The sequence below is a fragment of the Pseudopodoces humilis genome, chromosome 1, assembly GCF_049639895.1.
Source record: "Pseudopodoces humilis isolate 2021_Gansu_Grassland_sample_001 chromosome 1, ASM4963989v1, whole genome shotgun sequence".
Lineage (NCBI taxonomy): Eukaryota > Metazoa > Chordata > Aves > Passeriformes > Paridae > Pseudopodoces > Pseudopodoces humilis.
Genome location: NC_142200.1, coordinates 24,573,271 through 24,717,449, shown reverse-complemented (window position 1 = coordinate 24,717,449; position 144,179 = coordinate 24,573,271). Strand labels below are relative to the sequence as shown.

Here is a 144,179-nt window from a genome sequence, read left to right as displayed (position 1 = left end):
CTTCTGACACAGGAGGGCTCTCTTCCTCCTCGGGCCATTGGAGTCAAACAGTAAAAATAAAAAATGATAAGGTTTTCTGCATTCATACTGTGTCACAGGATAGAACAATTTGAGACAACAGCAAGGGCATAATAGGATTTTTATGGGACAGAGGAAAAGAAACAACCTGACACATCTAATCCACTCCACAGACCTGTGCTGCTCACACAGCAAGCCCAGAGCAGGTTAGTGAGCACCTCCTCTCTACAGCCGTGTGTTTGGCTCCATTTAGGTAAAAAATCTGTGCTAAACAAAAACAATTCAAAGTGCTGTTACACAGCCAGCTTTGTTCACAGATGTTAGTTATACCAATTGAGTCGTGACTTGATTATAGCGCTGACAAGGTGGGTGGTGAGGAAATCATTGTTATAGGCTTGAAAAATAGGGCTGGTAGAACTCTCTCAGCTAATCTAAACTAGTCTCTTCCTCTGCCCAGGTCAGGAACAGCTACATGAATATAATTTTCAGATACCATGCACTCCACCAGTTGTTTGTTAAGCTTGTTCTCCAAAACTTCCTAGTGATGGGGATTATGCATTTTTTCAGAAAAATCTATTTAGTGCTTCCCAGCTGTTACTTTCTTACTTTCAGGATTTTGTTTGTTTTGTCTGAAGAATCTCTGCAACCTTGTGTTGCATGTTCTGCTTTGGTATATTACCATTTAATTCATAAAATGTATCATGTTGCTCTTTATCTGAAAGCATTTTGTGGGTGCATTTCTGTTCTCAGCAGTTCAAATGCACTGCATGTGCCAGAATGGCCATGCTGTTGGAACACATATCATGTGTTGTTTCCTTTTTTGATTTTTAGAGCTAGTATTGCCCAAAAGCCTACCTTAGGCATTCATGTGTGCATTTTCTGACACATAACCATGTTCAAAAAATCACGATACTGATGATCATTCATCTGCAAATATTTGTCTCCTTGTGCAAAGTGGGAGGTTTGGAATTTCCTCTATAGGTCTCTAAATAAACTATGCAAGCTGCAGACTGAGTGGGCCTTTACACTTTTTAGCATGTGCTACACCATTCATGCCTTGATGTGAAATGCTTTTATGAGGCAAAGGACAGCTCACTTTACCAGTCCTGTGTGCCACAAGGTGTCTGGCACTTACACAGTGTGCTTGTGCACTGTTTGTGCAGAAGTTCCCTAGGTCCAAGCTGAACCATCACATCACAGTCTATCTGTTAGCCCAATCCCTGGCTCTGTATTAGGATGATTTAACAAACTTCCTTCAAGATATCAGCAGGTCCTGGTCTCATGACCCTAACTTGCTCAGCAAAGAATTGCTCATCCTTTCTGAAACTTCCAGTCAAACAACTAAAGAGAAAATACTACATATCTGGACCCATGGAGCTAACCCTCAAACAGATCCCAAACAGATCCAGTCAGCACATGCCACTCACAAACACTCTGGTCTAGAGCCAGTGTTCTGGACAGAACACAGTGTGACTTTAGGCTGAGGCATGGTAGAGTGTCCATCCTCAACCCTGGCCTTCTCTGAGAGCATTTAGTACTGCTGACTGTAGGTATTACTGATCAAGAGTGGGGCCAGGAGACTCAGGAAATTCTTTAAAATGCACTCTATGGAATGGAAGGAGATTAAATCCTTCTTAGTGGGGTCCTGGAGAATTGTGCTGGGAAGCCACAGCTTCACCAAGTGACCCAGGGCATTCTCATGCAGTATCAAAAGGAATCAGGGTTACAAACAGCAACATTTCCAAACTTTTCCTTGTCCTCCACCACATATAACAATGCCATAAATTGAGTTGATTGGATCAATTCATAGATGATTAACAACTGCCTAAATCTGAGGAAGAATGTTATCTGAGCCAGTAGAGAGAGGCAAGCATAATGGGAAATTTGTAGCTACTGAGTGAAAACCAGTTTTGCTGAAGGTGGAAGCTGACTTTGAAGGTACAGGCCTTTTCCAAGAAAATACACACCTGAAAAGACAATGTAAAGTTTCCACCACAGCATTCAGGAGCAACATTTTTGGTCGACTCTCCAAAGCAAGAACAGCTAATACTTTGCATCAGTAGATGCTGACCCAGCCTCAAGGCCTGCCTTCAACACTTTTACAGCACAGTTTACTGCCCAAACTGCCCTGGGTCAATAAAATACCCTGCACAACTCCCAGCATGCTAACATGCTGCACAATCACAGTGTAACTGGCTGTGAATAATGGACTGAATTATATTCTGGAAATATATTCTTACAACTAATATAAAACCCCCTTCAGAAAGAAAACAAATCCCAAATTAGTCTGTAATCTTTGGAGAGCAATTAAAATGTCTACAGCCTTGTCATTGCTCTTAACTTCTTCTAAAGAACTGGAAAACAATTTCCTATTCCTGTAGGTATGATCCATGATTGAGAAAATAGTTTGGAGGGATTTTTTGTTTCCATTTTACTGGTAATTTTCAAATATCTGTGAGAAAACCAGCCTCAGCTCGGTGGCATCAGTGAGCTGCTTCAACCCCCTACAGTCCAAGCCCTCCTGGTGAGCTTAGCAAGCAGCATGAGCTTCTTTTCTTTTATCTACACCAACACATTCTTACTCCTGGAACTATGAAATATTTCCAATTTTGTTTTATTTATTTATTTAATTTTCCAAATTAAAAACACCCAGATGTTTTGATTTTTATCTTGAGGGATAACACCGACAGAAAGTCACCTGAACATTCTGAATTCAGGCTGAAATGTGAAGCTCCTATTTCACATGCAATTAGTGCTGTCTGAAATGCACATCAGCTTTCTTTTGCTTTTAGAGGTCACAGATTATCTTTGTTGCAATTTCTCCTTTACTCCAGAGATATGCTGTTCTGTGAGATAATACAAATAAACTTCATTTAATCAGCTGCACAACTCCCACTGTAGCTAAAATTCCACTGAGAAAAACCAAACCAAATACCCAAAACAAAACTGCCTTAGTTCAACAGCAAATCATCAACACTTCCCAGTGAAGTGATCAAGGAGCAAAAACCATTTGACCTTTGTGAACAAGAACACCAAACTTTTTGATACTGGCATCACTCTCTGTTTCTCTGCCACTGCTTGAACAATGGTATTCCGACCCTCTGACCTCTTGTCTAAGTCTTATTTGATTTTCTGCTGGCTCTGTGTTATTTTTCTCTTCTACATTAACAGGAAGTTTAAGGTGTTTGTTTCTGTAATCATATTTAAATGTGGTTTTGTTGGCACTCTTGCTTGAGGCTGATGCATGCTGACTGCTCCTATTTGTTGTTTCAATCCTCACCGTAGTTCATATTGCTTTAGTTTGCAGGGAGGTTTAACCCTTGCTGGATTGCTGGGTGCCCACCAAGCTGATCTATCCCCTGAGGAGGGCCTCAGATGGGCAGGGAAGAGAATACATAAAACTTTAATGAGTCGAGAAAAGGGCAGGGAGAGATCACTCACCAGCTACTATCTTGGGCAGAGCACACTTGACTTAGGGAAATTGGTCTAATTTATTACTAATCAAAATCAGAATAGGATAAGAAGTAAAACGGATCTTAAAAGCACCTTCCCAACATCCTTCCCTCTTTCCTGGGCTAAACTTTATTGCCAGTTCTCTACTGCTTCTTGCCAACAGAGCAGGGAGAGAAGGTGTTACAGTTTGTCACATTTTGGTTTTGCCACTGCTTCCTCCTCAGGGAGAGGACTCCTTCCCCTGCTCCAGTATGGATCTCTCCAGTGGGAGACAATCCTCCACAAACTTCACTGTGAGCCCCTTGTACAAGCTACAGTTCTTCACAAACTGCCCCTATATGGGTCCCTTTCCATGGGGTGCAGTCCTTCAAGTACAGCCTTCTCCAAGCATGGGTCCTGTGGGATCACAAATCCTGCCAGCAAACCTGCTCCGCATGGGCTCCTCTCTCAAGGGTTCCACAGGTCCTGCCAGAAGCCTGTTCCAGAACAGACTTCCCACAGGGTCACAGCCACCTTCAGGAATCCACCTGCTGTGGCATGGGTTCCTCCACAGTCTGCAGGTGCATCTTTGCTCCACTGTGGACCTCCTTGTTATGAGTACAACCCACATTTGAGATTTAGCACATTGGAAGGCAGAGAGGGAGGGCAATACTTGCACAGTCTGAAATCTGGAAAACCAGTGAGAGTTGTACCAGACCCACAAGCTGTAAAGCCAGAAGACTTCTTGGTGACAAAGTGGTTACTCCCTGCAGCCATGGACTGTGTTCACTTGAAGCTCAAAAAGAAGAGATGTGCAATTGAAGGAATACTGTGATATATAACTTCTTATTCATATTCACTGAGACAAGATGAATTTAAAGGGAATTCAGAACTCCCTTTAGAGGCCACAAACCATGGGCAAACAATAAAACCTGCTGAAGTCCTAGGCTAATGTAGATCAGGTAAAACAACATGGTAAAACTGGTCTGTCGTGGCACATACGTATCTGCAAGAAATTAGAGAAACCAACTCTTCTGATTTACTCAGATTTTTTTTTTTTTTTTTCCTGAAAGACAGAATAATGTACTTACATACAAATAATTCAAAATCAAACCCAGTGAATGAGCCCACACTGCACACTTGAATACACTGTGCAAGACATGCACAGCAGTACAGAGGAACACGGTCTGGGGCACCATCAGCATCCTAGTAACTTATTACCACAGCATCTCTGGTGCTTGGAGTATAACACAGATAAAGTGCAAATACTCTCATGTACATTAAGGAATTAAGGATGGAAATTATTGATTTTGTGAAAACACCATTTCTCAGACACTCTACAAGAATTACTGCAAGTGTTGCTTTTCTTGTTGCTGGGATCATTTCTGTTATAGTACTTGACACAAAGAATAATTTATGAGAGTTATAATATGCATACATGAGCTCAGTTGTATAACAGCATTTGCTGAGCATTTTCCTTTGTGCTAATGGAGTTTTTGGCTTTCTTCTATTTTCTTTGTCAAGTCACTCAGCTAAGACAGTCACAGCAGTCATTTACGGGACTGACTAAGTTTACACAGCAGTATGTGTCATGATGCAAAGGATCCTCTCTCGTGACAGCTGCAAGGGGAATTTCTGTAAGCAGAATGCAATCAGTGAATAGAAACATACCCAGCAATTCCAGCAATAATGGTTACAGTTTCTCTGTCATTTACAGTGACCTATTTTGTTTCTTTATTTCTGTATTTCTACAGTTAGAGCAGCAGTTTCAAGGACACAACAGCACTGATGCTGTCACCTGGTGCTTCAGCCTCAGGGTGCTCCTAGAGCACTCCTCACACCAGTGCAGAACAGGTCTGCAGATCTCTGTCTGGGTTTGGGATGCATCTCTTGCTTTGTCCTTTGTGGCAAAAAGCCAGTTTCAACACTAAATCTTCCAGGATAAGCTATGCAAAAATTTGGTGACCATCAGTCTACCTGCCTGTCTGAGAGGCAATGACCAGGGCATGCTGTCCTGGATGACCAGTGATGCTCAGTGCCTCCTGGCCTCTCTCTCCAAAGTTATTTTGTGCTAGACCTTCAAACTGTGCTGTCAGTGGTTGAATTTCTTTCTGCCAGCAGGAGAATTACTGCACTGTGCTTTGACTGCTGCACAGTCCCAGCAGTGCCAAGGGCCCTACAGTCTTTTGCCAGCTTGATGGAATATGACAATGCAAGAGAGAAGGAGCCTTGCCTTACTCAGCTTTTGGTAACTCAGAACATTCTACCTGCTCTAGGAGGCTGGTCTTCTCATAATGTTAATAAAGAGAAGAGCAAATCTTTCCAAAATGCAATGCAGAAGAGGTGCCAAAATTAAATACATAGAAGTGCTTATGTTCCTGCCAGCTGTTCACTTTGTAGAGAAGTCTACACAATTTTACCTTCACCAGCACCTTTGTGTCTGAGGTAACACCAAGTCGTTCTGAGGTACTGCTGGCCTTTGTTGGGAATGAAATGAGGCCCTTGTTCTAGCAAGCCTTATTATAACAGCATCATGCATTTGCATATTCCCTCCAAACCCAGCCTAATCTGCCTTGCATCCAAATATCCAAGTCTCCAGATGTAATGTTTCCACTCATATTCTCCAGTACTCATAACTATATATATATATATATGTGGGATGAATATTCAACACTGTAATCTTGGCATTCCCCAGACTAGTTTAGGGATGACAAATATAACTTTTGATCGCACTCTGTTCATGTGGAAAAGTTAGAACAGCTGCTGCTATTTCAGTTCTCACAGGCATGGAGTTGAATTACCTACAAATAGACCCAGCAAGTATAATCCAGAAGGCAGAGAGCCCTGGGAGGTGTGCTGTGCCACCTGCCCCCCCACAGACTCAGGGCTTGCAAGGGGATACCTGGAAGACAAGCTACAAAGCTGCCTTCTGTAGTGCTTACATTAGGGGAAATACCTCTCTCTTGCCCCTTTAGAGCTGGAACAAATGTTTCTGGAGCAACTTCATGCTCTTTGTTTGTTGTATTTTTTATGCATTTTAAGGACTAAAGAAGTAGAGATGAAAATCTTGCCCAAGAAGATTATTTGCCTGTATAAAGAACTCAAGGTCAAAATGGGGTGAGATTGATAAACCTTGCTGTAACGATTTTGAAATATGATTCATATGGGTTAAAGAATGGGAAAGCAAAACACATTCATCTTGGCATTTAGGGTTTTATTCTGTTCCCCCAATTTTCTTGACAAATCTCCTGGTCCTACCTCATAAACCATAAGTATGCGTCTGCATAACACTAGTAGCTAAACTCCAGCAACTGGGCAAAGAAGTAAATATTCTTCCACAGTCAGTGAGCTCATTTTTAACAGTATCTGGGATATTTTATTTCTGAAAAAGTAATTTATTTTGCTAGCAAAAATATGAAAATAAGGTCTTAGAAATACCTGCACAAACCTATCTTCTCACTTCTGCCCTTTTCCATTTTCCTACTAGCTTCTCTCCAGGCAGCCAGCAGAAACATCACATGGTTTATATAGCCAGCAGCACCATAGGCAATGCAAAATGAATTGCAATAGAGGAACAGAGAAAAACTTGACAAAGGATGTATATAGGACCCTTTGGAAAAAAAATTAAAGCAGACAACAGTTTTAGAAAAGAGCAAGTTATAAACAAAATAATACTATTCTGTAAGACAAAAAAAAGGACAAAACTTTTTGGAGAACTGAAAGAAAAATTATTTTCTCAAAAATAATTTGTACCTTGAAGAAATTAATCATTAATAGAGATTTGGACAGTAAAGATGGAAGAAACTTAGGAGGTCATCTAGCTTATTTCCTTGATTCTTTGGTATTTTGAACTGTCTGAGATCTTTCAGCACAAGAACTGCCTTTGAGATGTATTTCGAAGATTTTCTCTGCTAGAGATGTTCATACAACACATCTGAAGAGAATTCAAGAGATATCCTAAACTAAACTGAAGAATTCATCCCAGGTGAGATTTAATTTAGTGTTTCATAAGTTCCATCAGGCAGGTCAGAATAAATACAGCAATAAGCAAAAGAATATTTAGTCCAGTTTTACATCCCATTTGTAATATTATTGTTCTAATTGATATCAATTTGTATCATCCTACATGGACTGCTAAAGAGTGACCTTCAGCCTGTAATTTTTGCAGATCACTGAAAGAGCTTGATTGCAGAGGTAAGAAGATGTGCTTCTCACTACACAGTTCCCATTTTCCCATATTCCTTTAGGATGACAGCAGGTAACTCAACCTGGAAAAATGTACAGGAATACAATTCATACAAATGTCAACCAAGTATTGCTTCAGCACATTTCTGCAGCATCAGTATTAAGAGCCATGCATTGTAAATGTTCTGCAACTCACTGGACTGTGAAACTACTTGGAAAGCAAACCTTAAAATTTTGCTTATGAAACACACTGATAAATTTAATTTAGTATGTCTTTCAGGTAACAAGAAATGTACATTAAAGTTTTGAAACAATGAGAAGTGCAGAGGAAATGACAAAATCAACAACATAATTCTTATTGACAGTTACCTATCTGTCGTAATTCTCTGCTCATTTTAGGTTTATTTTTCCATTTTGTGGAGATTGATATTTAGAAAACAACTTCAAGCTTTGATTCCACAGAATATATAGACGGCACAAACAGTTCTCAGGGATGCAGTTATTCTGTCAGGGAAGATATCAATGGTTGGATTAAAGTGTTTAAACATTGCCCATATTTATTCGTGCAGCAGAGAAGAGAACACAGCAACATAATTACTTGCATAAACATAAATCAGTGGAGAGTTGGTTTTTTTTTAAAAAAATCAACCTTAAAAGGCAGGTATTCTTTCGTTTTACCTGTTGTTTTCCACTCTTTAATCAAAGAATGCCTTCCAGAAATCTATATTAGATTCTGATCCTGCAAATACTTGCAATATGTTTAAGGCCAAGCACCTTGTTCCACTGATTAGTCAACTTAGCTCTGAGCAGAATGAAATTGCACTGTGGGAATCCTTCCCAGTGCTCATCTTGCTGTTCTCTCAGGCTTTGATACTGAGATGGGTCAAAACCAAGTGCAATACAGCTCTAAGTCAGCATGTTGCCACTGGAGGTCAAGAAAGAAAAGAATTTTTGTCCTTATGAATAAAGCCAAAATTAAAATTAAAAGTACTCTTAACTCACACTACTGTTTTAGACCTCCCCCAATGACTTATCAGAGATGAGAACAGAAGTTTTGGGTTTCCTTTTTATTTTGGTGTCCTAAATTGATCACTATCCCAAAAACTATGGGGGAAATTTATAAGAACTTAAAAAAGTTCTCTGATAGACTGGAACTGCTATTAAAAGTTGCATTCTGTAGTTTAAAGAAACTGGACCAGACTGATCAGATAAAAAACACCTGTACTAACACCCTGACTCCAGAGGTGCCAGGAGGCAATGAGCTGGAACAATGTTTTTGACTCTGTGACATCCAAGTACCATTCTAAAAAAATGCATGACCTTTAATTAAGAGAAGGCAAATGTGTTTAAATTGACTACATAATGATCCAAAAGTTCTCAGTCTGAAAATAAAAAAATTGAAAATCACTACTCTGAAAATGTCCAGGAAAAAATATATAAATCATATATTCCAAGTTTGACAGAAACAGTGGTTCTCTGAATCACTACACAAAAAAAAGTTCATGTTTTGACTTCAACCTCACTCCAAAAGTCAAACCCCAAAAGTCCATATATGAAAACTTCTTTATCCTAATATGCCTGACTTACATAGACACAAATATATTTGTCATGGAGCTGCCTTATCCCCCCCTGCCTGCTTTAATCTGCCATGGTTTTCTCTTGAACCTTCTTGGTTCAGACTGCCAAAGGATTATTCTAAGAGGTTATAAAAGAAGATGTCATAAAGAAGTCATACTCTCCATCCTTATTTGTTCCCTAGATGATGACCATTACATTGTGGCATTGAGAAAACTGTGTAACACCAGAATGCCTTGATCCATAGGCAGACAAGTTTTGTTCTGCATGACTGCTAATACAGAGAATACATCATGAGCATTCATGCTATTACCTAAGCAGAATATTAAGAAATATTTTACTGTTTTTTCCTGGGATGGAAAAACAGCTGGTCTGGGGCTGTGTTTTGGATTTGTGGTTAAAGCAGTGTTGAGAGCACACCAGTGCTCTGGCCATGGCTGCGTGGTGCTTGCACAGCACTAAGGTTTTTCTGCTTCCCATGCTGCCCCCACAGGCTGGTGGTGGGCACAAGTCTGAGAGAGGACACAGGACAACTGACCCTGACTGGCCAAAGGGATATGCCATGTATGACGCTGTGCATTTGTCTTCCCAAGTCACTATTGCACACGATGGAGCCCTGCTTTCCCAGCCATGGCTGAACATCTGAGGGCCCACAGGAAGTGGGAAATGAATTCCTTGTTTTGCTTTGCTTTTGGGCATAGCTTCAGCTTTACCTCTTAGTCTGTCCTTATCTCAATTCACACTTTTAACCTCATCTTGAATACTGTGTGTAGTTTTGGTCAACACAATATAAGAAGGACATTTAGCTACTAGACAGTGTCCAAAGGAGGCCAATAAAGATGATGAAGGGCCTTGAGAGGAGGCTGAATGAAGAGCAGCTGAGGTCACTTGGTCTGTTCAGCCTGGAGGAGACTGAGGGGAGACCTCACTGCAGTCTGCAACTTCCTCGTGAGGAGAGGATCAGTCTGCACTGATCTCTTCTCTGGGGTGACCAGTGACAGGACCCAAGGAAATGGCCTGAAGTTGTGTCAGGGGAGGTTTAGATTGGGTATTAGAGGGTGGTTGGGCACTGGAGCTGCTTCCCAGGGAAATGGTCACAGCACCAAGCCTGGCAGAGTTCAAGAAGCATTTGGACAATGCTCTCAGGCACGTGGTGCTGCTCTTGGGGTGGTCCTGTGCACAGCCAGAAGCTGGACTCAACAATCCTTGTGGTCCCTTCCAAGTCAGCTTATTCTGTGATTCTCACCCCTATTGTGGGAGGAGCATGTGAGCTCCTGGAAGGTACTTGTCTGTCTGCTGGCATCAAAGCATGACAAATATTCATGTTGCAGTGATGCTTGAGCTTTTTCTTCCTCATCTTGGTAAAGATCCACATACTCACAGGTATTCCAGCTCCTGACTCACAGTACAGTTGAGTCATAGATTGGAAACTAGACACCATTTAAAATCTGAGCCTTGGGCTTTTACTACTTCATATGTAAACCAAGAAAACCTACTGTGGACAGCAGATACTTTGTTAATTTAAATTTTGGTTTCAAAACTTTTAATATTAATATGAGCAAGTTAGAAACACTTGTTTTGATCTCCAGGTGAAGTAATTTTTAAAAACCTATTCCATCTCCCAAGCATTTGGCATACCCATACTGAAAAACACTCACAGATATTGACTTTAAAAGCCACCCAAAGACAGGAACAGTACTTTGTTTTGCTGCTCCCTGCAAGAAGATCTTTGACGTTTATCCTAACTGGGCTGTAACAGCCTTGCTGAAATCATGCTGACTGGAGAATGCAAACAATGAAGCCATACTTGCTGGAGATTCACAAGAGCTGAACAGAAAAGATTGAAAACAGAAAAAAGGCAATTTAAAACTTGTATCTTGAAATAAAAGACCAAAGTTGCATCCTTAAAGACTAAACTTGAGAAAAAAGTTAAATTACTGACATGGAGAACATGTGAAATGAACAAAGCAGGCCACTGGATTCCTACAGTGTGTAAAAATATTAATGGGTAAGATTTTTGAAAGAGTAAGTCTCATGAGCGTGAAATAAAGTTCTGATATGTTGTTTTAATCCACAGTGAAAATTATCTTATGCTTTCCAAAGCAATAAGCAAAAGTTATATATAAACAGAAGATAATGAAGAGGTGTGATTTTGGTCTGACCTTCATCACTTTGAATCAAAAGTACTAAAAGTGACCTTAAAAAAGAAACCAACAAACAACAACAAATCAGACAACAAGTAAAACAAAAAACCACAACAACCAACAAACCAAAACAAACAAGCAAACACTACAAACAAACTAAAAACCAAACCAAAGCAAAAAAACAAAAACAAAAACAAACAAAACCAAAACCAAAAACAAAAACAACCCAGAGCCAGAAATATTCCCAGATGAGAGCTGGGAAAGGCTCTCACAATACTATCCAAAACAGTATCCAATGTACAATTGAGTTTAACAAAAAAAAAAAATCCAGGCCCAACCTAGATACCACCTTGCTAGTGGAAAGAAAAAGTGTTGAAGTTTGAAAAAGAATCCAACAAAACTGACAGTAACAAAAGTTATTTGTCTACTGGCAATTATTAAACAGTATCAAGAAAAATTTCCTGGCAACAGAATTCAATTTTCTGAATGTTTTACTATTAGGAAAGTCATAGGCATTATTTTGACTTGGACCAACTGGCGCCTTCACAAACAATTTACAGGAATATCTCAGAAGTTAGCTCCTACCATGATTATTCCCTGCAGGCAGATTGGATGCAGTCATCCTTTTTTTTGGAGGTTAAACTAGTTTAACAGTTGGACATGGGCTATGCTGTGCTAGCTGGTCTCAGTGTTGGAGAACATTCCCAGACATGTTTATTTTATGAATACCAACATAGCCAAATATTACAGGTTATGGGTAGCTGAAGCTGAAATTATTACAAGAATGTGACCTGCAGAGATTTAAAAGAAGTTGATAAAAAACAGGAGCAAATGAACTGATAAGCTGTCCAAGCAAGGGAAGAGACCCAAGGGACTCTACAAAATGTTTTCTCCTGCAAGAACAACTTCTTGGCAAACCATACATTTAGCTACAATATTTATTTTGTCATTGCAGATAAAAAGCAACAGAATAAGGCTGTATTTACAGAAATAGAGGGGTAAAATTAAAAGTCTCATAATGACCAAAAAAGAAATTTCTACTTATCACACAGAAGAAAGCCATTACAATCATCTCGAAAATGCTTAGAAAAATTTTTGTTTGTTTGTTTTTGTTAAATTGTTATTGGATTATTCCTACTCTCCTTTTCACATATGAGGGGATTTTTTCCACATGTGCTTACTTCCTTGGTAATTTTTATCCTGAGTGACTAGGAAATCTGTCTGTATGAGATTGCACAAATTGCCAAGCAATATATCTGCTTAGTAAAGTTTCAGAACAGCTTGCTCTGTTACAGACATTGGTTCTATTTAAAATAGACTAGTGAAACATAAACAGCACAACATATTTACTTAGAACATCAAAGAGTTCCTGCTTGTGATGATGGCAGTCTAACTTTGTCTTTCAGATTGCTGAAGGCTATTGGCAGAAAAGACAGGGTTCAGGAATGTAGGTAGAAATTAGGTTGAATCAGTCAGATTAAAGAGGAAACAGAACTGGTTCCATTTCCAGCGGCACATTTACGCTGTGTTGTCAGCAGGTGAGCCCAGAAACAAGATCTCACATCTTTGATGCCGATTAAAATGTTTACTCTACAGATCTCAAAGCTCCAGACAGCAAATGATGGGATTCACCGAATCAGGTGTGAGCTATGTCTAGCACACCTCTGAGCCAAGTCACCATAGGATCCTTCCACAGTCCTACAGAGAGCAGGGAGCCAGGCAGGAACAGCAAGAACAGGTCAGGGACTCCCTCGTTACCTCCTGAAGGAGACACCTTTTCTAAGATCAGATGAACTGCACTTGAATTTCCACTGCTGGGGCTCTGCTGGGAACCAAAATAACCAGACAACTGAAGTCAGGTGAGCTCAGAGTAATGGTGTGGAGGGTCACTGCAGTGACTTCCCTCATGGAAATCAAACACACACATGAGCCCAGCTGAGCCCAGGGAGCAAGCCAGGCCCTAGAACATGCTATGTACTGCCCAGAAACAACATGAGGGTTAGGCACACCCCTTCTTAGCACAGGCTTAGTTTAACTTGTACTAACATAAAGCCCCTACCCTGCAGCCAGAAAAGTAGACAGCTAGACTGCTAATCCTGATCTGTGTGGGCACTGGAAGTTGCAGGAACCTCAAGGTGTTTCAGACATTTGGAAAACAAAAATATTAATGGTGTTATGAAGGGTATGTGTTTTACGTAAGAAATTTCTCACATATAAGCACAAAGAGACCCTGTTTCTTCAGGCACTGGAGTTTGCAATATATGTACACAACATGCCCAGAAAAAACTGTAATGGTAGATCTGACCTCCCAAAGTGGTTGCTTCACCTGCATTAAGTCTAGAGATATTTGAAACCAGCCAATATCCTACAGGAACAATTAGTACCATGGCATGTGCAGAAAGGTCAGAAAAGGGCTGGAGAGGTAATACAGAAGTAGGCCTGCAGATAGTACCACATGCACCTTGTGCCACAGAGTACACACCATGAGCTTTGACAGCAAGAAACCAGGCAGGCTGGGGCAGCTGTTTGCATTTCCCATCATACTCCTGTGACTACATAAACAATAGCACAATGTGAGAGGTGTTAGTACCATCGATGTCCATTCTGCTGTACACATGGCTGACATGTGCTTTTTTGTGTCACAGCCAAAACTCAAAATCCCTTTGTTTGGAAAAAGTCAACAAAACGTGGAACTGTGAAGCTTCATCATCTGAAACACACAGCACTTATTAAATCTGTTTCTGGGTTGTCACACAGGAAGACTGCACAATACTGCAAGGAAAAACAAGCTACAGAAAGCAGATGCCTTAACAGCTACTAATTAGAATGTAATTACTCTTTCAATTACCTTTACTCAGCACTCTAGGTCCCCAAGCCACTACTGACAGACATCAGCTGTCCATGTGGCATCCTCATCTGGCACAAACCGTATTGAGTGCAAAATCAAACGAGACACTGTTACCCCAGCGTTAGCAGCAAGCCTTTCAAACTCCCTGGGGTAGCAAGGCATGCTGAATATTTTATAGCATGCATTTAGAGCTGGTACCTCCTTCCTGAGGCAGTACAAATACCATATTTCTGCAGGATTGCAGTGCTGCAGAGCTGTAGACCAGAGATTACATTCTGTGTACAAACACAGACAGCAAAATCACAGTCGTGCTGGACTAAACACGGATTGCCCCATCCTTTTACATGAGTTTAGACCCCTGCTGTTAAAGGCAATTTTGTCATAGGTTAACATCTAGCATCAATCCCTTCCTTACTTAAAAACAGAGAAGGTTTCTTGCACACAGAAGGAATGAAACATAAATAAAATCCTTATTCCTCCAGAGTTTTCTTCTATGTAGTCTAAGGAATTGAAAATCACCAAATCCCTGTCATCCGGAGATCTCTGTACACCTCTTATTATTTTTCATAACTTTTACAGTGCCTGGAGTCCTCCCACAGCTACAGAATCCCTCCAGAGTGGGACTGTAGATGTTTATGCTGTGAGCAAGACCACACTGCCACAAGCACACAGCATAAGCACGATAGAAAACAGATATAATCTCTGTTCACAGATGCGGAACGAAAGCTGAGACACTTCCCCCAAAACACAGCTCAGCCTCAGATTTCCTCCTTTCAAGTACAGCATTTACTCTGGGTCCACCCTTCTTTCCCCAGAAGGATGGGCCTCCTTGCTTGGAAATAAACCCATCTTAGTTTTGTGGGAATGTGAATTTTTGAAGCACCCTGAGCAGTAAGACCTTTTGAGACATAAAGAGTTAGTCAGCATTAAAAAGAGTATCTGAGTGTGGCTTTATTGTGAGTGTCATCATGGGAATGTGTCAGAGACTGAATGTTATAATTTATGGCTTAAACATCTTCATGAAGGACATTTGCTTTTCATAGCAAAGCAGCATAAAGCTGCAGAGACCACTACACCCCGAACAGGCTGTCTGACTGAGGCTCTGAGCCTCACAATGACACAATGACTCAGGGCTGGGCTGGGGGAAGAAGAATACATTCACAGAGGTATCAAGCTTAGCACCTTCTGGGTGGAAACCACAGTCCCAGGGCTATCAGCTGCCAGGCTCAAACAGCCTCTGGCACCAAAGAGGGGGCAGGAAGAGATGTTTAGGGTGTGTGGTGAAAAAATCTGTGGCCTTTCAGTCACAAGCTAACCAGGACTCTTTGGAAAACCTTTCAAGTTGTGTTTGGGAGTTGGTATGGCTGGGAAACTCATCCAGTTTGGGAATCTCCACACTGTCAGAGGAAAAGAAGGTTTAGCTGTATGGACATGGACTGTTCACAACACTCAGTGCCAATGAATGGTCCCAGACATAATTTATCAGTACAGTTGCAGCTTAATTCTCTGGTAACTATGACCTATCAGCTTCCTTGCCAAACTGTTCAGCTCCTCTTCAGCTCTGGTGGAAATTCATCATGACCAGAAAAGACCAAAGAGCAGAAAATAAAGTTTTGCTGTGATTCCCCTTATTTCTTGCATCTGCTATAGACCACAAGGTCAATAATCACTTCTTTTCCTTCACAAATCCCTCTTTGGGAAGAGGTGGTCAGGGAGACTACAAACTGTGTACTGTAACTCCCCATCCTGAGCACACCAATCAATCTCTCCTGTTAATTAGCCAAACTCAGATAGCAAAATGAGGAAGCTCCTAACAAGACACCAAGTTTTATTTTTAATTCTAAAGAGAGATGATTACTGATGTGCACACAAATAGGTCAAGCTAATATAAAGAATACAGACAGAATATAAAGCAGTTTTCTATCCCGAAGCATAATAAACCCCCACTGTCAGTCTCAAATCAGGTTGTTTTCTTGTTGCAGGCAAATGCGCATGTGGCAGCAGACCAGATCTTTGCCTTTTCTCCTGCTTCAAGTGAAAAGCCGCAAACAGCATTACAAAAGGAAAAGAAACTGCCAGAGGAGAAGAAGCTCACTGAAGAGATAGGAACAGCTCCTGCTGCCATGGGAGTTTTAAAAGATTCCTAATCCTCAAAAATTACTGTCCGTTTCAAAAGAAACCACACCAAAACCCAGATATTGACTTTGCCAATACAAAGAATCCATTTTGAGAAGAGGAAAGGGGGAAAGAGAAAGACGTTCAAAATCCGTGCTGTACAAAAAGCTGCCTGTCTACTTCCATGCCACCCAAAAACTTCCTTTTATTTTAAGTGAACACTTTAATTTATTCTGATCTAGACTGCAACATGCTGCTCTTCAAGAGATGGACAGAGGGATTCACTTTCTGTAACCTACAATGTAACATCATATATTTTTATAGTTTTGCAAGCAGTTTTCTCCAGTGAATATTATTCTGATAGTAAAATGAGTAAAAATGTTTAATTTAACATACCATTTAAGAAAAGACTTTTCTTAGGGGGATACTGCACTACTTTATTAAGCCATTGTTCTGTGAAGATGCAGGAACTTACCTTGCTACACAGACCTCTCTGCTGAGTTCAGACCTCAAGTATTTTTAGTCAAAACTTTAAAATTTTCCAGAAATGCTACCTGGAATTTCCTCCATGTATTCAAAGGAGAGGACAGATGAAGGAAGAGACATAGCATTATTTTCTAAAACTCTTTGTTATTAATTATTAATATTGAATAAATATGTTGCCACCTATGAAGATCATTGTAAAGGAAAACTTTTAAGCTGTTTTCCTGCATTCTATTAGATACGTTGAGGGAGTTCTCGCTCATCCTTCCTGTTTGAAATATTTAGCATACTGATTTTTTAATCTAAGTATATTCTTAAGCCTCTAAGAAAGGTGGAGATTACTTAAATGAAAGCTAGAGATTTAATGCATCTATATAGGAACATACTGATATAAAACCTTAAATTTATATAAGATTAAATTATACTGTAATTATGAAGTAAACAGGTTTTGCTTTTATCTTCTCCCATTCCAGTATCTTACAATGAGATAACCCATATATATCCAGATAGCTCCAGAGTGGGTGCCATCTGTATTTTAATTTATTATTAAATCTCAAAACTGTTAAGCATACATAGGAGGACACAAATCTAAATGTAACACAGAATTCTTGGAATCCATGTGAAGTTAATATTGTAGTAATATTGACACAAGATAATAAACCTTTCTTATTGCTACTATAAAAAATATAAAACTATAATTATAAATTAATAATTATAATATTATTAATAATTATAATTAATAATAATATATTTTATAAAATTATGAAATTATGAAAATATAAAAGAAAAATATTTTTTTATTGCAAAATTCCAGCCTTTCCAAACGGCAGCTGAAGAATATCTGTGCATGCTGCAGACTTCTGAATTAGCATCATGGCTTCTTGGTGTTCCTCCCTGCAACAAACTAGTGCAGCATCTCAGAGTTAGTTTCACAAAGTCACTCTCAGAGTGACTCACACCAGACTTTTGGGATGGTTTTGCAAAGACAAGATTTTGAGAAGTGGTTTTTGACCTGCAAGCACACAGACACAGCATCCCACAAAACCCTCTTTGCAAAATTTTTAGATTAAAACTGCACTATTGCTGAGGTTCTTTGCTCAGATTAAGAAGAAATGGATTCTGAAGTCCAAAATGCCTGTATGTCTGAGATCACAAAGCTGTGAGCCTATTTAATCTGCAGTCTCAAGTATATATATACACATAGATATATGTATATATATATATATATGAGCAACCAGTTTCCTGACTTCTTTGTTCCATGCCTCCTCTCTCTTCCTGTACATAGTACAAAGAGTACAAGCAAAATGTGTCAGCACTACTTTCTTCAGGATCATCTCTGACATATGCTGAGTGATCTCTAGAGCAAAATGAAACCATATATAGCAAGCAGTGCTTGTGCTTTGAATTACATTGCAGCTCCAGCTAACAACCTCCACATGATTTAGGCTGAGTAATTTAAGATGATGTTAGGGAACAGGTCTGGTTCACTGTCCAATATTTCAATACAGTCACAGCCTTCACTTGTTATTTATTTCAGTGTACTTCTGAGCTTGCTCTGCAGTCTGCATTTAAATGACATCATCTAGGTAGATTAGGGTTTCGCAAGATTTGAAGAAAAGTATATAAAATTCTAATTATTTTGTTCTAGACTAGAGGGAAGCATGCCTGAGGCAACTTAACAAGAGACAGTACCTCTCCAAGAGGCATGACACATTAATCACAGTGTCTTGATTCATGGATAGTGAAGATCCCCAAAAGCTGACAAGTTCAGAAATCAGTGCGAATCTGGATCAGGGAATTGCTGCTTAGCACAAGATACCATGGCACTCCCATCCTGATCCTCTTGTGCCTCTCCAAACACTGGACTGAGTAATACAGGTGCAGGAGGTCACAAATTGCCCCCTAAAACCACTGAAAAACCTCAGAAGTGTTCAGTGGAATTGGGTGCTGAAATGCTTTTGGAGACCTTTTGCACATGGCTTCAGACATCTTTTAGGCACAAAACTATTTTAGAGAAATAGCTTTCTGGATATCTAATACTTATTATGCATAACAGGACTTCTTTGAGAAGTTCAGATAAATTATTTCCTTCTCTTGTCTTGGCAGCATTTAGTGTTGCCCTGCTACTATTAAATACCCACTACCATTACAAAATAGGGAAAATAAAACAGTTGCCAAGGCAGCATAAATCTAAAAATGACTCACAGTGATTTCACTGTACTTAAAACATTTATTTGCAAGTGTTCGGACGTTTGTCTTAATTGTCATTATTGTAGATACCTCTAGGAAGAAAAACACTCTGCTCTGAATAGCTGATATTCTGGTATAATTTTTACCAATATTAGTTTAAGCTGACACTTTGAAAAGTACACTTTAATAATTACCATGGCATTTAAGAGAAAATCTTGAATCAAACAATATATTATGTAGATGCTAAATTTAAGCATTTAAATACAACAATTCAAAAATTCAAGTTTTGGGGACATGCCTAAGAAGCTACTGCTTGAAATGGCAAAAATGTATATTCAGCAGTTGAATAAAACCAAAATTAGTCTGAGATGTCACTTGGAATTTCATGCTCCTCTTTGTTCTCTAGCTGTAACTTAGCCAGGTCAGCGTTTGGAGATGCCTTTCTCCTCACCCATGATTTCATGTACAAATAACTCTTTTGCAACATAAATATGCACAGTGCACGAATTGCATTACAGTCACAGAGGAACAACAAATCCAAGGAATTGTTCATTTCTTCGACCTGCAGGGCTGAATGTAAGAGCAGAGCCTTTTGCACCTCTGCTCTCTGCCCAAATTTCCTCATTGCTGTACTAACCCCCCAGCATCTCCTGCTCGCTCCTGCTGGGCTCTTGCACAGCAGAAGTGCCTCTGAGGGAGTTGTAGCCCCCAGCTTCCATTCAGTTGCTGTCTTTGACTACCTAATGGGCAGGAAAAGAAGACAGAGACAGGATCTTCCCAGAGGTGCTCAGTAACAGAACACAAACTGCAACACAAGAAATTCCAACCAAGTACGAGGAAAAATTCTTTCGCCATAATGTTGGTCAAAGATTGGACCAGGTCACCCAGGCCTCTGGATCCTCCACCCTTGGAGATATTTAAGCCTCAACCAGATATTGGCCTCAGGAGAGCAGATCTAACTGGATATGACCTCAGCAATGGCTAGACTAGATATCCTTTCCAAACTTCATTATTCTATAAGGCTAAAACCTGGAGACAAACTGCTCTTCTGGAGCTTCAGCTGGTCAAAACGATCTCATTTCAAGGAGTGAGTTCCCAACTTGGATATGTTAATTCTCAAATATAGGGGGAAATAAGAGGTGGTTTATTGTTTGGTTTTTTTAGGAGAACACTCATCTCTAATTTAGGCAAATGTAATCACACACTACACCTGTAAAGAGGAACCATCAGAGGAACCTCAAACACTGGAAATATCATTAAGGACAATGAGATCCATTATCAGAAAATGCAGGTGCATCTCCCAGCTTTTCTTTATCAAGTTCTTAGCTGCTGCTAAGGGGGAGGGATTATTTGCTCAGGCTTGTGCCATGTTACCACAGCTACACATCTGGCCAATTTCGAGACACTGAAGTGGCTCATACGCAGCATGGAGCATAGAAGAGAACACCAGATACTTCTGCTCTACACATGAATACTGTGAATACCTGAACACATGAATACACATGAATACCTGAATACTCAAGGACTTTTCTCCAAGAGAATATAATCCATGTGATACAAATCTACCCATGGCTAGCTTTCCTGTATCTTTACTGTTTATCAGAGCAGATATAATGAAGAAAAGTAGATTTGTACCAACATACCTGTCACTTAAAAAACAAAATTCTGCCTTGTCTCAAGGTTAATATTCAATAATCTTCATGAGTCTGCATTTTCTGCATTGTTAATATATTCTTCTGACTCCCTTTCCTTTTCCTATTTGGGTTTTAACAAGTAAAAAGGATTTAAAAAATACATTTAATACATTCTTTATGGAATGACTCACTGAAAAGGAGAGAAAAAAGTCCTCTAATTATAGCTGCCAGGGTTTTTACCTCCTGCTAAGTATACTAATATTCTTTTCACTAATTGCAACTTTCCCCTTCCTCCTCTAAATTTTAAATTCTCAAACTGCTGCAGCATGTGTGTTCTTTATGGAAACATTTTTTAAACTCATTACTACAAGACTTTTCTCCATTGCAAATGCCAGGGCTCTGAGGAGTCCAGAGTTATTTCTTCAGACCCTGCCATTTTCCCACCTCCAAGCTTGTTTGAAAGAACACTACCATACCCAACTTAATTTAAGGAAGCATCCATTGCAAGAAGACAGAATGTCTGTCATTAGACTGAGTGATGTAGGTGGAAAAAAGACAGATAGATTCCTCAGCTGAAAGGGGACAGCCACCAAAAAAAAAAAAAATCAGTTCAATGATGGACCAGCACGTATACATAGCAGAGTCCTCTATTTGCCTGCAAACCAAATGATAACCATACCACATCTGATAAACTGCTGTGGCTGCTGTGGGGGCAGGGGGAAAGAGGCATGCTGTACTCAGAGAAATACATTTCAACTCACTGCACAAAAATCAACTGTGCTCTGGCTAAAACCTGGAAAGACACACATCATGTTACAACCACTGCAGCCTTCCCGCAAAACACAACAGAAATGCAACACAAAATGCTTGGGCACCAACCTATATGACCTTGGAGCTGCACATGTGCATATGGCTATGGTTTCCACAGCTGTGAAACCCTAAAATTCAGTGCCACATGAGAATGGTAGGAAATCAGTGATTCTATCCAATTTCAGCTGCAAGGAAATCCCTGCACAGCTACCACAGCACGGTCCCTCACAAGCTCACTGAGTGAAGAACTTCACACAGGAGCTGCTGAGAGTGGAAGAGATTATTCAACTTACATCCATGAGAGAATATATAGAATATTCATTTACTGGTATTAATTTTACCATTTCTGAAGCTTGTTTGAGTGGTAGTGTTTGGTGGCTTTATTATTTATTTTGGTTTTGTCTTTTTTTTTTTTTTTTATCACAGGGAAAGGAAGCTACTCACAGTGGTTGGGGATGAAAGACACAGAGCAAACTCTGGCTTCAGGTCAGCAATCTGCCTCCCTAGCTGATAGAAAAGCAAATGGCAAGTGCACAGCTCTTCCTCCCCCCAGCCACCACCTGTGCCAGGCAAAGCAGAGCAAAGCTTTGGAAAAAAGGCAAGCAAACCATCTGCCATGTGCTGCTGCTGCATAAGACATCAAAAGGACAGTGATAAATGTTCCACTTTTGATGAGATCTAGCCATTGCTTCTGGTTTGGACTTCTCTAGCTCAAGTTAAAAAAGCAGGCCCTGGAGGCAGAGGTGTGCATCCTGCAACTCTCCAGAATCTAAGAAACAGTTTCTTTGAGTGTTTACTCCAGCTTCTCCTGAGGCATATCCCCCAGAGCTGTAAAAGACATCTGAAACAGGCATAAAAAGTCAAGGTTTAAAGCTTCATACTGATGCCATTTCAGTGTTATTTACATCTAGTAGTACCACCCCCACCCCTAGCCACCCCCAAAAAAACAACCCTCTATCATCTGTGTACCTCATCATCTATTCAAGCAAATTGTTACTCCTTCACAAAAATCAGAGAATTCATTAGTCTATTCCTCTCACCACCTACCATTTCTCACATCTTAAGCAATCAAGTTTCTAAAGCACAGTGAAAATTTGTTATTAGAATAGTTCATCACCACAGGCTTTTCCGTCCTTCCTCCCACCCACCCACCCACCCATGGACTTTAAGGGAAACAATTGCAGCTTACAGGGAACACAGGGTAACACCTCACATTCAGCAAAGGGAGCTCACGCACGAACACCGCTTGGTACACAGATTTGTATCCCAGGTGATCTCACCCTGTTATTGGGACAAACTAAACCATTCTAATTTACAGAAAAGTCAGCATTATTTCAGAAGTTAAGAGGTCTAAAAGTCAAAGCATGCTAGAATTCTCTAGAAGAGAAAGAAGCAGAAGTTGCCTAAGGATTTGGCAATTACAAAACCAAGGCACTTAGGTGTATTCAAAGGTCAGGCAACATTATGGTTAATTTAACTCTTCAAACTGTGTCCACTGTGCTCAGATGATTATTTCTTCCCCTTCAGCTTCAACAACTTGCAGCTTTCTAAATTCTTCCTCCTGCAGAGGAGGGATGGCAAGCAATGCACTGCAGTCACCAAAGCCAAACTGCTGGGCTGGAGATTGTACGATAAAAAAAGACTTGTCACACTGACTAGGTGATCCAAGTTTTACATCCTCTTCACCAAAGCCAGAACTTAATTACCTTTGCTGACATAAGCTTATGTGGGCTACATCTTGGAAACACTGCTTCCCGAAAAGGAAGACACCTAATATTCATCTCAGGATCAGGCAAAACAAACCCTTCAGCTATCTTGCCAATGACTTTTGTTCTAAAACAAAGCAAAACCCCCAGTACATTAAGCCTGCTCTGCTAATTTCTTTAGCAATGCATTGGAAGCTCTAAATAATTAGAAGGAAAGTTAGAGGACTTTTCACTTCAACAACAGCAAATCTGGCCCAGCTAATTTCCCAAATGAATCGAGAATCCAGAGCCAACCAACTATGCATTAGTCACTTGGCTAGCAAGAAGGATTTAACTTACACTAATGAACTTAAGACTTCATTAAAATGTAATTTTAAGTTTAGCAATACACCAGGATGATATATTGTAGTAGGAAAGGGACAGGGTTGACACTGCAGACTCAGCTTCTTGCTACTGATCACTAATAAATTAATATGAATTAAAAATCAATACAGCAGGGTAGTGCAAGACAAATGCTAATGTCCATGAAGAGAGAATTTGTTGGATTCATCATCTCTATGCTGCCAGGCACATCACTAATTCTCCAGGACTGGAGAGGACAGAGACAAGCTGCTTTGCACAGCAGAGCCAGAATTTGCATCAGCTCCTCTTCTGCAATTGACTCCTATCCCCTCATGCCCAAACCATCATCTTATGCAGACAGGTTAGTACCAACCTTGAATTAGTGTGAGAAAGCCTGTCATAGAGCTACCCAAGTTCTTTCCTTGTGCCTTTAAAAATGACCACAATGTGAATGGGAAGGCTTTTGCAATCTTACACATTGTATCCCTGATAACTTGCAAGACAACTGACTCCAGTTATCTCAGTCAGTCAAAATCCAAATTGTATCAGCCTCAGGTGGAAAGCTGAAAATGGATACAAAGGATCTGGTATGGGACAAAAGCCACACACCATCTAAGAGCAGCTTTTCCATTCTTCAAACTTGACCTCAGCAATGCTTGCTCAAGTTATTGTGCAAAAATCAGTATGAAAATAGTATATAAAGCTCTGTGACTAAAAAACGTTTTTCTCACAGATGCTTAGTTATAAGTTATATTTTGACAAATTTACTGCACAGTTGCACTTACCACAAGGCAGAAGGAAAACCGGTGCCATGCAGCTGAGATTCTTTCTTTTCAACTTGCCCTTTAGGTATCTTTCATATACAAAATGCAGAAATGTCACCACTGTGACAACTCAGAAAATATTCTTCAAGGTAACTTGCCATGTACTGCTTAAATTAGATTCATACCTTTGTGGATTTCAACTAGACTAGGTAGGGAGCCTATCTTAAAAAAAAATAATAATTACATCACTTTTACTGCTCTTATGTTCAGAAATATCAATTCTCTTGCAGTTTTCTAGCATGTTTCTCATAAGCACATGTATTCTTATTCCTCTATCAAAAAGGCAGTGGCAAATACCAAACCTCTAAAGTGTCTAATAGAATTAAGCATGTATTTAATTAAACAAAAGTAAAAATCAAGTCTATTTCCCTTGCCAGTGACTCCCCACCCATGGAATTCATCCTTAAAGTCTAACCTGTTTCTCCTTTGATGCAGACAATTATCTTTGTATGGCTGCATAAAGATGAGACTCCACTGGACCTTCTTTCCAACTACATCATAGCAACTTAAACATTTCATACATATTCCTTTAAAGAAATTTGAGTGAATTTATTGTATAAAATTATGATTGGCATGGTACAGAAAAGTTCCTTTTAATGCACATTTCCCATTAACTTGTACACAAATATTACAAGTATCAAGCAAAATGCAAAAGTCTTAAGAACTAATTTCATACTACAAAAGTGTTCACATAGTGAAGTTACTCTGGTTACAAAATGTCATGGAAATAAAAGCACTTCAAAATACGTATTTGGGAAATGTTTCGAATAAACAACGCAACCTTAAGTTAGTTAAAAAATGCAAAGAAAGAGATACCCTCTTCAAAACAAAATTTTTCATTTGGCAAGATGGAGCAAAGTTCAGATCAGTTCACTGAAGGACTGTTCTTTACAAGAAACTAACAAAAAAAAAACCTCTTTAGTTAAGAAAGGACTCAATTATACTATGATGACAAATAACGCCATCGAGAAGTTATCTGGCTCTCTTGTTTTCACACAGGAGCTGTCAGAGGCAGAGATGTGTAAATGAACACTTCCAGGTATATACAGATTGCCTTTTCAAAAACCAACCAACCAATCAAAACTCAACCCAAAACCAAATGAAGGCAGAAACCAAAACCGAAGAAAAACCAAACAAACCCCCAACTGAAAAAAAACCAAACCAAGCCCCAAAACAACAGAAAGGAGACAATCTGAACTTTGTTGCTTTCATTGAACTAGTTCAGTTCTTTAGGTTGCAGGACCCAAGAACACCAATCTGCAAAGGATACAAAATGGAACTCCCACTACGAAGGAGTGTGCAGATGCTGTTAAACGAGTGCCACACATCCTCTCAGTAAGGCTGTTAGAGGCTCTCACATCTCTGCTTCCAAATGGCCTTAAAGACCCACTATTCTCAAGAAGACAAAAATGCTTGGACCCTACAACCAACCTTACAAAAAGGAGGCACAATCATACTGTTAGAAAATAACATAAAATTTTGAAGACTGAAAGCATTCTTTCACACAAAATAACTACAAAAGCCATACTTTACATTATTTTTGTATCAGATGACTTGCGTGTGTTTGAGCCATTGAACATTGGTATGTATATCTACATGAAACTCACACATACAGAACATTGTGTTCAGGCATTATTGTTGTTTTTCTTTTAGACACACACCAGTTACTGTCAGGTTATCCAGTCTATTTAAATGCAGTGAAAAAAGTCCACAGCAGGTGTAAAAGGAGCAGTATCCAATACAGTGTTGTCTTGCAAAAATGGAGTCAGAATTCCTGAGTCTCAGAGACATTGCTGTCCTTTCCACTACTGGATTATTTCTTTTTCCAAGGAGAACCTCTAAGTTTTTGTTTCTTCACTCTGATGAAATTTGTAATAGATTGCGTCTTTTAAAAAATGTAAAACTAGTACAAAAGATGTGCCAACCAAAGTGAATTTTTAAAGCTTTTTAAAGGGAAAAGGGATTCACTTACAAAATAAAGGCCACCTTCTTGTAAAATTAGTACAGCTAATATCCAATCATTCTGCTTAGAACAGAGATTTAGCTCCCTGTTCTAGAAGCCTTATCACATGCAGTCATGAGAGCTGAAAAACTTCATCCTTTTAACAATTAAAAATATCATATATAGGACTAACGTGGAACAGCCCTTTGTTACAACAACCAAGGTGGCAAAACCAATTAAGTGTCATTCAAATAGTCATTGTAATCTAACTTCTGCATTTTCTCTTGTACTTTGCATATTACACAGTGTAACTTAAAATGTAATTTAAGAGCACTTCAGTCCCACAATGTAGGATTTAAGCTTGTGTGAATACATTTGCATGGCTCTGCAACATTTGTAATGACTTAGAAAAATACATTCAACCAAAACTTTATATAGGGTTTTTGTTGTTTTTTTTTTAAATCAAAAATGAAGAAAAAGCCAAATGGTCCCATCATTAGCTAAATAATACACTCCAAGTTCTGGAAGCAATTCCAAAGCAAAAGCACATTCAAGAATAACATACATTGAATTGCATACTTTCTCAATCACCTTTATCAGTAATAAAATTCTACTGTATATAATTATTTAGCCTTATAAATAATGCTAAGCAGAAAAATATTTACCTCTGTGCTACTTTTTTGTTTATAGAAGCATTTCTCAGTTTATAGAAGCAAAGGAAAAAAAACTAAAGTGCAGACTACAGGCCATGACAGGCATAATAAATGACCAAAGGTGCAGCCAAATTTGCATTTACATCTTAAGTTACTTTGTCATCTTCCTTGTCTTGCCAGAAGTCACCCCATGTGCAATTAAAGAGCTGGTCAGCTGGTTTGTGCCACAGTACAACCTGTAATCACTTGTAATTTTTTTAAAATCTATTTCAATTGTCCATATATATTTCTAGGCAAGGTTCAAGACTTTTCTAGCTCAGGTTCACAAAACCTTACTTAGTCATTAATACTTGAAATCACACAATATTGACACCCCCTCCAGAGAATGCTACTGTCCTCTTGTTGCAGTATGTGGTTGAGCCATTGATGGTTGGCTGAGTGTCTTTAACAAGTGATGTCTTCATTTCCATTTCACACGCTACAATAGCTGCATTGAGTTCCACTTGAGCCCGGTGAACGACATAAAACGAGAGTCCTATGCTTATGACAATCTGCAAATAAAACAAGAGTGTTGTAGACTGCAAAGGCTGTGGGAATTAATACAAAGCAAGTGATCTGAATTAAACAAAAAGTTGTCAATGCAAACATTCATGAAGGCATCTGTTGACTCAAAGCTTCACAGGCAAGAAGACACTGGAACCGAGATGAACTTAGCCCCTGAGTAGCTCAAAACCTACATATGTAACTAAACCTAATATGTTGCTAACAATGTAACCAGCAAATCAGAACATAGACATTACAAAGAACTTAAAATATTTATATAAATTGAAAAGATAAGTTTCTTTCTTTCTGTTAAAATCCATATACTTGTTATAAAGTCATCCTTTCACCTTCTTGAACACTAGTCAAGCTTTTAGCTGAGAACCTCCTTAGAAAAAAACCCCACAAAATCTTCAAGTAAAAATCAAGGTGTCTCATAGTGAGTCCCTTTGAAAGAAGCAAAGTTCCTCAGCCTTTTTAAAAGAACTTTAACTAGCTGGAATCTGCAGCTTCCTTTCAAAAAGGCAAAGAAGTTATATTACTTGCAACAGAACCTAGAGTTCCGAGTCTGAAACCTGAACTTTGTTACTAACCATAGGGCTATGTTCTCTTTAACACTGAGGACTATTGCTTAAAACACCTGTCAGCATGGCAGATGGTGCTGGAATATCACTGAGTAAGACAACTGACAAGCATGAGCACAGGACAAGTGCAGCTGGAAGGCACCCTGGCAGTCTCTAGCCCAACCAGCTGCTCAGAGCAGGGCTGGCTGTAAGATAAGGTTGCTCAGAACGTTTGTCCAGTCAGGTCTTGAAAACAGTAAAAGGATAGAGATTTCACCACTTCTCTGGGCACACTGCTCCAGTGAAAATTATATTCCTCACCAATTAAAATTACACATTTCAAAAGCTGGCCAATATAAGATTCACAGTGATACTATAGACACTAATTTTTTAATAGATAGGAAATTTCTATTCTACAAGCTTATCCAAATATTTAAATTTTATTTGGTTTAGAAATATTACTACCAGTAACCTATCTCCCTAGATAAATAACTAAATATATATATATATATATATATATATGTGTGTGTATATATATATATATATATATATACAACCATGAAATGTGAAGGAATTTCAGAGCTATTTACTAAATCAAAGTCTCATCAAAGCTCATCCAGGTAAAGCAGTCAGTAGATGCCTCTGAGACAGCAGGAGAATGCAAATTTCTCCACAAAAGGCCTCCCCTTCAGTTATTCAGTCACATCCCAAAGACTAGTTTCAAGGAGGTTAGTACTCCTTTTAAAACATTCAGGCAATCCAGCTACCACTTACCTGTGCAACCTGTGCAATATATAGGTTATGTTACAACCTATATAATCTGCAAAGGAGAGTCAATGTCAGTTAAAAAAATATATATAAATGGGGGGAAAAAATGAAAAGACCACTAAAAACTACTACCCTGGAAATAACATTTCATGACTAAAATAACAGCTGATCAAGAAAAGCATTTATGCTCTCTTTGACCTATCAAGACTATCTATGCCACACTTACAAAGGCATTTTTAATACTCATAACCATGTTTCATGAAAGCTATAAATTATATGTCCTATTTAGAAGCACGCAAATTTCTGGGCAAGGGGGAAGGTATGTTCAAAAGGATCCTAGACTTGGTTTTCTATGTTAGCATTGTTAAACATCAGCTTTATGACTGTAAAAACTGAGGAACCAGAAATTACTGCACTACCTACTAAAAGTCTGCAAACCATGGTAATTGTTAGACAATCATAGCTTGAAGTACTGCACTGTCAGAGGAGTTTTTAACATATAATATAATTTTGAAATACCCATAGCCTCTATGCTCATAATGGTCTCACATTTAAAGCTTACACCCAGTATTTACTGATGAATTATTTCAAGAGCTAAGGTCATGTGAAGGTACTTGATATACTTCTCATTAATTTACTCACTTGTAAAATTCGGATATTCTGATTTAGGCATTAAGAAAATAGTTCTCTACAGCATTTTTAATCCTCAATATCTATGCAAACTGGGTATGCTGAGTGCTATCAGTGAACACTGCACAGGTGTTAGGTCTACACACACATAAGCTTTTGTGTAGCAGTGGTTTGACAAGTCTAAAATTCAGCAGAAGATTACCCTAGAAGGCAAGAGAAGAAAATTTACCAAAAACTGTGTCAGAAAAAGAGAACACTGAGTAAGTTCTGCTTTGTGTTATGGTGAAGTGTGAGAGAATTACACTTTTCTCAGAGCATAAAACAAAATCTAGGAACACTACACTAGGAACCCATGTTTCTTGGTATCCGGCAATCAACAGAAATCCCAGAGACAGACAGTACTATTACCAAGTTCTATGAAAGCAATTATTTTAACTGACCTGTAAACCGAATACAAAATAGCCACTAACACTTTGTTCTGCAATCACATCCTCCATGGTGCGCAAGGTAGTGCCCAAGTATGAGTTCAGGAGCTGAGTAGGGAGCAGCCCAAGTGAAGAAGCCATCAGGTAGTTGGGTAGTGATAAATCTGTAATCTGAGTAAAAAGCAAGAGTAAGAAATCAAAAGGAGCTGCAACACAAACAACCAAACTACCACTTCCCACAACCATCTCTGCAAAATCATGAAAGAATATCCTACATTCCTTCACTGAAACTGATTCATGCACAGGGGGAAGACAATAGAATGAAACAGTATATATCTAGTTTTCATCTGGCCTTTTTAAAGTTACTGGGCTTGATTTAATTTCACCTTTCATTACGCAACATCTCTGTGCAACAGTCATTAACTAGGGGTGCAATTACACTGTTCACAGGAGATATTTATTTTTACCTGGTAAACAGAGCCCTTGGATTTATGAGAATTTACTTATGAGAAGAAATTACTTTACTGAATGTGAAGGTTGAATGCAAAAATATATCTATTTTTCATTTTACATATATGGTAAATAATACAAGAGATAATTGGTCAAAATGTCACTGTGTTAAATATGATGCAGGTAAACAGAATGGCAGATACAATTTGTCTGTGCTGGGCAAGTTATGAGTTTATTAAGATACACGTCTTTCAGTGATCCCTATGAGCAATATCCATCTATATCTATACTGATATATATAAGTATCATTGTCTACCAAAGGTATTTTGCATCTCACTTCAATTAGTGAACAAAATAGCACACACAGCTACAGGTTTTATTAATTTCTCTGGAGAAAATACTAATAATACTTGGTGTTTTTCTTCTTTGCTGTGAAGTTCCTGTACTGCGTCAATAGATGGACGTATGAGCTTACACAGGAACAAAGTACACAGTACCAGCTAAATTAGTATCAGCAGCCATCAGAAAATATTAAAGGTAAGTGCCATGAGAGCAAAAGATATTTACACAAGAGAAAAGAAAACAAGAGGAAACTGGGTCAAAAATTAGTGTGAAAACAATGATTTTGAAAACAAGCAGTCCAACAAATTTTCCAGACAATTCAGTTGATAATAACAGATCTAATTAAGAATAGCCTACATGGAACAACACTGAGAGCCTACATGGAAATTATTGACCTTGCCAGTTTTGTACAATGTTGAAGACCAAAGAATAGCAGCAATGTTACTCATTTCATCATGCTATTCTTAAAATAAACTTTAGTTACTGTGAAAGTCAGAGGGCTGAATTCTCAGAGCTCTAAGCATCATCAGTGGAAAGTTTTTGGGAGGAAGGGCAATGGAGGAGCAGAATGCAATGAAGCATAAAGATTAAGAATAATTCACTGGAACAAGATCCAATAAGCCGTTTCCAAACTTCACACTGCATATTATACTTCCCACAGACTGAAATATATACCAGCATCACAAATATTATATTTCCTTCTCTAGACAAGATTAATTTAGATTTATAATGAAAAAGGATTACATAATTATGTCAGAACATCACATTTGACCAATACTTTCAAAAGACTTTTTAAAGCATTGTTGTAATCTGGGCCATGTAATAAGAATGCACAGTCCAAACTTCCCATATTGCCAAGGGAATGAAGGAGCTGCTATTAAAAGTTTCTGAAATACTAACGCAGAGGCAAGATTTGCTAAGTAGGACACTATCATTACATCTAATGGAGCTGGGAAACTTCCCAAAGATTGCTTTAACACTCCTGGCACCTCTCTCATTTCTGTAGCTGTATTAAGGACACTTGAGCTGCAGAACAACATGTCTGTACACCTGGATGTGTCCTGAAACAACTGGACCCCCTGAGTCACAAACAAGATTGTTTCCAAATGAAGGGGAGACTGCCCCAGCGGATACACTGAATAGCAACTTGTTTTCCCACTGCAGTGAAAGCTAAGGAGAGGGTGAAAAACTTTTTGAGATGTCCTTTTAATTATACTGTAGGTTTAGAGCTACAGTTGTATCCCTTTCCCCAAAATGCAAGGGAAGTGGACACCATCCCTGACTAAGAAACTTGAGAAAAAATAAAACTTACAGATTTCCATACTTTCTTTCTAGGAACTTAACCTGTTCTATGAACCTGCCAGACTGGTATCTGCATGGCCAGGCTGCCTAAAAGAGCCTACCAGGGCTCTGTTTCTGGTAAAATCTCAAGCCAGCAAAAATTAGAAAAAAAACCAAAACCAAGCATGGATGCAATTGTGCTATGGGCCATAATAGAAATGCACTTAAATTGTATTCAAACACAATTAAGAACTACCTAATTGCACTGATAATAATAACCAGAAACTCCCCCATAAAGCCTTGGACGAACTTTGTCCCATAGAACTTTTGTGCATTCTTTGCAGCTGGCACCTTCGGTTCAGCACTGTCAAAGAATAAATGCTTCTGTCAGGACTTTTCTGGGGGCTCCCATGCCTTCAGGGGTTGCAGTACAATTTCTCTTCCCCCAGTTTACAAATCCCTGTGCTTCAGATCAGGTGGGCCTAGTGACCAAGGGTAAAAGAGAACTCTGGTGCTTTTTCCTCAAAAAAAAGCCCAAAACAAAACTCCCCCCCCGCCAAAAAAAAGCCAATACCACCTCCTCAAAAAAAAACCAGTAAATACAAGAAAACCAAACTAGCTGCCAACTTTCCAATGGAGGAAGCAGTGTGCATGTTCTTGGTACCATTTCTTCAACTCTGACATCATTGTATGCATTTCTGAACCCAGAGGTGCATACTTGAATACTCAGATTTTTTAATCAGATTCTTTAATGTAATATTCCCCTTAAAGAAGTAGGAAAAAGTATGAAATCCCATCTAACCTACATCTGGCACTACAAATAACCAGTTTGCACAAATCTCAGTCCAAGAACAAACTCGTGGGAAGGAGATGATAACCTGCATACCAGGCCTCCTTACAGACCTGCCTTCAAAACACTCCAGAGCTGCCAAGGTGAGAGAGCTGTGCGTGGGCAAACACATCAGTAAGAGCTATCAACCCACCCCAGGAGCAGGTCACTCTGGCATCAGAAGTGATAATTAAGCAAAACTCACTCAAAAGAGAAATACAAACATGCTTTCAGTTAGCAAGTGCTATATTCCAGAAACGCAAGCAAATGCATTACCTCACCCCTTTACTAGCAGCAGAACAACCTTCTAAGAAGCAAGATCTTCATGTCTGGCTGGTGAGATGCTAAGAAATTTATGTTAATTTTCTTCTTGTGCTGTTTCAATTTATATGACTGAATTTATATGATTGAATTTATATGACCTCACTAATCAAATCCTAAGAAGCCCTTTCATCTTTCTCTACACCCCCTACAAGTCAACCTCCTGAAAGCCCTCAGCAGATGGTATATGCCACCAAATAAGTGCCTGTAGAAATAATTTAATCCCAGTCCTGCAGATGACCCTGCTCACACCAAGGTTATGCCTTTCTCTGAACCTCAGGTGTCACTTCCTTCCGTCTCATTTAAGTATTCTCAGTATCTCCAGTTTACATAAAAATATCCACACAGGAAACATCCATAGACTAGACCACTGGAAAATTAAAGATGTGTACTTTTTCTTAAGATCACTGTTGTTTAAAAATTAATATTTTTCAAATTCATTGCTGAAGTTGCTAGCATGGGGAAATGCATTTTAAAATGAGTGTTAAGTTTTCAAATAAGTGAGAAATGACAGCTTGGTCTGTGTAGGCTGAAAACTGTATTTTTTACATAACTTAAACTTGACTCAAAATGAGAAACTTGAATTCCTAGATTTGTATGCATCACTTTTCAGTGATCTAGTAGCTCATATTAAATGTTCTCAATGAAAAATTTGGTGTACACTGTGCTTTATTTGACTGTGCTATAAAGTAGTAAATCAGGACTAATAAACATAACCAAACTAAAATTAGCAAAAAAAAATCCAAGTTACTTGGCATAACTCAAGCATCTGGTTTCATCTCATTTCCTATCTATTATTTTAACACTGAAACCATCCACTTGGAAACAAAATTATTTAGCCTGCAGAATATGGAGAATACAAACCACAATGATTTACAGCATCATTTTAATATTGAACTGGCCCGAACAGTCTGCTGAATCGTTTTTCTAACAGAAGGGTTATGCCAGGAAGGAAATAATTTTAACTTGGTAATTCTATGGTCTGTTCTTCAGATCCAATACTACTCTATATCATCTGCTGACTACTGCAAGTGACACCCTGAAGCTGTGAGCAACCAGAGCACAACAGCTCTCCCCACCTTAGGAGGGTCACAGCGCAGCAGAAGCTTCATCTGCTACACTGGACCTTGGGCTCCAGGAGGGATTCTGCTCCCAGATGAACAGGACTTAGCCTCTTCAGTCCTGCAGTAATATAGGTTAACAAATAAAACGGCAAAGGTTCAGCTCTTCAGTTTCTCATTCTTAACAAGGAAACGGTTAAAGGATCTGCTTAAAAAGAAATTGCAAGTTGCTATAGCTCTTATGGATAGAGATTACAGCTCTGGAGATGAATGCTCCAGTACACACAGCAATTTAAAATATTTGGTGTGGATGTTACACCCCAAAACCGCGTGGATTAAATTTTACTTTAAAAAAAAATTTAGTATTCAGTGACCTATTAATTGCAGCCAGATGATTGTGTCAAAATTAAGCAAGTGCTTCAAAAGGGTACAGGATCAGGACTGCAGACAGGGAAAGAAAGGTGGGCTATAAGAAAGTGGCAGACCAAAACACGTATTTAGACAGTTAAAGAACATACAAGTTACTGGTAACACTTAAAGTATGTCACAATCCAGTTTGCTTTGTTTAGATTTCATCAAGTTCGTAGATACAACTGAGGCACAACACAGCCAAAATCAGATCCCTCAAAGTACTCGGGAAGCAATGAGGGTCTGAAATTGTCATCAGCAACGTGACAATACTCAAAAAACTACCTTCCATTTTCTTCTTCACTTTTTCCTTTAAGATGATCAAAGAGACCAAATTAATGGACGAATCTTAACCTGAAAGTAGAAAGAAAAGCAAGACTAACCCTTTTCCAGACTCAAGTTTAAACCAACTTTCAGTGCCACTCTAAAGCACAGTCCCTTTTCAGGTCTGAGGCTACATCCTGCTCTGCCCAAAACCTGCAACCTGTCTTACGTGCACGGACTTAATATCATGTATGGATTTGCCAGATGCATGGTACAAACACCAGCCACACCGAGAAAGAATTTTAATCTGTCCACTTCTTTCTTTCCAATATGATTACTTATATTAAGTAGTTTAGGGAGATCTGGCAACAGTTTTCCTCAACTCTTGCCAGGTTTTAAAGTGGATCACTTTAAAAGCACAGACACTTCATAACTGTTGAGCTCTCCATAGATTTTGCTATGCAGAACATTGGTGATTCTAACACCAGAATATAGTCTTGAAAGACGAGAGAGCAACTCTAACATAACAAGGCATCTCAAAAATCTGCCTGCTGTCCCCCTGCATGCACAGAAGAGCAAGCAGAGAGGGTTGTTTTCACTGCTGTTAAAAAAGAGAGAAACCACGGCTTGTTCCCAGGAAAGGAGGCAACTTCTACCAATAAGAGCAGCCACTATGCCAAAAGACATCTTTCCAGCACTTGTCTTCCTTGGCCGCACAGCCCAGGCAGGGACTCACCGCGAAGACGGCGTTCTGCACCCCGAAGGGGATCAGCGTCAGCCGCGATAGAAACACCACCTTGAGGCCGCTGCCGCCCTCCACGACACGGACGATGGCACTGAGCGTCCCGCTGCCCTGGATCCTGGCCCGTGCCCAGCGGGCCAACAGCCGCTTGCAGGCCACGTGGGCGACGAAGGTGCCGACGAGGACGCCGAACACCATCAGCCCCATGCCCAGCACGAAGCCGTAGAGGTAGCCGGCGGCCACGTTGAGCAGGATGTAGCCCCAGCCGCACGGGAAGGACACGACGATGAAGCCCACGGTGAAGAGCAGCACGCCGGCCAGGCTGTCCAGGCTCTCGGCCCAGAGCAGCAGGTCCCGCAGGTACTGGCGCACCACGGCCAGCGAGGCGAAGCAGACGGCGGCCAGGACGCACAGGCTGAGGCAGCTCTTGCACCAGCAGGTGCCCAGCAGGCAGCAGGAGCAGCGCCAGCCCCGGGCCTCGGCCAGCCCATGCCCACCGCCGCCCGGCTCGGGCAGCTGGCAGAGCAGCAGCTCCGCGGGCGGCAGCCCGTCCTGTTCCGCGCAGGGCCCCAGCAGCAGCCCGCCGGCCCCCGCCGCCTCCGCCGGGACGAAGCCGATGGTGTTCCCGCTGCTGCCGCCGCCTCCCGCCGCCGTCCCGGCGGCCCGGGACAGCCAGCGGCCCAGGTCCTGCCGGGCGCCCTGCGCCGCCGCCTGCTTCACGGCCCGGGAGAGGAGCTGCAGCGCCGCGGCCCCCGCGCCCCGCATCCCCCCGCCCCGCCGCCCGGCTCCAGAGCCGCCGAGCCGCGCAGCCCCTTCGCTCCCCGCCTCCCCACGCAGCCTGCGGGCAGGGGCGGCCGTTCCCTCATCGCCCCGCCATGGCCCGGCTGCCGAGCCCGGTCGAGGGCTGGGCGGGGGCGGGGAAGCGGCGGCGGGGAGGGCGGGGAGGAGGGGGCCGCGCTTCGCCGCCGCCCGGCGGGCGGAGGGGCCGCGGCGGCCTCCGCGCCGCCTCCCGCCCCGGCCGCGCCGCCGGGGCTGCGGCGTTAGACGGCGGCGAGGCCGCTCTCTCCGTCCCGGCAGCGGCAGCAGCGGCAGCAGCGGCCCTGGCGGAGCGCGAGTCCCGGGGGGCGGCGGCAGCGGCGGCGGCGGCAGCACCGGGGCTCCATCTCCCCGCGCTGGGCCCCCGCTCCGCGCCGGGAAGCGCCTTCTCGGAACGGCGGTGCCGATGTGGCAACCCCGGAGGGAGGAGGCCGGCGAGGCTCCGGCAGCAGCAGCGCCCGGCCCCGCTGCGGGGCTCGGCCGCTGCGCCGAGGCTCCGCCTCCCGCCCCGCCCCGGGAGCGCCGCGCCGGCCGGGTGTGCCCCAGCGGGGCCCCGCCGCCCGCCTCGCCCGAGGGCTGAGCAGCGCTGCTCCCCTCAGAGCTGCCCGTGCCCACACCCCCAGCGGTGCCGGCAGCCCGCATTCCCGGCAGAGCCGTAACCCGCAGGGTTTGGAGGAGCCGTGCTGGAAAGCGGGTTGTTTTCCGTCAGGGGAGCGCGGGGTTCAAGCATCGCTGACTCTGCTGTTACAATTGCTCTCCCTTGACATGTCGGCGCTCTCCCTCTCTTACGGAGGGCTTTGTACCGCAAACAGCCCGGCTTTCCGTGTCCAGCAGCGAGACGCGCCTCTCCCGGCCAGTGTCCGGGGTTTGAGCCGAGGGGCGACAGGCGATGCGCCCGGGCTCCGCGGCTCCTCCCCGCCAGCTCAGCGTGGCTCACATGCCCGCACGCTCGGATCCACTTTGGGACGGTTTGAGGTTGAATTTTGAGTCACTGCTAGAAAAGAAAGAAACAGCCTGGACATACAGTGAGGGTCCCATTTAGAGGGGTGTTTTCTTGGGAGCCTCGCTGAGGCTCGATAGCTTCGTAGTCACTTTTGCTCTGGCGTTACTAATGGCAAGGTGCTGAAAGGGTTTGTTTTCTTTAAAACGCTTGTACACACAACGTGCTCCAGTGGAGTTATATTCGCCTGCTGGGAAATCTGCAAGCGTATGTAAAACGGGAATACGTGTAGGTTGTGAAGGTTAAAGGGCGATTAGAAGCAAACAAACATCTCAAAATGAAGAACGTATCTTAAAAACTTGTAGTTTAAAAACTGCAATTATGCACTTGCAAAATACAATGGTAGAAACAATATAATCTGGGCAATCTAACAAATCAGCCTAAGAAAATGACAGGTATTTTTGAGAGCCAATAGCAGAATAAAATAATCCTGGGGAACTCTGTACAGCAAGGAAATTGCAGATAAATGTCTCCGGCATAACCTACTTTCTTGCTGTTACCTGTATCTGAATATGAGCATTTGATTTTGTATGCAGTCTTTGCTTATGATGCAAACACAGGCATCCAGAATTATAATAATAATAACATCAAGAAATCCCTGCACTAGAGCTTCTAGAGGATCATGGGCATGCTTCTACATTTCAGCAAACAGAGCAGCTGGAACTTCAGTAGAAGAACATTAAGTTCTTCTAATATTAATAATAATAATAAATATTGATTTCTGGCTCTATACTAAGAGCACATATGTCTTTGATGTGGATTCAGCTTGTGTATATTTTTGTTCAATGCAGTTACTTTTATAAAACAGGAAACAGTCTGGGTGGAAATGTCTAACAGAGTTACATGCTTTACACTGCCCCTCTGCTGCTGTATTTAAAGTGCAGAACCTTGTACTCTGAGCTGGAATGAATTTCCGGTTCTCAGTCTAAAAGCTACAGGGTCCTGTATTTATGATGACAGAAAATGTATTTGAAAAGTGACAACAAGAGAGTATGAAGAACATAATGGTCCATCTAAGTGACAGTTTTGCTATTACACTCTAACCTATAAAAAAAAAAATTAACTAATTAGTGGACATGTTTTTCCAGTCCCTACAGGCTGAAACTCTTTGACCTTATCCATCACCTGGGCTCCCTAAAATAGCTAATCCTAGCATTCTTCTGTCCCCTGGAGCAATAGCCCAGGAAGGAAAGACAGCAAACAATCAGATTTTGAGTGACACAGACCATGGTCATGGAGCATCTTTGGATAAACATCCAAGTGAGGCCACAGGAATTCAGCAAGACTTGGGTGGAGCTGGTAGCTGCTCCCTCATGCACAGCAGCTACAGCTACAGAGATGAGAGGCAGTGTCAGCTGGCTCCTGTGAGCCTTCCCAGCACGCTCTGACCATCTGAAGAGAAAAAAAACAGCCTCACACACCCTTGAAAATGTGCCAAATTGGCACATTGCTAGACAAAATGCTGGACAAAACGGTCTGCCTTTCAGACTTACTAGTCAGTGAATCATAGGATATTCCTGTACCATGGATGATGCAGTTGCAAGGATATAAGCAGGGCAAGATCTGTAGGGACAAGCAGTTATCTTTCTAATCACTACACTTAAAAAACTAGGCAAGCTCTTGAGCACACAGCTCCTGGACAAACACTTTGTTCTCCAAAAAAGATAGTGCTTTTTGTTTGTTTTTCCTTTCTCCCCAGGTAGATTAGTTGATTTAGTGAATAATTTGCAGCAAATGCTGCCTAGCCTGTTCTTTTAAAAAGCACAACTGTTACTTTGGTTACTTTTGGAAATTATTTGAAGTAATAGGAATAAAAATTACAAGTTATTTCATATGGGTTTAAATTATTGCATTTTATCAACTAATACTGTTCCTCTACTTCCTTAGACGTATCTAATTACTTAGATTTTCATTATCTCATCTATCACCTGAGCTGATTTCTTATCTATCTTTATATTTAAGTTCTGTCTTTCTCGATGAATACATGTAAAACCTGAGAGGCACAGCTGGAGTACTGTTCTGCTTCAAGAAAAGGTGTTTCTGTAGAAAGATGCTCTCACAATTATGTAAATGGTAGTGGGTATTGAAGAATTTTTGCCAGACAGGTGTTTTTTCAAGGCCTGAGGTAGGCTGTTTCCTTGTCCTGGCACAAGCTACTGAGAAATGCTATTTTGTGTTTTAAAGCTATGATTCTTCTGTCTCATTTTTTATTTGAAGGACTATTATCATGCAAACACACCCATCTAAGCATGTGAGTCATCTTACTGAAATGAAAGGCATGACTCATTTAGGTCCATGCAACTGGTCCACACTGAATAGGGACCCTGAAGATGAGGAGCAGGATACATTAGGCCACAAAACAGGACCAAAAATAATTCTCAAGCTCCTGAAAACTTGCCATAGTTGTTTCTGAATTTCTCTTTGGGAGGGAGAAGAAGGAGTTTTTTAGCAAAAATGATATTAAGAACCATAACGCCAATGTACTTCTAGATATCTCTTAGTTTCTGCCAGCATTACTGTGAAGATCCTTTGATGGAAGTGCAGTATTGACTAATCTATGTCAGGAGTAATGATTCTTAAGCCATAGCAGGCTCACTGAAAGTGCCTCCATCTGGCCTGCAGTCTTCCTTGCTATAGATTCCTTTACATCCACTTGAAGGAAGGGAGGTGTAAACGCATGCTGGGAATACACATTTTTGCTGTTAAACAGAGTGTGAGTTGCAAAGATGTGGGGGATGGTATTAGCAAGGAGCAAGCCATGACCAGTGAAATTATTCGGGTAGACCAAGGTAGGTCTGCAAGCCATAGCTTGGGCCCCACTAATTTGGATTGTTGTATTTCAAATAAATGTGCATTCAGTTTTGTCAAAGTGAATGACAAGTGTGCTGAAGAAAAACAAGGTATCATATAGCATTTTATGACATTGCTTGAATTCCCTATGAAAGGTGATAGCTCTGAAGTTACTGCATCAGGAGCAGGAGGTGTAAGAGGAGAAAGGGCACAATTAGCAACTTGGGATCATGCAATATTTTAATTTTTTGGACCAATATCTATCAAGATTTAACAAATTTTGTGTTACTTTCACCAGGAGCTACCTAGTTCAGAAAAGATCTTTATATAAAAGATACAAACACAAAAAATTAAATACCCATAAACCTCATTTAATATATTCCTGAAAGAGTTTTTAAATTTTGGGGTGAGAATCAGATTGTGTTAGTTTGCAAGTTGGTTTATTAGATGTCTACAGAAACTTTATTACTTGATATATAATCCAAATTTCCCTGGTAAGTGTCCTATAATCATGTTAAAAACAGTGAAGGATTTGTTATACTATCATAAACACATATATAATGAATCTGTTTATTTTCATACATGCTTCTACTTAAGAAATACAGTTTATACAGCGATTTTACAAGAAACATTTCAAACCAATTTGATTATAACTCTATGTAAGGCATGAATAAAAATTAAATACAGTAATCAATGTGCTGAAATATTTACATTGAAGAGGAAATTCTCAGACACCACTCTGGTATGACATATTATGTAAATAGTAACACACATTTAAAATAAGTCCATTTAAATAGAGGTGAGGATTTTTGATATTCATTAGACTGTCCTGGACCAGAAAGAGGAAATGACAAACCTTAAATATCCATATACGTAAAGCAAAAATACAGCCACATACTTGGTATATCTATAGCTGCCTTCACCTGTTGCAGTAATGGAAAACTTAAGATAATTAATCTGAAAGACTCACATGGAATTCTTCCTTGGAAAAGGATATCCTTTGGTTGCCAGAAGAAACTTCTGCCAATTTTTCATTCCCTGAAATGACTACTTTGTTGCCAAAAAAATGCATTTGTCAGGTGTAATACAGAATAGCCTGAAGTTTGGAAGTTACAAAATTCCTTCTGAGGACTAGACTAACACTGGTAGCCCTAGGAATCAGCAAGCTATGGAAAAAGTCCAAGTATTAAATTAATTGTGTCCTCCTGAATTGCACAGTGCAATCATTAGATGCACCTCAAATTGTTAGCCAGGTAATTACTTACTTCTACCAAGACCACAAATTAGGAATCTACATTTTCATGCAACAGAATGCTTGAGGCAATTCTTGGGAGCACTAAGATCTAGAAAGTATGTTTTCAAAAGGAATTTTGGGTAACATGATACAAAATACAGTGAGAAAAGCATATCTGAGGAACAGGAAACTCTCTTGGTGAAATAATTTATTGAGGCTGTTTACACCCAGATTCCCCTCCGCTTTGAAGTGACTCAAAGAACTGCAGCTAAATATATACCATGCTCAGGGCACTTTTAATGGGAGGAGTGTAAGTAAATGGAAATGGTAGCATATTCTTAATGTCATGTTTTCATCAGTTCCCACACATCTGTGTCTTTTTAGCAATATAATTTGATATTCTTCAACAAGTTTTCACATTCCCTTTGATACATCTGCAATCCCATATGTAAAAGCTATATCTATCTCTTTCATATATTTACTTCTAAAGTATATTACAGTAAGTTGCAAAGCAGAGAAAAGTAGCCTGAATTTTCACTTTTTCCATGGCAAGGGTACAGTCCTAGCAGGTTATGGATTGGAGGTCAGTTTCACCTAATATTTTTGGTTCAGTGATTTTGTAAAAGTATTTAGCATGAAAGGTTAACCCAAAATCCATAGTCTGTTTTAACCAGCACAGTAACATTTGACTGAGTTTTACTATTAAGCTTAATCAAGCAGCTTTAGGGATAGCTTCAAGTCAGCTCTGAAGCAGACAATTGAGTTTGGGGATTGGGTAAACAAACATGTATTTAAGTTTGAGGGTATAAAGCAGGCCATCAGTTACAGCAGTCTTAGATCAGAAAAAAATAAAAAAGCTTACGGATTAATTTCTTCATGTTTTCTTGGCTTATAATTGTTTTTTTACTCAGAAAAGTTTCAGCAGTCCTTCTTCATCTTTGTTTTTATTTCTTTATTTGAGAAACCACAATATGGTAACTGATGGCAGGCATTGAACATAGCAGGGGTTTATGCCTCTGTAGAAGCATGAGGATTGAAAAAGATCTCGGCTTCCAAAATCAAAGGCAGAGCTTATCTGAGTGCTTCCCTATATCAGGCGCTGTTTATATCAGTTTGCATGTTTATAATCCTTGTTGTAGCGTATCTACTAAATTATTTATTATTCTTAGTTCCCAGCTAGACTAACTGATGAGTTACAAATGCCTCTGAGAGAACATTCACATTTCCTATTAAACACTGGTGAAAACATGATTTTAAATCTAATTTGCTTCCCATTCTGACTCTTATGAACCTAGCTCCAGGCAAAAGAGCATTTTAGCTAGAAGCCACAAAAATCAGAGTTCAGTAGACAGCCTAGCTCTTCTCTACTGTGTAGTTTAAAGGAGATGAGGATTATGACTGGACTTGTTAAAGTCCCTTCTTAATGGTCTCGCCCCCTACATGCAAGACTGTGAAGTGGAAACTCCACTTCTTGCCTGCTTTTTCTAGGCTCCGGTGTCTGCACCCGTACTCCAGCAGCTGAGGCTGGGGACACAGCATAGTTGCAATAACAGCAACCTATTAAATTTACAGCAAAGATTTTGCCAAAGGCTTGGAGTGTCCTGTCTTTCTTTCGAAGCACTCAGCAGTCCTCAGCTGGCTTGGTGGGCACTCAGGAACTTGTAAGAGGCGCTCAGTATCAAGCATCTTGGGAGAGAGACATAGAATACAAATAAATGAATGATCAGATGAGATAGAAAGGGCCGACAGGACTTAAAGAACACTAGTGTTGATAGGGAGTCCCATTAAAAAGGGCTGTGTGTTCTTGTTGGTCCTGTTCCTTCTCTCCTCCAGTCACAACAGCTGCTGTAAACATAAAAATACCTTCTAGTCCTACTTGAGTAGAGCTATACAGAAGAAGGAATGAGGAACAAGGTAGAGGGACTAGGTCTGTGCATGAAGGAGCCTGCCCCCTCTGACCCCAAAACTGTTCCATCCACAGCAACCTTCATGCACCCTTTCTTGCATTCAAGGGCAGCTTTTCCATAATAGGAAGAAGGAACCTGTGATGCTGGGAGATCAGATGCAAGGAAGACCTTGCACACAGTAATTAAGATTAGTGTGTTTGCTAAATACAAAGTCTGTGTAGAGAGCAGATCTCTCTTATAGGGCACACAGCTTAGGCAAGTAGGAGTCCAGGTGCATGGCCTTTTGGACTTTTCAAAACAAATATTTCCAAATGGTACCTCTTACCAGGTTCAACAGAGACAAAACAGCTGTGTTTAAAAATATTTAGACATGTTGAAGCTATTTATTGACTTTGAGACTGATTTTAAATGCTCATATATTGATGCTCAAAAGCATGTGTTTAAACTGGTTATGCAGTAAACCTGCTTCAAATGATATCATTAGATAAAATCAGAAAGAGGTTTCAAAACCTGATCTTTCAAAGACTTAGCACACAGGTTTTAGTCAAGTAGATACATTGGTCTGCCCTCCTTGACTGTACTGTGGTCAAAACTGTTCTCTCTACAGCCAATAAACTCCAAAGGAATATTGTAAATAGTTGCATATGGCATTTTTAAAAGCACAGAAAAGGTAGACATGTCACTGGTAGACATTTTCAGGCAAAGATATCCACAAAACATGAAGGCGTACAGAGATTTCCATGGATATGCTCTATAGCTCATCTCTTCTTCAGTTCTTTACCTGGATTTAAAGTTTGTTTCTGAAGGTGTTTGTTTGGAGGTTTGAGCCATCTATACCATTGCTTCTTAATCTTTATTATAATAGTTTCAATTTTATCAGTTTTCACTGGGCACAATGTTTTTTTTTTCAACTGTCTGGCTCTTGTGTCCTTTCCATTCTCAAAACACTGTATAAGCATTTTGTGTTGGATATATTGCCTCCATCTGTCCCTTGAAGCACTTAAATTGCCTTTATAAAATATGTATACCATAAATCAAACATATAGTCCCTTTGAATAAATCTACTCTAGAGTGCTTTCCAAGTCATCAGGCAAAACAGGCAGTCTGCAAACCCAGATGTTGCCTTAGGAAATGAACACATCGGCAGCATATCAAAGATAGCCCAGGAAGGTGTTCTCAGCCTCAAAACAGAGTCTTTCCCCATTATTGCTCCCACAATAACAGAAATGGTGATGTGAACTGTTGTGTTGTGCTGCTTGTTCCCTGATGTGCAGCACCAATTCACACACCAAAGTGAGGTATTTCAATTTTTTATTCTTGTCTGCACAAAGTAGGGAGATAACCCACAAAAGACTGGCTCCTTGATCATCAAGACTATACATTTTAACGAACAAAGGAATCATCACTCACTGGTTACAGATTACATTTTTTTTTTTTTACTAATTAGTATTCTAATTCCTATTAGTTCTATCTCTTGCTCCTCATGCTAATTAGTCAACTTGTGCAGCTCTTCCCTCCAGTTGAATCTGGGGTCTGCTTTAAGTAGGTGGTCAATGAGTTGATGGTCACAATCTGCCACTGCCAGAATGGCCTTTCCCCCAGTTACTGCTGAGTTCTGTTGACTTCACTCCTGGTGGCTCTCATCCAGAAAGCCCATTCATCTTGGGATTGTCTTCCTTTTTTCTTAAAACAGAAGATTAGCCAAGCATACAACATTCATAATGCAATTGCTTAATCATAACTGTCCAGCTAGAGCTACTGAGTAACAACTGAAAAACAAATTGCAAAGTTTGATTCAGATCTTGAGCCACTCAAATCTTGGGGGGTTTGATATCATTTGCAGAAGTCCTGACTCAACCAGAGAATCTCTTCTTCATTGAAAGAACACCTTAAAAGCTTTCTACAACATTGGACCAGCTATCTTTATAAAACCTCTTAACAGTGTTTGCTTTCTTCACACTTCTTGTGATCAGAAATAAAACTAAAGGGTTAAATACAGGGAACTAGTGCCAAAACTGGGATAAAAACCAGTTATTTTTTCCTATTATACGTATTTCTGATTTTGTGAGTCCTTTTTTTTTATCTTGAAAGATGTAAAGAAGTTTTTTTTTTTAAGTAAGCTTGTGCAACAGGAAGAGTTCCAAAAATTTCCTTCATGTTTTTTCACAATTTTATTAACATATTCTGAAATCACTCTTTCAGTATTGTTTGTATTCCTTCATAGAAAACTGTTAGCTCTGTCATTTTCTATGGTCCAAGTGATAACAGTTAACATCATCCTTATTCTTTTTCCAGTCAATAACAGTGGGAGGTGCACCTCTGTTTTCTCTTCCTCCTCTGTCTCCTTCCTGGCATTCTGCCTACGGCCATGGAGTAACAGGCATGTATTATCAAGCAGTTACACCAGTTGCTTCAGGCATGCAGATCTCTTCAAATTACCTTCTTCATGCCCCTCATCAGCTGTTACTGCTTTATCACTTTACTGCCAGATGGGCAGCAGGCACCAGTCCTAATCCAGGACCAGCTGAGAAGCCATTCTGTCCTTACAGCAGCACCACCATAATATTCCTTACTGGAAACAGGATAACCTAATCAGCTATTTTTTTTCCCAAAAAACTTAATTTACTTCTTATGTGTGTTATTGATATTTGTCAAATAAGACAATCAATTAATAGCAAAGGAAATACTGAAGAGCTATTATGCGCAATTTTTAATGAGTTTTGAATTAAACTCCACATCACTCCAGCAAAAAATTGCCTTAATATGAAATATTCTTAATTTTCTTCTTTATGCATCAAGATCTTCCAAATTAGTCTCAAAGCTACTAGGACACACAAAAATATTGAGAAGTTTTGCTATGAAATACATGCATTTTAAATTGTAAATTCTACCTCACCCCCTCTACAGTGCACAAAAGTTTCTGTAAAATAATTATTTGACAAGGAATTAATATGTCTGGATAAGACTCTGGCATGACCATGGCACCTCTGTATGAGTCTTTCCATTCCACAGTGACTTATTGCAATCATAAGGAAAGGGCTATGGTACCTTTTTCCTTGACCTGTGAAGTTACAGACATTTTCTGTATCACATACCTAGACCTAAGGTGTCAAGAGAACTGCTGGATTTCTGGAGAAGCCTTTATGTCCCCACAAAATCAGATGTTAGGAATTTCCTTCTAAATCTCCTTCAAGGATAGACATGCACACCGGTAATGACAGAGACATAAATTATCTCTAGTCTGAATCCATGGACAAACTGCACCTGCTGTCCCTGAGGACCGGTACAGCCCTGAGGAGCACTCACATCAAATGTGCAGAGATCCCAGCCTGTGAAGACTCAGTTCAATATAGATAACTGTCCTGGTTTTAGCTCAGGATTAACTCCTAATTTCTCCTCAGAAGCTGTTAAAATGCTGTGTTTTGGATTTGGAATGAGAATGGTGTTGAGAACACACGGATGTTTTGGTTCTTGCTAAATTGTGTTTACCTTAGTAAAGGACTTTGATTTTGTTAATGAGTTTTTGTTTTGGGGTTTGGTTGTTTATGGGGTTTTCTGTTGGTTTTGGGTTCTTTATGTTTTTTTTGGGGGGGGTTGGGGAGAAGGGGAGGCAGTTAGGGTTGCTTTGTGGCGCTTTTTTGGTTGGTTGAGTTGGGGTTTTCTGGTTTTGGGGTTCTTTTCACTCATGCTCTGCCAGCGAGGAGGTGCTCAAAAGAAGATGGGAAAGAGCATAGCTAGGTGACCCAAACTGGTCAAAGGGATATTCCACACCGCAGAGCATCATGCCCAGTATATAAACTGGGTGAGTCACACAGAAGGGGAGCCAGTCAGGGTTCAGGAAGGGGTGGGGGGGAAATCTGGCATCAGTCAGTGGATAGTGAGCAATTGTTTTGTCCATCATTTTTTCTTCCTTTTTTATTGTTATTATTATTATCATTATCATTATCATTTACCATTATTACTGTGTTTTGCTTTGGTTTTGATTATTAAACTGTTATTATCACAACATGCAAGTCTTACTTTGATTTTCCACCCCTTTCCACTGGGCTGGGGGGAGAGAAGGGGTTTTGAGTGAGCAGCTGCATGGTGCCTAATTTCCAGAAGGGCTTAAACTATGACAGTAATGTAATTTAATGTGCTAATTCCAGGGAAAATTGTGTTATAAATGCAAACTACTTGTCTCACTTATACATGGTTAATATGCTAACAGAGGTTGACAAGTGTAAAGAAGGATCACATCTTTCTTATTTGAATCCATAGCATTAAAAAGTTATTTGGGGTTTTCATGCTTTTGTGGTTGGTTTGTTTTGCAGTAGCTATTCCTTCCTTCCTTCCTTCCTTCCTTCCTTCCTTCCTTCCTTCCTTCCTTCCTTCCTTCCTTCCTTCCTTCCTTCCTTCCTTCCTTCCTTCCTTCCTTCCTTCCTTCCGCCACTTCCTTCCTTCCGCCACTTCCGCCACTTCCGCCACTTCCGCCACTTCCACCACTTCCGCCACTTCCGCCACTTCCGCCACTTCCGCCACTTCCTTCCGCCACTTCCTTCCAAATACAAATGTCTCATGAAGCAGTTCCTTAAAGAAATCAGAAAACTGGCAAGAAAACTGGATGTGAGGTGTTGAGTTTCTGTTAAGAGCAAAGATCTTGTATCTTGCGTCTCTGTAACACCTTTAGTCTTTATGATTTCACCCTATTGTTTCCTAGTTTCCCCTTTCTTTAAAATTTGTCATGCACTTTAAACTTTCAACCTTTCAGATGCTTCATGTTTCTTCATTGGTCACTACTCCTCCACTTATCCATTTGACCAGAACTTGCTGGGCAGAAGGCAAATTACATTTCTTAGGCAATACCTTTGGAGATTGCTTCAGAATTTAGACAACTGATGATAAACGTAGTTTGTTGTGATAAAGTCAATCCCAGTATCTTCCCAAGAGAAGATACTGGAACTGTATTCGTTCATGGAAGCTTTTTGCAAACTTACCCTTTAGAGACATACCAAATTGAGGAACAATTCACTAACATTTGGAATCCACAAAGCATGCAATTTTTATTTTCTTGATTTTTAATTAGCATTTTACTTATTTATGTTTAAGCAGCCCTTTCCCATTTTTGTTGTTATTTCTTTATCTCAGAAATTACAAATTGAGTCTGTTCAAGGTACTTGAGTTACTCAGGCAGGATGATTGTTTTGTCTAACTAAGCAGTGAAGAGAACTTGCTAACACCTTACATGAAGTTCAGAGTCACACACTAAAGCAGTACGGAATCTGGGAAACATGAAAGCTAAAGCATAAGGCATCACCAGGAGAAGGTTAAGGGCCATATTACCTGTCTCCCCTCCCTGCTTCTTCCTTCAGGGTATTGTCCTCTCATTAGGAGCTATTTCTTTAAACAGGTAATAAACTGGAGGAGGGAGATTAATAAAATTCTATACAACAAGTAGTTACATAGCTGAAAACTTGATCTGATTCAATAGGGCATTACAGTAGCTATAGAAGAAATTATCTTCCTTGACATCAGAGATTTTGCATGAGCAGAATAGGAGACAGAAGCAGTCAGGCTTACTTAGCCTTCAGTGTAACAGAAGGCTGCTTCAACAACAGAGGTGATAAAGTAGTTGTAACTCTGCTGCGTACAATTATAAGGTTTCTAATTATGAAGAATTATTTAGGATTTCCCCAAGGAGTTCATTTTAGAGAGTACCAGAGATTTTCTCTAAAGACCTCTTCTAACCTGTCGCACTTAAAAGCATTCCAGCTTCTCAGATGTGCTGCTCAAGGGAGCTCTTTCTATTTTATTGATATCCACTAGAGAAAAATAAGCAACAGCCAAGTCATGAAAAGGTTGGGATTTATTACTTAACATTACAGCAATTTACTGTTTCTAACCTCGTTGGGAAATTGCAGGCAGATGAAGATGAGTGGATGAACTGATCCACTGGGGAGTATGATTGATTGATGGTGGGAAATAATGACAAGTCCCAAGGAAGCACACAGGAGAGAGAAACTTCAGAAAAAGGAGAGCTTTAAAGAGGTGTTCTATTTTCCCTTCTTTTTTTTTTTCTTTTTTTTTTTCTTTTTACAAAAGCACCCAATATCTTTATGATATGCTTTGATGTGGACAATTTTGATGAGGTTATTTTCAGAGCACAGGAAGCTCTTCTTTCTTTTGGAATGTGAAAAGGCTGTGTTTGCCACCCCTGGAAACAGCCGTGGGATTCACAGTCCACCCAGAACTCCTAAGAAAGTAGATTCACATATGTAGCCTGTATTTCTTTTTGATAACATAAAACCAGCTGGTTTGAAGTAGTTTGTTAAGACAAATCTAGACGAGGTCACCTGTGGCTGGTGGTGGATGTATTGCACATTGTGTGCTGGGTGGATGATGAACTGTTCCTCTTCATGCCAGCATTTTGTTCAGAGCACACTCAAAAAGTCCCAGAATATTTCCCCACATTTTTTGCCCTCCCACAGACTGTAACCATCTCTGTGGTTTGGAAGCAAAATTGAAGAGAGAATTCAAAGCAACACAACATGAGGGAAATGATCAGTGTGGCAACAGCGTCTGCTGTGCCTGCTGTCCTGATGGAGAACTGCTCTGCCACTGTGAAATACTTGCAGATGCAGCACACATATCTGGAAGAGATCTCCACTTTGTGGTCTGCAGCAGCATCTCTGCTTTAGTGTGAGGGCAAAGGAAGGAAAATTTGGTCAACTGAGGGGAACAAACTACACAGCCAAGAGATTTCTTCTTTCTCAGAGTTCAATCAAGAGGAAACCATAGCAAGGGGTAATGAAAAAGAGGGGAGGGGAGGGGAGGGGAGGGGAGGGGAGGGGAGGTGAGGGGAGGGGAGGGGAGGGGAGGGGAGGGGAGGGGAGGGGAGGGGAGGGGAGGGGAGGGGAGGGGAGGGGAGGGGAGGGGAGGGGAGGGGAGGGGAGGGGAGGGGAGGGGAGGGGAGGGGAGGGGAGGGGAGGGGAGGGGAGGGGAGGGGAGGGGAGGGGAGGGGAGGGGAGGTGAAGCATTCGTGAGCATCAGGAGAAAGCCACCCTGAGAGAAGCCAAGCAGCCTGTCTCTAACAGACCTTTGCTTTAGGGGAACTCAGGACATGGGTAAACTTTCTGGCTCTTCCTCATTGTTGACATACACGGGCAGTACCACATTAAGTCCTCTCCTTTAAGATACAGATTATCACATAAACATGATTCTCCATTTTCATATTTTTTGGAATTAAACATACTCTGTACTAGCATGGCTAGTGTTGCTACCACAGTGGTTATTTCCTATATTTCTGCAGCAACACAATTCAAAATTAAAAGAATGATCATGACTTTAAGACAGAAAAGCTCCCTGTAAAGGAAATAATCTCATCAGGCTTCTGAACTGAACTGAACTAAACAGTCCTGATTTAAGTGTTTAAGAGGAGACCAAAATTAGTACGTTAAATAGACTCTGAATTGCTTATGCAGCTTTAGGAAAGGGGAGCTGCCACAAAGGGATTATTCCTGGTGCTTACTTCAGACATCACTTTTCAGACTATGTAAAAAAAAATATAAATAAAAATAAATATATAAGGACCATATCATCATTAAGATTTTAATTAAGGAATGAGAAATGTTGAAAATAAACCAGGAAATTCTTCTTTTTTTTTTTTTTTACTTCCTGAGTATTTATTATGACAAACACAGGCTAGCTCCTGGAAAAAACACTTGTTTAACAATTGGACAAAAATCAAAAGATACATTTGAAGGCCATCTCTTTGGCAGCTATCTTCAGCATGTAGTAAGGCTCCTTTAAAAATATTACAAGCCAGTCAATCTAAAGATGCCATGTATCTTTTAGGAGAGATTCAAAGTGAAACTAATCTGCTTAGGGCCATCATGACCCTGCAATGATGTGTATTGTCTGTCCTCATCTCATGTTCAGAATACCAGTATGAAAATCAGATTTTCCTAGAGAGCATATTATTAATCTTTGCCCTTTATAATAAACTGTTTGGTTTATCTGCACTGTATACAACGTGAGCCCAGGATCCTGACAAATACTCATCCTTTATGGAACTCCCACAGCCCAGCAACGTGGGAGTATCTTCTGAGACTGGGAAGGTGTCCATTGTGATTTCCCTTAGCTCAGGAGAAGGAAAATACAAATAACTGCAGAGAAAGAAGTGCAAATTGCACGGATTACAGTACCCTGCATGCGACCAGCTCTGTGCTGGTTTCAGGCCTGCAGTTGGATGGATGAACACACTGCAGCAGGTGAGACTCCCTCCCTTGGCTCTGCCAGTGGAGCTCCGTCAGTTCCTGAATTAGGCCAGGTTCCCTCTTAGGAAAACCTCAGGAATTAGCAACTCTAATTGCATTACCCAGAGAGACTTTGGCCATGGTGAGCAGACATAGCCACGAGTGAGACCTTGATAAAAAACTATCAGTCTTCTGTCCATCTCCACATACTTCTTATCAAGTTTACCCACTCTAAGTAGATATAATTTAGCAGAATTATAGCTTTGTATAGGATCTATAGCTTTTTACAGCCAGCTTGAAGGCCAGGGACTGAAGGAAAAGGCAATTGGAACACTTAAAGCTAGAGAGCCTTAGAGAAAGAGCAGTGCAAATACAGACATCCAATAAAAGAAGTGCTTGTGTTTTATCTAGATTTTCTTACCATTTATATTTTAAAATAAGCTGATTAGTACAGGTTATTCAGCACCTGGAATGTTCCATTTGCTGATTGTTAAAAATAAATTATTAAGCTTTATTCTTTGTGCTAGAGGGCATTGGAAAGGGAAGCCATGGAGAAAAAGACAAGAGAGTAGGCTTTTCTCTGTTGATAAATACTCAGAATGCTCAGCAATGTGTTTATAATTTCTAAGTACACCTGAAGTCTACAAGAGATCAGAATTTTGGGCCCACAAACATGAGAGAATTCAGGAGCTGCTAAGTCAGAAATGATGGGAAGAACCGGTCTCACAAGCATGCCAAAAGGTGAGGATGGCTGCACGCTGATCATATCCTTAGCAAGGGAGAAAATTAATATTTCTGTAATTTTGTCCCTGATGATGTATGAAGTCCTAAGGGAAACAGTATCTTAATGCTGTTGCCCTGCTCACAGATGTTTCCATGCATAGTTCTGTTCATATTCACTGCTATGCCAACAAATGTGCATCAAATGCCTTTCCACTGATGCTTTTTTTTCAGAACCTCTGCCAAACCAACCAATCCATGGGGGTTTTTTCAGTGTTGATGGACAGTTTGAGAGACGATAAACTGTAGTTCCTTCAAGATACACACAAAAGCAAAGTGAAGAGAGGAATAAAAGTCTCTTGCCTGCTTTGATGGCAAAATCGTCTGTACAACAAGGAAGTAAAAATTATTTTGTTCCTTTAAGTTTCTACAGCTGCCAAACTCATCCTCTGCTAAATTTCAGTATTTGAAAAATGCAATGACTTAACCCCCAAGAGATTTTGCTGATGAATTGAAATCCCATCCCTCTAGTTTTGAAGTTAACTTTACCAAACCAGAACGTGAAGCATTTTTTGTACCTGGGTGTAGTTTCTCCCAGTCCCAACCTCAGACCCTAACTTTGTTTGCAATGATCTTTCTTCATATTCACTTCCTTGCCCAATCAAGAACCACTTTCATCCTTCGGACTAAAGATGGAGATGTTAATTACTACTAGTTAGATTAATATATATCTTCTAGTTAGACAAAGAACTTGTCAGTGGAACCTGGGAAAAGGAGGGGGGAAGGAAGAAGAGGAAAAGAGTTTATTTGGGGAAACCATAAGCACCAAGGATACCTCTGACTGCTGTTTCTAAACTACAAAACCAAAGCAATAACTTGCATTTAGACCTATAAGTCTGACTGAAACCAGTACAGCTGCCAAATTATTTGGCTGGCTTGGGAAAATTTCACTATGCATTACACTGATGTTTCGGCTTGTGAGTTATATGCTCAGTAAAGTGAGCAGAAAGAAAGGGTCACTGAGCTAAGGAGAGAGAAAATGTCCAATAAGAAGGAGAACTCATTTCCCACTAATATTATTCGATATATAATGATAATGAATAAACAGTTACCATCTTGATAATTAAAAGTTAATTGTCCAAGCCTATGACTGCAGTGTAAATGGGATGTGCTAACCCAACTGAAATTTGTGCAAGTATCATCAGTAACTAATCATACCCTTCTTCTCTATAGGTTTGCTTGAATTTGCTTATTTTGGAAACAAAGCAAAGTTTTAACCTCATTTGTTAAAACTGTATAGGCAGCAGAACTAGCCAGTGTTTTACTCTGTCCCATGACCTACTAGTAAAGTTCCCAGAATCAGCAGATTTCCAGGTGCAGAAGTATTTGACAATACACATGACAGAAGTGACTCGTAGGTCGTAAGATGAACTAACTAGCTCTGATGTGTGTCCCAGCAATGTATTCCAGTGGTACATATTTACCATTTACCATATTTACCACCAGCACATGCCTGTGAGGTAGCCTGAAGGTCACCAGCATTAAAAATAAGACAACACAGTCAGGTTCAGTCAGCATTTACAATATAGATCTAGACTGACATCAGTATTAAGACATTAGCAAGAGAGAGAGAAAGATCAAAAGCACTTGGCTTTTCTTCTGGAAAGACACAGAACCAAAAGCATAGCACTACCTTTCCCACAAAATTTTACATGAGCAGAAGTGATGGAAGCATGTAGGTACTAATTCATAATGCTTGGAATTAATTTCTAAATTTTCCTCTAGTATCCACTGAGGCTCTCAAATTACTTTTGTTATAACATCATTCCAATTAGAATTTGTAGGGAAGTTCTGATTCCTTGAAAGTTGTGCTCATTCTGAATGGGAACAAAATCAACTTTTTATAGTTTCTTAAAAGACAGCTTCTAGAGGGGATGCTGTTTCAGGAAATTTAATGCATTACCCTAAGATAATCAACTAGTAAAGAGGTTTGAGTTTCAATCATGAAACAATTTATTCTGAAAAGGATCCAAATTAATCACACTGACATTGTTAAAATGCTTTTCAATTCTTTTCATCATAGAATTTCTTGAAAAACGGCACATTTTTCAGATGATTCAGTTTTTAATGAAGTTTCATTTCCCAAAGGAGAAATTTTCCTACCTTTTTAACCTTATCCTTTGCTTTCTATACCCTGTTCATCTGACACAATTATACAAATGCTGGACAGACACTTGCACCACTACCACAGTTTCTAGGCATGAATCTCTTACTCCATCTGTCAGTACAAAAGTGTATTACAAGACAGACATTTCAGCTTGATGTGTTTTACAAATGGAAGGTTCTCTAAGGGTTAAATATTGATACAAAAATATACTTATAAATGCTATAAACTTACAGCACACCCCAGCTTTAATCTAGTTTTTCATATTGGAAGTGAGTGCTGGATAAATGAGGCCCTTCTGCTTTTAAAGAGGTGATCAGAGAGAAATGGGTAGATTAGGAAAAGAAGCTTATATAAAAAAAAATTAGGAAGGAGGAGGAAGACCTGAAGTTGAAAAATACATAGACAGTATCTCAATTAACAAGAAAAAGCTTTCCAAAGAATGGATGTACTTGAAGCATGGTAAAAAAATTAATTGGTTCTCTTGAGGTTAATAGGGAATTAGACAGAGGATGGAGTCGCATTGCAGACTTGTTGTGTAATTTCCCTGCCTGCTTTTACAATTGAAGTGGATGGAGATTTGCTTTAGCTGGAAGCCCATTTTCACAAACACAAAGAAAAGAACTAAGAAATAATGCTCAGCTTTCAGGACAGGCAGGACACAGCAGGGCCAAAGAGAGTTGAAGCAAAAGATTTATGGGTGGGAAACTCAAATAGGCAACTACTGACAAATATTTGTCAGGCTGGTTTTGGTTGATTCTAAAGCAACAAATGTTCTGAAGGACAGGGAAAAAAAATGTAAAACAAATACCAACACGAGAATTAAGGCTTATTTTCCAGAGATTAGTGACTTTTATTACTGATCACACATATGAAAATTTGACCTTTGGCAAGGAGATGTAATTAGACACTGCACACTGCGGGCAGAGTGGCTTTCCCCCGAAGGACAGCGCGAGAAGCAGCAGTGGCTGAGGTGCTCTGGGGTTATAACGCAGAGAGCAGCACATTCTGGGCATATGTCACCTGTGTAGCAAATAATGCCCATTGTCCTTGGGAGGAGAAGAGGGTGCACACACTCTGTGCAGCTCAGGAACCTTGCCAGGTCGGTGAGACATGTAAGATATGGCTACAGCCTCTCCAGGTCCTGGGTCTTCTGTGGATTCACCTTTGCCCTTACTCTAGATAGTCCAGAGTTGGCAAGGGAGTTAATCCCAGGCTGCAACAGACTGTGGTAATGTTCCTTTTCTAAGGGCTGCCTTAGTGTCTTTGAAATGTCTTACACATAACTTGCTTCCTTTTCAGGTGAGATCCACTGGATAAATACCTCTGATAACTGTTAACTGCCTTGTGTTCCTCGTTGTTGGCAAGACAAAGCAAGTAAGGGGGGTAAATCTTAGCTGTTAATTAAGGCTATGCTGGGAGTCAAGGACTCTGCCATAAATACCTGTTTTATTGCCACGTGCAGGAAGCTAGGAGAGCAGCGCAGACTGTGAGCTACAAAACAGGAAAGGAGAATTTATATAACTCATCCACCAGCTATCTTTAAATTCAGCATTGATTTTCCTCTAGCGCATGCCATCTCCCAGGCAGACTCCTGTTCTCCATTTATGTCTGCTGTGCAGGCAGGCAGGATAGCCAGGACCAGGATGGACCATCCAATGCTTTGCAAAGTGCAAAGCAACAAGGTTTGTGGGAAGGAGGTTGCCATGAGAATAGCATAACTGCAGAAGCAACTGAAAGGAGAGACTTCTCTGGACCAAGAGCCTGAGGCTACAAGAATCTTGTCTCTTACAGATGAAAGAGACATCAGCTGGGCTTCTCTGAGTATTTACAAAAATAATAATAGAAGAGGAAAAATACATCTGCTACATATTTTCATAAAGATTCTTCTCTCTACAAAGGTTTCAGACAATAAATGCTTGCTCAGTCAAGAAACTGGAATTGTCTAAGAATAATCATATTGACAAATCAAAAAATTGAGAAAAGATAAATGGGGAAATTATTAAATTTGCCATAATTGTAATTTTTTATGGATTGCATCCATCACAGGATTTAATCTTTTATTTATCAAAATTAGAGCTCCCTCCTTGTAATCTCATCTGAAAATAAATCATTTTCTACCTTAAGAAACAGAATCGGGAGCTAACAGCTTTGAGTTATTAAAGATGCTGCAGTTAAACACAGAGTGCTATTCAGCAGACAGGAGTGTTCAACAGACCGTGCCAGCTTCTGCAAACACTGCCCCTGTCTCTCTCTCTCTCTGTAAGCACTTTCCCTGCTTTAATTTGTGGTTTGCAGAAATTGATAGCCCATTAGTAGTTATCTTAGGTCATCATCCTGCTAATAGCTTCCATGCTTTAATCAAATACATGACAAATACTACTAACCCTTGTTAATTCCCAAATTCTTATCCATGAGAAAGGCTTAGTGTGGGCAATGTTCTTTGTGCAGATGGAGTTTGTACATGTATGCATTTATTTCTCCTACTCTCATTTAACCTGTTCATGCCCTTTGAATTTTAGGAATGGAAATACAAAATGGAGGGAAAGAAAATAAGATGGGGACCAGATGTGACTAGTAAACCTCTTTCCATGCACCACAGCTTTCTAAAGACTAAAAAAAATTGCTGAATGTCATGCAGAGGGAAATAGGAGACTAGCTTTGTACAGCTTTAAATCTCTTGTTTTAATGACTTGTTAGGCAAGATTCAGAATTTGTGAAGTTTTCCATGTCAGAAACTCACTGGCAATGACAAAGCAAATAAAACAAAGAAGAATTTTATTGAAGGACGTTATTCAAACCACCTTCATGCTGTTTCATCATATGACAATTTTGATTTTTATCTAAATATGAGAAGTTCAAAATGAGTTAAAATTAATATAGGCATCATATTTATACTCCAAAATATAATTAATAGATTTTTAAACTCTGTTTTCCAAAAAAAGTAACATATCTTTTCTGTGCCTTTTACATGTTAAGTTAAAGTATTTGTCAATGTAATTTTAATGTTTTAAAACTTTTGTTAAATCATTATTCATAAACATGTTTGATGATTTATTTGTTTAGTTCTGAGCAAATACTTTAATGTGGAAAGTGGGAGAGATTATTCAAATATAATTATTCTATTCAACTAATTCTGGTTGACAGCCAGCAGAAGGCATGTTTGCTGAAAATATCCTGTTCTAGAACTTTAATTTAGAGAGACTGGGGAAAATAACCTAAAGCTTCTAGTTAGATAGCATTAGGCTGTAGTGTAAAAAATAAAATCTAAAATGATGAAGGAGTGTATGTCCCATGGCATGTTTGTGTTCAAAAGGGAGAGCAGAGTATGCCTGCAGCCTGGGTCATTTTACTAAAAGGTGAAAACCTTTAGGATTTTGTATGCTTTTTACAGCAAAATTGCACCAGATGAAAGGAGACAAATATCAGATCCATGAAAATTAAGACAAGAGTCAGCTACTGAAAATAAAAACCTTAGAGCTGTGTGCTGTTCCTAATTCCATAGCAGGGCCCATGCTGTGCAGAGCACTTGCCCCTGTGGCCAGAGGACAGCCCGTGCCCAAGCCACCCAGCTGGGCAGGGGAGAGCCCTAGTTCTAGACCCTTTGCATGAGCTATTCCTGTCCTGACTTCTCCAGAGAAGAAGCATTTCCTAAGGCTGTGGTTTGTGCTGTACCTGATCTGTAGATTAATGGAGTTCAGCAATCTCAGCTGTTAATCTCCCGCTTTTCAGGAACATGATATGTATACTTATTTACACTTGCATTGCTACTCATGAATGTATAAGCAACTGTGAAGGGAACAAAAATAAAAATTAAAAATGAGACCTGTGGGAACTCTGATTTCTAATTAGAAACACTGCACATCTCTTATAATTTTGGTTCACAGAAGTTAATAGAAAATGAGATCAAAGGCAGCTTGTGTTTACCAGCGGTAGATCATGCCAGACCAAGCTTCTTTGATGTGCTGAGAGATCTGAATAGGAAATGCAGATCTCATCTATCTGAACTACAGGAAACCATTTAATGTGCTGTCACTTGGGACTATGTCTGCTAGATAAATCGTAAAGGAACTCACAAGAGAAATGGAAAAATGCATGAAGTTTGGAATAAGACAGATGACAAACTGATTCTGTTGAAAAGAAAATTAGTATGCCTGAAGGAGGTTAGTATTGGAGATTCTTGTGGGTTTCTGATGGGTTAGCAATTTTCTGTAACAGCACTTGTACTGTTACTCCCCCCTCAACTGGGTAGGTTCCTGGGGGATTTTCTTACCAGGTGCTCCAGGGCTACACAGCAAATGAATGCCATGCTGCCCTGGACCCTGAGCAGCATTACTCAGCCAGTGGGAGCCAATGCTACAAGGCAGTTCTCTTCCTTCCTGCTGGGCAAACCCTCCCCTGGGCTGTAAGAGTGTGCTCCAGGAAGGGATTCAGTACCCAGCAAGTGCAGGTAGGTGTGGGAGTGGGCCTGACTAAGACACAGGGTCAGCCAGACTTCACCGCTGATAAGCTGAGCCTCAGTTTTAAGCCTTGAGAAACATTAACTCAGGGCAAGCCTGAAATCTCCTCCCAAGAGCCTTTTGGAGCTGTTATGCTAATTAGTCCAACTTCTACTCCCCTATTGGTTACTTTTATATGGTATTGTTTCTAGAATATTCCACCCCAAGACTATATATTGTTATTTCTCTCTTGCTTCTGGACTTTGGAGCTAGTCCCTGTATGCACAGGGTTTCTGGGCATTGTTGCTATTTTTATTTCTCATTAAAGTAATTTTCTTTTTTGGGCGTGCCGTCGTTCCTGCTCCTAATTATTATCTAGCCACCCTCTGCCCTGAAGTTGGGGGACTTCAAGGTTTGTCGCAGCCACCCTCACTGCAACAGGGAAGGGGATGTCTCCCACTTCTCTTCAGCATGGACATTTTTAGAAGAGTTTTCAGGGCTGCACAAACACCAAAAAATCTTCTGGCTCAAGTCCAATTGACAGCACTGCCAGGTCATCTGTGAACTCAATGAGAAAATAGGTTTCTGTGCTGAGCAGAAACACACACCAAACACAGAAAGAGAGCTTTCATACCTACTTAAAAATGTTATTTTTAATTTATATTGGCATGAAGACTGCAATATCATTCAGGAGGATCTAGGGGACTTTAGGGCATGGAATCAAAGTGTGATGATCTTTAATCAAATATGTTGTAAGATCCTGCCCCTTGGACCTGCAATGAGATTTGTGTTGCAGGCTGCAAATGGATCATCTGAGGAGATGATGAACCAGGGATTTATTTTCAAAGAAACTAAGGGATCTTAAGGATCTTAAGGAAAGTATTGTCTGAGCTCCTGGAGCAGGTCCAGCAGAGGATGAAGATGATGAGGGGACGGGAGCACCTCATTTATGAGGAAAGGCTGAGGGAGTTGGGCCTGTTCAACCTTGAGAAAAGACAGCTGAGTGGGGCCCTCATGTCAGTCTCTGAAGGGAGGGTGTCAAGAGGATGGAGTCAGGCTCTTCTCAGTGGTGCCAAGCAATGGCACAAGAAGCAACAGGCGGAAAATGATGCACAGGAAGTTCCACCTGAGTATGAAGAAGAAATTCTGTATTGTGCAGGTGACCTTTCACTGGAACAGATTTCCCAGAGAGGTTGTGGAGCCTCCCTCACTGGAGATATCCAAGAACCATCTGGACAGAATCCTGTGCTATGTGATCTGGGATGAGTCTACTTGAACAGGGAGGATGGACCAGGTGACCCATCGTGGTACCTTCCAACATGACCCATTCTGTGGTCCTGCATTAATTTTAGCAAAGAGGACAGGACATGAAATGTCATTTTCCTTGTGAGCCCTTTCTGAAAGGTGGCATAAAACCCTTGTCCCTTGCTTCGAAAAAGAGAAACAAATGAGTACCAGTGCACAGAAGAAGACATGATGAGACAGCTTCTTTTAATGAGAGAAACATTAAAAAGTTTAACTTAATTAGCTCAGCAGAATCAAAGCTGAAATAAGAAAGAATTATTCTCTGTAAAGCTATCAAGACCAAACCTCAGGACAGGAAAAGGACTTTTAGCTGACACAGCAAGACATGGCAGTAACCTGGCCATGAATAAGTTTCATCTGGAAAATAGAGGGGAAAATAACTACCAGGGAGCAGGGTTGTCTCCCAATAAAGGCAAAAAAAAAGTGTATACAATTTTAGGACAACAGCTACTAAGAATATGGAAGAGACACCTGGAGCACCACCATACTGCAGCAGGAAAAAGAAAACTTGAGTAGTCTAAAGGCATTTCTAGTTTGCAGCTGGACATACAGAAGCCAAAGGGATACCAAATTGCATGGCAGTTAGGTAAAACCACTTCATCTCTCAATGGAAGAGTCTGCTCCCAAAGCAGTATGTTATTGCTGGAATTAAAAGGCCAATCCTACATGATGGCAAGCAATTCCATGGCTCTGGGGTTATAAGTGAAACTGGAATCATATCTATCTGGCCCTTTTTGCACCCATCTACTCCTGCTCCTAAAAGCAAAGAACAAAAAGAATGGCAAGAGGAGAAGCAAGTCCACAATAAGGAACTTCAGCCAATATTCAGATCCACAGCTGAAGATGAATTGCAATGGCAGAGGTTGGTTATAAATCCTCTGTGTTGGAAAATACCACAGGACCTTATAGAAAAGCTTACATATACTTTAGCTATGAGCTATCAAAACTCCAGGTAGGAAATGAACGCAATTTGAAGATGAAAGGATCTCTGGTCGTTACCACAATGACATCCTGACATTCCTTGCTCTCTGTGCCTGCCAACCAGTTGCCTGCAGACTTGAAACATTGTTTTGGGCATGTGTCTGTGTATGAAGCATCCTCTCCTTAGCAGAGCAATTGGACCACGGCTTAGGGGGGGTGCCATTTGAGCCATCCCCCTTGGCTGTGGCTGAAGACAAGTCATTGCACTTCTGATTAAAGTAAAAATCATTACAAGCTTTGTGTAGACCACAAGATGGCACAGATGTAGTAGCTATATGGAACTGCATAAGGCAGCCCTGCATGAACAGATTAGAAATAAAAATTAAGACAGGGTATAATATCAATTTGGAGTTGGAGTGGAATGAAAAATGTCCTATTTTGGTGAAAAAAACTCTAATTTATACTGGAAGGACAGTGTTCTCTGATACTATAAACAACAACAATGCTGAAATCTTTCATTTATAGAAACAACTGCTTATATATTTAGAATTAAATAACTGAAAGCAGAAATTACTTTTGAACAAGGTAATCAGTTTTGTTTGAGATCTAACATAATCTTGTGATTTTAGATTCTTTTCAGTCAAATGGTACAATCATTATAGAATGGCTTTTTATTGATCTATTTTCTTAAGCTGGAAAATTCTTTAATACCATCAAAGCCTGTCTATCCTACAGACAATTCCATTTGCAACCATTTTCAATTTTTTAATAGCAAAAGAGTTTGAGAACAATCCCTAATCAGATGTCACATACCAATGACCTTTTGAAAATAGCCTTTTTTATGACACAACCACAAGGCAACGAATGCACTCCATGATACAATAAAGCTAGGGATATTGATTTATAGGTTCCAGATTCAGTACTCTGAAAGTGTGTCAGAAGGGACTGGACAGTGTAAGTGTACTGTCTCCAGGATATGATTTGCTTTTATTATCCCTTTACTACTGAGGACATTATTTGAGGTAAAGGGAAGCAGACATATATCAGGAACTATGCAGGGAGGAAGAATTTCCTTATATCTCTGTTATGGACTTTTCAAACAAAAATTATGTGATTTATATTATTCACCAGTGAGTTTTGCCATTTGTCTTGAAGCTGTTACGCATCTAGCATAGCAGAATGATATTCCATGGTTAAGATTTCTAGGGACATCTGCAATAAAAATATTTACTTTCCATCTATGTGCTGCCATGTTTGTCAATAATTTTCACAAATGTCAGGGATTTGCAGTGTCCCCTTTATGGCAGAATAATCAAAATGTAAATATAAAATAATCTAAATACTGAGATGGATAGATAGATTATATATAGATTTATATCTATATAAATCTAGATATAGTCATCTAGATTTAGTCATCTAATCTATATCCAAAGAGAAGGAAAAATAATAACTTCATTATTCAATTCTGTAGTAAATCAGAATTCCTGATTAGCATTCAGATTAAAAACTGACCTTTCCAAATTTGCTAGGTTTCATCTAAGCAAACTATTCTCTGGTTTGAACAGTGAGGAGACTCACAGAAGCCTGTATTTTTTTTATTTTTTTATTTTTTTTAATGAGATCTGAAACTTTAACAATTAACTCCTAAATTCTTTGTCTAGGACCCTACAGAATATATCCAGGAATTTAACCTAGTTGTCTTTGGGTTGGGCTAGCACTGGGGCATTGAACCAGAGCCCAGTCCCCAAGTCTGGCACCAGGATAATGGCAGCACTTGTGGGATATATCTGTTCAAATCACTTTCTGTTATTCTCAATCTCAAATCCCATCTATAAGTAAAAATTCTCTGGGAGTATTTTAGGTAGAATTTCTCCAAAGAAGCACAATGTTCAGAAGCAAGCCAAAACTTCGACATTTGTTACTAGATATTATTTCAGTTTCTCCTTCAGAGTTGCATTTGGATGGAAATTTCTCCAAAGCTATGCTCTGTTTGGATTAAAGCTTTTCTTTCTGTCAAATAGCAGAAGTGATTTTTTTTATTTCAAGTAGACATCTATTAATTCTTATATTAAATATTTAACTATTAATTGTATTGCTTATTGCTAAAACCAACAGATAAAATCAAATCTCTCCCTCCTTTTTTTTTACATTTATTTGCATTGTTCTCCTTAACCTATGACTGGGCATGATAACAGCTGGAGAGTAGACAGTGCTTGGCACTGAATTCTCTGCCAGTATAAAATTGCTAGAGACTTTATTTTTAAATAGATGGTGCCGTATTTGCTCTTTCTGGAAGAATTAAGTTCCCCCAAAAAACCCACTGAAAGCAAAACAAAGTCTCATCTACAGTTGTAGCAATATGATCAAAACATCAGCCAAAAGGGCTTTGAAGAGCCCTTTGCTTTCCTTGAGGTAAGAAGGACCAGGGGATGTTCCACTAGGCTGTGAGCACTGGGGAGAGGGTTCTGCCTGCATATCCTGAGCTGTCAGCCTGGCTGCAAGAGGTGAAATCACTGAATTGGTATGAGCCAGGGGGTCATTTCAGACAGCAGAATTTCAACAACTGCCAGCAATTTTCAAACTGAAAAGCAAAGGAAAGAGCTGGAATCATCACATGATGTACTGTTTCATGGGAGATGTATATCTGAGGGTCAGCCTGGGAAAGGTAGGGAGAAAATTCTTCAGTTCAAAAAACCACTGGAATAATACAATTTTTCTTTTTAAAAAAAATCTCAAATCCAGCTACAGAAATGAGTTTGAGATACCCTTCTCAGATCCATGATCTTTTTGTTTGATTCGTGTAATTAAATCCCAGTTGAACAGGAAGGAAGGACAATGGCCTACACCCAGAAAAATATTTGGGCACCTAAAGCAGTGCTCAGGCACTGAAGCTTTGCCAAAGTCAAAACCATGACTCCATGTCACAGGTCTCAGACACTCTCCCAGATTGCTGTACTGTCTATTATATATGTATATTTGTGCTCATTTCTGGCCCAGGTGTGAGGCACAAGCCCTTTGGCATTTTTCTCAGGGGCAGTCCCAGTAACAAAATATGTTACATACAGGCTGCCATTTGGCAGGAGGGCACAAATGCATGGAAGAAACTGGATTTATTTACACACTCTAACTAGCCTCAAGCCTTTGAATAAATTAACCAGACTCCTAAAAGTACTCTGTAGTCAATGGCTCCCTCTGAGCTCTCATAGACCAGGACACTTAAGACTGGAATTAACTCTTTGGGCGAGGCTCTTTCCCATCTTCAGCTGTGTGGGAAAGCATTCTTCCAGGCTTGATAAACAACTAATGACTAAAGCTTTGCAATACCAATAACCTTATGATGTTGTCCCCTCTTAGGGGGAGCAGAGCAGGGGTGTATGGACTGCTCAGGCAGGACCATTGCTTATACCTGAACTTCTTTGGGTTTGGATTAAATATATGTCATGGCTTACAAATGGTACTTCCAATTCACTGCCCCCTCCCAGACTCTCCAAACCACAGACCCGCTCCCCTTTGCCCTTCCCCTTCCCAATTCACTGGGATGGCATGGGAATCAGAGGCATAAAAAGCAAAGATCATGGGTTAAGGTAAGAAAAATTTACTGGAAAAAGAAATGAGATAAGAACAGGAACAGTAAGAGCAGCAATACTAATGGCAGAGGTTATAAGAAAAGAAACAATTCACATGGGAAAAAAACCCCCAAATAATAGAAAACACCGTGTTTTCTCGCTTGGAAGGAATCCATTTTCTCCGTACAAGTGTCTCTTTCCCCTGCCCCCAGCAATAACATGTGGTTCAGAATAACCTGAGTGCCCTAGCCTTGCCCCCTCCCAGCTACTGCAAAAAATTAACCCTGTCCTGGCCAGAACAAGGACATTATGAAATCACTCTAGCTGCAGACTGACTATAGCAGTTTTCTTCTAACTATTTTTTTTTTGGGGGGGGGGGGAGGGGGAATGTTGCAAATACAAAGAATAAAGGTACAAATTTTTCACTGTGCTTTCACATTGTTTTGCTTCTGACACTTGCGCTTGGATCCTCTCCTTAATTCTTTATCTTAGCTCTTATGGGGAGATATCTGCCTTATCCATCCAGTCTCACAGCAGGCTTTTTCTCAACATGAGCCATAGTCGCTGCTGGGTGCCCTCCCTCCTCCTCCTTGGCCAGGGGGTGCAAACCCAGCCTCAGTAAAGCACCCTGCTGCCTCCACACATGGCTGATTGTTTTGAGTCATTAATCACTAGCGTCTCAGTCTCTCACAACGAGTAATGTAAATAAATTTACATTATATTTGTTTTCCTGGTGGTTTAGGAAAGAGTTCCAAACCATGCAGACTGCATTCAGGCTCACCTGCTGATGTTTATCCCTGTTATGTGCACTGGTTTGCCATTGAACTGCCGTGAGGCTCCAGTATGGTCTTTGTCTGGCTTTCCTTTCCACCCCTTAGTGGATGTGGGGCCAGAAGGAAAGGAGGAGGGCAGGATAGCCATGGGAGCAGAGTCAGGCCTTGTTCCAGGAGGGATCACAGTGAGGATGAAGAGAACTCCCAGAGCTGGGAACCTTGAGGTGATTTTCATCTGATGAACCATACCCAGCCACACGCTCCTGCATAGGTGGCTGACCTAATGGTTTTCCAGGCACACCAAAACTCCTGGGATTTCAAACATCTACCCTTGCTGCCACTGGCACAACATGTTATAGGGGAAGACTTACTTTTTCATTATCAGAGTCCAATTCCTAAGAACACCAAGCTCTAAAGATACTGGGTTCTCACTTGGGTCAGATTAGTCCCTGTGTGAGACACAAAGTGCAGGAAAAGAAAGGTGGCCTCTTGCTCCTTCTGTTTCTGCTCATATTACAAGACATGGCAACAAACATACTAAATCTGAATTTTCTGTGTTACTTTATGGCCAAGAAAAGTTAGGAGAGAGCAACTACAGCTGCAGCATTTGAGTACCCAAACCAGAGGCTGGTTTGGGGCTGGCCTACAGAGCAACAGACCAGATGATCAAATCATGACAAAACAACAAGTTTTGAAAACTGAAGGGGGACTCTGTATAATACTGACCCTTTGAATACATACCAGTCGGCTCCTGCAGTGAGAAAAAAAAGACCATAAAGCAGATCCACTCCCTTAGCCAAGTGCAAATAGTACTGTTCCTCTGCTGGAAAGGTTCTATTTTGACATAAGCATTACATAGTGTTTTTCCTGTCAGTTAGAAGCCATACACACAGAGTGTGGAATCATGGAGTGGTTTGGTAACTCGATCAGACACTTGGACAGGTTGCATTTCCTCAGTAAAAAGGAAGTTTTGCTGTTTATCTATCTCAGCATCGAGGGCTCTTGTTGTACATCACAGTTCATTGCACAGTAAGTGGAAGGTGGCTCTTGCTGCCAGCTTTCATTTGTTTGCTTTTCCCAGATTAAAGGGCAAAATCATTACACACTGGCTGACCATTTCACATGAGCAATGTAGTAAAGTAGCTGGTTTCTAAATATCCTCAGGCACACACAAAACAACTTTTATTTCTTGTAATAGATGGTGAGCAGCACAGGTCTGCGGCTGCATGTCACTGAGTGCTGACCTTTGCTAACCTCACCTGGGCAGGTCACAAAGCCCTGCCTGTGTTCCCCTCTCCTCACATCTTCTTGCTCAGAGACAGAGGGAGATCATTGAATGAATATGGAACCTAGAAAAATTCAGAGCTATGGTTCTGCTTGTGCAGTTAAAATTGAGATATTGCTTCAGGTAATTTTAAAGTGGCATAAAAACTATCATCAGGGAATTTCACATATACTCTATTCACAACTTTCTCATATAATAAAAGTCCTATGAGACATTTTTGACTCTTATGTTTTAATTTTTACCCTAAAAATATCAAGATGGCACAATATTTTTTCTTACAATTTTGAAGGTTTCTCTAGACAAACAAAATATTCTTAGTGAATGTTAAGTCTAATCAAAAAGGAAAGATACTGGTTCTTCATCAAAGGTCTTTTTATTCCAAGCTAGAAATTAGTGAAAAAAGTTAAATACGTAAATTATTAATGTTGTTGTTATAAAAGTTAAGAGAAACAAGCCCCTCTATAGCCTAAAGAAACTTGGTCTTATTTCCACTCACCCTCCTCTTGGAACAACCTTTGGAATCTTTTCTTCTTTCCTCTCCCTGGAAAAAAAATATATTCTCATACTTCCATCATAAAAATCAGATTAAATAAAAGCCTTTCAGTGTTATTAGAAAGTTAAAATAGCCTGAGATGATCTTTCCATCTCTTTTTCAAGCCATCTTTATGAATTGAGATAAAAATTGCTCACCCTGTGAAATATCTTGTCTTTCCAATTGATCAGTTCTCTCAGGTTTTCCTCTGAAATGTGGAAAGGGAGGTGAGAGAAGCAGAAAATTTCAAGTCTGAGGCTGAGACTTCTTATCCATTAAGGTGTTTTGAAACAAAAACTTCTGTCTAGTTATTTGTTATGAAGCATAGTATCACATTTAGTAATCAATAACTGTAGTATATAATTTATAATACTGTTGTAATATAGGATATATAATTGCCATCTGCTCGTGGTGTGTGGCGAGAGCACAAAGTCAAAGCCCCTGTTAAACGACGTCCATGCAATAACCCCTTGGCACGGGTCTGAAATAACACGGAGGGAGCTGCCCCCAGTGCTGCTTTCCTTCTCCCTCACCCCGGGACCCTTTTCCTCTCCTGTCCTCACCCGCAGCCCGCTCCTGCCCCATCCCGCAGCTCCCCTCGCTTCCTTGCAGGAGCACCAGCGCTACGCGTCCCCGCTCCCCCGGTGCTTGGCCAGGCCGCTGTGAGCGATCCATCATATTCAAGCACCTCATTGCCAAGCCCGAGCGCGGTCGGTCCCCGCGGCGCAGTGGAAGCACAGAGCCGCCCCATCACCCCTCCGCATCTTCGCTCCGGCGTCCCGCCGCTTCCTTGAGAAAGATCTCCCAGAAGTGACCGTGCTTAAGGGGAAGGCAGCCGAAACGAGGTTGAAAAGGTGGCCTGACAGATCGCAAGACGCAAGTTTCTTTCATGGAGAGAAAGCCAGAGCACGCTTTGAGGATGCTCCAGGGTGCGTGTCGCTCCGGGCCCGCCGGGGAGCAGCAGCCGCGGCCGCCCCGCTCCGGCCCTCGCTGGGGCGGGTTCCAGGCGGGGCTGGCGGCTCGGCCCCCGCAGGGCAGGCCCGGGCAGGGAGCGGGGCCCGGCCCCGGGCAGGTTCTGCGGGAGCTGCGGAGGCTGAGGCGGATGGCGGCGGAGCGGGGAGCGGGGCTGCGCATCTTCCGCGATGTGAGTACGCGACACCCCGGAGCGGAACTCATCCTTCTGCACAGGGCGGCTGAGAGTGGCTTGTCGTGTTCTGCCTTTTTCTCTTGTCCTTTTTTCTCTCCATACTTCCCTCCCTCCCCGCTTTTATTTTAATTTTTTTTTTTTCATTGAGCTGTTACCTCCTCCCTCGGTGAAAGGGGGTGAAGCCCAGAGAGACTGTGGATCTTCCCCCTTTCCCTTTCTCTTTCTCTTTCCTCTTCTCCTTCCCCTTATCTTTTCCTTTTCCCCTTTCCTCTTCCCCTTTTGCTTCTAATGACTGCATGTGTGAGAAGAGCAAGTCAGTGTTTGGGGGTGGCTGGGAGAGGTCCTGGGTGAAAACAGTCACCTTTCCAAACAAATTGCTTCAAACATTATTGTTTTTATTGGGACGGGGAGAGGAGGGCGCTTTTTGCTAGTTTCTCACCCTATGAAAGTGTTTTTTTTTCACTAACCATGCAGGTTTTTCCCATCCCTTTAGACCGTGATGAATTTGAGGTGCTCAAGGTCAGTGAGAATCTTGAACCCCTCAGTCCTTTGAGGATGAGCCCAGGGAGGTGCCCTGATGTGCATCTGGCCATGAAATCCCTGAGACATGCTGTGCTAGAGTGTCACCAGGGCTCAGCATCTTGCAAAGTGCAGCTGTAAAGTTTTTTTTGTCTAAATTTGCACCACGCAGAGCATTTCTTTGTTTCAAAGAAAATCCTTGTAAAAGGCAAACTCCCACCCAAAGCTCTTCAAAGTAGCCCCTGACCTCGGTAAGACCTACAAATCTTGAGACCTACTCTACTACTGACTCTGATCCAGTTCTGGTACTGGTGTTATTTCACAATATCAGCTGAAAGTGGCGTGTTCTGTATTAAAGAAATCTTTATCTAGATGTTTTCTCTAATATGCCCACTTCAACTTCCCCAACATTTCCCCAAATTTCCAGCAATCCTCATCTGCTCATCTCCTGATTTCTCTAGCCTCCACAGGAAATCATTTAAATTAGACTTTTTGTTGACTTCTATTATTTCAATTCAAGTGTATATTGAAAATGCAGATTTTTTTAGATTTTTTTTTTATTTTTTTTTTGTCTCAGATACCACTTGTAAAAGAAATGGGAGAATTACAGTCATACATCACAAAAACAGAAGAAAAATCTAAGTTGCTGGGAAAGAGTTAAAAAACATTAAATGGAGCCAACTCCCCAGTTTAACTCAGGACACTGGGTTAGGAAACTGTACATGGTCAGATTGTCTGATAAACTGAAAACTTTTGATTTCACTAAAGTAGAAAAGATAATTCAAAATAAAATTATTTGTTTAATTTTCAGCATTTTCTTAAACCAGCTTCAGGTTCATATTTATAGGAAAGCAGATACCCTTCACAAACCTGTGAAGAGGAGGGAGGCAGTTTCAGTGATTCTTCTCTTATATCTGGAGGAAGACCTTAAATCCAAACCATGCCTGCTTCAAAGCAGGGACTGGACCCTGGGGGCCGTTCCTGCTGTGGGAGTACATCCATGTTAAAGATATTTTAGATATTTGAGGGTGTGTAGGTGTATGATTACTCCTCAGTGAAGTACCCCTAACTATATAAACACATTTAAATTAGAGCAGGTAGCAAGAGGGTTGTTGTGAGGCTGCACAGAAAGAGAAGGCATTGAGGTCCTGATCCAAATGGGGAACAGGATTATAGAATCATAAAATGGCATGGAATGGTTGGAAAGGACCTTAAAAACCATCCAGTTCTAAACCCACTGCCACTGGCAGGGACACCTTCCACTAGACCAGGTTGCTCAGAGCTTCATCCAACCTGGCCTCGAGCACTGCCATCCACAACCTCCCTGGGCCACCTGTACCGGTGCCTCAGCACCCATACAGTAAAGATTTTTTTCTCCTAACATCTAATCTAAACCTATTCTTTTTCATTTTGAAGCCATTCCCCATTGTCCTGTCACTAAATTCTCTTATAAATAATCTCTCTCCAGAGAAAGAGACCTAATGAGAGTGATCTATGATTGCTAAAGCCACCTCCTCCCTGGTCTTCTATCAAACCCCTCTCAAGTGTCTAAAGAATTTTAATATTTCCTTTAGGTTGGGGGCAGGGGGGTTAATTAATTAAAACAAGTTAATATAAACTTTAAATAATTATAAAAATAATAAATACATGAAATAATTTATTTTACATCAATTTTTAAAATTACTTATGCAGGAACTTTTGCCACTTGACCCATGGTCATGAGACATTTCTATTTGATTGAAACTCCAGTGCTACATCCCTTCAAAAGTCCAATCCTTATATTGAAAACTTAAAACTGAGTGTATGATTTATTTGGATAAATAGGGGGGGAAAATGTCATCTCACTAAGTCTATTTTATATTTTATGTGCTGTAAATCTGGGCCAATGCAAAGTTCAGCTTAGAAACCACCTGGGAAGTCCTGGATGTGGGTCACAACTCTGTTGGTTCCCTGCCAACCCCACCCTACACAAAACAGTCACGAAGGTGCTCCAGCAGAGCTTGGCACTTGGATCCATCTTGTCTGGTTTCACTTGTAGGAGCAGAGCAGTCATGGCATGTGCTGGAGAAGCTGTTCAAATGCTACTAACATTTTAATAAACCAGAGAATGTTTCCACTGCTGTCAGCTCTCACAAATATATGTGCCCATTTTGAAACACTTCACTGATATTCACAGCAGCAGCAGAAACCGCATTTGGAATATTTGCTTTCTTCCCTTGCCAGCCCTCGCTGCACCATTTCCTAGATGACTCCCCCTTGCAGTTCAGGCTGAAGTAGCCTGTGACACTGAGTCTGATCCTTTGTGACATGCAGCTCCTCTCCTGACTTATCCCTTTGCTTCCTGCACCCACACGAACCATGAGTCTTTCTCACCAGCTCAGATGCTCAGCACATTCTCCCAGCCATCATTCTTGTTCTGCTTCTTTAAGCCACGCATCTCAAACCTGAATCCAGTATCATGGTAGCCATACAGTGTCAGGTTTTGTGCCTGAACATCATCCCTGTAATCCATAAACAAACTAGAAAATAAAGCTGGTTCCTGTTATGGTCTTGGTTTTTATTGCACACAACAAGGGAGGAGTTAAAAAAGAGCAATACTCCGAGGGAAGGATGGAGACACATTAAGAACTTTAAAGTTTTATGCAGTTTTGTGAAAATATGATGTAGAGCCCAGACTGTAAATGTGTACTAAGAAAAGCATTGTTTGTTATTAACCCATACAAAAGAAGAAATTGACTGTGTTCTTTCTGTCTCTCTTTTTGTTTAGATATTAAGAAGAGAGGACAAGAATGGTAAGATTGCTCGCATGTCTTGCTCCCTTCCTTTGGAAAAAAAGAATCCATCATTAATTCAGCATTTTAAGTCATGTTTTAAACATCCTAACAGAAAAACCAGACAACCCTCATGTCATTTAGTGTTTCCTGCAGATTCAGTGCCATGTATTATGTTGTGCTCTGATCTCTTCTTTAAGGACAGATCTTTTGCTTTCACAATTTGACATTTGTGTTTGATTTGCACTTTGGGCGCATGCGGGTGTTTTCTAGTGACACTGACTCGAGAAGGTTTGAAATACTTGTTAGTAGCTCCATCTCACTACTTTTTAAAAACACAGTAGATTACATCCAGAAATCAGACTTGATTTTGTATTTGTTCAGTGTGTCAGTAGGAAGAATAAACCCTTAAATCCAACTCACATATTATAGCACAGAAGTCATAAGTTTTTTATTAACAAGAGAAGTATTGAACAGTGTCAAACCCACAGATCAGACAGGTTTAACTCTGACAAGTAATCCCCAGTCCAGTCAATCCTCAGAAAGCAGATACTGTGTGAATTCAATAAAGAGAAGTCAAATGAATACCATTGAGAAAATCAGTGATAATAAATTAAAAGGAAGAACTCTTGGACAGAAGGTGGCTACTGTACAATTTGGTGGTATAACTGGGCATGTTGAATAACAGTTTACTGTTGCTGAGAGAGAAATCTCACCTCCATATCAATCTCACCTGCTTGCTATTCCTGCCCCAGCTCATGTGCAGCAGCTGGCACTTCCCACAAGACCGTGGTAGGCTCCTTTAGAGAGCTCAGGAGCCACAGAATCCATCACTGTGAAGAGTTTTTTGGTGGTGCTGTCTTTGTTATCTCCCTCAGTCAGCTTGCCAGTGGTTTGCATGGGCAGTGATGGTGCAAGTTGAATTCCAAGGTGAGGGCTGGCATGGGGAGGTTTGTGCACCTTCAGTGGTGTATCTGTAGCTTAGTTACCAGCTAACCACAGCAAAGCTCTGTTGCATCCCTCTCAGACCTCCTTGTGGTGTTTGGAATAATGTGTGTGTATCTGCCCTGAAGACTGATGAGGGTCAGAGCACATGGCACACAGCAGAACTCATCACCCCCCTGGAGTCGAAAAGAGACCCTAGAGCTTCATGCCCCTGCCCTGGATTTTGGGCTCATGCTGTCCCAGCCCCACTGGACCCGCTGCACTGCAGTGGTTAGGAACACTTCAGTTCTCACCTGGGTTTCCTCACAACTCATTACCATACATTGCTATGAAAATAGTGGGAACAGCTCTCAGTATCAGGAACAAATCTGCATGTTCCAGGACAGTACAAAACCATATCAGCCCCATAGACTTTGGTCACTGGTATTCCTACCTGTATATGGATTCTTTACAACATATTATTGACAGAGAAAAGTGGCTAAGTTCAGTCACTTCAGTTCTATTAATTTAAGTCCATGAACTGGAAATTTTTTCAGCTTTTAGGCCTTAATTGTGTTTGCTCAACCATCACTTGCCCATGGGACTTCCACTTTGCTAATCTAGCAATGCACAGGCTTGTGCCACATTGATAAGGAGATTTGTTTCAAGGCTGTAAAGTTAAGTACATTTTCAGAAATGTCACTGGATATGTGACCACTTACTGAAAATGTTTACACTGTTGTCACCATAAATTATTAGCTTTGGTTAATGACAGGTCTACTTACACTTTCAGTGTCATCTTCCTGTGCTACAGGAAACCAACTATTGCCTTTCAGTAACAAATACTACATTACTGTCCATGACACAGCCCTGTTAAATTCTCCCATATACTTTTAATAGAACCTTCTCTGCTGTATTAATTCCATTTGTGAGATTAAAATACCTTCAGAGAAAACATTGACAAAACTTTACTAGATTCTTGCTAGACAACAAGAAAAAAACCATCAAAAAAGTGGATTGAGGTGATAAATAGGAATATTGTATAAGCATTTTTACAATGAATTCATGGATTATGGGACTTCAGGTAACCCACTGCAAGGAAAGACAAATCTTCTTGCAAAGGCAGTATAAAATGAGAGATCTAAAGAGCCAAGAAATTCCACTGAACTGCTGGTATTCAAAAAAGTTACAATAATTTATGGTGTCTGTGTTCAGTTAAGAAGGTCCTTTAGCATGTGAATGAAGTCATACAAATGACTTCTTTCTTTGCCAGCCCAGGTACATATATCATTCTGTTACTGTCCTGTTTCTGGAAATATCAGCTATGCAGAGATTCCTTGAGAGGACCAGCTTCATGAACTCTGTCTATAATTCTTACTTCAAGGCTGTGCAGCTCTGCTTTTTGTGGAGCCAATCCATACATCTCCCATAAATAAAGAGGTCATGTGATTTTTTTAATAGGAGAACAAGGCATAGGGAAGGATTTTTAAGAAGTATATAGTTCATAATGTTGAGAAAAGAAACAGAAAATCGTGAAGGTAAAAAAATCAATTTCGCAAAGGTGAGATGCTGCATATTGACCTTTCTGGAAAGGAGAAGTTTCAGGTCTGTATGTCAAAATGAAATTTTGGTCAGGTTTACTTTATAGAACAACATGTGCTCAAAGGAAAGCATGTGGATTTCACACAGAACTAATCTGAAAAAAAAAATCCAGCTAAAAGGAATTAATTAATTTAATTTCTTTTGCTGCTTAAAACAAAATCAAATTCATTAAATTCCTCTCAAAAAGTAAAATTTTGTCCCAAGCCTGCAACGGAGGGAGCAAATAAAAATGATAAACTGGAACTGCTAAATGCAGTCTTTCCTAACCAAAACCAAATTTTTACTTCCCCTATCTCACAGGCAACAGTGGTTGCCTCACATACATGTGAATGCAGCACCTGTATGTGCTTGTTTGCATGAGGTATCTTTTATCCTCTGATAAAATGAGGCACCCATTAGCCTTGCAGTGACCTACAGTCGAGTGAAATTATATCTGTTGGTGGTGGATGTCACCCAGGGGCCTCTCCTGACCATGCAGCTCTGACATGTGCCCAATTAGAATTGCCTCCTACCAGAATTCCCTCCTCTTAGCATGGGAATGGAATTTCAAATACAGACTACACTGCAGAAATCAAATCACAAACAGCCTGACTTCAAAATAGATGGAAAAAAAAGAAAAAAAAAGGTAATAATCTACTGAGAATGCAACCCTTGATCTTGTAGCAGTCTTCCTTCAGCATGGGGAAGGTGCCTCAACACTGATGGTTCAACATAGAGCAAAGGCAAGGAGCACCACAAAATAACTAGAGAAAAGTGCCCTGCCTTTGCTGGCATTGTGGTAGGGGTCATTTCTGTTCCTGTCCCCCTGGGAAAGAGGACTACTGCCTTTGTCTTTTACCAGAGTCTGTCTGTAATCTCCAGCTCTGGATCCCCTCTCCTGCTCTGGAAACATGGCATGCTCTGGCATTTGAGACTCCCCTTGGTACTTTTCAGTGTCCACCCAGTCAAACCTGGAGGGAGAGACTCCCAGCCCTGTCCCCCAGGAGGAGGACCTCCCAGCTGTCTCTGTCTTCCACAAAATTTGAAGTGGTATTGGATTATGGCCTTGTTCCAAATTTAACAGCTCCTGCCCCCAGGCTCTTGGATACCTCTAAGCCCTAAGGAGGGCAACTCTAATATGACAGGTTTGGAAAAGATGGTTTGTATATAGATGCTTTCATTGATTTGCTAGTACAAGTCAGCTGTTATGAAAAAGCACCAAGTAAAACCTATACCTCAAACATTGTTAAAGCTCCTAAGAGGAAGATTGGCTAAGTTACCAATGAAAACATCATTGGTAGTATCTGCTACAGGAGCGGATATTTTTATAAAAACCCAAAAATCTGAACCATAAGGAATACTGTAAACAGTATGCTTCAGGCAGTCAGGAATGACTGCAAACAAATGAGGAAAAAATTTAAAAACTGACCAAACAAAAGACTAAAGCTCCATAGATTGACAAACCTGAATATCAAACAACCAGCAGACTTGCTACAGAATCTTATTAATGTCACAATCACTGGTTATGTCTGGTTTATTTTTTTTCCTCTGACATTTCAAACAAGCACTCACTGAAAGATTTTTTCCCTCCTAAAAACATATATCTTTTTTTGCTGTATTTGAACTAGAATCTGTAAAATGAAAAATAGTCAGATGAGACTAATCTTTGCATTCTGACATATACCTTCATTCTGTACCCCTGATGTCCATGATACAGAGCAGGGACACCAGTCTTTTAAATGTAGAATTCTGAAACTAGATAAAATATTGTGATAATACATGCAGTATGTCGATTAAAATAATCTGGGGATTTCAGCCCAGCTCTCAAACCAGGCAAACAAGCTGTGTAAAACCATGCCAAACAAAAACTGCAGGTCATAAATAAAGGATTCTTTAAAATAAGTGTAAGTGCAGCATTAGCACCCTGTCCCTTTCACTGGTGTCAGTGACCAAAGTGATTGATTCTCACATCACAGGCTTTTGAGTGACCCAACAAGATTTACAGAAGATAACCAAAACTCCTCTGACCTGCACCTGGATGATCATCAGGAGGAAATCTTGCAATGCCTATTCCAGAGTCAGTTTTGCAGAGATCAGAATGGGTGTTTTCCTATTCATTATTTATTGACAGTGCCATTGCAGAATAAACACTGACTTTTCAGGTGAGATCTACCATCCATATGGGCTCATGTGTCTGTAGGTGAGCTCTGGCAAGTTGAAAGCTTCCTCACTGAAGCAGTCCTCAGACTGTGACTTCTCAGTGGCTCTAGCTTGTTTACCAGAGTGCTAGTTTATAGTGTGCCAGAGGATTAAGGGAATATGCCTCTGAGAGGCAGAGAAAGCACTTTGGGAAAGGGACCTCTTGAGTCTTCCCTAAAGTGAACTGTAAAAGTTGGCCTGCAGGCTCTCAAAATTGCCACTTAGTTAGTTAAACTTGTTTCCAAGAAAAATTTTTGAGTTATACCAAAGCAAAGAATGCCAAGTCCTTGATTTCAGCATTTTTTATCTAGGCCAGTATCTCATAACCTGGGGCTATAACATCCTGACATCTCATGAGGGCTTCAGCTAGCCCAGAGACTGCCCCAGAAGCTCTGCTCAGTGTGCACCTGCATCAGTGCACAGGCTCTCCCCTCCATATGGACTGCCAGAGAGGTCACAGCACGACAGGGTGACACATCCCTTGTGTGACCTTCCTGGAGAAAAACAGCAGTGTTCAGGAATCCCTTGGGGAAGCCCTATGCACCATGATACCCAGAAGAGCCAGGTCTGAGTGGCCCAACATGTCTGTGTTTGAGTTACAGACTTATTGAATGACTTTGCAGAGCACATTTTCTAAACACAAGACAGAGGACAAAAAATCTCTGCTGTAGCATGCCTGATTTAAGCTCCCAAGTTACTCACTGAATGGATTAGCAAGGCAAAACCCTTGCAGTACATCCCATGAACTCTCACCACACTGCTGTTTGCTTCCCCACCATCTGGATCCACTGCAGACATCACCCTGCATCCTGATTCAGAGCCCAGGCTCAGCCTGGGGTGGGATTCCCCATCCCACCCCCCTGGGTCATTCAAGTGCTTCAGGGCTGGACTCTGCTCCAGATCCCCAAAAATATTTCTATAGGGATAACCTAAACCTTCTCCCTGTTAGCCTTGGAATCGCTTGTGAGAAACTTTTTCAGCATAACAAATGCTCAATAATGGCTCAAAATCCTTGTTTCTGATTATATCAACATACAGTACAGATTGGAGTCAATAAAAGCTTAGTGCATTTGCCTAGACTTTTAAATCTTTACCTATGTCTGTGCTTTTTCTGATGCAACCCCTTATGACTGAGACCTAGTGGATATTATTAGCATGCTCACTTTGGCAAACTGAAATTTGTTATTTTGGCAGATCTTTCTTGATCTGATTCCAACTGTGTGCCGTGTGCCAATAAATCATGTGGGTTTCATCTTTTTGCATCTAGCTCAGTCTATCTATGTCTGTTGTGATGTGTCCCACCCACACTACCTTGTTTCTCTGTGTATGGGGCAATATCTTATAGCACTCAAGTAATCTGATCCAAACTTTTACAGCAAGTGGGGACTGTCAGTTCCTTCCAAAGGACAAATCCCATGGCAGGTCCCCAGGAGAAGGTGAGCTGGGAGGAAGACCCACGTTTGTACTGACTTCCCTTTAGGTTCTATAAAGGCAGATGGATTCAAAAATCCATAAAGGGCTGTCACAATACCCACAAGAGATTTAGAAACTGAGCTCCTATTGAGAATTGTAAGAGAGGGCTGTGTTTTGGCCCTTGGCTTTCCCACAGCAGAAGTGACTGCTTCAGTTAGCACTGTCATTTCCTAGTCCCTGTTGTACCTTCCTGGTGAATAAAGACTTTCTGCCACAAGGAATTCTATTTTTTGGTTTCACTTGTTATCTCTTCTTCCTCTGCTAATTGTTGGCCTACATGGGCAGAGATCTGTGCTCACAGAGCCCCAGACCCTAAGCAACCTCACTGCCCTGGTGGTGGGCGTGTTAGACACTGTCTGGTTGGGCCAAGACAGTGCTGAGGGCTCAGCTTTCCAAATCACATCCTTCTAAGGTGAATCCCAGGATGAGCTATAGACAAGTGTGGTTTTTCCGCTCTGATTTCCAAAAACTCTTACAGGTGGCTTTACCAAGTGCCATAAGCCCTAGGGATGCCATTCAGCCATAGGAGTTCCACCTGATGTGGTCCCTGCTATGAAAAGACTGGTTTTTAAACTGCTAAGAAAGGCTCACAATCCTAACAGGATGCCCAAAACAGGGGACAGTGGAAGTGGTTTCTCTGTCCTCTAGCATTTGCTGGCATCATCTGTAAGACATCCTTCTCTACATCACTGTAACTTCCTTCAGTGGCTGTAGTCTCACCATTTGCCATTGTCTTTGTGCACAAAAGCTCCAAATATGTCCATGCCCTTGTCCATTATTCACCTGATGCTTTTTGACTTGCTGAAACCACTTTTCAGCTCAGAGAGTGTGTGCAACTTTCCTCTGCCAGAAATGCTGTTCTCTGCTGAAGTCATCAGCTATCCAAAGCACATCCTGGAGATTATACTAGTGTTTCTGTAGCAGACTGGCTGGGGGATATCCCTTGGGCATATTTTACACAGAAAAACATCTGTTCAATAGACAGGGGAATTTTACTGGAATAAATGTGAGAATGCAATCGTAACCTGAAGGAAGGCTCCTGTAAACCACTGTGTGAATCTATTTCTAAATTTGCAAGTGCAACGTGGGGAGATTAATTTTATTGTTTATATTTTCATTTTATTTATTTGTCTGCCAGCTGGGAGGCGAAGGAGAACAGGCAACTGTGCCTGTTTATGAAGAAGCCCTTCTTTTGAAAGATGCCAGAGAAGACAGACAAAAGAAAGCAAGTCTGGCAAAACAGCTTCTTAAACAACATTGCCAAGGCAAATACAGCTGAAGGTTGATTTCCCTGATGGATGCATAGCTTCAGAGAAGTTTGCCTTTCATTGCTCATCCTTCCCCTGTCACTTTGCCAGTGGCAAGTATTGAAGGATCTCTAATAGGGGTTTCTGCTCAGCTCTTCTGTAGCACTTAAACCAGATAGTGTTTATCTGGGCACTCCAAGGGCAGTGAGGTGTGCCCAGGGAAGTGGTGCTGAGGACACATGACACAACGTTTAAAATAAAAGCTATTCTTGACACTTGGGGGAATTTTTTTTAAAAAAAATTTAAAATAAAATAAAAACAAAACAAAAAACCCAAACAAAACAAAATGAAACAAAACCACAAATCACCTGTCTAGGCAAATGCATTTTCAGTTTAACAGCACAGGGAGCACTTGTTCAGCGTTGGGTCTGAGCTTCATCTGAGGAAGCACAAGGATGGCCACCAGTAGTGGAGCCCTCCCCAGCTGCCCGGGCAAAACAGTTGCTCTCATACAAAATCAGAGAAATGCTCTGGATAATTAGAGCCTTTTTTTAGTAAAAAGTAACTGTATGAAGTCTATAAGTATCAAATGGGTTCAAAAGCCCTTGTGTTTTTCCAGAAACCATCTCAGTGATTCGTCACTCAATATCAATGACATTCAGAATGTTATTAAGAATAAACAGAAATGAAGCAAAATGTTCATTTTGATCATTGAGCAATGTCTGCTCTTGGATGACAAAAATTTAAAGAAGATAGCTAAAGTACCCAATTTGTTGGTGGATCAGTGATTTTCTGGATTGAGATAAAGCCAATGATCCTGAAGGACCGTACACTTGTTTAATATTTTGTGTCACACCCCAGGCTGTTCTATGGGTAAACTCATATGTTTATCTCAGGAAAGTTGCCAAAAGGCACTACTTTCTTGAGTATGTGTACAACTTGCATGCAAATCAGCCTTGCCAGCTAAGGATAAAGCTGCAGAGGTGGTTTGATTAAGCAATTGATTGTATCTGTAAGAGCCAAAGGGAGCATAGCTGTGAGAACACTCAGTGCAACACACTCAATATTTGATATTCCTTCTCTGTAACCAGAGCCAAGTGGCAAAAGTATTTAGATTCTCATCTAGGTAATCATTGCAGTTTTGTGTCATCTCCGTTTCTGGCTCTTGAAGATCTTGACATTTTATTTTGATTGCTATGATGATCATCTCCAGCTACAGTCTGTCTTTTCATATTAAACATTTCAAAATGGTTATGTTAAAGCAGATGATTAATTTGTACAATTTTGAAACCTCTTCAAGATATCTGAAGCTATATGTCCCAGTCAAAAAAATTATTAAATAATAGCAAGTAAAAGAAGAAGGACACTTCTCAGCTCTACTCTTCAAATCTGGCTGCAGTAGTACTGCATGCAGTTACAATATTTAGATACTGCTTTTATAATACATTCTTCATCACTATAAAATTAAGTCACAATACATTGTAGATTAGTCTGATGCGTAGGATATCTCAGTCTTATCCTCTACAATTTTTTAGTGCCCTCTGAGGGATTCAGTATGTTACTGAAGAAAGGGAAAGAAACATGTGAACTTAAATTTCTTGCTACCTAAAATAGAGTTATGAAGTGTTAGGCTATAAAAATATTCTTTATGCATCATGAAAAGACTCAATCAATTTAGATAAATTATTACTTAACTAGAGTTTAATCTTTAAAATTTCTTATAATAACAGGAAAATGAATCTTTATTTGACTTTTGTTTGCTGATTATCCCTCTTGTATTTGAAATGTAAAATTTCTTCATTTAAGCTGAAGACCTGGAGGTTTTTAATACTTTCCTCTTCTACTGCACTAAGTAAACAAGGAAAAAAGTGAATGAAATTTCCATTTCTTCACTGTTTCAGATGATGGGAAACTGTCTTTTGATGAATTCAAAGCTTACTTTGCTGACGGAGTTGTGAGTGGAGAAGAACTGCATGAACTTTTTTGCAGCATTGATACACACAATACTGAGTAAGTGCCCTCTTCTTACAAATCCAGTGCCACTTTCTGTGCCTGTGAATGGAAAACAGACCTCAGGCTGATTTTAGGAAACAAGTTTATGTAGAAAGCTGCTCAATGTGTATGTCATATGGCTATAAACCGTACAAGTGAAGTGTTTTGAAAACTTGTTGAAATATTTGCATGTTCTGATAAATTCAGTTTGGGTACTGAGAACACAGGGTGGAATATGGATGCTGTATTCCCCCACCATGGAAAGAAAAGGAACTGTGGCCTCCTTCAGGCTTAAAAAAGAATTCCTCAATTCTCAATTCCACTGAGTCATACTGAGTTGAATACTTGGAGCAGATGTTGAGAAGGAAATAAAATAAATTAACCAATTATATATAGTAAAGAGTTGAAAAAGCCACCCTGTCTGGTGACATGGTACTTGTGCTAGTGTGGTCCCTTGGAACATCCCCATTATGGTTGGGTTTAACAAGGCCACAGAGAAGTAAGCTGATAGGGACTTCATGAAGCTTAGCAAGGAGAAATGCAAAGTCTGCTTCTGGGGAGGAACAGCTCCCAGCTTTTGTGGGAAATGGAATCAAATTAAATGTAGTTTTGCAGTAGAATTCACAAGAGTTTATAGTTTGTGCCAAAAGTAAGCAGAAGAAATGGTACTAAATCTGTTGGACTTGTGGGGAATAAAAAATACTACAGGCTTTATCATCCTTTAGCAGGATGGGGTGATGGAGACGGGGAGGGGGAGTCACCACATCTATTTTTCTTTTTTATTTATTTTTAAAGCTTTTTTAATTTGCAAAATATTTTTATTTTTATTTTAATTATTTGTACACAATATATTCTCTTTAACAGAGAATATATAAATCTGAAAAATATGTAGAAGAGTGAGGATAACATGTTTTTCCTCCTGGTAGATAGGCACACGTGAAGAATTGATGCAATTGTTGAATGCTACTGCTATTAACTCAAAATAGGTGATTAAACTGTCATAGCAGCCATCTGAGAGAGAGATCATTCTCACTGTCCATAAAAAGCCTGGCAAAAATCTAGGCACAAAAGTTGCAGAATACATACTCTCAAGGGTTCAGTTTTCATGTATTTCAGGGAATGAAGCAGGTAGAAGATTAATACAAGCTACTAAATTACCTTTTTGAACCAGAAGAAAGGATGCTCTGAACTGGTGGATTAACATTTGTTACAGGAGGAGAACCTAGATATGGGTAAGAAAATGTACTTGAAACTTGGATTTAAAACAGCAACAAGAAGCTTTTTGAGTGTTTTTTTCCACGGAGTCTTTAACTGATAAAAGGCTTTAGGGTGACTTTGCAGCTGAAAAGTATTCTACCAGGCCTGATATTTAACAGAGGCAAATAAATTTTAAAGGCTTTCCCTTACCCCTTTGTAAGCTTTTGAGAAACCTGTCAGCAAGATGTCACAGGCCAAACATCAGATGGATATAGCAAAGAGAGACAGCTTGGACAGTAGAATATCATTTCCTTGCTAACATAGTTTTCAAGAAAACATCACATGGAGCAGATATAATAAGGCAAAAACTTTACTCACTGGCATTTCCTGAAATGGGCAGGTTATGTAAAATGTCTCAAATTAACAAGCTAGCTAAGAAAAGAAGCAAAATGTTCATTGAACCTTGGGAAGTGTTTTAATACAAGCATAAGGAGAATCATGTACATATCAAGCAATCCCCAAATCATCTATTTTTAGATGCTTTCACTTCCAAATTATCCAAGGGAATGAAATGTAAATTTTGCAACTCAGAAGTATTTTATAGCTGGTTTTCAGTAGGGGAGGGCAAAAAACTCTGCTCAATTTTGTAGCTAGTAGATTTGCACAGATTCTTTTGTCTCTCTTATCCAGTTAAAATGCAGACACTGTCAAACTCTGGGAAAATCTTTTATCTTCTCTCTGCTTCACTTCACTATATACAAATAGCAGACTGTAGCTCCCTATCCCAGAAATATTTCCTAAGTGTTGAGATTATGCAGTGATTTACACTACACATAAATGCCCAGGACAGATGTCTAGGGAAGCATGTCGTGATCCCTTAGTTCATTTCTTGGAGTATTTCAGGATTTCGTAACCAGATTGTCACAAGAGCAGACTTTGGGTTGTTTTCACCTGTGTTAAACCCTTTAGCTCTGCCAGCATTCAAAACCTCACTGTTTGTGTGCACAAGTCTTTGCACTTTAAAGCCTGAAGATGTGAAAGGAGATGTGGCCTTGGGGTGATGGCCATGGACCACAAACTCAGGCAATTTGAATTCCCTTCTCGTCTATGCTGCAGCAATTTTTCAATAAAATATTTCAATAAAATAAAAGCATGAAAGACTTATACTGGCTTAACACTTCTAAGGGAACTAAACTAAGCAGGTATTAAACTCCACTATTACACAGGCCCTAATGTCAGTCTTGTTGAAGTGAGATTTAGATTATTAACTTTTAAAATGACCAATCCAAGCTAATGCAACAGGCATGTCAAAAGCAGATAGGCTGTGGAAGGCTGCTGAAATGAGTAACTACCATTTCCAATGTGATAGCAGGGCAAATAACAGAGGGTTTAACTTCCCAGTAAATCAGGTTGTGTCTGCCTGACTGACTAGGATCTCTGCACCTTGGTATTTGAAGCAGTCAGATGTTCTCTTCTCACAAAGTAAAAAAAGAGTCAATTAGTGCATAATCAGCAGGAAAAACAGATGAGTAAGAGTTAGTTACTGCCACATAAAGTTTCCAAGACACGGGATGAATAGGAGTTTATTATGACTGGGTTGTTTCTAGACCCTAAAGTACAGGTTATTAATTCAGGACAGATCATTGCTTTTACTGAAAATTTGCATTAGCTAAGGGTATTTCCTCATTACATACCTTGGATATATATTTTGCAGTTTATGAATGTACTTACATGTGTACTATTTTTTCTTTCTATTTAAAAAAAAAAAAAAACCTACCTTACCTTTTTATAACATTTGAAATATTAAATAAATACCACTATAGACACAGTGTCTGAATTGATTGCCTAAATTTTTTTAACTTCCCTTCCTTTTCCCTTTGGATACAGCCAGAAACAAATGCATTAAACAACCAAATGAGATAGTGTATCCATGCAAAATGAAGTAGTGAAGTAGTGTATCCATGCAAAAAGGAATTTATTTTTCCATATTTTAGTAGTGCTATGATATTTTACCTTTCTTGAAGGTAAGCTTTGATTAGGCCATACAATGAGCATTCCTGACATGTAATTAGTACAAAGTGACTGTTTCAGGGGGGTAGCAGTCAACCATTAAGTTAACCTGTTAGTGCTGTTTCCAGTATTGTCATGGCTGCAGAGTGAAGCTGAAAGCCAATTAGGCATCAGTGCCACTGAGAGTCACTTCTATTTGTGCTTTCCAGGATCTCATGAAACCTTTGGGCAATCACATGTCATTAAATAGTATAAAGAAGCAGTTATAGAGGGTCCACACTCAGATGCCCTCCCTCTGCCAGTGGAAGGAAAGGCTTTGCATTGGTGCAGAAGAGATCAGGTCTAGGCTCTTACAGCCACATCTCCAGGTTCTTGTTTCCTAGCATGCATTTTCTTCTACTGCAAAGTAGTGTCTTGTATTTAAAGACCCTTAAAAATCTCCCAACCAAACAAATATAGCAAGAAATCAAGAGCAGTGACTTAAGCTTCAACCTGGAGTTTGTACAGTGATTCTCCTCCCCTTTTTCATTATAGTTTAAGCATTTTGCAGGTAGCCCCAGTATAAACACACTTTAAGCATCTGGGCAACATCTTAGTCTCTTTATAAGTTATTAGGAGGCAAAGGTAGATCCCCACAGTTTCTTCTTACACAGCCAGGCCTCCAGGGTAAGAGTTAGACCAACATGAGTGCATGTCTGTGAGCAGGGAAGGGGAAGAGCTTATCTTTGTGTCCTGATCTGACATATATTTGACATGACATCCATGTTATACATCTGTAATGTCAGTTTGGACCTGCTCAGCACTCACCCTAACACTTAAAAAAAATCTCAATGCACTCTATTGGAAATCTGAGTTAACCTTTTTGTGAGGGTGAAGGAAACCCAGTGTGGTTCTTCACATCTCTCTCCTCCCCCAGTCTGAGCTCCAAGCTCAGAGGAAGGACAAAAATAGTAAAAATTACAGTGCTCAGTGAGGCTCTGCAGGGCTGATGGGCACAATGGGAAGGGTGTTGGAACAAATTCAAGTGCTGCAAAGACACCAGAACACTTTCTTTGTGCTGATGAGGAGGGTCATGGTCTGCAGGTTTGGAGCTGAAGTAATTTCAGAGCTGAAGACCCACATACTCTGCTGTCTCAGAGCATTCTGGTTATTAACTGAATGCAAAACATCCTTCATGTAAAACAGTGTTGAAGCAGTTGAGGTAGCTCTGCAGAAATACAGCTGTTTTGTTTGCATGTGCTGTTTGCATGAATAATTGTTCTGAAAGTAGAGAAAGCACAGGTCTTTTTATAGGTGGAGAGAAATATACAGGAAAAAGTTTGAAATTAGTGGTTTAAGGGGTGCAGACTGTTAGAACTCATTTCTTTGGTAAATTATCTCCTACTTAATTTTAATGTCAGTTCTGATGAGTTTGTGTTTCAGCAGAGCAAGCAATCCTTCACATGGTTAATGGTTAAGCGAATAAGTCTTCACAACAGTCATTGCAAATGTAACCTCCCTTTTATGCTCTACCCTTCCCTCCCCACACTCACGACTTACATGGAAATTGTTTTAGCATAATGGCATCCTCTGGGAAAAGGTGTCAGAAGATAATGAGAATATTTGGCTAAGTTACAAACTAGGAGATATACAGAAGGTCTCAAGGGGAATTAGTCTGCAGCACAGCAGACTATCTGCTGGAGAGACAGTGCGATAAATGCTTCATTGATTACTGACTCACAGGAGCCTGTGGGGAATAATCAGACTTATTTTTCTCTCTTTACTCATTGGTAAAATGAAGTCCTTAGTCAGGACCCTAGTTACAAGGTAGGAGGGATGCTAGAACTATTGAGGGCCTGGGGCACAGGTAATCTCCCAAAGCTAGGGAGGCCCCATTAAATCTTTGTGTGTGACATAAGTTAAACTGCCCACAAGCCAGAGATGAGTTTGGTGAGGAACTGAGAGCCTTGGGCCCCTGCAGCACTGAGATTATGCTGGGCATTTGGTGAGTGTGTCATCCTGCATGCACAGCAGATGTAGGGATGGGACGTGGCAGTGTGGAGACACATCTACACTTGCATGCCTGTGTGTCAGCAGGGTGTCTGAGGCTCCCTCATGAGCAGGGAAGTCACTGGCACCTGAGATGTGATACTGTTCACTTGGGCTTCAGCTCAGTTGCCCAGGCATTAGGCATTTAAGATGCTCACACTTGAAAATCAGCGCAAGGTGGAAAGAATAACTTTGTTCTATTATTATGGGAGAATTAGTTGGGACATGGGTGGTGGGAGAAGTGCTGGAGCACTTGAAGCAACACTAGATGCCTGTGCTGTATCAAATTGCCTGAGTCTCCTCCTAGCTGGTCTATTAAACCCTCTCAACCCCACTGAATACACTGGGGCTCCTTTGCCTGGCAGGAGAGGTTGGACAGCCAGTGCACATATGGACATCTACGTTTAGGACTCATCCCCAAAGTGAATAAACCTTCCTCCCACCTGCCCAGGTCTTCATTAACAGAGCCCTAGTTCCTCCCCTGGGTCAAAAGAGAAATGCTGAGATGATCTGCCCTAGCAGCAAACTCCAGAAAGTGACAATTGGATGTTGAGAGTTAGAGGCTGGTTAGCAATCCTTGCAGCTGTGGGAATCCATCAGCCTGGAGCCCAGTACTGTGCTGGGCTGAAACTAAAATGGAAGGCATGTTTATATGGGCCAGAATGCTTCCTTCAAGGTTCTGGTTGTAAACAATAATGTTAATAATAATGGTAAATAATAATGGTAAATAATGACAAGTCCTCAGTAGTTTAAGGGTACTCTAAGTGTACTAATTATCTCTGCCTTGGATGGTTTCCTTTTGTTTTATCTGGAAGGCATATTTCAGTCTCATGCTATTGCTGATCTTTCACAGATCAATACAAGTACACAGAGTAAGATTATCTTCTAAGCAAAACAGGAAAGTAAAAAAAAAATATTAAGAACAATATGACATACAATCAGGATCCTTAATTAGGTGAACTGCAGGTGAGTAATTATTTTTAAATGGAATTTTTAAATTCAAACTTGAAAGAGGAAAATAATATATTGCGATTTGACAATTTTTTTTTTTAAACTGATTCTTTTAGACTAAATTAGAATTTCAGGCACACGGTGCAGCACTGGCATCAAAAAGATGTGTTTGCTAATATCCAAGACATGTAATTGCACCTATTGGTTTTAACACAGATTTCTCAAGACCATAGCTATAGAAATCAGTTTGGAAATGAAGCACATAGACAAAAGCAAGATACTGTTCAGAGTGAGACAATTATCTGTTTTAGTATTTCACAACTGATAAAAACAAGCTCACCAAGAATGATTTACAAAATTCTGATGCTAACAGATCCTGTGCTCAGACAGACAAGCTGCAAATAAAATTCTGTTTTGCTTGGAAATTTTCCATATGAGTGGTTATTTTTAATGGGAAAATCAGCTTTCTGCAGAAACAAATGGCAATCCCTCGGAGCAAAAAAATCAAACAGTAATGACTATTTTCAGTAACTAAATGGAACTGAACTTAAAGTGCTTCATTTCAGTTCTGCAGTAGATAACATTGGCTTCCCTGCAGTACGCTCATTGCCTAATGGAAGGTGTAGTTTGGAGACCTGGTCCCTTTGTCTTGGTTTGAAAAGACAGGGGTCTGTTAAGGAAGGCAGGAGCCTCCCTTGAAATGGAAAATGTAAACCCCCTCCCTCTGAATTATTAAAATTTTGAAATTTAGAGACTCTCAGGCAAAGATATGGGAGTAGGAATACAGTTCTTTATTAGTATGTATAAATAAAAAAAACCCAAAAACCTACAACTTAATAGGAAAATTAAAATAAAATGCAGTAGTACAAAAACTACTGACAGAGTCAGAATACAACCTGACACCCTGTTGGTCAGGGTGTTGGCAGCAGTCTGATTAAATGGTGGCTGCAGTCCTGGAGTGACAGATGTGGTTCTGTTGAAGCAGTGATCCTGTAGAAGGGTGTAGTTTTCCTCTGAAGGTTCAGTGGTGGTGTAGATGAGTCTGGTCTCTCCTCTGGGAATCCAGTGGAGAAGGGTTGACTGCAGTGTTCTAAGTCTCAGATTATATCCAGGTAGGAATGCTTGGCTCCTCCCCCTGGGTGGAGCATCTCCCAATGGGATGATGTCATTTTATCAGTCATACAGTGAGACACAGTGGCCCATTAACAGAAGATTTCCCCCTGGAGGGAGGATGGGTCGTGGAAGAGCTAAAGAACACTGCCATACCTGTTTTTAACAGCTGGTAAGGGAATACATACTCCTGGTTACATCTTGCGTTGCAACCTAGGACACCTTTCTATAATCTGGCTTTCCCAGAGAACCACAAGAGTTTTAATACCACAAAAAAATCACCTACAGAGGTGTTACAATGACATCAGATAGATCTGAGGATTCTTAGATGAGTCCCACCAGGCCCCATAGATTTGTAGGGATGCAGCTGAAGCAGCAGATCCCACACAATTTCAAGGTCTACTGGGAGTCAAACATTCTCACAGCCATGGTCCTCCAGCTCAGGGCACTGAGACCCCCTTGGTCCATCATCTCTGCTGAAGACAGAGGCAAAGAATGCATTAAACACCTCTGCCTTGTCCATGTCCCTGTTTGTGAGGTGCCCATCTTCATCCTGTAACAGGCTGATGTATTTCTATGTTGTCTTTTTACATTAATATATTTAAAATATCCTTTTATTTTCTCACACATTTCTGGGCAGCTTCAACTCCAGTTGATCTTTGGCTATATGAATTTTCTCCCTACACTGGCAAGCTGCATCTCTTCCAGGTCACCTAACCTTGCTTACACTAGGCATACACCTTCCTTTTCCAAAAGAAGATACCTGTTCAGCAAAGCTGACCTTCTGCCTTGTTCACTTGATTTCTGGCATTTTGGAATTGCCTGCTCCTGTGCATTTCCAAGGAGTGTAAGTAACCAAAGTAAACTTTTTTTTTTGTCTAAGAATAGAAGGTTTTTGGTTTTTTAAAAAATCATTTTGTGACAAAACCAGAAATTGAAACATTATCCTTTCCAATGGGTGAAAACTCTGAAATTTGCTCTCTGTGGTAAAAGAACCACCGTGATGCTGCATCTTGTTTCCTCATTTATGTTTGTGTCATATAGACTGCAAAAAAATCATAGGTCTGCAGCCCTTGTAAAGTGCTCTACAAATTTTATACACCACAAGTTTTAATAGTATTATTAAACCTCTTTTACCAACATGAAAGCTGTTATAGCTGGGATGATTAAGGTGACTTGTCAGCTATGTTGTCATCTCTGTGAATCACTGCTGAATGCAAACAACTAGAGGGTGTTTTTTTCAGATGAGTTCTTAGACAGGAAAAAAAAAACCTTTATTCTTTCCTTCAGTCTTGCCACAGGCAGAGCAGTAAGTGATGATTCTGAAGTTATCACTTAGCCAGGAGCTAAGCAAACTAGGTAATTATTTACTGAAGCAAAATGTGAGATAGCAAAATAGCTGTGACCTCACTGCCAGTGTCAGAGCCCAGAGAGCCAAGCTGGCTGCTGCTTTTGGGAGCCCAGAGGGTGCACAGTCCAGATTGGAGCTGAGGTTGAAGAGCAGCAGTGTCCTCAGGGCTGCAGGAAGTTTGTCTCTCCCAGGACAGAAGCCTTGTCCCACTTCTGCCCCCTCTTCCTCCTCTCTCTTTTCTGTGACCAGAGGCAGAGGCCTGACCTTCTTGCAGCAGTGCATCCCACTGGAAGCAGTTTTGCCTCCACTGGTAAGAAACCTTGGACAAACCTGAAAGGTGTTTTTTGCTGTTGCAAAGCAGCTGTGAGGCAGAAAAATGGAAATGCACACATAGGACGAACGAACTCCTTTGCAAAACACCCTCAGTAGTGTTGGAGCAGTTACCTCACTTTGCCGACTTAAAGTGAGATGGTACACAGCTTCTTGTTGCAGAGACCTTTTTGGCTGAGATTGTCCATGGATGCCTTCTCAGTTACCCTTGCATAGTTTAAGTAACACTTAATTACTTTCTCTCAAAAATTATACGGTTCTACTTAACAATAAGTGATACTGGCTTCAAATTTTCATCCCTAAAAATGTCATGCAAATGGGACTGAAAAGATAGTTAGTTCAAGCTTTTGAAATAAATCCTTCTCATATCTGAGAATGAAGAGAGTTCTGAAAAAGTGTTATCCTTCTCTAGTTGTAATTCATGGCAATGATTTGCCTAAATTAAGGTAGTTCATAAAGTCTTTCATATAGTATTGGATTCTTCAATAAAGTAACTGCTTTATATTTCAGACTCCATGCTCTGTAAGATATTGCCTTTTCTTGTGGTCCAGGGAAAATATGTAGATCTTCTGCTGGTTCCTCTTCCTAGAGGTGCCTTTTGTACCATAGAACAGTGTGTGTCAGGTCAGTGGATGGATCCATGGACCCACAGCAGTGGATGAGTGGAATAGCTTTAACCTCTCCTCCCTGGCTGCCCCTAGTCCACAGCTAACTGTAGTGGCCAGAACAAGAGCACAGATGTTTTGGACCACTTTTGGACTTCTTCCAGAGGTACCACAAATAAGCATTTTTGTCACTGTTCATTCAAGTAAATTTGATTATTTTTCTGTCACTGACCAATAAATATGATCAACTTTTTAGTGATCAAGACTGCTCAGTGTAATAGTCCTTTAAAAATAGCTCCTGTTTTTTAGGCATAGAACATTTTAGATATGGACAGGTAGAAGGACTGCATGTAGTAGTCAGAAAGCAAATTGAGAGTTTACATTCTGACATGATGTGAGTGCATTTGCCTCACCCTATGCTTTGGTTGCTTATCACCAGTGGAGGCTGGTGGCTGGATGTGAGTCATCCAGCAAATATTGTTAATAACATGTTCAGCATTGCCAGATTATGGGTCTAAGCAGGAGCATCCTTGGCATATGTACCCACTGAAATGAGGAGCAGGTGCCTGCTGCAAACCTGAATACTGAGTTACAGAAACAGTTCTCTGGTGTGCACCTCACTCCTGTACTATCAAACTTGCCAGACTTCTTTAATTATTTCTGTAGCATCTTGCACAGACCTCAAAACTGTTTGTATGCAGCAAAAGAATTCCTAGGTTTGTTCACAACTGTTTTTGAAGTGGCATGTCATTATTTCAGAGAGAACGAAGTAATCACTGACACAAAATTATAGCTTCCCTGCCTAGAACAGCATCCCCTTCAAACAGGATGCCAAGAATGTTGAAGCCTCCAAGGGTATTTATAACAGAAGGAAATACTGAGTGTGCTAGACAGAAATCCATGCTCTTTATATATATTCTGTGTTTTTTCGCAGGCTGCAAAAAATGTTTTTGATAATATTTTCTGGTTATTCAGGTGCCCAATTCTAAGTGAAAATGGATTCAGAACCTGAATACTCTTCCATTTTCACTGATGGTCCATTTGCAGCTGTGACCCTCCTGTCAATAGTACAAACAGCCTGTTGAAAGCAGGGATGCTGAAAGCCTCTGAGCCACTCCCTATGTCACTAACATGGTACAAAACTACAAAGACCAGAATGGATTTAAATATAAAATTTGAAAAGGGAGTAAGAATGGTTAACACTGGTTAACAATGTGAAAGGCTGTTTCAAACACAGATATCAAGCTGTGCACTAAGAAATGCAGAAGTGTCTTTTACATTAAGTCATTAGGGCAGATGATGGTAAAGAGCAGAAAATTCAGGGATGATGAAAAAAGAGTAGGCATTATAAAGCAAACTCCTGTCATTTAACCACGTCATATCCTGGCAAGGCTCTTTGACTCAGGCAATTTTCCAGCTTTCAGGGTTTCAATTTGCATTTAAGAGGTGATCTGTTATCTGGCCTGTTCCAAAATGGACTGCTGAACTGCAGAAGTGTTGGTCAGACACATTTGATCATAGATACTGGTAAACAGCCTTAAGGAGTTGCAGACACTTTTCCCCATCACATAGTTTGTTTACCTAAGAGCTGAGTTTCACAGCTTCAGCACCTGTTCTTAAAGACTGTGAATTCCTTTAAACCTGCCACCAAGGTCATTGGAGAAATCAGGTGCAAGTCTCACTTGCAGCCATCTAACTTGGCAAGTTTGAATGCAGATAGGAATCACCTTAAATTAATAAATGTTGTGTGAAAATCTCATTTGCATTATCAATTAAAAGTGTTCAGAAGTTTTTATAGCTCTCAGTATGCAAGTTTGTGATAATCCAGGATCCTGCAATTTCTATCAGTTTATCTCCTTTGTGAAATAAAAGCCAGATGTATGGAAGTTAGCAGTGGAGAAAGTGATTTTAAGGTAGTACTGTGCCATCATTTTATTAAAAGGTCAATTAAAAAATTCCATTAAAAAGATAAGTGAAAAAATGCTAAGTGCAGTCAGCCATTCAATATTCACCCCTCAGCAAGATTCAAAGAGGACATTCATGCTTTTAAGTTTCTTTAATACTCTGTTTCTTTTCCTCCTTGGAAGAAAGGCAATATGTTAACTTTCAGTAATGAGCAGTAGGTCAATTTTTTTTTTCTTTTAACTATTAAGGCCTTGCTTATTAGAGAAAAATCACTTCAAAGTTGATCAAGATGAAGTCTGCTTCAAGCAAACAGGTTTGAACTGAATAAAATACTTCCCTGTATTGATGCATTTATACAATGTTGGCATGGGAATATGGCAGTACATCTATACTTTTCCCCTCACTAATTTTGCCAGAGTTAGTGGTGGTGAAATGGCCAGAAAGTCTTAGGAATTGTGTGCTCATGGGCTATACCTGGTGTTATCCTCCTCCTGTACACTCTGTACACACAGAACACTCTTGCACAGCAAGGATTGCAAACAGGAGAAAGTTACTGGGTGTTTTCTTCTTTAGCATGGAAGGCTCTTTGAGCCTTGCTGTCAGCATGACAGCCACAGAAGAGGAGTATTGGCAGAAAGGTTGAGAAAAAAAACCCAAGCCAGCCATTTCTGACGTTTAGATGGATTCCTGCCAGAACTGAAGCCAAATGTGTAGGGCCTGGGGAGCAGCAACTGCATCATGATGCACAAAGGCTGAGCTTCAGAGTGAGTTTGCAGTGAGCAGGAAAGTGCCAGTGGGAACGTGGTCAGGAAGGGAGGCTGCACCTGCAACCAGCTTCAGAAAGGCTGCAGCCTTCTGCCCTAAGGCAGCACAGCAAGGCCAGCAAGAGCCAGGCACTTGCGCCTCCTGCTGCAGACCAAGCAGGGAGGGCTTCATATCCCACTCAGGCTAATACTTGAGTTGCACTATTTGCCAATATAACAACAACAAAAACATTACTAACCTCACTAACCATTTATACTCTTATCTTTCTAGCAATCTTGACACAGAAGAGCTCTGTGGTAAATTCTTTTTTGGGTAAGAACATAATCTATGCCTGCAGCAGCCCTGTGCAAATAAACATGCAATGTGTTTGTTTTTTTTTTCTGTTTAATCTTTGTAGCTCTAACAGAAAATAATTTCCACTCAGAGAACTCCTGAGAAAATGCAGATGGCTTATAATCTTTTCAGACTCTGTTATCCCCTATGTGCAGAATTTACTTTGAAAATATTTTTCCTAATCAGTATTTCACACTCTCTGAGATTCAAGATCTGTTCTGACATAGATAGATAGATAGATAGATAGATAGATAGATAGATAGATAGATAGATAGATGATAGATGACTTGCATTTTATTTCTCTTTAGTGTGAGATAGTTTTTCTAGTTAGTTTCTCAATTTAACACTTCTCATATACCTCACTAAAAGAAAATTCATTACTTTCCTCCTACTTGAGCCAGGGAGAACAGTAAGTTTGACAAGTTCAATGATCCTTTGTCACAATAAAACTCCTGCAAGGCCTAGATTTTGGCCCAATTACCCATTTCTGTACCTCATTCTGAGCTGTGAGTCATTTCCCCAGCACCCTGTTTGCTCTCCAGCTTATCTTACAGCACCTGATTTAGGAGTGCTTCTTGCAGCAGAAAACAATTTACAAATATTTTTGCAGGTTTCCCCACAAAATGTCAGAAAAAAAATCACACTTGTCAACACCAGCCAATTTCTGAGTGAAACATGGCAGCCTGATAAGTTTTCCAATGGTCAACAATGTTGAAGACCTTTAAAAGCTGAACATACTGTCAAGTTGAATACCAGTTTGTTTACTCACCCACAGGGTGACATGGCCAAGAATCCACCAAAAAACACCTCACCCTGTGGCTTATAAATAGATGACAAGAGGCTCATCTGAAGTGAGCTGGGCTGTGACAACTTCTGCTGGCCAAAACTGTGTAAACCTGGCTAAGGAAGAGAGGTGGTTTTGTAAATCCCCCAAGGGATTTACTGCAGTTGATGTTGCACTGGAGGTGTATAGGCTTGCTGGCTGGGGGGTGTCAGTCCAGCACTGGCTCTGTTTATTGTCTGTTTTAATTAAATACAGGCTGCTTCAAATGCCTTTTAAATCTTTCAAATGTTGCTGCTATGAATCTGGTACTGAATTTACTGAATCCATATTTAAGCTTGTGATATACAGGTCTTTCTGAGTTATATCAGTTCATATCAGAAATGAAGCTAAAAAACATCCAGGGTATTAATTCATAATATGTTTTCATTCTAAATAATTTCATTCATCCTCTCAGCAATACCAGGTCATATCACAGTCTTCCTGGCAACTTCTATTTTCATGATTCAGCTGAGAAGCTCATGCTGACCTCTTAAAAGCTCCGAAGAGTTGCTATTTATTATTTCAAAAAGCTTCTATCTAATCTTGTTCTTCCTGTCTGCCATTTAGATGCTGATTTTTGTGCTCTTCCAGGTGGTGTCTAAATGCCTTGTCTAACACCATCTCTAAGCTTTAACAGAATTCTATTTATTTATTTTTTTTCACACTGTTTCCTTTCACCACATTAACAAAATGGGATCTCGGGTCATGATTTCCCAGCTTTGCTTCCTCCTCTTGCTGTAATCCCTCTGATTTTACATCAGCTCTTTCTGTTAAGAAATTATTTCCTTTGAGACACCCTGAAATTTGCTATTTCCATGATTTTCATTAAAATCAATTTTGCATGCATCATATTTGTTGAAAATACCTCAGCACCTGGTCTCTTCATGTCACAGAGAAACAACCTCTCTCAACCAAACCTGGCTCACAGCAGCCCCACTTGATATTATCTCCTCTAAGGGCTTTACCAGAATTATTCATTTTTGTATCAATATATTCAAATTCACCACATACATATTAAAACTTCATTTTCTGCTAGTAACTGAAGACTAAACTAGACTAAAATTAGACTACAATTTCAGTTTACTACAAAATTACAGTTTACAGAGAAGATATAGATATTTTGGAAATAAGTTTGCTTCAGCTGTCAAATTGATATTTACATTTTTTGTGAATTTAGCAACTCATTTATGGAAAGAAAATGTTTTGAGATACTGATTTAGATATTTTAAGTACACCAGGAATGATTTTGCAGAGGAAAAGTACAAAATTTTAAAACAAAATTATTCTTTTCATTGTAATTCCTTTCATTTTGTATTTAGATATTCAATAATGCCATAACTGAATTCAGACTTGATAAAGCTGATATTTAACAAAATATTGGTTTTCAAGCCATTTGTAGGCCATTTGATGGGGGATTTTTTTCTTCTTTCAGATTATTTTTCAAAGCATTTAGGAGAATATGAAAATGTTCTCTCTGTCTTGGAAGACTTAAACATAACCATACTGAAGGCAATGGACAAAACAAAGAAAGTAAGTAAAAATTGTGAAATTTTCTTTACATTGTATATTTTGTTTGTTTGGAGTATTTTTGGTAGTTTTCTTATCTGAGTTTACTAATTCATATTTAAGTTCTTCCAAATATACATGTTTGTAGCAAAATCCAGTAAGAAAAGGTTTGTCAAAATGGTTGTATATGAAATCTTTAAAGTCTTGTCTGCAAAGTATTACAGTTTGGATATGTGATTCACAGAGACTAATTTGTCTCAGTGAATGGTCTGAAGGATGTTTTTTGCATTGTTGTACAAGAGGGCTCTATGTCCTCTGCCAAATGTGGGTAAGTATCAGCACCAGCATTTGGAAACAGAACAAATCTGAAAAATTAACGTGGTGGGTTGAGCAAAACCTCCTGGCCAAGAGCAAGATTTCATTTCCATTTGGGGCACTTTAAACAAAAGCAGTGGTCACAGAGCCTGCCAAGAGGAGGTGTCAGGGCTGTTTCCCACCAGCACAGCAAGGGGACCTTTACCCTGGAGGGAGGAGAGGTTTCTCAGGGGAGGAAGGTTGGTTTCTCCACACGCACATCTGACTGGGAATGTGGCTGTGCTGTAGGACACGCCAGGCAGCCAATCCACCTGGCACTCAATTCATTGTAGCACTGCTCCTGTGCTCAGACCACATCCCAGCACTGTGCCTGACCAAAACTGCCTTGATATGTTGTGTGATTCACTCCTCCTCCCTGGCTGAATGCTTAAATATCCTGTGCAAGGTGGAACAGCTTCAAAAGGTGAGGGAAAGAACAAAACAGGGAAGTGAACTCAGATCCTCCAAACCCAGCCACAGATCCACACCAGGTTAGTCATCAAAACCAGAAATTTCAGCCCAAAATTTTCAGTGAGATCCCATGGGGGTCAAAAAACCCTGGGTTGTTTTTCTTTTTCAGTCAATCAGTGGAGAGATCAATGTGAGGAAAGCTGTGCTTCTTCAGTGAAGCTGCTATCTTTGGTATTTGGGTGTTTGCAGGAGTAAAGTACCCATACATTTTACATAACCTGCCAAAATAAAAACCCAAAAGTGTAGCTTGTTTGTAATTATGTAGATTATTTACAGCTTGAACCAGGAAGCTGAATGTCTCTTCATTCATGCTGTGCATTTTCCACTCCTAATGAAGTGAATGGGCACTGACTCACTGTCTTGTTGAGCTGGATATTAAAAAGCAACAGATTGCACATTTTTTTAAAAATACCCATGTGTATAAAATACTGCTGCTGAAGGGCAGGACGTCTTCTCACAACAGCTTGAAGTAAATAAGACAGTATTTAAAAATTACTTCGGAAGTTAATTACAAGGAGGAGTCCCAGCAGAGTAATGAGTAATATAAAATATATGTGCTGGTCTGACTAGAAATATGGACAAGAAAATCTGCAATATTAATAAGTGTTTCATTTGTCTATTTGAAGAACCCATCTAAAATATAATCAAATCACAATTTCTTTGAATTTTATTTTCTTAACTGAAGATTCAAGCCTAATGGGTTTTCCGTCTTTCAGGAATCCTTCAGCTGACTATTTGTTAAAGATGGCAGAAATAGAGCAAGGCTAATACTGGAAAAGCACTTTAAATTTCATTTAATAAAAACTATGTGTGAACATGGTCAAACAAAAAAGGTGCTTTTCAAATATTCTAAAGCAGAGCTTTCTGCCAAGGATATGCTCAGCCACTAGAGCTTTGTATGGAAATCAAATTTTCATTTCAAAATTTGGATTGTTTTCAACAAGAACTTTGTTCTCAGGAAACAGATATGTTATGCAATCTCATTACCTGATAAATACCTGGAGTGCAAATATTAAAATTCTTAAATAATTCAAGTTTTACTTAAGTTTGTGGTCTAAACTCTGGACTACAGCCATCTAAAATCAGAGCTGGAGGTGCAGCAAAGGTTAATTAGCACACTGAGATAGCATAGTGGATGATGTCCAAGATGTGAGGCAGCTCATAGCTCAAGCTGATTCTTGCTCATGCAAACAGGTGTTCAGAAATGGTTGGTCTGGTTTTAAATGGCCATTGATATGCATCCCAGGCAAGACCTGGGTTTCCTCTCCTAGTGCAGCATCAAACTTTGTCACCATTCTGCCACTGCAGCCATTGAGTCCCTTGAACAGCCACTGAGTAGTAGCAGCATTTATTATTGTCTTCTAAGTGATGCCCTAGTTGGAAAATTCATATATAGAAAAGAAGTCTGGAACTGAAGACCTACACTGCAAGACCCACCAGTACAAGGTGTATCTACAGTGGCTGAGTCAGTTTCCAATGACTCAGACTAAATTTCCAAGGACTAACTTGTCCTATTAAAAAAGAAAAAAAAAAAAAAGAGTAAAGACTGAGGAGATTGAATCTGAACTCTACCCTGCAAAGCATGGAACTGATTACAGTCCTAGCCCTCAGAGTTGCCTCGAGCTTTCCATCTCCTCTGACTTTGTGGATTAAAGAAAACTCAGCACTTCTAACCATCAGTCTCTGCTAAACTTCTCCAGAGTGTGTTCCACTTCAGGTGGAGAGCTCATTCATTCTTAAATATTTAGTGGGGAAAGGAGCAACTTGGTACTTTTATTGATTTTAGAATCAGACAAAAAAAACACCTCTTAGTCTTTCCTATAGAAAATCCCTATCAGATAAAGTTGCCCATATCCAGTAAGTACTTTGCACATGAGTCAGCTGCAGAATTGAGGCCCTAGAAAAACTCTTCAAGATCAACAAAATTGTCCCCATTGCTCCTAATGATTTCCATGTCTAAATATTTTCCCCCACAGATTAGCAGGAGCCTTGCTCCTGCAAGGCAGTTTCAGCATGATATCTGTGTGTTTTATTGCCCTCTGTAGCTTGAAAGAGATGTCAGCACAGCTTTCTTGAACTGACTTTTCTCCAGCCTTCCAGTCCTCTGCTATCTGAAAGTGAAACCATCATCGCCTCTGGCAGAAAACATTCCAGTGTGCAGTTCAAGAAGCTTTGACTTCCTTTCACTGTTCTGGGGCCAGATTCCTCCTGCCAACCAAACCAAACAGCGCCTGGGAAGACAAGAAGCCCTTGAGAGTGTAGGAACCTTTCATGCTCCATTGCTTGATGGAAGGGTGATAAGCTAAAAATGCAGAGAAATCAATTTCTCCATGAACATATTTCAGCAGGGAAAAGACTGAGTTGCATTTACAAGCAATATACTTCAATACAAACCCCATCTAACCAGAAGATGGTTGGGGAGCTACAGTATTTCAGTTTTAGTACTGTTTTCCCTGTGTTTTATCCTTTCAGCAGGAAGGAAAAACATCTGAGGAGTTTTAGAGGGATTTGTGGCATTTGATATTTGATCATTTCTCTCCTTAGGATGGAGAGTCTGGATGAGTTGCTTATGCTGGAGTAGTGAGGACAGGTTAATCTTTGGTGTTCCTTTGTTTTCTTGCTCCTGCCAAGTTGATGTTTTCCAGACAAAGTACTATCTGGATAGTTCTGTTTATTGCATTTCTTCATCTTACATACAGGAAGCATTAAAAGTTAAAAACTCAGAAAAACTTTACAATTGCATTCTTTAGGCCTTTTTCTCCTGACATGTTTTATAAAGCACATTTAGTTAAAATACTTAATCTTTTTTATTACCCACGTGAACATAACACTTTCAGCAAGCTGCATTTTTATTACATTCTCTAGCTTGCAGTCACAAATAAATATAATTAAGAAACATTTTGCAGCCCACAGTTCTGAAAATAAAATCTGTCACTGAGTAATGATGTAAATAGATAAAAATAGACCATTTGCTTAAAGTGCTTGACATCTCAGTTCTATTGATTTGTGAATATTAAAAATCAGAAACTTAGACATTAAAGAACATGTCTTCCCTAAATTACCAAGCTGTAAGATTGTTGCTCTTTGTCAGTTATCTGGTAAGAACAAGATTTTGCGCTATAATTTTTATTTCTGGTATTGCTATAGTTTATTGCAAATGTAACTTTCTGCTGGTGGAGAGCTATTTTGTACTCAATAAAGGTAGCAAAGGCCGATGTAAACACCAAAAATCTGATTTCCATATGAAATTAAATTGACAATATAAAAATATTTAGGGGTTTAAACAGTTATCTAAAGATATTTTAGAAGATCTGGGATATTCAAGGATGTCCAAGATGTCTCCACAGGCCTGACAAATAGCACAAAGGACCTCTAGGAGACCCAGGGGCAGGATGAGACCTCCTCCTGGAGCAGCAGCTGGACACCAGGTGGGTCTTTGTAGGGCACCAACTCCAGTTTAGATACTTGAATAGCACTGATGCCTTTGAAGGGTTTTTACCCCAGAGGAGCCATCTCTCAGAGGAAGAGCTGGCGATGCTTACCCTGATCCTACAGTATCTTTTATCAGTCCTTGCATCCATTTGAAGTTCACTTTTTCATTGGCTGAAGAGCACGCCCCTCTCTGCCTGACTCCTGCCTTCAGTTTGTGTTGGTAAAGTCTAACCACGGAGGGCTGGTGGCCAAGTGACTGTGCCAGGGGGATCTCAGGATGGCACACACTCCCTGCTCCATGATTTCAGTGCCTGTTGGCTTGAGCCTCACCTGCTGGTCTGTTGTGGCACTGACAATGGTCTTGGCATAGAGAATACCAGCTCTTAACTTACTGGAGTTGGAGTTGAGACTGTTGGCACTGGCACAATGGTAAAGTGGTGGGAACTGGGAATCACTGAGTGTGGCAGAGCTGCTTCCTCAGGAGAGCAACACCACTGACCATGTAGTTGTTTCTTTTCCTTGCAAGTGCAGGGTTTGCACTTGCACTCACGCTCACTCAGCCTGGGACCTACCTCAAAAGTGACTTAAGACCATCACAGCTTTTGTAAATGTGATCCAGTCTCCAGCAACAATAAGCTTCATATCCGAGTTGCTACTTAGATTATATTGGTTATATTTATTACTTTCAAAAAGGAAATTAAATTTAATTTAATTTCAAAAGGAAATAGTGCTATAGATTCTAAGAAAAAAAACCAAAACAAAACACCTGAAACTGTTTTTTTTACAGTTAGCACTGCTAACAAGGGTGAAACTTTGATCCAGTGAGTAAGAGTGTAGTTTGACCTGATATAACTTTTATCTCAAGTGTAAATCCAATGATTACAACGCAACAGCAATCTCCTGGATAGACTTGGGCAGGATTTTTGAACAGCCAATGGAAAACACTTATTTCTTCCACAGATTAATGCTAGAAGGTGCCTTGGCTACAGCAGTTAATGCACACTTTTTCAAAGTCATGACCTCTGAGTGCACACTGCTCCTGTAATTACTGTGGTACAGCTCTTTTGGAGACAAAAGCACAGCAGGCTTGCATGGAAAGGAATGGCAGACAACACAGGAAAAGACGGATGGGACACTACAAATTTTCACCTTTTCAGAACTCTGTAAAAGTCTGATTCTTTGCTTTGGAGGGATTTTCTTCCCTCCTTTACATCTCTTTTATGAAAGATACCTAACAATCTATCTGTGATAGCAAGGGACCTAGACTAGGTGAACTAGCAAAATGCATTTGAGCAGCAGTGATCAAAACTGGTTTATTTAAGACTGATTTTCATGCAGCATTTACATAGGCAAGACACAAGCATTACTTTTAGGATGAAAACAAGACAATTCTTCAGTGGAGCTACAAAGTTCTCAAAGAGCATCCCAAGTATTTTTTTTGGGGAAAAAAACCCCTAACTTCTTTTCACATGTTGCTTGCAAAAACATAGAAAGGGGAGTGTGTGGTGTGCAACAGCAAGGTGCTGGATCAACACAGCAAGTCTAATTATCTGCTTCTATGAAATCATTTTTCTGCTTTGCTCAAAAACCCCAAAGCTAAGCAAATTCAGTGTAGCCTTATTATTACTTGAATAATCTAAAAATAGGGGCTAGTAAAATAAAAAAGATTATAGGAGCTAAGAGAGTAACAGGGCTTGAAATTTAGTGATGGTGGATTTATGGTAATTATGTAAATCACTGCAATCTTGAGGGTTGATAGTCATTATAAACCAGAATACCTAGATTTTTCTTACTTGCATATTTGACTAATAGTAACAGTAGCATTTATGTAAATTTTAGCTCAAAACAAATTATGTGGGAAGAAAGTTAGATAAGCATCCGTTGGCAATGGTGTTCCACAACTAACATTCTATTTGAGCAAAAATGAAGTTTTAAATTGCTTTTCTGTTCTCACAAAAACTGTGTTAAATTGGCTAGCACCCATTTTTCCATGAGGTTAGAATTTATTAACATTTTTCACAGAATCTAGTCTTGTTCTTTTGTAATTGCACTTTTTACAAATGCACCTTTCACAGAATTAATGCAATGAACAGCTGCTGCACAAGAATAACAGGTACTGCTCAGTTTATCCTGAGTATTAATTTTCATGCACTGACTTGGAAAACAGTTCATTTGTTCCTTTAGATTTATAGCTAATTTTTTTAATGTCAATCAAAAAAAACATAGAATCATTAAGGCTTAGAATCATTCAAATTAGAAAAAAATCTTTAAATTCATCAAGTCCAACCATTAACCTCCTGACACTGCCAAATCCACCACTCAGCCATGTCCCCAAGTGCCACATCTACACATCTTTTAAATACCTCCAAAGATGATGATTCCACCACTTCCTTGAGAAGCCTGGCCCAGTCAATAGCTGAACTGACTGTCTCACAACTGAAGGGAGGAACACTGGTGATAATGCTAAATATATCACCAGTTCCAAGCTGCTGCAAGGCAGAAAGGACCCCATGAAGAAATTCTATTTTTATCTGGGAACATTATTAAATTAACCGTTTGGAATTTTTATTTTGGTTTATTTTTAAAATTGTGACTCCTAGTGCAAGTCAAATCAAACTAAGATAAATTGAAAAAGCTGCAAGCAATTAATTTGGAGGAGTCATGCAAGGATATTCCAGAGATTCATGCCTTTCTTCTTCTAGCTCCTTATCAGAATAATGAAAACTCTTGGGAACTTCTTTGATCTTTTCTTGTGGAAGTTTTATACCTACTGGGTCAGAAAGACACAATGCTGAAATTTTTGCCAGTAGCAGAGAAGATGTGTTTAGTCAGAAATAAAGATAAAACGAAAACCCCCTTAATTTAATATTCATACCTCTAAATAGAAATTACTTCACAGCAGAAAAATAAACACTGAGCTAGCCATTCTCCTCTTGATACCTATCAAAACCTCCAGTGGCTTTGATGTTTTCTATGTATTGTTGCAAACTTCTCCCTGGAGGAATGGCATTACACATTCCCCTGCTACCTGCTAATATCAAACACAGCCAAAACAGTTCCTTGTCTCTAAGCTATGTGATGCACCTAACAGCACTTAAATAGGAGCTACCTTTTATCCATGCATGGATTTTGTGCATGCTATTATTGCAATGACAATTGCTCCTTCAGTAATCCCAGTACAGGTGAGTGATAGACTGTTCTGAGATGCTATTACAAATGTGTGACAATCTTCTTTCTAAACAGCCATGACTGCCTATTTTATTTCATTGCTGGTATGTCATCACTGCAGATGGTTTGTAGAAATTGTCACTGTTCCAATTCTCTATGTAGAATTTAAGCACATAATTTATGCTAAATATAGTACTTGGGTAAACTTTTAAAACTTGTGCCATATTCAAATTTGAATCTAATAATTGGGCACATCCTGCCTTTGATCACTTTTACAGTGAGGATGCTGTAAAGGTTACATTCGTGTGACATCAATACATTGAGCATCTCTCAGTATGGCTTCTGGTGAAATTATGATTTTATTCTGATGCTGTTTTGATTTTTTCCTGCAGTCTGAAGAATTAGATCTTAGGGATTTAATTTTAGTGAAGTTATTCTGACTAATTATATATCTTCAATTTAAAGATGTAACCCAGGACATTGTCCCTCTTATTTGGGATCTAAACATACAGGGCAGGAGACATTCCATAATAAAGGGAAATTTAAATAGATTATTCCTTACTGAGTTATACTCAGCGATAACTCCTTTTCAGTTGACTTGAGGGTATTTTCTGTAAATATAAGCATAAATACCTTTGTGAAATTATGTTTAATATGACATATAGATAGGAAACAGAATAATTGCTAAGTAATATATCAGTAAGAAGTGTCCCACTCCTTCTCCATCTCAAGGAGCTGCTCTTCTGATAAATGGAATAGCACAGTCAAGTCACCCAGGGGAAGAGGCTGAGGCTGCCACCAGAGACTGAGTGGATCAAGAGTTGCTGAACCTTGGTAACCCTGAGATGGGGACTAGGAGATTCCTAAACCCTGCCTCCTCTGCCTTTATAAAAGGAGGACATCTTCTGCACTTTTTAAGATAGCTTTTAGACACTTTTAAAGACCACGGTGACCTTTTCCACAGCAAAATCACTAATTATGTACATTTTCAGTTGCATTAAAGAAAACACAAATCTTTGCTGCTCACAAAGGTCACAGTTGCCTCTTGATGAGGAAGATGTGGAAAATTACCCTCATTCATTCACACTCAGTAAAACTAACAAGCAGAACAATATGTTAACACAGACTTGTTTCATCTGGACTGCCCCGTGTGTGGTGCAGTGTAATGTGTATGCTAATGAGCAGCAGCTTACAGCTAATGACATTCAAGAAATGGGCCATTTTTCTATTTTATGTACAGACACCACCCTTGGGTCCCTTTACTGATTGGTGGCATGATGCACTGGCAATACAAATGCTGGGCATGCCACTCAAGCTGATTCTACCATAGTATAAATGTAATAAATAGTATAATAAATAAATAATATCAAATAAGTAAATAAATAAATAATATTTTTATTAATTTAACAACATTATATAATAATATCTAATAATTTAAAATAATAATATAATAATACAATATTAAACATAAAAATAAAATTAAAATTATTTTAATTCATTTAATTAGTTAATAATATATTTTTTAAAATGGATACAAAAAAGTTGCACCAGTGTGCCTTTAGTAAAATACAAGATAAGGTACTTTTCCTCAGTGCTGAGAGCTGGGTTTGAGGTTTAAATTGAATTGTAATGGACAATCTTTTTCCCTCCATGACTTAAATTACAATTATTCAGATCATTTACATATGCTGAATACTTTCTTCTCTGATCTCTGAAAAACTGTAGGAAGACAGGTAGTAGTTATTTTTCACTGCTCAACATTCCTGTGAGCTCAAAATTCTTGACTCAGCAATTCTTTAAAGAAAACAGTAAATAATTTGTAATTATTTGCTCAACTATGTGCATTAAGGGAGTTAAGTAATTCCACATAGAATACTTGTAAGCACTAATATTTGGGTTAAATATACATAAGGAAACAATCTTTGATAGTTCTAGACTGCCACAAATGATATTAGCATCCTGCCTACCTTTCCCATCTTCACAAGAATCTGATAAGGGAACTCAAAGACATATCCAAAGCTCACAAGGTCCTTTTCCATAGGGAAGCCTTCAAATATAGAAATTATGGGACAGGAATATAAAGAAAAAAAAAGTCTAAATCCCAGTGCAATGCAAAAACTAGGAGTAGTTCTAATGAAAAAAAAATCTTATTAACTTTCATATGCAGCAAAACTTTTTTAGGTATTTTTTTTTTATTTCTGAAGGAGTTAAAAAGCAGTAGCCCCAGACAGCAGCAGGTATTACACAGCTAATGTTTATATGATAAAATAACCTATCTGTGAGAGCCCACCTGAATAGTTTACAAATTGAAACAATACTGATGTACATTTATGTTGTAATTCATAATGATTTACCATGAGTGTCAGCAGGAACCAATGTGGACATATCTGCAACATTTACTTTCTGGATGCCCAGAATTTTACAACACAGTTCAAAAACTTAAAAGGAATGGTCAGTTCTGGGATGATTTGTTCCCTTATTTCCAAGAGCAATGACAAAAGCTAAAAAAAAAATTAAAATATACCTTTGATTTCTACTGAAGGGTTTTAATTATCTGTCCATGCTGCACAGATTCACACATGCTCTTCTAACATGCCAGAGAATCAAAACTTTTGGAAATTAAATGATCTGTCAGGTTCACTGAAGTTTTAAATCAATTACAATGGAGACAGTTTAGAAGAATAATAAAATAACAGCTTTCCTATTGCACAAAAAGATTAAGTAATCATAAAAAGGTTGCCATAAACATTACTTATAGACTGGTGTGAGTCCCTCAGGTAGACAGACAATCTCTCTTGAGCATCTATTTTAAAATTGCACCAATGAAAAATTATTTGCTGGAAAGTGACTCACAGCTGATTAATCTGCAGTCAGAAGAAGTAAATGTAGAAAACCACAAAGCTTCTGGCTACATAAACAGCTTCTGATGATTCATGGGGGCATTTAACATCACCACTGAGATTCCTGTGGCAGAAGTCTTCCAACAAGAACTAACTTACTAACATATATTGTGAAAAGATTGCACTCATTTGAGAGCAAAACGATTTTAAAGCTATTATCTGACAATCTTTCATTTAACATTTGAATTTCAAAACACCTTGTATTTGTGTTCTCATTGCAAAGACATATATGGAAACATTCTAAGAGAAGTCTAGAAATCAGAAAGGCATTTCAGCTGTAATTCACATTGGAAAGAACATGGAATACCTTAAAAATATCCACATGCATTACCAAAAATACTCAAATGGGTTCTCAGATAGTGCAGGAGGCAACGCCATTGAAGTGACAAGTCTTCTTTAAAGCTTGGAGGTAGGGCACCATCATCTCTCTTCAGATGTGGTGACTAAAGAAATCTCTTGCTGAGGGTACTTCATATTCTATGAACCTGTTTTAGACAGAATTATTCCCAAAGGTTTTCAAGATCAGCTAAGTGAGCAGACAACAAATTCATTCAGAGCTTAAGAGATGTAAATCTATTTTCTATCTCTGCTCCTGATGTGACCTCAACACAGTAAGCAGAGGCTCTAGGGGTCTGTTCTAGCCTCTCTGTTACATTTATTAATGGGAAAAGAAGAAAGAGGGTGTTTATATTATTGTAAAGGTGACCCCCCTCACAAAGCATCACCTACATATTACTGCAGAGCTGCCAATACACAAAATCACATAATGGGCATGGTTGGAAGGGAACACAGTGGGTTTTCGCAGATCTGGGCTAGCCAGAAATGTCAAATTTGACCCCAGCCATGGAAATATTACTTATTGGGCCAGGGAGAGAACAGGCATAAAAATTGGTTTCTTAAATTATCTACACAAAAAAAAAAACCACCAAAACAAACAAACAAACAAAAAAGCATAAATAATTTTGATACATACAATACATTGGAAATGTCATTATTCAAATAACCACTACAAATTGCTAAGTATAGGTGAAAACTTTTATAATAACCAAACTCTAGTTTAAATAACATTTAGATGCATTTAATGACATTGTGAAATATACATTGTTTCAAAATAATTAAACAAGTTAAAGGAACAAAAATCAGTCAAAGAGTGTTAAATTCAGAAGGCAAACTCTCTTGCACAGTCCTTCAGCCAAATGCTAGTGGGATTATTCAGGGGAGTATCCTAAGCTTGTGCCCTGTTCAAAGACTATTCTCATAATCGGTGTCTGAGACAGGCCACTGGGATTGAGAAACACATTTTCACAAGAGTGTGTCTGAATTAAAACTTTAAGTTCAGTTCTGCAGCCGTCAATCTTATTTTGTCTTTTCCACACTTCAGAAGTAATGTGGTGCTGCCATCAGCTGGAGTTAATGATGTAAAGAAAAGGGTCTTTTTGAGTAGAAACTCTGTTGTGTCACTGTGTACTTGAGCCTCTCAGTCTGAGTGGGAGTTGTGTCTACACCTGGAAATTCAGAGGTTTTTTTGTCTGTCAACAAAGGCTGCTTACTTGGTTTACATGTATAAACATGGAACACCCAACCTGCTTCCCTTCTGAATGGAGCCTGAACCTTCCCTTGTGTATTTCTAATTTAGTGAGCAGAGCCTGACCTTTTGGGGTTTTTTTCATGTAATTCTTAGGACTATCAGGAAGCTTCCAACTTGGAGCAGTTTGTGACTTGCTTTCTTTTGAGGGAGACACTGAACCAGCTGCAATCAATCCCTCCAGAGCTCCCTGGAGTGTGCCATGGAAACCACAGAGGAGCAGACCTGGCAGGAGAGGTGAGCAAACCCCTCTTCAGCTGGGGGAAGGGGGTGAGGAGTGAGGTCACTGCAAACCTCCATGACTGCTTTACATTTCACCCAGAAATCTGACATGGGGAGTAACAGGAGAAATAAGGATACAGTTTTTATTCCCTATAAGAACTCACTAATAGGAGTTTTCCTGAAATTGAATGTCCAGATGGTCATATGGTGGGCTGCCTGTAAGACAATAATTTTGGTACATGCTAGGCTCTGAGAACTTCTTTTTAAATCCATGGGCAGTTTAATATCAAATGTAGAAACCAAACCATTGCAATATGAAAAGCTCTGAAATTACTAAGATGACTGACTGTATTGTTTGTTTTTTCCAGCTTTATGATTTTTTTTTCATGCACAGTGATCTCCATTTTCCTTTAGTTTCACCTAAATGAACATTTTATTAGTTGCAGCATAATCTTTGAGAAGCCAAATAAATTGCAGAGTAGTTTATTTTTAAATATAAAATACAGTAATAAACTGTCTACCAGCAACTTAGTAACATTTCATAAATGTTTATCATTTATATTTTCCAAAGGTTGGATTGAGGAAGACAACCAATGGGTGATCCAGATAAACAGACTCCAGAAGCTAACTGATAGACTGGAAAAGAAGGTGTGTGGGCTTTTTCACCTGTTTCTTGTTTCACTTTCAGTAAAGAAATCCTTAAAACATAAATATTTTCAGTGCCCCAGCAACATTACCTAAGAGAGCTAACACCCATTAAATGCCTACATTTTTCTTCCACCTTCCTCTTTCCTACTCATGACTTTGTTTTTACATGCTTCCTTTTCCTCCTGCCATCACCACAGATTCATAAAGATGTGAAAAAATGTATTACTTTATGACTGGAGGATGTTAATGTGTTTAGTTATACTTGTTTGGGGGAACATGCTACAACCTTCCCCTTTTAGGATCTGATATTTTTCTCTTCCTCTCCAAACGTTCCCATGAAACCTTGACAGAAAGTTTTGTTTCCTCCTTTCCCATCAGAGAATACTCATTTATATTCTATTCTATTCTATTCTATTCTATTCTATTCTATTCTATTCTATTCTATTCTATTCTATTCTATTCTATTATATTATTAAACTGCTTTCCTGGTCAGTACAGTTCAACCAAAATCTGATGCAAATCCTTCTTGGGAGCTGGCTGCAGCAGCCCCCAGAGCCCAGAAACCACCTGTGGTTCCCACACCAAAGCAGAGTCCTCCAGGAGTCTGACAAAGAACCCATCTGATCCAGCAATGCCAGGGCTTCCCAGTGCTCATAAAATCCTGAGCCACATCTGTCAGTACAGAAACTATCTATTCTTGATTATTATTCAGACTTGATTGCTACCCTGGTGGTCAAAAGTTGTCTTATAATCTATATGTGATGACTTTTTTTTTTGGAGAAGAAAGAGCAGCAGAGGAAAAAGTAAGGTTGTAAATTCCTGAGTTTTTCTCTGCATTAAGTTTCCCTATTGAAGGACAGACAGACAATTTCAGGTAGGCACTAGGGGAGTGGCTGAATTCAGTGGATTTTGAGACCCAGGATGTTTCTTTCTCCTTGTCCACTGGAGGTGTGGTTTTGGGTTGAAGTGCTCTCAGACCCAGGAGTAGCTCCAGTCCCAGTGCAGCCGATCCTGTTCCTACAGGTCAGTGCTCACCAGCAGTGGGACTGTGCCTGTACTCCAAAGACATTGGCATGGGTCTCTTCACCAGCACCCACACACCGGCAGCACTCACAGGGACATGAAACTGCCTGACCCTGTTCTTTCTTTCTAGCTGATTGGGATATTCCCCTGTGAATATTATCATCTAGTATTCGTGGTTAGACCCATACTCCTTACCCAGGCACTGGCTCAGACCTTGGGTCATGGCACAAAAATGTCTCCTGTTACTCCACCACTAGTCCAACTTGAGTCCAGTAGGAAATTACACACACAGAAAATAGTTAAGTAAGGATTTAACAAAAAAACCTCAATAAATGGTGGTGACTTGGCACAGGGCTCAGCAAGAGAAGCATACTGACATTTCTCTGCCATTCCTCCCTCCCAAATGAAAAACTGCCCCTAATTACTTTTCTCCCCTTGGTCCCAGTTTGGTATTTCTGTTATCTCAGCCTTATTACTGATTAGCTGCATATGGTCACCCCCAGCACTGCTGGCCTTGCTCCTAAAGGAGCCCAGCATTCCCTTTGGTTATCCCGGCAGTCTGACAGGCTCTCGCATCACTTCTCCTTAACCAGCCATGAAATTTGGCCATTCTTTGTGGCACTGTCCATGACTTCTGTCAGCTTCTCACCCTGCTCTTTGCCACGCTCCACAGCTCCTCATGGTCTGCTCAGTCCAGTAAGCTCTGGCCAGGGAATACCCGTGAGCCTCTATCCAACCACTTCCCCCCGGAGGCCATTTCTGCAGGGAAAAGGCAGTTACACAGCAGCTGCCACATTAATGATGTTTTAGTAGCAACTTGATCTTTTTCTGAATAGATATAAATTGGATTTTGAAATGTCAAAGTCCATTATGAAAGGTAAGTCTGGCTTTATTCCCTGCTCTGCTTTGGAAACAGCAGCTCTGCCACAGTTGCCACATGACTGATGGCCTGATGCCAAAAGAAAACATTTAAAAGAATGTTACTTAAAAAATAAATAAACCTGGCACACAGCAATAATGCAATGCAAATGTTACAGAAAGCAGACAAACATTTTGTGGTAAATTAACTTACAACAGGATGTTATAAGATGATCAAATGTCCTACAGAAAAATGACAGAGAACCTCAGTCTGAAAAGGAACTTGGTGCCAAAGGCGAGCAGTGGCAGGACATAGACCTCCCATAATTACCTCCTTGTCAATATAAAACTTGATTAATAAAACATAGAAGTCTAACAACCTATATCCACCTCTGCCTAACTCTGCATCTGCTTGACTTTGTATCTCACAGCCATGTCAGACTGTGAGAGGCATTAAATATCAGCTGCCTTTCAGCAGCTACTAAAACCCCTCTTTTTGACTTTGCCCTGAAACAGATTAGAAAGGATTGCACAACCACACTAAAAAGCAATTTCAGAAGCCACCACTTCTGAGCTGAGGTGAAGTAGGATTGCAGAAGCATTTTAAAGCCCTAGCTCTGAGCTGCATCATTTTTATTTCCAGGCTGCATGGTACGGGGCTGGCAGGAGCTCTGTTCTGCACTGGGCTACTTCCACCAGGCTCAAGAGCCAAGCCAACCAGCCACGAGCCCTCCTTCCACACAGATGGGGATCATGTGCCAGTGCTCACACGCTTGGGGGTCACCCAGGCTGCCTGTGCAGACCCACCCCATCTGTGCAGCCACGCTCTGCCTGACAATACAACATTAGTGCAGAACTACCAGAGATTAGTTTTAACTCCTAAAGAGGGCTAGCACGTTATCAGTCAGTGTTCCTACTGGAAAACTGTCTGATGAAGGGTAGATTCAGTGCTCTCTAAGTCTTCTGCTGTGTTCTGTCAAAGGGGAATTTGATCATCAATTAGTCCTGAAATTTGTCTATTTTCACTCAAGTTCTAAATTTACATATACTGGCAAAGAAAACAATTATTTTCTTGCTACATTTAAAGAAACTTTGCAGTACTTCCTTGAGTCATTCTTTTCCTCTCTTTTTCATATGTTTCCTGAGGAAAAAAATGGCAGTGAAAGTGAACTCTCACTTCAGGAATACACATTTTTCACTTGGTCTTTTAATCCAAAGTGTGTGCACTGACAATAAAGCTGTCTGTCTTTCCCTTCACACACACTTTTCATGACTTTAACTACACAGCAGTTTCTGAATACTTCAGTCCTGCCTTGCTCTGCCACCTGCTGCTGGTGGAGGTGCTCTGTTCATTTGAATTCTACCTGCACATCTCTTGTTGGCTTTTCAGAGAGTACAGCATCTGTGCTGGCAGAACAGCTGCTACCTGAGCTTAATCAATCCTCCCCCACGCTGGGAGGGGAAGGAAATTTTTCTCTTTGTTGCACAAGAACTGTGTTCAGTGAGAAGTGAAGCACCACTAACAGAGCGTGTTTTGCTCCAGCTGCTTATTGCAAATCAATCTGCAGGGTTTTTTTCAGGCATATGGGTATTTTTCAGAATATGATAATGGCACTGGGTTAGGAGGTACTGCTTGTGCCATGTGCCTGGCAAGTAAAGAATGATTTTGTGTGCTAGTGGTTGGTGTTTGTGTGAATCACTGATTCCTGAAGTGCACACCCAGTTCATGTACCAGGTGTGCTCACAGACACAACTCTTTGCTGCAGCCCAGCCTGTCCTCACAGCAAGGGCAGCAGTTCAGAAACCTGACTTGGACCATCATGCACATCTCTTTCAATGCTAGAAAACAGCCCCTTGAAACTACAGATTCCCTGCAGGGAAGTTTCTTCTGTGTAAAGTTTAATGATTGCAAATTAGTAGCCGATAGTTCATTTCAAATTACCATTCTTGCTCATTTCCACAGCCCATGTGACAATTTGAGAGGATGACTGTCTTTTCTCCATTAAGTCCAACATACATTTGGGAGCAAGCAGATTTGTTAAAATGAAAAAAATCAAGCACTATAAATAAAACTTTACAAGACAGCCTAGGCTGGAATTAACCACTGAGTCATGCAAGATCTTGTAAACACTTGTGTTTGACTTAGAACTAATAAAGAAGGGATTTAAATTTCTTGAGGTAGAACAGAATCTAGTTATTCAAATCCTTTGTTAAAAAATGTAAGAGCAGAACACAGCTGTAGTATTGACTCTTCTTACAATTCCTATTTTATTTTCAATTGTCTCAAAGGACCTAAAGCTTCAGCCATTTGAAGAGGAAGTTTTGGAAGAAAATGAAAAATCTGTAAGTACTGTTCAAGATAACGATTTTGACATTTTATTTTAAACACCAGGCATTGAGACCACACCTGGTCTCTTTTGTTAAAAAATAATTTTAAAAATCTTTATCCTCACTTTTTCCAGTGATAAGAATCCATTTTAGTTAGCAGAATACCCTGTGCAAAAGTCAACAGAACAAAAATTAGAATATGTGGGCAAAAGCTTTTATATTAATTTTTTGTATTGTTTTCAAAGGCTGGAGTGAGCCAAAACCTTAACACACATAAGGAGAAAAATGTGTCATTAATAAGATTTTTCAAATTTGTCAGCAATGTTTATGGTGTGGTAGCTTCTCTGCTCCAAGTGCTGCATGCATGCTTTAACCACTGCTGTACAGCCTCCTTCCCAAAACTGCTATAGGAAATCTTATGAGGAAAAATGGAAGAATATCTTGTGCTCATTACAACCTACAAAAGCAAAATCATGACCAAAAATAAACTTACCGTTAAACAAGTTTATGTTCCAAGATTGATATACTAGCATTCCTAAATTCATGAACCTAACATTCTTTCATTTGAATCTAACAAAATGCAAATCAAATACACATGAAAAAAATATTTAATCACAGAAGTTGCATTAGATTTTTTTTTAATGAGATTATGAAGTATTTCTACACAGAATGCTTATATAATTGCTTTAAATATTCCATTAGTAAAGTTGACAAGCTTCAATAGATTAATCAATAAATAAACTACTTGAAAGAGCTAAATGATAATTATACTAATTCAGGATAAGTAGGTCTTCTGCACTGCTGACTGTTTCCATAGTCCTTTTATAAAGACTGTTCATTCTCCTGCAGAATTATGGAGGGAAACCCCCCTCTCTATTCATCACTTAACATGGGCTATCTTAGGCATCTCACTCAGGTGAGGGTCAGGGCTCTAAAAGGTAAAAACTACCAAAGCCCCTTAACAAAACAACAATGCATCCATTGCAGATTGTGGGGATATGCTCCTATCCCAAACCTCACAGCTGCTGGCAGACAGATTCATCCAAGGAAACACACTGACTTTATTACTGAACATCGCTTTGCCCTCTTCTGAAAAGACTCTCTCCTCCAGAGTTAGGTCAACTGTCTGAAGTGGACACTCATGCCTAGACATAAAAGCCATGCTTGAGCATTTCTGCTTCTCCACTTCCAAATCACTAAAACAGGGACTTCAAACTTCAAGGGAACTTTTGTGGGTTTTCTTTTATGATTGTGGTTTGTATTGTTTCGTGGTAGACTTTTCTGAGTTTAAAGTATAAGGAATTCAGGGGAAGATGTGGCAGTAATATTCAGTAATATTGTAATGGTTTTGTAGCAGCACATAATGATTGTTCAGCATCAAATGTTGGTGATAGAAGAAAAAGTGGAGGAATTCCATCTTGCTCTGAAACAGTACGTGGAATCTGCTTCTGCTCAAGGTGGCTGCTTGCAGTAAGTACAGTGTTATTGTCTTTGGGCTGAAGGAAGAAATGGAGTCTTTTTTCCTTAATAGCTCAGATTATTTATGAAGAGGGTACCTATGACACCTTTCTTGCTGGGTTATGTGTGTGTGTAAGATGGAGCTTTTCAAAGACACCTAGAACTAGAAAGAGATGTCAAAATGTGCAGATTTTTATCACAAAATGACAGTACATCCCAAAGATGCTAAACAACCTTTTCAGGCTTGTTAGCTCTGCAGGTCATCAGTCCATGACTTCTGGAAGCTCCTAGGCTGATACTCTCTATTGGAAAACTCATTTGCCATGCTTCATTTGTGCTCACCTGGCGAAGGAGCAACTTATCAACTTGTTTGCCAGTTCTCTGCTTGAAAGCTTTCAGAATCTTCCCTTTAGGCTGTCATTGTAAAATTTCAATTCATAATAAAGAATTAGAAAAATTAAAAAGCAAAATTTTCAATGAAACTATGTTTTTGCTTTGCTCCTTTTAGAATTAATAAAACATTAGGGCTGGGTTAAGAATAAATTTTAGTGGTTTACCACTGTACTTAGTTTCTGAATTTAACATAGTGGAGAGATCTATCATACATACTACAGACCATTATGGAAAAGATATTTTTTGTAATGTGTACATAATACACGATCTTCCTATATATTCAAGGGTTTCAAAGACTGCCTATCACACACCTAATTTATGAGTCTTATTGCTATGAGATTATCACATTTAGGATTGTATCAATAGTGTTCACATAGAGCAGAAAAATTAAGTTGGAAGAAGAGTGATCTTTCTGTAGTGGTTCACTTGTTAAGGCGGACTGATGAGGAAAATAAAATTCTCTTGTCGGCCAAGAGATGGAAAAATCCCCAATGAGAAGTCCTTCCAGCCTCCTCCTAGAAATTAACATCCAGCAAAACACTGTAGTGACTGCAGACTTATCAGGGAAGAGAGATTACATGACTTCAGAGTGCAAGTTAACAAACGGTGGCAGAAAGTTTCTTTCCCAAGCTTACAGGCTTGTAAGCCTGTTATGCCACCTAATGGATGGGTTTTGCTGTAGCTGTAATTGACAGCAACTTGTTTTTTTCCAACAGCTTTTGATATTTTTACCATTTTACCATGCACTTTCACATACAGCAGAAGAAAACCAATGAATCATAAAACATTGCTGACTACATTCTAAAGCATAAGCTGAGACCAGTTTTCAAGCACATCATTAGTGAGGTCAGCAATCTCACACTTGGGCATATGGAAAAATCTGTACATATACGTTCTGTGCTATTTATCTAAACACTAATTTGAGCACCCAAATGAATAAGTACCCTCCAGGCTATAAAGCCTTTATGTTCAGGATAATGAACAGGATGATTCTGTGTAGAAGATCAATAGATACTCTGTGGGTCATTTTTCACTCTTGAGAAACTCTTACTTGAATAACTTAAGAACAAGTAACTAGTACACAAGATATTATTTAAAAAACATAACTGCAGCACATATCAGCCTATGTGGCTTTATACTCCATTATACATATACTTCATTTACTCCATTTGCTTTCAAAGCACCTAAATTCTATGACACTTTGATGCATCTCTCATACAAATGTTTAACTTACTAGATGATCTTCCCTGAACAGCTGTTTGATTAATTTTGTGTTTAGCATTTGCTTAGAGAAATTTTGCTGTTGGAGGTATATGAAAAATGAATTTCATAAAAAATATTAATTAATAAAAATAAATATACAAGGGCTTTATTCTTAAAGGCTCAGATAATTTGCAGTATATGGTCATTATGATCACTCATTTGTTAAGTTTATTAATTTGATTGGTTTTGGGTTTGGTTTTTTTGCTCTGTGGGTTTGTTTTTTTTTAAATCACTGCATTTGTTCCTACTCATAAGCAGTTAGGAGCAAAATGTATATGTCAAATAACTTTGTTTTTCATTAAATTAGTTTTATTGTGAAATTTTTAGTGTTTCCATACAGAAGCTTCCAAGTAATTTCCACTTCATTGTTTATGAGTTCTGGGAAAACAGCAATGCCTGGAATAGGTAAGTGAAGTGTCAGGACTTTGGTAGCTTTCTCTTTTTTTTTTTTTTGGTAATTCATGAAGTTTTGAAGGTTTGAAATCAATTGTGTAGAAGGACTGAGTACAAATTACTTTAAATACTGCTAACAGATCTTTTGCTAAATATGTCACAATTCATACTTCAGAAGAATACTTTAGCTGCAAAAGACTTGTATATACTGAAACATAAATTAAAATTCCAGAAAGACAATGGTGATTATTCGAAAGAGAAAAAGTCTGAAAGTGAGTACATAAAGATAAAGCATTAGGTGGATGTTAGTTCATCAGAGACAGAAAACCAGGAAGAAAACAATATCACCAGTTTCATGGTAAAGAAATAAAAATACACAATTATTGAAACAGAAGATGTGCCAGCCCACAGCACACTTCAGCATGCAAGTAGTTATTGGGAGCTCTCCCAATACTTCCCAATCCACATCAAAGGAACCCATCCAACAGACTCCCAGAGCATCTCTTTTGGGCCCAAAATAGAAATTATTAAACATTCTACAAGCTGAATTCTTGCCTCCAGCAAGCAGATGACTAAGAAATTGAGTAGAGACAAAAGGATTGTCCTTATCTACATTTAGCTAAAACACTTAGATAAACCAACCCCATGATCCCAAATCCGTAGAGAGAACCTGCTCTTAGGGAGATGGAGAAGTCTCTTGCAGCTTTGCTGCCTTCCTTTCAAACACAACCTCAGTTTTACTGGGTTTCCTATCACAAAGACTCAAGAACACTGGCAACCCATGTCAGCACTGTACTGGGTCACAACCAAGAGATGAGCATCAGACTGACAGCAAGCTGCACAGAAGAAAACCTGTGTTTAATATAACATTCAGGCACTTCATAGCTTATCTGCTCTCTTCTCCCACTATAACTTTAACTTTTGAAGCACAGAATCTCTGTACAACATTAATTGTGAAATTTCTAAAGCTCGTTAAAAAAAATTTAGCCTCTTTAAAAAACCTGTTACATTTTTATTTTTTATAATTATTTAGCCACCTATGGCAAGGAATTCCAAAGAAGTAATGTGGATTTCTTAGAAACTCCAGAGCTCATCACAACAATGCTAGTCCCTGGTAAATACCAACTTTTCACATTATTTTTTTTTGTTCCATGTGAAAGGTTTTATTAGTGTGTTCCATATGCAAGACCACTGCATAATATCACCCTTATTCAGATCGTCTTTGGTAAAGTGTAGAGGAGAAAAGGATTCCAAATGTTTTTATTTTAACCACATAAATATAAAATCCATCAGCAAGGATGAGACCCACAGTGCTTTCACACAGTGTGAAGTTACACTAATATACACTATTTAAGAAAATATCTAGAATAAACAATACTATCTGTGAATGATAAAATAGACACCATTTAAGCTTTTCAAGGAAAAAAAATGCTTTCTGATTAAGACTTCAATTTATTCCTACGTACATTTAAGGGAGCCTTAATTACAAATAATTAATATTTACTAACAACTTGTACACACTTCCTGCTATGTTAAAAGAAAGCAAGGTGGTAAAGATTCCAAATTATTATTCTTAATACAAAGCAATGAGCATGCCACATCTTTCTCCTAGAAATAAGAGTTAAAAGACACAGTGCAGGTGCAGGATGAAGCAAAGAAAGCATCACTCCCATACTTACAAAGAGAGGACAGTAATTTATTATTTTTTTTTTTTATTTTAGGGAACACAGATCTATTACAATGAAGTCCTAAGTTTCTATGTCCGAGTACAGACTAAATTTAAAATATTAAAACCCCACTCAACAGAAAAATAAAAGTAGTCCCGTACCCAGGGTTTGTCCTTAAAAGAAACCAGCCAAGACATCTTCAGACCTCATGAGCCTGATGTGGACACAAAGTTATATGCCAGGGATTCCTGCAGAATCAGGAGACTGAAATTAATGACAAGTATCTCTGTAAATCTTGTATCTTACTGGGATGCTGCTGGATTTAAGACAAACTTGATTGCAGGAAACAATGAAGCCTTTTTCCAAAATTCTTTGTGTCCAAGAGACTGCACATGATCCATCAGTGTACCAGGGTGGTTTACTCACAGGTAAAGTACAATTAACATAAAATGTAAACATAATTTTTATGTGCCTAAATATGGAAGTGTCTGAAATTGGATTCCAAGTACTCATTAAAGCATTTACTCTGCCTGCTAAGAAGGATTTCAGTCTGCAGCACTTTGTCCTTGCAGACAGTTACCATAGAAACAGCATTTCTCACTGTGCACTCCTTGCTGGGGTTGTGGGGGGAGAGGCAATGGGAATTAATGCATTCACAGTTCTTTGTACAATTTTATACATTACCTGTAATTTAGAAATCTGTGCAATGATTTGAACTCTGTTTCATGGAAAGAGCTTCCCACAGCTGATCTATACAAATCATATTTGTATCTGAAAGACAGAAAATGATCTTGAAGTAAAAAATGATGGCTGCAATGCCACCAGTACACTTTACAAAAGAATTTTAGACACCATAAAGTGATATCACTGTAAAAACAGAAGGAAAAAAACCTAAACCATATCTGCAATTAGAACACAGATAGGCTCTATTCTAAAAATAAATTTACTCTAGCTAAACTTCCAAACTTCTTTTACACATCTGGGTAGCTAAGAACTGAATCAATTGCAAATTGTAATCTGAATCTGATTCCTTCAAAGTTAACAACCCATAAGTTTTACCAATTAACCAAAATCAGTAAGGATACTTATGTGGCCATGAAATGAATCAGGAAGATAAGTTCTCACCATGACACAGTATTATCCTAAAGAAAATTAATTTGCCATCAGTTAAGAGGAACCACAATCCATTATAACCACTCATACACCTGTTAACTCACCCAGTTGCTTCAGCCAATCTACCAGGGTGGAATGAATCACTCAGTTCATATTCAGTGAAAGTCTCATTTTTACACAATATCTGGACTTGAGGACTCTAGAGAACCTTTGGGCGAGAAAACAAGCTAAGTGGGAACCACTGAACACTTATAACACTATAACCCATTAAATAAATAGTTAAATTGGGCATTTTGCGGGACTGAAATGCATTAATCCACTGATGTTTTAGAGACTACTAGGCTGATAGCCTGAATTCAGGTAGGACTCTTGAGTATTTTCTCATATGTTTTCTTCATTAATAATAATTTTGATTAAAATAGCATTAATGGAAGCATTTATGGATACATACATAAGAAATTAAGTTCTGCTAATGAATTTGTGTGGTGTGAAACCTATGTAGTCTAGAACACCCCTCTACTAAGGGCATTTAGCATCTCAGATGCAGTCACAATTCCCTTCCTTCCTTCCTTCCCATCTCTCTCTCCATAAATCTTGTGGTTCCTCTCTGCATAAGGTTCCATTTCAAAAGGTCAAAGGCTAGAGATTGTGGGGAAGAAACACAGATTGGTTTCACCCCAGCATTGCCTATGAGCTGGTGATTACAGAACTTTTTATGTGAATGACATTTTACAAGTCCATCAATTCTCTTACTTTTGAGGACAAAAAGCTATTAATTCCTAGAGTTGTATAAAAGACCCATCAGATTTGAATAATGTCACCAGGAAAGCAAGTCATTAAAGCTAACATAACCACCCAGGGAACATAGTACTTGTCTTAAAAACTGACACACACAGCAGCACAGGACTGAGGATTTATTTAGTTTACTCTGGGGGGTCTGGGCACTTAATTCTATGCAGCCGTACCTATGACACGTTAATGCTTCTTTGGATGTTATCAAAAGGAGATACAACTCTTGTGATAAAGCTGCCTTCCCACCACTTACACCCAGTTCTCCCAGTATTCTCAGTATCTTTTTCTCACCAGTATTACCTGCATATATAAATGAATGTTTCATTATACACATTATAGGTATTTTATTTAGAATTTTTACCAGAGGTAAAAAAAGAAATGCAATTTATGTTAGCAAATAAATAAATTCTGCTCTCTTTCAGCATCGTGGTGGGTCCTCAATAACAACTAGAAGCCGTGGTTCCAAATAACGTTAATGTTGTATTATCTTTCATTACACTAACATTCATATTGCAGTGTACAGGTGAATTTATGATGTGATAACTTTTGTTATTATGGATGGGATCTTTTCAACTTTATCCATTCTAAAATCTGGAAAACTGTGCATTTATTCCCTTTTCTTCTTGTGACTAGTTCAGTGAAATGATGCATTCTAAAAACTGAAATAAGACAAATATGAAAAACTATTTATTTCTGTGACAGTCCAAACTGTTTTATTACTGCATCAATAAACAACCATTACTTAATGCTGCTGTGGTCTCCTTTTACAAAAGAAAGAGGTATGAACCTGAACACACATTTTCATATGTCTGTGGAGAAGCTGTAAGCCATTAATGAAAACAATAAACATATGGACAATTCTTAGTGCTAATACAGAACTTCCCCCAGGATATTTTCTGCTCACAAAGAGATAAGGCAGTACTATCTTCTTTTAAGAGACTCTTAACCCTTACCCTCACAGGAGGAAACATATCTGCCTATCTGTTGTCACTACAGATCCCCAGACTGAGCATTGCACAACTTCTATGTCCTGACCACTCAGAAAATATTTTCTTTAGATCTCTGGCAGGTCACTGCAAAATCGTTAGAGAAACTGCAGTTACAGCATAAATAGCCACAAACCTCGAGTTTGGTTCTAGCAGGGTGCAGGGCTACTGTATACCCTTGACTGATGAACAGCACCATGTCCATGAGGGAGATCACCCTTTTCAACCAGCATGCAGCTTTGGTAGAGATGTACATGGAGCACTGAGGGAGGAAAGGGGACACCCACCGAGCCAGCCAGGTCAGCTCAATTAACTTGGTCATCAGTGGGGTGACAGATGTTGCAGCCAGACTGCCCTCACGTCCAGGGGCCTGGGGGTCCTGGTTGATTGAGCATGAGCCAGCAGTGCCCCAGCAGCCAGAAGGGCCAGCCCTGTCCTGGGGTACATCAGGCACAGCACGGCCAGCAGGGCAAGGGAGGGGATTGTCCCGCTCTGCTCTGCACTGGGGCAGCCTAAGCTCGAGTGCTGAGGGCAGTTCTGGGCACAACAGTGTAAAAGAGAGATAAAGCTATTTAAGAGTCCAAAGAAGAGCCATGACGATGATGAAGGGCCTACAGGGGAAGCCATACAAGGCGCGGCTGAGGGCACTTGGTTCGTTCAGCCTGGAGAAGACTGAGAAGAGACTTCATGGCAGTCTGCAACTTCCTCATGAGAAGAAGAGAAAGGATGGGTAGCCATCTCTTCTCTCTGGTGAGAGTGACAAGTGACCCAAAGGAATGCCATCAAACTGTGTCAGGGGAGCAGGCAAGTTGGATTATCAGGGAAAGGTTCTTCACCTAGAGGGTGGTTGGGCATTGGAACAGGCTCCCCAGGGAAGTGGTCACAGCACCAGAGTTCAAGAAGCATGGAGCTGGGAGCAAGCAAGAAGTGCCAGTCAAGTGTTTATTTAGAATTTATGGTTAGGCAAAATATATGGCTACATAACAGAAACAATGCAATGACAAAATTTTGCCACACCAATATGTAAAATTATTTATTTTCACTTTAATCATATTACCATTTCAGGCATTACAAATTAAAGGTTTGTCTCTTAAAGCATTCAGGCAATTACAGGAAGAAACAGGCATTTTCATACGTTTCACAGGGTCGTACTTCCATCTGCAGGCACCCAAGTACCTGCAAAAATCTTGAAGACCTACATCAAATGTAGCTCCCTCATTTATAGACTTTGGATCCTCCAAACAACATGTCACTTCTTACAGATGTCAATGAAAGGTTTGTTCTTTACCTGTAAGACAAACCAACCCTCAAATTACTTCAGCTATAATAGATCACTTCAAGTTTTCATTTCAGTTTGCTTGTAACTCTTTTCTACTCCATGTACATTCCACAACTGAGATTTTTTTTTATTATGGCAAACAGTTCTATTTTCATTAATCATAGACACTTCATCTAAAATTTTCTTATTGTGTGTCAACACAGTAACATGCATTCAAATGCTGAGCTAAGTATTGGTAGCCCTGATCTCCACATCTCAAAAAACCCCAGTGTCCTGCGGGACAAATACAGTCCACAGTCCATCAACTGTAAAAACCGCATCTCCCTGTACAAGTCATTCTAGGAACTTTTCTTCATCTGAAAATACAACTTTTACTCATAAATGGGCACATGTTTCAGCAGTGGCTTCAAAAATTCAGAACTAGGACTGACTTAAGTATGAACTGCCTGAATACCCAGCTCAGCAGCAAACTGTTGAAAACCACCCGGTCCAAAATATAAGCTCACTGACGCTGTATGATTGTCTATAATTAGAAATTTATTTGCAGGCCACCTTCTGACACTTTTAAGCATAATTCACTTAATTTACACATGCATCTCATCAATCCCTCTGGTTTCTGTGCAGGAAAATAGATGATGTGATCAGTCAACAGGCTGGAATTTTGGATGAACTAGGTGACCTCACTGATTTCTGTAGGGACCCTCCCTTTTCCTAGGAATGTAAACATCTGAAAGCAAACAGATCATCAAAATTTGCCACTCTAAGAAATACAGGTGGTAGGAGAGGGGGAAAGTTAGGAAATTAAAGGAAATTAAACTTTAAAAGGAAATTAGGAAATTTCCTTAGGAAATTAAAGAGCTAAGACTTCTGAATCTGAAATCAGGTTTTCAAACAAATAAAGCTTTCATCTTGAGGGTAAATAGAAAGACATAAAAAACAAGATCAAGGAAAGCTGATTATGGTCCTATGTTAGTTAATTTTTGTTTCTTCAAAGGACAGAAATTTTAAAAGTTTAAAAATGCCTCCAAATGTGGCCTACACAATCATCATGTGGACACACTTTTTCATAATAGGAATCCTATTTCCAACAGGACTACATCCCAATGATCTCGAAAGCAACCTAATATGTAGCCTAATTTGACATGATGTTTACACAGAAAATTTTCCCACACTTGGAGTCTGGAATGTGATCCAATTTTAGTGTATGAAGTATTTGAGGATTCTTTCATCACAAAAATAAAGGTAGCACACATGGATATCCTTCACATTCATCATTCACTTCTATTAATTTCTCCCCAAAACCAAAGATAATGATAATACAAACTGCAATGAGCTCATTAATAGTTTTGTAGTGGACACTGATGCATAAACAATTCAAACATGGATTAAGACTTTTACCAAACTGGAAATTTATCAAGATTGCTCTCTTTTCTTTTGAAAACGTGTAAGTATATCTGATCTTTTTCTGTAAACAAATTAAAAACCCTTTTCCTTTATATGGTAAAGGGGTACCCAGGGTAAGATGTCAAATACCAACCGGAGAAGTTACATACAAAAGTTGTGCTGAACTGCACAACCTGTCCTATAAAGGTTTTATCAATTCGGCAGGCCAGTTTGAAGGAAAATGTTTCCTTTCAAATGGCTTATCAAAACCTCCATGGATGATTTTATAACTTCATTTACTACAAAAAAATGCACTTACTGGCTTTTCAAGTACAATTGGGTGATCAGGAAGAAACTCTGGTTTCTTCTGAGAGAGAGAAACATTTGAAAGCTTCAGAAGGAAATCTCTGCTGTATTGGATCCTTTCTGTGAATATACAAAATCACTAAGTTCAACATTCTTGTTTAAGGGATTAAGATTGTGAATTCAGAAAAATTATTTGGTTACTTATAAAATGGTAGAAATACTACACATGGAATATAAAAAACAGTTTTAAAAACAGAAGTGATTTAGGTCTTATCTTGCATCAGGAAAATTTGAAGTAAATTACAGAGCATTCCACTTTAACTGTATCAAACTGACACAGTAAATCAACACAAAAGAAGAAAAAAGGTGAATCCAACCATACACCAGACTCCCTGTATCTTGTTCTAATTAGCAGAAACACTACAAACTGGTCTTGAAACCCACAAGAAAATATGTTTATAACTCACTCCAAAGTGGCACCTATTTCTGAGGGACAGATAACAGATAACTGTCTCCTTTCTTGGAGCTAGTAAGTTAAATGTCTTTCAACACCTAGAAGGAATGATGAGATCTGCTGCATGTAAAATGGCAAACAGATTTATAGCAGTGAAATACTTTCGAGGGATTACACTGAATCAACAAGAGTCAAAGCCTTTGCTCAGAACATGTAGGTTTCTCATTTGAGCTTATAGCACTTTTTCTACTATGTCACAGCTTTGGATATAGTATGTCTAGCAATGTCTGTATTTAAACTGATATTCTCAAACAAGAGAAGAAGCAAGAAGAAAGGAATTAGGCAAAGAAGGTACAAACTTTATCTCTGGTCCTTGATGACAACAAAGCTTATTCCTTTAGGAATGATGGGCTTCCTACAAGATTGTCACTTGATGGACAACAGTTTTTGTTTCTCAGACTGCAGAATGTTGAAAAGAAAGAGACTGATATCAACTATGACATGAATTTTTTCCTGCCTTTGAACACAAACAATGCAGTAACTTGTGAACCTAAGGGAGGGCATGTGAGTAACTTTGAAAAAAACAGTTTAAAGAATACAAGAATACTGTAAAACTTAATGCTTGTAGTTTCCTCTCCTTTATTAAAAACCTATGAAGATGATGACATCTGTAAGGCCTCTGACACAATCCCCCACAACATCCTTCTCTCTAAATTGGAGAGATGTGGCTTAGATCGGGGGACTGTTCACGGGGTGAGGACCTGGTTGCATAGTTGCATCTGATCTCATGTTGGAACAAGTCCAGAGCAGAGTCCCTAAGTTGATCACAAGGCTGGAACACCTATCCTATGAAGACAGGCTTAGATAGTTGCTCAGCCTGGAGAAGAGAAGGCTTTGGGGAGACTTTGGGGCAGCCTTCCAGTATCTAATGGAGGCCTACAAGGATAGAGAGGGGGACTTTTCAGAGCCATGTAGTGATAGGAAAAGGGGGAATGGCCTTAAGCTGAGGGACAGTAGGTTTAGGTTAGATATAAAAATGAAATTCTTTACTGTGAGGATGGTGAGGCACTTGAAAAGGCTGCACAAAGAAGTTATGGATGCCCAATCCCTGGGAGTGTTCAGCATCATGCTGGGTGGGGCTTTGAGTAACATGGTGTAGTGGCAGGTGTCCCTGCCCATGGCAGGGGGGTAGAACTTGATGATGTTTTAGGCCTCTTCAACCCAAACCATATTATGATCCAAAGAGTAGTGGTCATGTCTGGATGGAGATCAGTGAGTGATGAGTGGTATCCCTCAGAGTTTCTTATTTGGACCAGTACTGTTGAGTGTCTTCATCAATGACAGACAGTGGGATGAACTGCACTCTCAGCAAATTTTCAGGTAACACCAAGCTGAGTGGTGTGGTGGACACACCTGAAGGACAGGATACCATCTAGAGAGACCTGGAAAAGCTCAAGAAGTGGGCCCATGGGAACCCCATGCTGCACTTAAGAACTGCAGAGACAGATAATTCAAAGCACAGTACCGCTGAAGAGATATCAAATGGAAATTATTATCTGGAACTTGAAGTACAGCTGAACATAAACAGAGTTCTAGAAGAAATTTTACTGTGCTAGGAAAAGAAGAAAACAAAATATTTGTTTGTAAGCAAGCAGTAGCTGAATTGTAGGACCTCTAAAGCTGTGTAACTCTGAAGGAAATATTACAACAATCAGCAATCAAACAAAAGCCCTTTGAAAAAAAGTGTGATAAAAAGTTCAGCAGTGCGGAGAATTGTGGAATAGACTCAGGGAGGCACCACAGAGCAATTAACCACTGGAAACGATCCAAAGAGACGGCTTATGCAAGAGACCAGGATTTGACGAGAACCTGCTTAAGATCTTGTAGAACAAAACAATCTCTACCCACCACAACCAGAATTGATGAGAAAGGATCAGAAAGACACCACCAGACAGATAAAACTTGACAAGTCTGTCACCTAACTAGATCCAAAAACCAGAACTCTCTTCTATTTATCAAGATCAAAAATAGAAGAAATTAACCTGAGTTTGAAAGGAGATACATGGAAGACTTATTTTCAAGTCAGTAACACATGACAGAACAGAACTAATGCTCAAGACCCTGAGAGATGGGAACCTAAGACTGACAAAAATACAAAAGCCTCATTAAAACTTAATATAATTCTTTCAAATTTTGAGTACGAAGAGCAAAAGAACAAACCACATCTTCAGAGATTACTTAAGGATTGGAGATTACAGATGGATGCCCGATTACAGGCAGACACGGACAAAATAAAGAAACTCTCAATAAACTGGTGACCTAACCTGGGTCACTGATGCAGTTTCTGTGATATGCTTAAGAATGAAGAATTAGGGAAGAAGCAGGAAGTACTGTGAGCATGCATTTGAAATCTGAGATTATCCATTAACAAAGAAAAAAAGGAATAAAATTTTGACTTGGTTAAACTACCAATTCTCTATGAGTACAGTGGCAGGCATCACAGAGAGAAAAACATTAGAAGCTAACCTTAAGGACAGTACTGACACAAAAACAGATCATTCAGGATAATAATAAAAATTATCAATAAACCAAATTAATAATAATAAAAATTTAATTAATATCTAACCACCCAAATACTGTTATTTTACAAGAAAGCCAAAATGATGAGTTCTTAACTTGATTACATTCGTCTGTATGCAACAATTGAGCCCTGCAACAGGCTAAAGGATGCAAATCAAATCTGTACTTCTACACACAGAGGCAATCTATACAAACCCAGGATTCTGTGTGAAGAATTTTTTTTATGTTTGGGGTCTGTTTTTTCAGGGGGTTAGTTGTGGTTTTTTATTTGTTTGTTTGGTTTGGTTTGTTTGGTTTTTTTTAAGACAGTTATACCCCTATATAAAAGCAAGTCTACCAGTTTTCCACCTCAGTTATGGTCAAACTTTACACCTTTTACACTCCCTAGAGTGTTATGTGAAAAGTGGAAAAGTTTCATATTCTCCAAAATATCAATGCACTAGCTGATCAGAAACCATAAAGTGCAGCCCACATCACTTCAAAGTTCAGTTGTCCTCCATCCAGAAAATACAATCCTGACACAGCTCCCCATGCAGTATTTTACCTTTTTTTGCTCCTGATTCATGTTGTTTTGGTTGACAGAGCATCACAGTTTGAGTTAAGATCTTCACTTCAGTCATTTCAGATGACTAAAACAGGAAGGAAAGTGATGAAGCTTATCTCCTTAAAGCATGTTAAAACAAGGATATATGTTTCTTAGTTAAAAGTAACAGTTGTAGCACACATTAATTTGAACCTGTAGAATGTAACTCTTGATTGCAAACAATAAGGAAATAGTTTGATAAAACAATACATCTGAACATACTGGAGAGACATTTTTTACACAGAATTTTACAGTGCTCCAGCTAGTTTTTAAAACAAACACATTTATCCCTTCCTTTTCTATTATCCCACCTAGAACACAGTCACAAGCTACATTCGGGAATAATACAAGCAGGAAGGACTTTCCTTAAGACCAAAGGATGGACTTGGATTCTCTCACTTAGCAAAAAGGTTTGCTTCATAAGCACCAAGACCCAATATCCACAGTATAATGCCAAGTTTTTTCCAGCTGCCAAAACCTTGAAGAACGTTCAAGGTTTTGGAAAGTTGAAAAGTGGTTTATCCTCAAGAGCTTGTCTTAGCTCTGAAAAGGCTGTACAGGTTTGAGGAATATTAACATCACTCTGAGTCAGATGGGAAGTGGGAAAGAACTGAAAATTGCTCATCAAGATAGGAGACTATTCAGATGATATTTGGGGTACCCATGAAACAGTTCATGGTCAAAACTATTATTAAAATTTCTTTTCCGTATACAATATTAAAGAAGACATTTAAAAAAATATAAAAAATACATCTATACTTATATCAAACAAATGCAATATGCAGCTACATGTAGCTAAACACTGATGAAACTGAATATTACAACACTGATGACCAGAGACTTATTTAAAAGGGAGTAGTTTGTTCTCCTCAGTAATTACTGCTAAAGAGACAACTGTGTTAATTTCTCTATGTAGGATCAAAGATAAGCTTGCAAGACCTTGACTTTTTTATTTTTTTTAAAGTAAAAGGCAGCTTGCAGAAGCTTAATACAGCGAAGAAGGACTACAGAATTACTAAAAACCTTCTAAAATAATAAAAAAATAAAGTAAAAATTAAGGAACATTTGTTCTAACAAAACCCCTCATCTATCAATGCTTTGAAAAAACATTCAAATCAGAATCAAGAGAAAGGCAAATTCAAGCTATGAAACATGATACATTCCAGTTGGAAGACTTAAAACTTCATTTTCCAGGAAACAGCTACAACCAATTTCAAGTCTGAAAAACATATCCATACCATGTCCAAAGCCAAGCACTTCTACCAATAAAGCATAAACTTTTATGATGTTTGCTGTCTGAAATGAATTTTTGCATGTGCTAACAACAAAAAAAAAAATCTTATTTTTTTATTTACACATAATAAGTGAAGACAGAATACATGCATTCTAAATTTAAAAGAGCTGACTTAAATTCAGTGAGGACTAAAGAAATGCCACACAGATTTTCACAAGAATCTTAAATTCCTAAGCTGCATTTTTCAGATATTAATGCTTGCAAATACCAGGGAAAAGCATTCCTGAAACTTAAAATACTTTTTAACAGTTCTGACACTGCTGGTTTAAAACGTTCAGAGTCAAGGACACTCCTGGATGGAAATAGTTTTCATCTGGTTACATAACAGATCAGCTGATCTTCAATTTATAAATAATTATATATTTAGTCAATACTCACCCAGTTAACCTTACTCTGCAAACATACTTCAGTGCTGCTGGGTAATTCAGTCCGAATGTTTAAAGCAATGGGTGATGCTGATGAGCATAAAACATCAGGAAAAAACAATTTCAGTAGATTCCACAGTATTATTTTGTGATACTTGCCCCAAGAACAGTCCTTCTTGCACAGAGATTATATGGGCATTTATTCACAGCTTAGAAGCTCTAGATCACCACAAGACCCCTTTTCCATTTCTTCCATAAATTTTATACAAAGTAAAAATTTATGATGTCACTTAGCTTTAGTCCACCATAGATTTTATGACCACCAAAAATTTCTAACTTAACAATAATAACAAGTGTAATACTGCAATATCTAGGCTTTAATCTATAGAGGTTTAAAATTTAAACCAAAATATTCACACCTAACATGAATACTGCATGATTTTTTTTCTTAAAATTTTGTGGGGTTTTTTTTCATTTTGAATTTGTATGAAAGCTAGGTAAGAACAATGCAGTGCAGTGCACTGTACTTGCAATAAAACCTAAATAATCTGTTAAATTATGTGTATTTTATGTTTTCAATTGTTGGAGTCAGCTAACCCAAGAAATCCAAATTTAACGGAGAAGCCCAATCCAGCTTTCTGAAGCTACATTTCAGATGCCAAGCTAGAAGAGCAGTACCAAAGAGCTCTGCATAAACCTAATATAGTTTAAATTCAGATTTTATCACAGAGATGATGTACTAAGATCAACATACAGCAAGGTATTCACTCACTGTAGTTTAACAAAGTAATTTAAAAACAGAACAAAGCAAAACAAGACACTTTACACATCCTTGTTACTTCCCTAAACCATAACCTAAACCTTGGTAAAGTGAACTGCACCTGAGCCATGCTACTCACCTTGTTTAGAAGACAGTTGATGTGCAGGTCGTGCTGGCTGAAGGGATTTACCAATAAACTTTTTTGCTTCTGTAACATTTTGAAACATCGCACTTCAAAAAAGCAGCTGAAATCATTAGCATTCAGTTTCACATACGGATGTTAAGCAAGAAGAGCAATCTACCTACTCCTTGTTAGTTGCATTTGACAAGGCAATATTATATCTAGGCAGGAAAAAGCAGAAAGGTCTGATGTGTAAATTTTTTTAGATGATTGAACATGCTGGATAAAATCTGCATGAAGACAGAATCAGACACTTCTCTCATTTTTCCTTCCAATTGAGCTACCCTAGCTTCTTCTCCAGAAGATTCTTTACCTGTATGTCTCTGGACATGTTTGGTGAAAGAAGATGGGGACATGATGGAAATAAGGGGGTTTCTAACATTTCAGTTCAGTGAGTTTTTAATTAATTAGCATCAGCATGCCCCTTATCAATCTGCTGTCTGCACAGGAGTTCCTTACATATCTATATAGATTTACAGGACTGTTTTTTAATAGCTACTTTACTTAATTAGCTAAGGTGGTGCTGGGCTGAAAAATCTCACACTTTAAGTAAGCAACCAGTTGGAAAATGTTCATTTGTAGTACCTGTATCTTTATGTATCTCCTTCTCATTCCCATCTCTTTTGTCAACTGGGAGATTTTATGATTTGAAGGAATTTCAGCTTTTTTTAGAGGAAAAGAATCCCAGAAAGAACAACCTCCACTATAAAAATTATACTGATTTTTTTTTTCTCTAAGAAAGTTTACAAGACAAGTGAATAATTGTTATGGCAAAACAAAAAATTCATTAAATAATCATGACTGCAAGAGTTACAACTACATTTTTCATATTCAGTATGAAACAGGAAAAGAGAAGCTAGGATATTAGACCCAGTATCATACCCAACTTCAGCTGGTCTTTGTGTTATAGGAAGAAAACTAAAAATCATCAGAGAATTTACTACATTATAATTTTTTGAACACTTCTAACATAGTCAAATAACAATTTTCCAACATATGAAGTTTGAGGCCACCCAGGTCTAGAAACCATCTGTTTGATGGTTATTGTCTGAATTAGAACAATTTAACTAAAGCTAGGAAAAAAAAAATCTGTTTTGATTCTCATATTTTCCTACCCAATCATCTTAAAAAAGGAAGACTTCAAAGCTGTAGTCAAAAGCAGCAATGAAATTTCCTGCAGCTGAATTAACTAAGACTACAAATATGGATGACATATTTCATTTTACCCATGTTGGGAATGCTTGTATAAATCACATTTATCCTAGATAGTGAATTTCCACAGAAAGTAATGCAGTAATAATACACATTTGCATCAAAAGAGCGAAAAAAACCAACAAACAGGCAAGTTTTCGTTCATGCCCTGATGACAAATGATATGCACGCTTTTTAAAAACAGGAAACCTGTTTAAGAGGCTGGCTAGCTGCTAGAATGCAGCACACATCTATTTTTTGTAGTGTTCTGACAATGAAAACAAGTTGTGTGGTGACAGCAAAACAACACATTTTTCCACTCTTCCCTCACCCTCCCCCAGGAAGACTCTAGAAAAGATCTCAACAAGTTATCTAGCCCAATCTGCTCAATTAATAATGTTCCTTCTGACCAGTATCAAGAAAAGTGGAGAAAGATTCGTTTTAATAGCTGAGGAATAAACTGCTTCCATGAGAGACTACTGCAGTAGGGGCAGCATCCCAAGAATTGCCCCTTCCAAGGCCACACTGCTTCTCTGGGGTCATCCCCGTGGGAGACCTGCCCAGCAGAAGGGAAGCCTTCTGGCACCAGCAAACAGGCCTAGGAACAGTTCTGTAGAACCCAGGAATTTTTTTTTAGTATCTTAACAAGCTGCGCATTGACTGCAGCCATCCTCCAAGAGCCTATCTCAAGTGTCTAAAGGCGTGAAGGGGATTTGACGCTATTTTCGTGGAAAATCCCCACGAGTAATCAGAAACTGACCGTCCCCCCTCGCCCGAAATGGCACCGCACTGGGAACCCCACAGATCCCAAGAAACAAAACCTCCCTCCGCCATCCGGCCCCGAGCCCCCTGCCCAGTCCTCGAGCTCCCCTTTGGGCCGGGGGATGCCCAGCCCACCTCCAGCCGCCGGCAGCACCCCTGTCCCGCGATGCCGCTGGCCGTGGGTCCCGCTGAGCCCGCTCCGTCCCTCAGCGCGGCCGGGCGGGGCGGCCTTCGCGCGGCGGCTCAGCCGCGGCCGCGTGCCGGGCCGGGCCGTTCAACGTCGCGCCGCGGGGCGGCCACGGCCGGGGCTGCGCCGCCGCTTCCCTTCGCTCCCCGCCGCTTCCCTTCGCTCCCCGCCGCTTCCCTTCGCTCCCCGCCGCTTCCCTTCGCTCCCCGCCGCTTCCCTTCGCTCCCCACCGCTTCACGCACCTCCTTGGGATTCAGGGAAACGGGGCACACCTGATAGTTGCCTTACGAGGCCTTGCCAAGGCGCACGAGAAGCGAGATGAGGTGCTGCTGCCCAGCTCCCTCTGGGGTTAGACCTGAGAGGGACTGGAAATAGATAAAGGTGGTGTCCTCGTTTGTCCCACAAAGGGAGTCATGTACCTTACATGGTGTACCTTACAGGGCCTTACAGTGGAAATTGGGAGAAATAAGTGAGTTTTGAACACAGTTGTGAGGCCTCTTCAGCTAACCTCATCCAAAAAGAAAAGTGCAATTCGCAGGCCTTGGAAAGCTGTCAGTGAATTGGAATACTGCCCTCACCGATCTGCCCCATGGCACTGGGCAGGAGGGACCAGAGAACGGCCTCTGGCTTCTCAGTTATGGAAGTGACGGCATCCTGTATGGTTTGGAAATTCAGATTTTTTTATCATTTTTTTCTCACAACGTGTTATTGACAGTAACAATGACCTCACCCTGCTAACTCCCAGTGGAGCACACTAAACTTCCCTGATGTTGGACTTCACCTTACTTAAGTATACAGTATTAATTAAAAGTCCTTAAGTTTTTGCTGGTATTTTTAACATATATATTTCCTATCAACTACTAAGAACTCCAGAAGTTCAGAATAGGAAGGTAACATCAAGTAGATAATCACATAAATAACAAGTAATTAATTATTAATATCCAGTGCTAAGATTTTTAGTTCTGGCTAGTTTGTAAAGAATGTTTTATTGTTTCCATCAAGCATATTGGCTCTGCTGTGCTGCAGTCTCTGAATTTTATTAACTTAGGTATTCAGAAATGAATACTGTCCCTGAAATAGTGGCTATCATAAACAGATGTCAGCTCCTCAGTCTTCTCTCCTGACACATCATCTTCCAGTTGGTTTCCTGACCTGTTCATGCATGATGTGCTATCAGCCTTCTCTTTGCAGACACCGTTGCAGCACATCTTCATACTCACTAACCCATTTGCTGCTGATTTAAAGTAATTTCTCCCAAGTGAATTAGTTTATACTCAGACATGTCCTGTTTCTTCTGACCCATCATCCATTCTCACAAGATTGTCATATAAAACAGTTGCTCTCCTATTATCAACCATTCCCTTAGCTACATAAGAACTAATTATAAATTATTAATATGTAAGTGCCCATAAATATTAAATGTCTCTGGCTGTTACTCCAGAACTGTTACTGATGGGAAAGTCAACAGGGCAACTAAAATAAAGATACGGTTTTTCATGGGGCTGTTGTGCTTTTTCAAAGAGGCATGTCAGGTGGTGCACACACAAGATCAACACTGCCCTTCTTAACATATTGAAATGGTATCATGTACAGATATAGAAGTACTCTTACAGTATTATTTTTGCATATTTAAATATGCTAAGGATGAACTAAACAGTAAAAGGTCTCACGTGTGTTTTTCAAAGGGGCTGCTGGGTTATAAGGCTGCTGGGTTATAAGGAGAAGGGGCAGGAACAGAAATATGGGGAAAAAAAAGGAGCGTGCCAGGTATTTTGAAAGCTTGTTGCTTCTGGGCCTGCTGGGAAGATGGGAATATTAGGGCTGGTAATGGCTGTTTTGCAAGTCACTGCCCATCCCAGCAGGAATAGTTGTCAGCTCACACGCTGTTGGCAATGCCTGGCCTAAGGAGCGCTGGACTGCAGCCACTGCACAGACCTCAGCAACCTGCTCTCCTAAGCGACTTCACTGTGCCTAGAGAGAATTCTGACTGTGGGAAATGAAAACACAAAGCGGAAAAAACACTAGCTTGTCTGTTGTCTCCCAGATTGCGTGGTGCTGGCAATTACACTACTGAAAATTTCTATTTAATTTGGTTGGTATTGTTTATGTTCTTACATTAAATGACGATAATCTAATGTTCTCTCAAATACCTGATGTATACAGTAATTAATTTGAAGGGCCAATGACAGGTCTAGCCAAGAAAGACTTACTGAATGTTGCAAAATATAAATTTTAAAGGTTTTTGTTGCTGTGTGAACAAAATGCTTATATGTAGGGGAAAAAACCACCCCAAAACCAACTGGTTTTTCTATTGGTGAACTAATCAGGGAAATTATTTCTTTTTTAACATAGTGATTGTGCTCCTAAAGGCTGCAGATTGCAGAAAGTGACAGTCACTCTTGCTCTCTGTACTAGATATGGTTCAGGAAAGCAGAAAACATTTGTTAAAGACAGTATCAATACTGAACGTGTACAAGCGAGCAATTGGACATCTAAATGAGCGTGTAATTGTAATTGCACGTGATTTTAGGTTTGTAGTGGATGGCACTTAACAGCAAAGTAATGGCTTTGTGCTGAAATGAAAGGACTCTTGGGTCAGCCTGAGGGCAGACTTGTAGCTGCAAGTTTAAAAAGCCATTTTCAGTGTAATTTAATACTCAGTTGTGCAGCCAAATGTAATCAGTCTATTTGCATATGTAATTGTGATTTATTTAGCAGTGCTTTTTTGTGAGACTTTTTTTTCTTAAAGCTGCTTTCAAAATAATTTCCTCTCAAAGCAAAAATAAAAAACCGAAGCAACCCTCCCCCCAAACCATTATTTCCAATGCTGTGTGCTTTATTAAGTTAGTTAACAGAACAAACACCGAGAGATGAGTATGTATATGTAAATATATATATGCACACACAGAATATTATGGTTTTACTTCTGTGAAGTGGCTACTTTCAGCTAAACTAGTGACTTGCCCTGTTGAGGCAGCCCAGGGAAAGAACACAAAAACTCTTTTACCCCCTGACTGTTCCTGAAATTGAGCTACTTAATATATTGAGGTTCAACTTTCAATAGAGTTGAGAAGTCAGAATATTAATCATGAGTATTAATCTAGTTGTTTTTGACTACAGAAACTGTTGAATGAAAAGTGGGAAGCTATTGATGTATTTTGTGCTTACTATGTGTAACTAGAGGAATGTTTATGATCAGCATATAGTACTATATAAAATAATACACCCAATTTATTTTCTTCACATGCAAAAATTCTCTCAAGTCTGTCAACTGTCACACTTCTCAAATTAGGATTCTGTATTTTCCTTTAAAATTAATTTTCTGGTAACATTAATTTTAACACATTCTCAATATTTTTCTTTAAATTTCTGATTCCTTTAAATGTGGAGAAAGAAACTCAACAACATGGGTCAAAAGCACTGTGTAAGTACCAAAAAATCCCTAAATGACAGACAAAATTATTTTATAAATAAAATATATATCAAAACTAAACATTTGTTATTTTGGGGGAGGTCTGCTTTGTTCATCTCTGTCACTAAGGATGGCAGTACTGAATTGCAGAGTAAATTACTGCACTTGAACTGAAGGTGCTTTCAGGATGCGCTGAATATTCTCAGTAACTGCAGACACTCAACATGATTGTTTCAACTGACCTTACCTTGTAGGCTCTGAAACACCAGCTGCATGTCCTGCTTCTTGAGAGGGATCCCAGAAGCCAAAGGCAGGAAGATTAAAAGGCAGAAAGGCCCATGAAACCTTTAGGCTGTGCTGTGTCATGGAGTAGCTGGGCAGCAGAGTGTGCACTTATTGCCAGGACCTGCACTGGCACTGCACCTTTATCAGTGTTGCCCTTCTGTTTTGATACACCAAAAGGGTGTCTCTGCTGAAGAATTAGACTGTGGAGAGCACAGCTCAGATGCAGAGCTTGAGTTTGCTATGTGATTTCATTGGAGAGTGGAAAAAGATGCCATGGGACAGTTGATGCATAGAGAAGGAAAACTGATATATTGCAGCTAATAGCTTGTTGAACTTGCTTCATATATAAAGGAGACTGTTAACAAGTATCAATTTTATATATTTTTTTTTGCATTAACAAAAGAATAAGGTAAAGAAGTTAGGAAAGATTTGTGGTTCTGCGTAGAATCAATCAATAAAAATTCATCTTATTATTCATGACAAAGTCTTATAATCTATAAGTCTATAATCTACCACATACACTTAGCAGCAGATAGATGAAATAAAAGACAAAAAAACCCCACACACATACAGTTCTCTTGTGTGGTTTTAGCTATTCACAGGGAAAGAGACTCTTTAATAACTAATAATATTCCTATACCAGTTCATTTTGCTTTGGGAGAGCTGAAATTCTGAAATCACAGCTTAATAAATTAATAAATTTAGTGAAATTAATAAATTTAGTGAAAGTTCTGTACTTTATTCCTGGGCCAGGACTTCACCTGTTACTTGTATAGATGCCTTTTCTTTGAATTCTTACACCAGATGCGCATGTCATAGCTGAATTACAAGACCTTTATATATGCTGGAGTTAGTCTCTGAATCTGAAAAAAAGTCTTCAAGAGAAATCAGGTCATGCTTCAGTGCAATGAAGAATTCTGCTTTCCAGTATTTCAATCATGGGAGTTGGGTTTAGTTTTTAGGCTGAGATTGTTGTCATAGCTTTTAATACCACAAGTATATATAGAGTCTTATTACTAAGACATTGCTACCTTTAGATTCAGACTTAATCAGCATGATTCAGCAAATGGCACCAAAACCTCTACTGATAAGTAAAAATGCAGTAGAATGTGGACAGAATAGTCAGGAGCATAACAGAAAAAAAAAAAAAAAAAAAAAAAAAGACCAAAGTTTGGTATGTGACATAAGGAAACATACGTTAACTATGCAAAAGAGTAGTGATTATAAAAAATACACACATTAAAACTATGCATTCATGCTGCTTTGGATTGAGATAATTGTTTGCATCATAGCTGTGACATGGTCATCAAAATTGTTGACATTTTAGTTTACATGCCAAATAAGAAATACAATTTCAAGTTAATACAACTATTGTGTGTGTTCAAATGTATGTATATACATGAGATTAAGAATGACCTAATTGAAAATCAATCCTTCATAAATTAATCCATTTTTATGCTCCCTGGGAAATAAGATTTGCTTTTTCACCTTGAAATATAGTGTAAAATTACTAAATGCACATTGCTAACTATTGGAATGGAATAATTATGACCTCATTTAGCTTTTGCTAGATGTGAGGTTGGCTGATTTACAAGGGATCAGAATAAAGTTCCTTAGTTATATTGCTATTTAAATTATTTATTTACATAAGGAAGATTAATGTCTCTATAGCTTTTAAGTTAGTACCCCTCTTACATCTGTTCACTATTCTTCTATGCAGTATCTAGTATACTGCCTGCAAAGATGAACTAATAAGACAGCAGCTAGTCTAACTTCAGTGTGCAATTGATCTTTCTGCATTATGAAATACGTTGTCTCTATTTCAGAAGAGGCAGGGGATGAACCTCAGTCTTGTCCTAAAACAGAGTTTCAAGCATACACCTACCCCCTGCACAAAGATAATCTGGGCTGTGTATGCTGTTGAAGACAGTGAAAATATAAGAAAGAACAAAATTTTGTGCTTCACTTCACTGTGTGGAGCTGTGATCTCTTGCCATGTGAACCTGCATGAGAGAACCAAGATAGTGCGTGGAAGCAATCTGAGAACTAGCAGTTCAGAGGAGTGCAGAACAAAGGCTAGCAGGTTTTGTCTGTCTGCTTAGCAGCTGCTTTTTCTCTGCCAGAAATAGCAGTTTCATAGACTCAGAGAAGTAACTCCTGCCTGTGCAGGGACTCCTTGTGATAGAAACTAATTGCCAGAAGCAGGAGAGCTCTGGCAAGAGAACACTTGCACTGGGGTGCACTAAGGGAAAATGCGCACATTGTGTGCCTCAGCTTGGCATTGCCTACTGCAGATCATCCTGCTAAAAGAAGCCAGAAACTGCACAGTTTATGCTCCAATGCATCCATCGTTTACTTACTCTCAGCTATCTAAGCATGCCACTTCATTGTGGCAGTAGACCCATCAAAATTTGGCTCTCTGGTATCTCAAGACAGCAGGTTGTTCTGGCCAAGAAGATGCTTTTTCCTCATCCAAATGCTCTTGATCATTTACTGTACGTCTCTTAAACATAAAGGCAGGGGAAAAGCAAAGGTCATCAAAAAGTAAATGAGAAGGAACAGCATCAAGTCAGAAACAAAATAATTGTTGCTGTCATTAACCAAACATAGAAATAATTAGAAACACCCTAGCACATGAACAAAAACACACACAAGGAAGCAAAAGCAGTACCTAAAAAATCCATTTTGGGACTGAAGCCCTATAACTACCCCAGGAAGAAAAATTAATTTGATTTTCTGAATATGCAACAGATTCTGTAAAATAACTGAAAAAAAAGTAATTCACTGCTTGTAAAATGAAGAGTTGAAGTCTTTGAGGTTTGTGAGAATAAGCACACATCATGATCCCCTAACTGGCAAAACCTAAAGGATTTTAACTTCACCTTATTAAAAATAAAAAAGAAACATCAAAAAAATCAGATCAAGTTCTCATTTCTGTGTGGGAAATACTGTTTGTTGGTTAGTCTGTGAGCATAAGCTTGCAGACATTTGGCCCCACAAGGCAGTTACAGGTGTTCCCTTGTTTTAATTAATAAGTCTTACTTTCTAGAGCTTTAGAAGTATTACATTAATAATATGTTTTGGTCTGGAACAAATTTATACCACTACATCATATCTATCTATTTTTTATTATTCTACCACAGCATGTATTAGAAGTTTTTTTAAAATGTATTTTTATGGAGCTTTAATCTGGATTAGGCGTTTATCATATGAATGCAGTGAAAGAAATGTGCAAAAAAACTGTCTGCTTGTATAAACTATGTAAATAAGAAGACATTTTCTCTCCAAGTTTGTAAATATAAAAAACCTATTTTTAAACAAGTATTTCACTTTCCATGCTTTTAACTGCCACTGCCAATCAAACCCAGCATTTATGAAAAAAATACTTTTCTGGAGTAATATTTTAATAACACTTTAATTGCAGTTTAATCAACAAATTTAACCCATTTTGAGATTTATTTTGTTTTTAATCCAAAGATTTTAATTAAACACAAGAGCATTTAGGAAGTTGAGTTCTTGAGGGAGTCTTCTCAGCCATTTTTCAGAGAAGTCTTATCACTAGGATATCAGTTTCCATTAGGAATCATGTGAACTGCTGTGACCCTTTCCACCTGTTCCCACCTTCTCCACCCAGGGCAGTTAAACAGGACTGTCAGTATCCCACTGAACATTAGGCATGTGCTGCCCTGGATCAGGAATTTGTTCCATCTTACCTCACCTCTGCAAAGTGACTTCAGGGACTCCACAGTGGTATCCGTGTCTCTCTCAGCAATACCATTTTTTGCAGGAGAAGTAATCCAAACTTGATGTCCTGAATCCAAGCAGTTAGCATTGTTGAAAGTACATTATGTAGTTGTACTAAACAGAAAATGTTCTATCACTCTAGTCAGAGTGTCAGAAAAAGAAATGGTTATATTCAGTGAAGCATATATTTCTCACCAATTTAGAAAATAATGTAGACTTAAAGAATGACAGAGATTCCATAAATAATAATGGAATAGGAAACTTAGGGTTCAGTCAGCTCACATAAATATCTCATTAAATCAACTCACGCCAAGGCTTTCCTTCAAGCCAAGATTAGGATCTGCTGTTACTTGAAAATTCCATTCAAGTTTTCCAGCTCAGCCAGCCTGTGAGCTTACAAGTGTGAGACCAAAAGCAGTTAATCCTAGTAGGGAACTAAATTACATTTCACAAATACAAACACTGGGATTGTAAAATTTATTGTTACCTTCTTTCTCTGCCCACTCTCAGAAATCAGATCAGTATTAGCAACACTTAATGCTGTATTAAAGTACACAAGCTGCTGTGGGCATAAAAAGATTCTTCACTGTGTGATGGTAATACTGTCCTGCTCCTGTCAGTGTAGCAAGGGCTGGCTGTGACAGCCAGGCTGCTTCTCTGCAGTAAAGGGCAGTCTCCCACCCCAGCAGTGCCTCACTGCCTGTGTGTGACAAAAATTGCTGTCCTCATGTGCAGCCATGCATCAGAGTGAGCTCTCCACACTCCTGACTTGCTCTATTTTCTTATGCTAAACCATGGGAAAAGTCAATAGCTTTCAAGCTTTCACTTTGGATTTCTAAAAACAAACAAACAAATAAATACTTCCTTTTTTTTCAATCCAATTGCACTGATTTTTTTAGTTTTAAATGAAATTGAAACAGAAGGGCTGCAGAGTAGTTTTGTTCTGAATTAATGACATTAGCTTAAAATCACTATATTTAACAGGTTTTGTTTTCTGCTTTCTACTTTAAAACAAAGATGAAGAAAAAAGGTTTATTCTCACTAATATTACTTTTTTAAACTGGAAAAAAAAGCATTCTTGTTAAGCTTTCTACTACAAATTTAATACCAGATCTATATAGTATCTTATGACTTTGCCATTTCTGCTTTTGTAAAAAAAATTATAGTATGTTTGAACATAGGGGTCTTATTATCAAAAACAGCCACTACAGTATGTTTTCTAAATTTGGAAAGAAAAACACATTTTTAAGGTTGTGTCTTCTTTTTACTGTTAACAGACAGAAAAGATGTTACCTGCTGCAATACTCCCAGTCCATGGAGTCCATTCCCTCTGATACTGGTGACAGGACATTTTAAACAAAACTGGAAGTGGACCAGAAATGCAGATCCAAATGATTTTTCAGGAAACCTACAACCTCTGACCTGCTCAGCAAAATGCAAATGAGGCTACTTTAGTGTTTTTCTAATCAGAATAAAACTTGTGAATTGGGGGTAAATTTGGTTGTCTTGTTAGTACTGTATAGGACAGTAGCTTACAATGACCAGTGCCCCATCAGCCTTTCTGGGGATGTTAGAGAGCTGACTGCAAACCAGCTTAGAAAGAGATTAATGCATAAAAATTATGAGAAACTTTTGTGTGTGTCTGTGCAACTGTATGAGAGCCAGATCTTGGCGGAAAATCTAAGCCATTTTGCAGCAGGCTGTAATTTGGCTTTTGGAGTTGTTTTTTTTATGCTGTGCATGCATTTTTAACCTTTCCTCTTAGCTCCATTAGCTCCCTAGTGTCCAGTTTAGACAATCTAAATACAGTATTAAATACAGCAGCCTTGTAAGTGACATTTACTCATTTATCATTTAAAACCTACAAAAAAAAAGATTGCCCTTGTAGTTCTTGTTTCAGCCCTCAAAAGGTGACGATTTAACTCCACAGTTCATATGGGCTCTCTTTCTTCCTGGAACACAGAGGCTGTCCCTGGGTGCTGTCAAGCTCAGGACACTTCTGCCAGGTCCTTCAGCCACACAGGACAGCGCTAATGGAGGGAACTTGTGGGGTGTGTGCTCTTAATCACAAAGAGGAAAGCTTTGTTGCTTTTCCATGACCTGATAAAAGGTAGACTGAAAGCAGATAGCACTGGTGTCAAAGACCAGAAGACCAACTAATATCCCAGGTTCTCTCCATCCTCATCCAATTGCTGCAAAATCATGTGGATAATGATCCATGGACAATGGAGTACTACAAGCATCTTTGCAAGGGTGCTGCAATCCTTCATGGACTAGATACTGTGCCAAGAGGTATACCATACCATACACACACACAAACAAATGTAGCAGTCTGCATAAAGGTTGGTTTAAGCAGAGTTTAGTGTAAAAAATAAATTATTAGGTGTTTCTTCCTCATTTTTCAGTGTGATTTCCTCTGTTTCAATTCCTTGGTTTGATTCTCATGGATTGTGTTTTCTGCTTCAGTTTTCCATCACTCAGTATTCTCCTCTATGCTCCTTCTTCATCTTGACACTCCATTACTTTATTTTCCTCCTTCATGTTGCCCAATTGCCAATAAAATAGCCTGCAGTACTGGGGGAGGTAGTCCTTTCTTCTTTTAGATATGACAGAAGTACTAGTACAGGGTTAAATGTTTCTGAAAATCATATATAACTAGGCCAAAAGAACGCTTGGTATTCGGGATAGTTTAGCAAGCTAGAATGTTTATAGTAATGGAGAGCAGTATTTGGAGTTTCTAAGATACCTATAGATAAGATTCGTACATGTTCATACAAGCTTGGGCTATGCTCTAATGAAGCAATATCGATAAGGTTGTTATAGTGATCGGTGATGAGTACTACAGCTGAAATTGTATAAATATGTGCACTTTGGACAAAGACAATGGAGCTAGATTTGGGTTGCTGATACCCCTAGTTCCTGTGCACCTTAATAAAAGCACCTGCATATAATCATTCTGTGATTATGTGTGTTCTCAAACACTAACAGAAGGAGGAATTACAGGAAAGCCATGTCTATTTCCTGGACCTCAAGAATGAAAGCACCAGCTTAACCACTTCAGAGGAAAGAGATACCCAGTAGAAAACAGATATTCTGAAGATTTTAGCTGACTAGTTCTAACAAATGTCTACTGAGAGCACGCAGGGGATGTTTCTCCCGAGTCTTGTAACTTGGCCATATTTCAGATCAATTTGCAGGAGAGTTAAAAACACCAACTGATCCTATCAAACTGATCCTACCAAACTGCTCCAAAGCAGGGAGCAGGGGTAGCTGGAATTGTATGGAGCTACATGGTTTTATTTAAGCATGAACAATATTTTCCTGTTCTCATTCCTGGCAAAACAGTACTATTTGAACTGAAACTGCACAGAAAATACACACACAACTTTTGGGATGGAAAATTTTGATCTAAAATATTAATATTTGACACTGTAAGCATCAAAGCAAAATAAGAGACAATTAAAGCTCAGAGAATGGAAACATTAGGCAAGTTAAATATTTTTTAAAGCACACTTTCTAGTTCATTGAACTGCCCATAAAAATAAAAATAATGTGCATTTATGTCAAAAGAAATGTACTGTTTTCTTACTCCTAAAAAAGAAAGGTACACAAACTATAAATAGCACTATAGACTTTTTTAGCCCTCTTCCACACTGATTATAGTGAGCTGACTAATTTTTGATGGAAGGACAAAACCCAAAAACCAGAGAATGCCAGTCTGTCAGACTCAGATTTCTCATGGGAAACTCCTTGAGTGACTGCATTTTCAATGAAACACAGAATGAAAACTCTTGTGAAAACCTGCATGCTATCTGCTGGCTGATCTGGTGGCTGTTTGGGGCTCCTTGCTATGCAGCCTGCTCAGGGCATAGGGCTCCAAGCTTGAAGAGCTTCTTGGGAGATGTGTTACACCTTTCAAATTACTGTTGAACAGAAATTCTGTATTAAAGATTCATGTCTTCAAGGTACTCTGTGTTTTATCTCTCTGATACAGTAAGAAATTATGTTCAGTGTGTTGTTAAAGCATTCCTTAAAAAGGCAGGAATTTGGTATACTTCACAAGTTTAACTTGAGAAACTGGCAGGTACAACACCCAGTGGTATCCATTATAGATATAAAATTTAAAAATAGGTGAAGAAAAATATCATAATCACATTTACAAAAGTAAAGATCCAATCCGCACCAATAACACTACACAGACAAATAATATAAAAATAAAATTCTCTACCTATTTCCCATCTAGGCAACTTTACTAATTTTTTTAACAAATTGAAAGCATGACAAGAAAGACATTATACATGAGAGAGACTTTGTTAATGGACAATGAAAATTTAAAGATTGCTTTGGAAATACTAAAAATTGACTCTGATCTTTCTCTGAG

General features: G+C 39.5%; 3 protein-coding genes across 3 annotated transcripts; 1 reads left to right on the top strand and 2 right to left on the bottom strand.

Annotated features, from left to right (window-relative positions):
• Window positions 1-24,830: 24,830 nt before the first annotated feature.
• TMEM64 (transmembrane protein 64) lies at window positions 24,831-36,290 on the bottom strand. Its single transcript, XM_005517403.3, has 3 exons — window positions 35,520-36,290; window positions 29,843-29,998; window positions 24,831-27,452 (listed from the first exon to the last, which is right to left on the bottom strand). The coding sequence occupies exons 1-3, from the start codon at window positions 36,288-36,290 to the stop codon at window positions 27,258-27,260; spliced, it is 1,122 nt and encodes a 373-aa protein (XP_005517460.1). The 3' UTR covers window positions 24,831-27,257.
• A 31,840-nt stretch (window positions 36,291-68,130) lies between these two features.
• On the top strand, window positions 68,131-120,497 carry NECAB1 (N-terminal EF-hand calcium binding protein 1). The gene is given in 13 exon segments (XM_088065839.1): window positions 68,131-68,355; window positions 71,645-71,669; window positions 80,974-81,082; window positions 93,587-93,612; window positions 95,905-96,002; window positions 107,985-108,059; window positions 108,061-108,176; window positions 108,617-108,758; window positions 112,929-112,982; window positions 114,325-114,437; window positions 116,409-116,497; window positions 117,508-117,588; window positions 120,469-120,497. Coding segments are annotated over 13 exon segments (1,182 nt in total).
• Window positions 120,498-122,179: 1,682 nt separating this feature from the next.
• C1H8orf88 (chromosome 1 C8orf88 homolog) lies at window positions 122,180-132,685 on the bottom strand. The gene is made up of 6 exons (XM_088063994.1): window positions 132,600-132,685; window positions 130,176-130,281; window positions 129,290-129,366; window positions 127,579-127,663; window positions 124,014-124,120; window positions 122,180-122,320 (listed from the first exon to the last, which is right to left on the bottom strand). Exons 2-6 carry the CDS (start codon window positions 130,261-130,263, stop codon window positions 122,282-122,284), a joined length of 396 nt encoding a protein of 131 aa, XP_087920120.1. The 5' UTR covers window positions 130,264-130,281; window positions 132,600-132,685; the 3' UTR covers window positions 122,180-122,281.
• Between the last annotated feature and the right edge of the window lie 11,494 nt (window positions 132,686-144,179).

Coding starts and splice junctions, on each gene's coding strand:
- TMEM64 (XM_005517403.3), bottom strand. CDS start 36,290: ATGCGGGGCGCGGGGGCCGCGGCGCTGCAGCTCCTCTCCCGGGCCGTG. Junction 29,999..35,519: donor TGCAGAACGCCGTCTTCGCG/GTGAGTCCCTGC, acceptor CTTTTTACTCAG/ATTACAGATTTATCACTACC. Junction 27,453..29,842: donor ATTTTGTATTCGGTTTACAG/GTCAGTTAAAAT, acceptor TTTTATTTGCAG/ATTGTCATAAGCATAGGACT.
- C1H8orf88 (XM_088063994.1), bottom strand. CDS start 130,263: ATGTTTCAAAATGTTACAGAAGCAAAAAAGTTTATTGGTAAATCCCTT. Junction 127,664..129,289: donor TGCAGAGTAAGGTTAACTGG/GTGAGTATTGAC, acceptor TTCCTGTTTTAG/TCATCTGAAATGACTGAAGT. Junction 124,121..127,578: donor TGAATCAGGAGCAAAAAAAG/GTAAAATACTGC, acceptor GTATATTCACAG/AAAGGATCCAATACAGCAGA.